This window comes from Epinephelus moara, chromosome 22 (assembly GCF_006386435.1).
Source record: "Epinephelus moara isolate mb chromosome 22, YSFRI_EMoa_1.0, whole genome shotgun sequence".
Lineage (NCBI taxonomy): Eukaryota > Metazoa > Chordata > Actinopteri > Perciformes > Serranidae > Epinephelus > Epinephelus moara.
Window position 1 is genome coordinate 22,135,310 of NC_065527.1, and position 144,179 is coordinate 22,279,488.

The following is a 144,179-nucleotide window of genomic DNA, read 5'->3' on the forward strand; positions in this document are numbered from 1 at the left end:
ACAATGTGATGTATAGTGCACATAATGACATCTCAGAGACAGCTTCCAGTATAAATGGAAAATTAAGAATCTGTGATCCAAATGTAAACATCAATCCACCAGAGAAATCCAAGTTTTATAGTGATAGACATTTCAACACAGGGGCCACCACAGGATCTAAATTATTAGTATTTCCTAAAGCTGGTAAAGGTTTGTTTTCATCAGTTATTTTTGTAATCGTTTCTGCAAAATTGTTGTATATTTTCAATGATGATCAGGTGACAGATGGAAGCTTTTATCCTTTAGAATCTGTCAGTCCCATTCTTGTAAACAGGATATCTCAAGAACGCCATGAGGGAATTTCTTCAAATTTGGCACAAACGTCCACGTGGACTCAACAATGAACTGATTAGATTTTGGTGGTCATATGTCAAAAGTCACAGTGACCTCGCTTGTCTCATTCCATTGAATGTGACAAGCGAGCGAACACCTTGAGGGAATTTCTTAAAATTTGACACAAACATCCACTTGAACTGAAGAATAAACTAAATTTGGTGGTTGCAGGTTGAAGGTCAAGGTCACCGTTTTCCAACCGAGCCCCACCCACCTCAAAGCAGTAACAAAAACCCACACAGAATGACCACACCCCCTTTTGGGTGAAAGCAAGAGCTGTAAAAGTGCTGGTGCCTTTTTTGAAATTGAATGCCACTAGTGAAAAACACATACATACATTACAACTACAGAGAAGCCAATGAAATTCCACTTTAATTTTAGCCTGTGGAACATTCATCAACCCCTATTCCTTCATTTCAATGCCTCTGCACTGCCAACAGCTGTGACTGGAGGCATTATGTTTTCGGGTTGTCTGTCCGCCTATCCATCCCATTCTCACGAACCCGGTATCTTATGAACCCATTGAGAGAATTTCCTCAAATTTGGCACAAACGTTTACCAGGACTCAACAATGAGGTTAAGGTCGCTGTGACCTCACAAAACATGTTTTTTTTTTTGCAATAACTCAATAATTCATATGCTAATTGTGACAAGATTTCAAACAAATGTCTAACAGGATACAATGATGAAATAATGACATTGTATATCCAAAGGGTCAACTTCTGACTATCCTGACATCATAGTGTTTTGCAGCCATTAGTCAACGCCATATCAGGAACAGAAGGGGAGACATTTGGTCAGATACTCAATTGGTGACACTAATCTTGGGTGTCCACCTTGAAACTGTGCTGATTGTATAGATCTGCTATGCTGTCGGGTTGAAGATGTGTGTGAAGCATCCACGTTTTAGAATATGTAGCTTCTTTGCAGCAACATCCATATTTGAAGCGCTGTCAACTGTCACGGCTACACATGAGTCCGGACAGACATGGATGTCTAGTATAAGTGCAACCTGACTGGTTCGTGGAGGCATACAACCGTAAAGTGGTTATTCTACTTTTATATAATGACACTAATTGTTGATTGGCAATGACATGACTTGCCATATGATTTGGGCTCCTAATAGCTAAAGAGCAATACAGTATTCTTATTTTATGCCTTTAAATTGGCAACAACCAGCAGGGCTGTTTCAAAAGGGCACAGAGCCTTGCTGCTGCTTGCTTTGCTGATGTGCTGCTCTCATCTATATTGGCTTATTGTTTATTTTGCACATGTAAACGAATCACTCATACATGTGTTAATACAGCATTCATGTAATCTATATGCACTTTGCTAATGTTTGCACCTTCTGGTCAGATGCATAACTGCAGTTCACTGTACTTGTACTCAAAATGAAAGTTGAATCTAATATAATAAATTCTAATATAAAGTGCCTTTGAGCTTTCACACAGGAAGTGAGTATAGGGAGCTGAAAAATAGATGGAAGCAAATGTCAACATTATATCATATTAAGACTAACTGGTTTCCCTGTTTGCTGTGAAAATATCATTGTTTGGTTTTCATCCACAGGGTTTTCTCCTTTGATGTGCAACATTTAGACAGATTTCTCTAATAAAACCATATAATAAGGTAACTCACTTACCATCCTAACCATTACATCTCTATAACAAGCAGATGGGTTGGCAGTAAGTGCAGGCTTGCCAAGGTCAACCCTGGGGTACTCAGAGATATCGGCGCCTGTGAGGCAGCACTTTCATCCACAGCCAAGACTCACGCTGCTCCCTGGAGCTCTGCCTCTCCTCCCCATGCCACCCCCTCTGTCCCCTCTAGATCTGCAGGCTTAGCCAACTCAACCGTGTAAGCACATCTCCCCCACCGCTGGAACCAGCCTCCATGGGGGCCCTTGCTTGCTTTGCCACACAGCACGCACCAGGCACGCACCGCCAGTTTCACTGGAAGCCAGACAGACGTTCATGGAGAATTCCCCCACAACCACCCCCCTGTGCTCTCAGCCCTTTCCCAACCCAGCGTGCCGGTTTTACCCCAGAGGTTCAGTGCCAGTCATGTCACAGCCGAGCCCTAAACCGTCTGGGGGTCTGAGATCTTGCTACCACATTCCACTGATTCCTGTTGGCTGCAGTTCGGAGGGGAAAGGCCTCGTTCAGCCCAATCAGGATTTTCGGAGCTGGAGTGCTAAATGACCCTCTTAATGTCACCGGGGAGAAAAATGGGCAATCTCTCAATTTGGCATGAGCCGGTCCGTGGCAGCAAGGCAAGAACTTGATAGAGTGTGGAGGTTTTAAGCGGCAGGAAACCTGGTGACCTTTCCCTGTTTTCTGACGCGCTGACTCGATTGCCCTTTTGAAAATGCTAATACCAAATGGTTCCCTACAAAACAGGTCCTCCGAGAAGGCCCTTGGCGTGTCGTATAAAAGGGTGGAAGACAACCACAGGCAGTGTGTGTTCAGAGGGCACTGTGTCAAGTTTTCGGGGTTAAAGCCCTGTGTAATGTGAAACTGGGTGCATTAATTATAGATTGTTTTTTTTTTATGGCAGAGAAAATTCTCGGCAACAAATAACTTAAAACACTCAATTAAGTTCAGACAAAACTGAATTGCTCTTTCAAAATTTGGGCATCTGAAGAGCCAATTTAGAGTTTTATGGAAGTGATCACCATAAGCCTGCAGTTCATGATAAAGTCAGCCACTGAGAAAGTGTTTATTTCTCTCCTTGTAGCACCTGCGCAACCTTGCACATGGCACATAGCTGCTTAGTTTGTTGAGCTCTGCAAAAAAACACATAAAGAGCAACTTAATTATTTGCGATATTATTCATTCAACGGGCCACAGAGGTGTGCAAAAGGCAATAGAAAGCATAATTATCTTAATGGAAGACTGAGATGCATGCCCTTTGTAACACAAGCACCTCTTAACAGCCAAATCAATAGCGCACTACGGCTGTGCCCTCAGCCCAGGAGTGGATCACCTCCATCTCCACTATCGAGCACTGATGATCATAATAAGCTGCTTTGATGCGATTCACATCACCACAAATAATGAGGCATCCTCAATCGAGAGAGTGCTATTACCTTTTCCATCTCTCTCTCTCTCGTTCAGCAAAGTTCAGCATTAATGTAGCTAAACAGGTTTCTCTTCAAACCTCTCCAGGGTTTTAAATCCCACTCAATCATTTACTTTCTCCCTTTCCTCTTTCCTTCTTTTGCAGTTTGACTGGCAGTTTTCATAAAATTAATTAACATTTGGAAAATCATGAGAAGCCCAGTGTGCCAGCATGATAGAGATGAAAATAGAATAATAGAATCTGATGACCGTCTCTTCACAAGTATCGCGTTTGTTGACTATCAGCTCATCAGAGAGCTGAGAAAAAGAAACAATGAGATATTCCTCCAAGATGGCCACGATACATCTGGCTACACTCAACTTAAAAACAGATGTAGCCCGACACCAAGTCCCCGATGAGGCTTGTATAACTCCACATATGCGACCACGTCAGCTGTGTGTCACTGGGCTGTGAGCAAGTAACATTGATTGCTTGGTTCATTACTCCTCCTCACTGGACTACTGACTAACAATACTCCTCTGAGGCATTGCACTTGGCCTTAGTACAAGTGCTTACAGCAGAGCGGACTGTGTGGCTTGCCGAAATAGCTCTGTGAGCATCAGCTGATCCCCCTGTGGCTCATACTGACGTTCACAAAAAAAAAAAAAAAAGAAAAAAAAGAAAGAGCCAGGGTGTTTAGGGAGAAGCCAGAACAAGGGGATTTAAATCGAGGCAGATATTGCTTCGTGACTCCCAGTTGGGAATGGTGTCAATAGGGCAGGCAGGAAGAAAGATGTGATCAAGAGCAGATCAAAAGGTGCAAGACCTCCTAACATGTGGACAATGTGTGCAGTTTTGCTTGACCTGTGCAGATGAATCTGCCTGCAGTGGCATAGTTGAACTGAAGTTGAAGCAGAGATGTTTGGGTTGTTCACCGTCAGCAGATGATGGTGCTGTGTTAGTCTCAAAGTACTACCAAATTACTAGATTTGTGATGACAGAGGCTTTGGGAAACACACAACATTAACATAGTGCTTCTGCCCAACCTTCACAGTGTGGATGTGAAAGTGCTGTGTGGAACAGCTGGCTAATTAAACCCAGCAGGGATTACTTGCTAGCTAATGATTTAAATCAGGCATCACCTAATGGCAGACCACAGTCCAGACCCAGACCAAGTGATGGTTCTACCTGGACCTGTGACCAATATTTGATAAATTAATGAGAATAAATAATAATCCCCATGGAGCACAGCTAATCCACTTCATACAGCATTAGTGTTACTCAACTGACCCAGTCAAATCGATTGCTTATCCTGCATTCATTTCTGTAAACAGATATCTGCATATTTATGCGATCTGGTTTCCATTTGTAGTCCCAGTGGTACTGACCAATCACGTTTGAGCAGTAGGTAAACAGTCCTGTGGAGAGGTGGAACGTATTGGCTGAAATGCAATCTAAGAATCTCTCCTGACGATGATAAAGCTTTTAATTAGCATTCTTTAAAATATATCTGCATTCATATGAAAATATGTAGAGAAGAGCTGAAATGACTGGTGCAGGGAAGAAGAAGTCTTAGCCTGGATATCCACTGGCTACACCAGACATCCCAAAAATACTGGCTCATCTTTGTCGGACGATGGGTTCAGAGATTGACCGTGTGTGTGTGTGTGTGTGTGTGTGTGTGTGTAATTTGCTAGAGAGAACGACAGCATAAAAGAGATGTGAGAGAGATGACAGCATGGAGAGAGACTGACTCTGCTTCTTTCTGGCTACAGTCTGTGTCTGAGAGTGTTATCCCAGCTCTAACCAAAGTGGCACTACACACCTGACCTTGACCATGTTTGGATCGACTTGCAGCTGTGAGTCAGCTTTCTCTGCTATGAGCATTATTAAAACCAAGTACTGTTTGGTTTTGTTAAAATCAAGTGCTGTTCGGTGAGCGCCTACGCATGTGAGTGAGAATGGCACTAACTCCATTCAAGATTCAAGATTCAAACTACTGGCAGGGCAGCGACAGGCCCATTTCTCTCTAGGAGAGGAAGTAGAACACAAATAAAGAGAAAAGAGGCTCCTCAAAGCTTTATTTTCTTCTACAAGAAGCTTTTTTCTTTATTTTGTCAAAAAAATTCTATCTTATCTTCTTTTACATGAAATGTAGGCCTTAAAGCTACAGCTGGGAACTTTTATGAAAATAACTGTGTCATATTTGCTGAAACTGTCAGGGTATTCTAAAAGAAGTGCATGACACAGATAATCTGTGAAAAAAAAATCATGTCATGTCTTCTCTCTGCTTCTAATGGCATTCGCTAGAATAAGCAACAAGCACTCAGAGCAGACAAGTCTCTGAGGCAGCTGTCAATCATGTCAGTCGCTCTGTGAACTGCGGTCAGTCTGTCAGACTAGGCAGCGCTGATCAAATATGAATCAGGATTCTGTTACTGCATTGTCTATTTCTCACCTCAAATGAGATTGTTTGTGACCTGCCCACCGTGTTGGATACCGTCAACTGAAGTACCCAGCACAGCCTGTCAGCCGGACCTACTTTCTCATTGTACAGCTAAACAGTACACTAAATGACGGTGGCCTCGTAGGGACAAAAAGCCTTGCGCAGACACGAGTTTTTCAGGAGTAGGTCTATCTAGCGATGAGGTAAATGTTTATTTAGAAATCTAAACCATGTTACGATATTGTAATGAATCCCTCTCGAGCAGGAGACCAGAGTAGCATTCGGGAAAAAAGGCCAGTTTATTTGAGCACTCCAAAAACTCTGGTAACACTCCAGGAGGTAAAAGACTCCGTCCCAAACTCTGACTCTTCTAGCGTTACACACACACTCCATACACACATACTCGTTTACTAGCGGGGACCCCCCTCCCCTCTCTGCTCCACCAATCTCCAGCCCGCACACTGACTGACAGCGTAGCCTGTAAACAGAGCTCAGCTGTTTATTTAGCCTAGCAATATCTCCGGACTATAGTAGCTGCAATGGACGACTTTGAACGCGATTTTGAAGAGTTTCTTGTAGCGAACACAGATCCAGAGCCATACCTGTTTGAGCCAGAGTACACAGATGAGAGCCGGAGTACACTGAGCGGGCGAGAAGAGANTATAAACATATTAATGGGTAGAAGATTCAGATTCAGATTCAGATTTGACAATAAACCATGCCAAATATTACACACTGGCCCTTTAAACTAAAGATAGGGATTTGTTTTCAATACAAGCTCAATGTGTCTGTATGTTAAAAGTATCCTACTTTGAAAACTGACAGTGCATATTGTTGAAATGATATGGAAATGCACGTTGATTTCATTTCATAAACGAAGGGGAAGGCTATAAGACACAATTTGGACATTATGTGGCTCGGACCTTTGCTGGGAGGAAATTTTAGTAACATGACCTGTTTGAATTTTAATTTAATGCCCGTTGAAATCATCAGACTCTCATTATTTTGTACACTCTGATTTTAAGAAATGGATCATTTCATACATATTGGAAATGCGTGATTCTGTAATAGTGGAATGTCAGTCAGGTAAAAACATAGTACCAAGCTATAAAAAAAAGATGCTGTCCAGGTGGCTGGTTAGCCGTGAGAAGTTCAGATTGTTTGGTCTTTAGCGGTCCCTGGTTGGCTCAGAATGCAAGTTGAATGAAGATTTATGAATGTGAAATAGATTTCCTGGGAAAGAAACCCCCCCCCCCCAAAGCTGAAGTGTATTGTCGGAACGGCTGATTACAGCATAGAATACCTTTAACCTCCTGATAAAACGGGACTACATTCTATCAAAATAATTATAACCTTTATTTTAATAGCCATAGATGACTGTATTTTCAGCATGTAACAGGCTCTATGGGATAGCTTAGACAGATTTCTTGGCAAATCCGCTTGAAAAGTTAAACCCTTCCCAGGTACATACATCACAGTGTTATATGTGAGTGAACTAGTCAGGTGTGACTACAGTGACAGCAGCTTGTCTCCTGTTGCCTCCAGCCCTGATTTGTCTATAGCAATGAATGAATGGCACCGAAAATGTTTGATTTAAGCCTAGCCATTGACTATGTGTCCTCGCTGTCACTCCCTCTGTTATGGAGACACACACACACACACACACACACACATACATCCAAATCAGCCACATGCCAGACAGTACGGCAATTATTCAAACAGCTAATTAGGTCAGTCAGCTCCTTCAGCCCTGCGGGCGGAGGGTTGTGCAAGATGGTCAGGCCTGACATACTGACCTCATGACGGCTTGCCCAGGCATCACTAACTGGGATTGGTCCAAAGCCAGAGGGATGAGTGACCCGAGTGTCAGTTGGACTCATGATTGAAATCCTGAGCATCAAGTACAGGCCTTCTGGGCATCGTGCCATGTGTCGCTGTGATACTGTACTCTACGGATATAAGACGACCAGGAGTAAAGTCCTTTTGAACAGTTGGACAGGGTTTCATTTTTCACCCAGTAGACAAACATTTGAATCGACGATTGATCTGCTTTCAGGAGATAAACACAGACCACTCACAGACGTCTGTGCAGGAATTTACTTACAGCTAGGTTAAACTCTATTTGCAAATAATCCTTAGCTTCTACTTGCTCGGAGTGCCAGATGGAGTTTGGAACATGGCACAATATAACAATGAGAGAGACTAAACAATAACAAAAAAGGGATGGTGTTTTCTTAGTTTTTTAATCTGATACTCTTAGTGTATTCAAGTATAGCCAAGAAAATGGTTTCCAATATTTTCTGTTCGCAACCCACAAAGATTATCCAGTATGTTACAAGAGAAAAGCAAAGATTAGAAGAAATTATATGTAACTATATGTACAGGTAGGAAGACAAGCAGCAAAGGGCTACAGGTTGGGATTGAACCCGTGCAACTGCAAAGGCCCCAGCCCACATAGGGCCCACACTCCACCAAGTGAACCATAGATTGACAAACAATCTTAACTCTGAGGTCGACTTACTGTTTTGTTCTGTAACTTGTTGCTTTTTTAAGCACCTTTAGTTAACATGGACAACATGTCCTTGGTGAGTTTTAAACAATGGAAGGTTTGAACATCAGTCTTTTTTGTTGCTCTTTGAGTTGAGATTGGTTTTTTAACAAATATGACAGTTACACGATTTGTTTTTCTGCTTTCCTGCCCTGTCAAACTTATCTGTGAGCCAGGAAGTTGCCCAGAACCAGTGTTGGGCTCATTACTCGACAAAAATGTTAATTTATTACTCCGTTACATTTTTCACAAGTAATATTAATGCTTCACTTACTAGTCCCTGCTAACAGTAATTCATTACACTACTTCTTGTACCACTTCTCTGTTACACCCTACAACATTGGTAATTACGTCCTTTCTCCTCAAAATTCAGACCTCTCCTGTGCACCTCTGTGTAAAAGTCTTGGTAATCTCCAGTAAGCACAGTTAAGGCTAGATAGCTTGCAAATTATTTTTTTTACCTGAGATTCTTCTTTTGCCTGTGACTGGTATTTTCCTAAGGATCCTTCTGAAAGACAGAGAGTCAGTCATTTCACTCACCACTTATTCAGCCACAAGCTTCATTAGTTCTTTGTAGCCCGCAGCTGTCCACCATTAAAATCCAGTTTAGGTTGTTTAGCCAGTGTAGAGCTAAAGCCAACCTCCTCGGCAGAGCTTATCTTTGGTGGGGTGTATCGTAGGAGGTGTTTCAGGAGGTTTGAAGTCATGCTTTTTGCAGTGGAAAGAGTCTTAGTACCACTACCTGGTACAACAATGTTCCTCTTGACAAAATCGAAGTGATAGGAATATTTCCAGCCGCTGAATGTGAGCGTTTCCATCGTCCAAGCTAGCTTACTACTTTGTGATGTGCATGTGCAATGGTTAGAAAAATGAATCTGGAGATGTAATGCACCGTTGGATTTTAAAATCAGTAGGGAGATGACAGCAAAACTAAGTTATTTGCTTTAAACTGTAATATTATGACACTTTATTATGACATTTTATTAGTAATTTCTTACATTACTCGATACTGAGAAACGGTGGTGTAGTGGTAGTTGCCAGTCGGTGAGTATACTGTAAACTGCTGGGAAAAGTAATAGTATTACTGTAATGCATGACTACCCTACACTGCCCAGGGAGCATCTTCAGTTAACTACAGATGCTAATACAGGGGTTAATTTCTGTGCTTACTGTCATTTTGATCCCAGAGAAAAATGTGATTTATCTAAAATTTAAGTTTATTTATTTATTTATTTGGAGTCACATTTCCCAAATCTCTACCATGGATGTGACGGAGTGCAATTTAGTATGATCATAATCAGAATGGCCACAGATGTGAGAATAAGGTTCTCAAAACACCTCAGATTTACATGCAATGGAAATGAAAAGTAGGGCTGTGCAGTATAAGAGGATGCTGTTATAATAAATTTGTAACACAAGGCTGAGCAACAGTAACTTGTTGCATGCAGTCCATTTGATGAACACAGCACTCTACAACAGTGACATGGTTATGACTAATAGCCTACAACAGGCTTATATACTGTACATGGCACTGCATTCTGCTCTCTGCCTAATCAAACCATTAGTAGATGAATATTGAACCCACTGTGTCATTATCCTCCATAATCAGCTTGTCTTCCTCCTCGCCTGCGTTCCCACTCCCAAATATAAAGCCATAATCCAGCAGCTGTGTTTTTTTTTCCTTTCCAGAAAGCACACACAGGGAAAGGTTGATGTCCACGCCAGGCCTTGCTCCGGTAGTGATTGTGACATTTCTCCTTCTCCCTCAGGGCATTGCTGCACCCCTCCCTCCTCTGTACACCCTCTCATCCAAAATGCTCCAATTCCTCGGGAGTAATATCTTCTGCTCGCGGAGAAAAAGGTCACATGCTCCATTATTTCAAAGTGAACTTTCGACCTAACATTTACAGAGGAGGCAAAAAATAGCAGTCGATGTGAGGACGCCACAGGTTTAGTATGGTTGTATATTTTTGGATGAAGGATAGATGTAAGGATTAACACTGTTTGACAACACAGGGCTATGTCTCCATGTAGAGACAAGGGATAACAAGGCTGAGTGGTCACGCATTGATCTAGGTGTTTCAGCTGCATGTACTGTACAAGCTATTATAGCATAATGTGAGTCGTTTCTATGCTAATAATAACTGTTCTCCTTGAGCATTATGGAGCCTGTACATGCTGAATACAGCCAACCCCTGAGGCTGTGATGGCAATGACTAACACTGCCTTTTGACTCTGATTCACACTGCCAGTCAGTTCTCTCTGCCAGTGCAGTTCCACCTCCATAGCTTCTCATTAGAGCAGTGGGCAAGCACAGTGATGAGATGCAAAGTGATTTTTTTTTTCCCCATTCAGAGTGTGACATTAAGTTAGCAATGAGAGGGAAGCTGTGTTTACTGATGATGCCCTCCTGCCAGCCAATTACTGGTCATTAAAGGATTCCAGGGACACTACCTTTACTTACCCACACGCAGCAACGAGGGCAGATAGAGAGGGCAAGGAGAGAAACAATCCTTTATGAATACATTGAGATGCTTACTTAATTGCTTCCTCAATCGATGCTCGTCCTGTGGTCAGTCCGGGCTGCTGATTTGAGCCTGGTTATTGACTCAGCTGTTGTTTGCTTTGTCGCACAAAAACAATCCTCAGAGCTTCACCAAGAACAGACCCAAGCGAGGGAAAAAAAATCCTTTTAACTGGATAGAAAATAGTGTATAGTGATTTTCTCTGCATTTTTTCCCACTACTTTCCTAGCTCTCAGCATGCTACCAGGTTTGTCAATACTTGTTCATGCTTGCACCTGTATTGTTATTGCATAAGGCTTATGTAGGCATTTTTAATGCTTGGTGCTCTGTAACGACGTGCATCACCTAATTTCCAAGACACAGCCGCAGCAGTAAACAAAACACTTGGCAACAAGATATCCCATTACTCGTATTGATTTGGAGTCAATCATGAAGAAGCAGAGAGATTTTTCTTCAATTTCATCCAATCTATCTATCTATCTATCTATCTATCTATCTATCTATCTATCTATCTATCCATCTATCCATCTATCCATCCATCCATCCATCCATCCATTAGGGGTTGCAAACCACTAGTTTCATTATGATATGACATTATATTGATTCTTTGAACGATGATATCATATTTTCCGATATCACAAAATCCGCTATGATACGATTTTGATGTGAATCAATCCAGGGGCCTGCGGCTGGTGTAAAATTATATCATATGCCCATTTACACAGTCAGTTACAGCAGAATCTGACAGATAAAAGATAAAAAAACAACAACACATAAATAATTCAATTGTAACCAGTAATGTGCAGTTATGTTTACTTTAAATTGAATTCACCAACATATATAAAACAGCACACTAGATAAATTAGCCTTCATGGCTTTCTGCCAGAGAGACCTTTCTGGAAGAAATCTTCTCATTTACCCCAAACCATGATCTTTTACGTAAAATTTCAGGACTATCTGGCCCTCAAGGCAAACTTTTGCAAACTGCCATTAAAAATAGATGAACAACAAGATCATTAACAAAAGTATAGAATTCAGCTCAAGCATAAATGTCAAGGTTCATGGACAAACAGTTGTTTTTTGTTAGTCAACATTATATACTTAAAGCCACAGTGTGTAGGAATTTCTCGCATCTAATGCTGAAATCATATATTGCATTCAAACGGATAGCCTCACTGTTTCCAACGCGTATTGCAACAACGGTAGCCACTGGGTACCAAAAAGCTATGATAACATTGATGAAACCATGTCATCCGATACTTCATGGAGTATTCATTCAGGCTCCTACACAGACACACGCGGTGCGAGTTGACAAACCCCCTCCTCACCATGCTGGCTGTGTTTACAACGTAGGACTGTTGGGGCGGGTGTAAATCGAAACAAACCGATCACGTCTTGTCTTTTGAGAACTGACAAGTGGCTCACCCTTAGACACCTCATCCCTCTCCTTGCATCACTGCGGCGCTAACAGCTGTTAGCAGCCAGTGCCGCTGAAACAGCTAACGGCTAACAGCTGACAGCGGCGCTGGCCTGTGATTGTATTACCTTTCTCCTTCAGCAGCTCTCTCCACCTGGGAAAGGCTACCCCGATGTTGACCCTCATTTTTTGAATGCGCCGGTCACATTGCCTTTTTGATTCCCTTTTGCGCTTTCTTGGCGACGAGGATTCCGTCTCCCCTGATGCTGCACATCCATGGTCCTGCATTATGCTCAAAGAGTGGGACTTTGTTATACTGCAGTAGTGCAGGCTTTCTGCTGGGGTAGTAGCGAAGCGCCTCTTGCTCCTCTCCTTCGGCTTCTCAGTCACGCAGCACTGGCCTGGCTCTCAACGAAAACGCCGAAGGCGGGGCTGTATGTTCCTTGCTGGTGGATGTATTTTCAAGATGGTGAAACTTAATGGAACCCCCCAAATGACTTACCCGCCCAATGCACAAACAAATCCGAAATTCTCCTTTTACTAGAATATGCCAGATTATTAGTGGAGGTAATAATACACCTATGATGACATATTTATGAATGCAGACATAGATTTTTGCCAATAAACAACTGAAAATGTTACACAATGTCCCTTTGAGCACTTTAACATTGCAATAAATTAGCCTAGCTGTTAACAGACTTTCCCTTCACTCATAGTTTAACAATTTACATGTATTATGTTTACTTTTTCTTACTCATCACTGGTTTAACTCACATCTCCTGAAAGAAAAGCCTGCATGCATGTTTTTTGTCAGCCAAACATTAGTGAAACAGAGCAGCTGATGTTGCTGTAGTAAAAAGTTAGCGGAGTGAGATGCCCAGCTAAGCAGGTATGTCGTGTTTGCTGAGTATTTTATTTCATAAAGCCATTGTTTACAAATTGCATGTGCTCTGTTTGCTGACCTGTATTTTCTCCAGAATCCAAAATATTTCCCCACTGCTGATTTATTCCTGAGTAAATTAAGTCCTCATCATCTTTTTCTTGGCTGCTTACCATTATCTACCTGCTGCTGTTTGATGGTGACACAGAATTTCAAAATAAAGGTGTAACCTAAAGATGATGATATGGATCGATGTTTTTACCTTGCATTGATAATATTAGATCATTGATCACTGAATCAATTTACTGATCAAGATCAGTTGATTGTTAAACACCATCCATCTATCTATCTATCTATCTATCTATCTATCTATCTATCTATCTATCTGTCTATCTGTCTATCTATCTATCTATCTATCTATCTATCTATCTATCTATCTATCTATCTATCTATCTATCCAATGCTTTTTATAGCAACAATATCCTTCCTTCATTCATTTATTAATTTTCTGTAACTGCTTATCCTGTTGGAGGAGGCTGGTTCCTATCCCAGCTGACATTGGGCGAGAGACAAGGTACACCCTGGACAGGTCGCCAGACTATCACAGGGCTAACACATAGAGACAGACAACCATTCACACTCACATTCACACCTACGGGCAATTTAGAGTCCCCAATTAACCTAACCCGTATGTCTCTGGACTGTGGGAGGAAAACACAGGGACACAGGGAGAACATGCTCCCCAGGCCCCGGGATTCAAAGCCCCCACCCTGGGTTCAAACCAGGCACTCTATTGCTGTGAGGCGATGGTGCTAACCTCTGCACCATCATGCCACCCTGCTACAGTATCAGTCAGATCAATATATTCTGTATTCATTAATTCATGAACTGATATGAATTAAGTCTGCTCTGTAGCCTATATTGACAGCAGATTACAGGCACTTTCTTGACTGCAGACCAAATCAGATTAAACCGAACTGCACCTGTTTCTAATGCAGCATTACAGTAAAATGGCAGCTCCATATTTTCTAACCTATATATGATTTTTCTGTGAATGACAGATCACCAGTTTAATTCTCTTTTATGATGATCATGTGTTTTTAATTCAAGCCTTCCTTCATTCCCATCTTTTTTTTGCATAACATTAAATCATATTGCATATTGACTTACTGTATAGCAACTAAAGCAAAACAATGCCTTTGTTTCTGATGTGTTATAAAAAGCCCATCCCATTTTTCTTACAAGGTCAATATTCCCATTGCTACTACAACTTTTATAGTAAAAAATCAATTCTGCACCTTTTTGGATTTTTGAGGTGCATTGAAAACACGGATGTTCTGCACTGCTCTGTTTCAACCTCCTGAAGGATCTGTGTGGTGGAAAATATTCCTCTCTGCTCCAACAGTCATGCTTATAATTTTCTCCTCTTTTTGTTTGCCTATCAGACACATGCTGCTCTGTTCTTGTTTTCTCTCTCCTCTCCTCAATATTTCATGCCATTGAAAGTGCATCTATTCTCGGCATTCCCCGTGCCCTACCACCTCCCGACTGTCAGAACATAATTTTTTATCTTTCGACACCCCTCCACCTTTCTTAACCCTCTTGCTGCCTCCCCATTTTCCAAGTAGAGGCCATCGTGTGCATTAGGCTGACTCAGGTGAACTAAATGAGCTTTCCTTTACTTTCTGAGCCACATTTAGGTTCAAATTCACCTTCTTTGGGTAAATAAGTAATTAATTTGTTGCTCTCAGAAAACAGTTTTGTTAAATTTGTTGATCAATTTGCATTAAATATTGCACCACATACTTTGTAACTATGAAGCAGCCATATCAGGCAATAACTAAAGGTTCTTTCACACGGAATTCCTGGTAAATTACTGGGATAATCTTCAGGCACCACCAGTTATTTTCATTATTCACATATGCACTGCATTCAGGATCATTTCTGTCTTGCACCTTTTCACTCATGCCATTGGCAGTGCTGGAATGGATGGGGCAAGGGGCAGTTCAGCAGAGTGCAATGATACAACACTTCGGGATGCTAACTGCCATAAAACTCAACAGAAGAAGAAGATGATGGGGCAGGGGCAGATGTATGCATACCAGGCTCCCAGTCAGTGCACCAGACTTTGAGGCCAATTTTTGTAGTGGCCAAACACTGGTACTGCAATTTACTGATGCCCTGCAGCCCAAAAATACTTTTTTCCATTGACTTACATTGGAAAAGAGATGTCTGTAAATCAGTAAATAAATTCTTTTGAGTACCACAACCCCCAGGAAGTGACTCATTTCACTATCAGGATTTGATCCATTCGGTTTGATAACATTTCGAAAGTTTAGAAGAGAAGCACAATTAAATCATTTTATCCCCATTCCAGTTGGGGGAGCACTAAACAGGAAGTTAGCCATTCAACCAGCCAAAGTTAGACGTTTGGCCGCACTCAGTCGCGCTCAGAGGCTGTAAGTCTCTAGTGCGCATGCTTGACTGGTTGCACAGTGCAGAAGTCGTGCCAAAAATCTCCAGATCATCCGGGTAATTTTATGTGCAGCAGTTCAACCATTTTGACTTTGTGCGCCACTGAGCAACTTTCATAGGAATGAACAAGGCCCTGCCACCAGTGCTGTATCCAGCTCTCCTAACACATTCAGGATTTGTATGCAGAGAAACATGTCTAATTGTTTTCAGAAACATAGGGGGCGTGGAGCTGCTTTTGTCTCATACTAATGTTCTTGTAATGTATTGTACTGCTTGTTTGTTATCAAATCACCTGCAAAAGAATTGGCGCAAATGCTAAACCGTAAACAAGTGGTGATTCAAATACATCATCAGCAGAGGTTTGGGATTGGTTCACTCACCTCATGTGAAAGTGTCTTTTGTCAGATGGACACAACCTTGACATGCTTGTCCTTGCACTCATACTGCTTGCATCCAATCCAAGGTCTTGAGATAAGGCCTTGATAAAAGATTTCCTTGATTATCAGTCCATGCTCATTCACACATGATGTCATGCAGGAAATGTTCTGAACATTTCAGGGACTGCATGTGTGTAGAGGCTTAGTGAGCTTTGAGCCAGTGACTCTGAGACTAAATATGGCCTCATGTTGCATTGTGTCAATAACATGTTGACATTTTTTCCAGTTTTCACAAACTTGTGAAATGTATTTGTTTTGGGCTAGTAATTATTTCAGCTAAAATGTATTCCATCCATACATGGGCATCATAACGACATCAGTATGCGTCAACCAATGTGCTTATTAGATGGCTGAACATCGCCTGAAACCCCCCTTTCTCACACATTCCTGACGTTGCAATTGGAGGGGCTGGGTCGTGCTATTTGTAAATCTCTGTAACTTTGTAGAAGGAAGCTTCCATCTACTGCTAGCTCACCTTACACCTCTGAGCTAGCTAACGTTACATCATGTTACACATTACGTTTACATCTCAAGCTGTTACAAGCATGAGCCTCTCATCCGTAGTTTGGTGGAAGGAAAATAGTTCCTGCATGAAACTCCCACAACAAGGTCTGTGGATTATATTGAGTGATCAGGTGATGTTTTCTGGAGAGAGACATTACTATTGAGTTTTTCAAATATGCTTTTTTAGCACTTTAAGCACCACAAGCCGAGTGCCATCTAGTTCCATTATATTCAAAACAAGGCAGCCATCTCTACGGCCAATATCTCCAACACTCGGCAACTCACATCAAAACAGTATAGACTGATAAGAGCACTACAGGTAAGAGGGAAAATATGTCTTTTTGAGTTTAGTTGAACTGTCCCTTTAAAGGCCCAACCCACCAATGGTTCCAAACCAGCTGAAAACCAGCATAAAACCCTGCTGCACTGTGGTCAATATTCCGCTTTTCCTTCACGCCCTCATGATCATATTTATTTTCTTAAAAAGTATTGTGTCCTTAATCAACACCACTATACTCCTAACATTATTTTGCTATTTCATTTCTATCTCCCTCTCTTAACAGATTGTCCTAAAAGTTTATGTCTTTGCTCTTCCAACCCTCTGTCCTTTACGACCAGTTACCAACACATCTCTCCTTTCCCCCAAGGCTCAGCCCTCATCCTCACATCCATTTCCCGGTGCTCCTTTTTCATCACAGCCCGACGCTGAGGAACATTGTTCTTGATTGCTTGGCAGATGCCATTATCCTGGGCTTATATCTTCACAATCACATTAGCCATTTGCACAGCTGGGCACTTACTGAAGCGAGGCAGGTTAAGCACCACACTTGAGGGGGCAAAAAGATGGAGGCCCACCTGGAGCTTAGGCCAGGACTTTCCTCAGCACCGTGCCATTACCAAAAACACTGTTGGCCTTTCTTCCATTTAGCTAATGCCTCCATGTCGCTCTCTCCATCTTCCCTCCATACACTCCTCAGTTTCTCAGTTTGGTCTTCCTTAACATTCTCTACCTCTCCCTTGATTCCTGCACTGTAATTTCTTCCTTCCTCTACCCTCGATCTATCTGTGCCCCCAGGCGCTCTCTATTTCTTCCTTTCTTTCTCTCACACACTATAACTTTTTTTGTCCCTTACTCTTTTTATCCATTCCTCACTTTTATCACCTGTATGGGCACAGTGGAGTTAAAGGTATACTATGCAGGATTTTTCTAAAAACAATGTGTAAACTTATACAAAAGTTATCCCTCTCAGTCATCACTTATGACCCACTACAAGTGTGTGGCAGTGTATTTATCTGCAGAGACCCTACCCTCTGCCTGTATTTTCTTCATTTCTTCTTATTTTGCTGGGTTTGTTTCTGGTTGGGCAGTTGTGTGTAGCCCCCTGCCAATTGCAGTGCATAGGTAAGGTCAGGATTATACAAAAAAAGGTGAAATGCCAAGCAGACAAAACTTGTTCCAAATCAGGGGTGAATCTGGGGTTGGCTTTAACTTGCACTGGTGAGCAATAAAGGAGAGGATATGGACAAAGAGTGATGCAGAGTTGGTCTGTTTTGGGTGGATAGGTATGTGCTGGTGGTTAGCTAGTTAGCTAGCTAAAGTATTGGCCCACTTCAGTATTAGCCTTCCACAGATGTAGCTACTAAGAACGTCCATTTCGGTTAGTTTTGCTTTCAAAAGCCAGACATACTTAAAAATTAATCAGTGACTAACTGGTTAATTTTAAGAAAGAAAAAAAAAAGCAAAATGATGCAAAACAGAAGAGGGCTTTACTTTTAGTTCCGTGCTTCACTGACTCAGTGACTGTTCATTGCTTTTCATTTAGAGGTGATCAAATTTTGATATTTTGTGATGTAAATGTCTTCCCTTTCATTTTATTTTCTATTGTCTTTTCTGAAAACCAGCTGACTAGCTGTGTTTACATGTGGAAACATGTTGCCCAATGCCCACCCTCTGGTATCCATTGGTTAGCCTTTGGTCACTTTGCACTGCGCACCACCCCAGTTGGGTGTTAACTAGCTAGTGGTGCCGCCCATTTGGCGATTAACGCTGGTAAAGCTGCCTGGTGATGGGACAGAGTTGCTGTGAAAACATGGTGGTGACCCTCCGGACTTCCCCCAGGGAGCACTGTTAACTACAGTATATTAGCACCACTAGCCAAGCTAACGCTGCTAACGGCACTAAGGGCTGATTTATGCTTGGCACTTTGACACTTTTGAAGAGCGATGCTTGACAGAAATGTTGTATTTTTAAGAGAAAAAAGGGTTGTGTGTGACACTTTTCTTTCATGTTGCGCACGTGGAGAATTTTGTTATGTCGCGAACATCATCATATTTTGTTACGTATTAAGATTGGTAGCATAACTATTGTTGCTACAGAGACTGTAGTTTTAAGTTAGCACAGACTTTGACCTGCGTCTCTGTCCACAGAGCATGTTTGTCAGCAGCAGCTCTATGGGCTGGCCAAACTGCCTTCACCAGGCTGACTTTAAATAAAAATATTTACTGAACTAAAATACTTTTGATGTCAGTGCCACAGGAGGAAATCAACTGTATGTATTTATTGATTTGTTGATTTTAAACATTAGATTTCAAAGATAAACACACATATATAGTGGGATATTTGTGTCATTTAAACAGTCGTGCAGATTCCTCTTTACTAAACAGCAACAAAAATAGACTCCGGCTGTAAAAAAACAACGCAGGGATGCTCTGGTTACTATTGAGATGACTTAAACCACTGAAGCATATGGTTTAAAATGTTGTATGACTGTTTAATTTTTGTCCAGTGACGCTCTTCAAAAGTGTCAAGCTTTAAATAAACAGTGATAACATAGTCAACAAAGCTGGTAGTAGCTGAAAGAGTGGCGCTGCTAGCAAGTTCCCACCAGACCTGGTTGGTGTGCAATGCAGTTAACTGAAAAATAACAACATTAACAGACAGACCGACATGCATAACTGGTCAAAAGTATTCTCTGCGGTTAACCGATTAACAGTTAACTGTTGACATCCCTAGTTCCGTAGTAACTTGCAGAGTAAGTACAAGTAGCGTAGAGAGGAAGGGGCCAAATTTGAATGTTACAAACAGTAAGCAACAATTCCTGCATAGGAGACCTTTAAGGGTTTAAAAATGCAGATTCACAGTAAAATGAAAGAAGTAAAGAAGGGAGCATGTAGGAAGTTGGCGAGGCGACTGTGTCAGCACAGTTTGCTGACACAATGCTGAGCTCAGGCGGCAGGCCAGGGATACATTTTTACACTTTCACACAAAGATGTTTATTTGTCTACATCTCCAAGTTCAAGAGGCTTCTGTCTCTGTTGTTATTTTTGTCACAACTACTTTATATTCAAGTTTGACATTTCACTAGATTAACTGATTAATCAAATGAATTGTTGTTTACTGACACCGCCACTGGACATTAAACTCAATCAAGGCAACCTCATTTTAATCCATTAACATTAAAGCTGAGATTAGTCTGAAACGACACGTAGGGAAAGGAGGAACAGGTGGGCGTAGGAAATTAGAGATCGCACAGATAGAAGCCAGGAGGAAGAATAAAGAAATCCCACTGAGGTAGAAACCAGCGCATTTTCTCCTGGAATATTGCTTACGCCAGGAATGAAGTCGGTTAGGAAATCAATATGAAGTCAACAAGGATATATGAAAGTGTTGAGGCTGATTGATGATAACAAATTATATGAATAATCAATATGCCCATAGCTGCTGTTCATGAATTAATCACAAACAGACTCAGAGTCAAGGTAACGAGCCATGCTTGCTGTTACTATAGTGTGTGCCGATGCCTATTACAAAATACAAACGGCTGCTGCAGAGCCTGCAGGAGGCAATAAGCATACATAAACAGCGCATCACATGGTACAGAGTCGAGAGAACAACTGTGTTCAATAACTTATGACACTAGGAAGCCTCATTCAGTCACATGTTCAAAATACACACTCATACACACAAAGCACATCATAAATATGCATTTGTGCCACTGCTGGCTGGGATGAGTCCAGGAAACCAAATATTAAATGTCACTCTCTATATTTTCATCTCACTTTCATTGGCACTGTGTGGTCGGTGCACACACCAGGAAGCGAGAGATCATCAGTTCATGAAGAAATGTAAGAATATGCTTCTTATATGCAGCACTTTCCTCCTGAGTGCGAGGCGACAAAAGGATGACAAATGTTAGAGTGGATGGAGGCGAGTGATCCACTGGAGCCGCACAGATAGGTGGTGGGACAGAGAGAGGGAGAGTTGGGAGGGAAAAAAAGTGATGGTACTTGCTCTTTCATCCGCCCCTTTACTCCAGTCACCACGGCAACATGCCTGGAGGGCACTCAAGAGAGGCGTCATCGCTGACAGAAACAACAGAGAGGAAGGGAGTGAGTGAGAGCAAACGAGAGCAAACTAGACAGACTGTGTGTATGAATGAGAGCAGAGAGGGGAGAAAGTAGGCAGCAGATCTACAACTGGCTTCGGCTACCTATCCTCACTCAAAGAAGTGTGAATATGACCTTCAGGGACTCGGCTGAGAAGTGTAATGAACATTCATTCATCATTGGAGGTCATTCAGATTAATGTTTGGATCGCTCAGCTAAAGTTTCACCAACAGCGTCTACGACCACGTTTATGGGTGTGAATATCACTGATATCCCCTCCAAAAAGGACACTATTATGAGATATGAAATTGGCCGAGTTAATCAAACCGAGGCTAATGCTTAATATTTGGAATTAACTGAGCCATTAATACTGCGGGCTGCCGTTAGGCTAGATAGAGTGGTTAAACCACCACAGGCGAAATTAAACAGGTTAATTAAAGTCTCCAAATTTTCATGCACTCTCCCTCAGTCTGTATTTCACAGGGAAACACACACGGACGCACACACATAATTACTCACATATGTGTGTTATTACTATACTCGTGATGGCCTTCCACTGACTGTATTCATTTTCTAATATTAATCTGAATTTTAGCTCTAGCTTTAACCCTTAACCCCTGCTGAATAGTGAATGTGAAATAACCTCATTTCTTCAAAACCCTTCACTCCATCAACCTAAGGAATAAATGCCTCCAAAAAAAAGCCAGCAAATGAAAGAAATCATATAATTACACACATGCTTTTGTATACATTTCAAATATCTGGCATCCAAATTGAACCCCAGAGCAGTATGAGCACTTACAGAGAGGCAGAGGTGGTGCCAGGGGTGCCTTATGGGCTTATGTCCTGAATGTTTTCAGCAAAGCCCAGAGTCTTTTATGGCATTTTAAAATACCACATTGAGTTTAGTGCTGCGTAAGTGTGCATATTGTTTACCATATACTGTAAAAATAATGGACACAGCCACCATGATGTCACCTTGTGGTTTGTGGATTCCAGTTTTGAAGCCTTGAGTTTGGCATTGTGGTTATCGCATTGCAGACAGCTTGTCGCTCAAAGCAGCCACACCCTTAATTATGCATAACTTTAAGTCTTAATAAAATCTAAATGGGTGAGTTATTAAAAAATAAAATTCACCCGTGCATGTTGTCATGGACAGGGGCATAAGCTATAGAGACCAAAACATTTCTTATACCAGTCCATAAACATGTTTATCTGCTGTGTAGTTGAGCATTTCAGAATTGGTGTCTATGGGGATTGACTCGCTTTTAGAGCCAGCCTCAAGTGGCCATTTGACAAACTGCAGTTTTTGGCACTTCCAAGTTGGCTCTTCTTTCCAGCCCCAGCAGTTGCCTCTTGGTGTCTGCGTGAATGTGCAAACTGATTTAATAAACATATGTGCTTTTAGAAGGCAAGTCTCAGACATGAAATGTCTCAGAAATCTAACGGAGGTAACAGACACCTTGGTCAGTGTCAGATTAGAGATTACAGAGTCCTGTTGCTTTGATTTGGCCAAAGTAAAGAGTAGACTTCAGGATGACCAGTCATAGCTTGCCATCTTTCAAAATCTCAAATTTGGCCATTATCATGTTCATGAATGGATTACTGAATGGACCTACCCAGCACAGGTCCAAGGGCCCAAAGTGTTACCTCCCCCCTGCACTCCAACTGCAAAATGTTAAAGAGACACGCACAGACCAGGAAGAGACTCAAAATAACCACAAAGAAACATACAACTACAGAGACACACACAGCCACAAAGAGATACAAAACAACTGCAAAAAGACACAAAGTCACTCACAACAACTATGAAGTTGGCTAAAACAACCACAAAGAGACACAAAATGACTGCAGAGAAACACAACATGACCACAATAAGACACAAAGTGACTGCAAAGAGACACAAGATGACTGTAAAGAGGCACAAAATGACCACACAGAGACACAAAATGACCACAAAGAGACACAAAATGACCGAAAGAGACACAAAATGACTGCAAAAGACACAAAATGACTACAAAGAAACACAAAATGACTACAAAGAGACACAAAATGACTGCAAAAGACACAAAATGACTACAAAGAAACACAAAATGACCACAGAGACACAAAATGACCAGACATGAAATGACTGCAAAAGACACAAAATGACTGCAAAGAGACATGGAATGACTACAAAGAGACACAAAATGACTGCAAAGAGAAACAAAATGACTGCAAAGAGACATGGAATGACTACAAAGAGACACAAAATGACTGCAAAGAGAAACAAAACAACCACAAAGAGACACAAAATGACTGCAAAGAGACATGAAATGACCACAGAGAGACACAAAATGACTGCAGAGAGCCATTAAATTACTACAAAGGGGCAAAACAACCACAGACAAAATAAAAAAACTATGAAGAGATGCAACACAACAACAAAAAGAGACTAAAGAACTATAAGGCCTACGTGTCTTGCTCCGGTGTAGGAAAGGTGATGAGGCCTTTTGCATGTCTGTGCCCAGGGGCCCATTGTCTCATAGTCTGCCCATGACTGGGTTGTAATTTAGTGTTGGACAGCAGCTCTCCGCCACCATCAAGTTGAGTTTTCTTTTAATTTGTCAAACACTTGTGTATCAAACAGCTTCCTTTTTTTTCCTTCCTGCTTGTTGACAGGATTTTGAACAGTGTGCTTGTAGCCTAATTAACTATGATAATGATTAAACGTGTGATAATGAGTCATTTCACAGCTGGTGAGGAATTTGAGTCTTTTGGTGTGTCCCCAATTTAATTTAAAGTAAACGCGGAACCTAACCTACGCAGTACTTACAGATTGAAATGTCTCTTTACATGTTACATGTGCTGTTTATGAATATTTTTATGATTTATGAAAGTTACTATACTCCTAAATCTCACCTTTACATCACACTCATTTATCCTTACCTAAACATAATCAGTGTTTTAATCTTAAACCTAAAATCTAACCTTGAAATATGATGGATCCTTTATTATGTCCAGTCAAAACATATATTTCTGCTTTAATTGAGAGGATAACATTTTCTCGACACATTGATGTACACACACAGGCACACACACGGTGCACTTTTGGAGGGGGCGGGGCAGCAGCATAGATGGACATGTGAGCGCATCTCGGCCATCAGAGGGCGGGTTTGTAGCGTTGTGTGCGCAGCGTGTGGCTGCTGCTGCTGCTGCTGCTGAGAGGAGCGCAAGGTACACAAACCCTTCAACGGAGATCCAGCGGCTCCAAAGCTGCGCAAAGAACAGTAAACACCGACCTCAGCTGTCAGTGTGTGAATGTGCTCATTGCCTTATCATCACCTGTGCTGGTCCTCTCTTATGAAAGCAGAACTGACAAACAAAACACGGAGTGACCTGAAAGTGCGCAGCCCGGTACGAGAAAGAAGTAGACTTGGCACAAGTGAAGATGTCCAAATGGGTCTCGTCGCAATGGGATTTGAGTTGAAGAACACGTAACCACTCAGAAGTCACCCTGATAGAACCCGCTGTTGAGGTAACTGGAAACTTGACAAGGCGTTTTTTGACCGCTGGGATGTTGTGAGAGACACGTCGCCTGGGACAGAAGGAGAAGGAGCGGGGACGCAGAAGGCAGAGAGAGGGGAACCAGGGCTGGACGAGCACCGGAGGGATTATGGCTCTCGCAACGTTTTCTCTCAGCCTCATCACGCTGGCGCTTACAAACTTGCACCTGTCGAGAGCCAGCGACCGGCATGCGGTGTACTGGAACAGCTCTAACCTACAGTAAGTGGCTCCCTGCAGCCGTAACAGCAAATTAACTTGTGTTCCTCTTTGTTGATGCGCACCTGTGCTGATAAGTTGAGACAGCGGTGAGCTGGTCACCCTCTGCAGCGACGTGTTTCTTTTGTTTACAGCAGCAAGACCTTGATACACCACAGAGAGAGATTAAATACCAACAATGAGCCAGTGATGTCCCCAGTTTTAATCCATTCACCTGATTGTAGGAGGCAACAACTGTCTCATTCAATTTTTTGCTTCTTTTCATGTCTATAATAATTTCTCTTTTTCTGAATTTCATCATTTAATCAGAGCACACTGATGCGTCTCCACAGGGAAAGTGTTTCTACACTGCTCCTTCTCTCCGCCCTGCATGCAGAGTGCTTACTGTATAAATATTTGATTTCTATCTCACATTTAGTCCATCTTCTGCTTCACAATAATGACTCACTGAAGCAGTCATCTATTCATTTGCCCTGCTTTCACTTTGTCCATCACCTCACCTGCCCAAAAAAATGCAGCACAAATACATAATTCACACACACAGCTCAAACTTCCATAAATCTGCTCCAGCATGTATGCGCACTATGAATAAGTATGCAACACAAACACACAATGTGTTCACACACACATACACACACATCTGAGCCTATCCTTGGACTCGGATTCCTCCTACAACAGTCAGGTTGCTTACCTCAGGTAAGCTTCCCCAGGCTCTCCTATCTCTCTCTACCTGTGAGCTATAAAGCCAGCTTGCTGTGGGGCAGAGATCGATGTGGATCCCACTGCCTTTGTCTTCTCATTAGCCAACAGTGAATCCATCTTTCTCACATTCTTTTATCTCCTCTCCTCACACAACCTCCCTCTTTGCCCCCCTCTCCTCCTCCCCCCCTCCTCTATCTGTGTTCCTCCACTGTCCATTTGTATGCACCTCAGACACGGGTCTCTCCTATCGCCTCTCTGTATCTCATACTTGGTTATTTTCTTCCCTCTCTTATTTTTTTTTCTGCTGTGTCTCACCAGCCGGCCTGTCCCCCTCAATTCCCTTTTTTCTGCATCTCATTACCGCCCCCCCATCTGCTCCTGGTCCCTCATTCACCTCCCGGGCTCTCAGCTGAGAGTACACACATACAGTAGATGATTAGAATTAGAAATTGTATGAAAGTCATTTGAATGTATGTGGATGTGGGGGTAATTGAAATATTCGAAGGTTTTCCTCCAGTCAGAAACTGCTATAAAACCTGATGTTAACAGTCAAGGTGCTGCCGCAGCGCTGTCACTTTCCTCATTAATGTTAATGTGTGAATGGCAGAGTCACATTCAGAACTATTTTAGATTTATGACTGTAGCTAATCCCGTTAGTGTGGCATGAATAGAGAAGTAGTATATTAACTGATAGTCGCGTTTAAGCTCTGTTAAAGTGCACAGGTTTTTGAGTGTCATAATCAGTATTAGTCCTATCTATCAATTTTAATTAGTCTTATTCGCTGGGTGCTTAGGCTAGAATTATTTTCACAGCGTGGTTAAGGTTGCTCAGCGTAGCCATTCATTACAGTGTTAGCACATTTTGCAGCTTTAAATTGACATTTATGTGTTAAAGTGACAAATATGTGCTCATATTAATGAATTCAGAAAACTGTGTGTGTGTAAAAAAGGTGTGGAGGGAGGGAAACAGTGGGAGACAAAGTGCAGGTGTGGGTCTACATGCCTGCGTGTGCAAAACCTTTCCTTTCTCCACAGTGAGATACAAATCTCTAAAATAATGCAAAAATTGACCCAGTTTGCAGGTAGCAGACAAATCCTCAGAGGCTATGGCAAGAATACTGATGGCCATCAAGCTTTAAAAGGCCTTAGGCTCGTGGCCACTTCTCCACAACTCTGTCTACATAGAGAACCAACAGAGGGCCTCACTTGTTCAGCCCCTTCCTTCATCCAGCTCTGGTTATAGAGACAAACTCAGGAGGGAGCTGTAAGAAATGAAGGCGGTGACAGAGAGCCAGAAACCAGAGGCCTTTAGGGCCAAACTCTGGTTGGGGCCTTAATGTTTTACCCTTGAGCGCAGCATTCAGCGCAGATGGTTACGGCCCAGCTGCAAGAAATGGGATCACTTGGAAGCCAAGCTGTTTGTGCCAAAGCCATGAAAATGGCTTTTTATGATAACGCGCAGCTAGAAATGTCTTGTTCCAGTGTATTGAAAGTCAAAAGGGGATTGCCACACAGTTATACCCAGTAATACTGTGCTGTTTGATTCTTTGCAGCTTTTCTGAGGTCAACAACATCAGACAGTTTAATAAAGCTTTTTCCTCTGCCTCAGACAATTCAAAGCGAGATGTCTCGATTATCATAACCCAAAGAAATAACTCAGAGTGCTTTGATTACCGCCTAAGTCCGTCACGATCGCACTACCCCCCATTAGAAAGTGTTGCTCTCAGCTTCCGCTCTCAGCAGTGTGCCTGGCCAACTCGTTACAGATGTCCCTGCTAATGGCTGACTGAGGCAGGAAAAAACACACACGCAGGCCATTAAATCATCTCGCATCTGAGGCCATCTGCCAATTAGAGGGGGGAGATGTGGAACATCTTGAGAGCACGCAGGAGCAGCGGTGCACTGCGGTAGCCTCGCCTACCCACAAGCAGCGTCCCATGCTCCTGCCACCTCCTCCCATCAGGTGTGTGGCCTCGCTGGTTAGACAGGCTGCATCTCCATAATTGGGCACCCCATGTCAGCGTGATCAAAACAACAGCACAGCTCTCATTCACTCTCCCACTCCTTCCATAAGTCACACAGTGTGTCTACTGATGCTTACAACTTAGCAGGACACCGGAGTTAAAAGCCTTTGCACGGGCGTGGGAAGGAATAGCAGGGAATTGAGTTTGAAAATGTGCCACACGTCTCTTTGCTAAATCGCCATTCCCTTGCCTGCTCAGCAAGATGAAAGTCTTCTTTCGCTGTTTGTGGCTGATCCGCAGTGAGTTACAGCCCTGCGTGTTTCATGCTACACATTATGGCCCTGATTTGGACCTGAAATGGTGTCTGTCAGGCCCCTAGACCACATGAAGAAAAAACAACCCAATCCCCGGCACACCATATCTGTGCTACAAAATAAATTATCACCTTGACAAATAGCCTCCCGGAGAGTTCGAGGTACAGAGGCCCGGTGATCAATGTTGAGTCGAGGTGCCGTCTTACTCAACAGGCTCATTAACCGGCAGGTCGGTCTGCGTGGGTGTGTGCAGACTGAGCTAGAGTTGGAGGTGGTTCCCTGCGGGGCAGGGGAGAACCCTGACACCCTACAGGGTAAGGTTTGTAGATGTTTAGTTGCAGTAAAGGGAATTGTTCTGAGAAATGAAGAGAGAGTGAGTGATGGAGAAGGTGATGGAGAAGGAGAAATCAGAAAATAGATGGAGGGAGAGAGACGGATGCAAAGTGTGAAGAATATTACTGCAGGGAAGAGGTGGGCGTAATGGAGAGATTGGAAGGAGAACACGCTGGAAAGGTGGAAAGTGGAGCAGTCTTTCAGAGGAAGAAAAGCGAAGGGAAAGATTGATTGAGTTGGCCGAAAGTCAGAAGGTTGAGAGAAAGTGCGGCTTTTACCGGATATGGAAGTTAGGTTATTTGGCCGAATGTGTTGTAGCTGCTGTTTTCTGACAAGATGATACCCACGGGAGTTGATCCGTGCTAATGTGGACACAGGCTGGGTCATTCATGTGGACCGATGCTCAGAGACAATAGCGCCCACCATTCACCTGCCCCTCCACCCTCAACACGGCGCAGACAGAGCATACAGGAGATGAGCTGATTTGATACCTGATTACATGCACGTCCGTCTGCCCGCAGCTCTGTCTCTGGGCTGTCTCGGCAATTTTGCATACAAATGCGTCTTATTCACTGCCATTCAATTTATTCTCTCACACTCATTGTACCACACAAACAGCATTAGATAGCGTGTCGTTTTTTCCCTGGTTGCAGTTGTGTTAAATGAGAATGTGTGAATACCACTGATTGAAAAGTGCAAATTGACCTTTTATACGTTTTTGAATTAAACATGTCTCTCCATCTGTGATGAAGTGTTCCTCCCTCCAACTATTCAAGTTGTTTGTGAACATTTGAATGCTTTATATTCTTTATCAGGCTCAGACATCCAGAAGATTAGTTTGATGAGCAGCGCCTTTAAATGGATAGTTAACTTGACATTATCACCTGGTTTCATTATGCTGTAGATCTGCAGTGGCGTCTCAAAGCTTATTGGTCTGCTAAGCAGTATGATGGCCATTTTTAGCTCATAGGAATCTGCAGTGAGTCACGTAAATGGATGGAGAAACACTGAAAGGATGTTTTATGGTTCGTATGGATCCAAGAGTGGGTGTGCGGATCAATACATTTATATGGTATGGAGAGGTGAATGGGCCCTGGCCGAACAAAAACACTACAAGGTTGCTTTCTGAGCGGCAATCAATCTGGGTGCATCAGGTGATCAATGTCCAAATGCATTTTTAATTGGATTTCATGGTGTCAGTAAATTTCCATGAAGCATTCGAAGCTCAGCTCGGGAAGCTCAGATGAAGTATCGCCTTGGAACAGCATGCTTGAGAATTGATTATTACGGGCTTGTCAGTCATTGCTCCGGGGTTCATGCTCCATGGAGGCCTTAACTATATCTACACTAAACAAGGTCTTGGTGTAGCAGCGGCGGTTGCTTCAGAGAAGACAAAGGTTAAAAAAACATGAGGCTGGGCACAGATAAAACAAAAAGATGTTTTGGAATACGTCTGTGAGACTTAAACTGTAATTTATTCCTCCGCAAGATAAAAATGAAAGGTTTTCATGAGAACATACATTTAGATTCTGCCTGCGTCACAGATTCAAAGGTTAGGTGAGAACGTCGGTATACAGTAGGTGAGAGTCAACTTAATTGAAACATTTTTCACTGTTTATTCTATTTCCCAGAGATCTTGTTCATCTACATGTGTAATATTTTCAGGCAAACAACCTACATGTCTGCCATCAAAAACCAAATGAAGCTTTTTTGATAGAGAAGGGAATTAAACCGAGAGTGGATGCTGTTCGATGTCACAAATGAAGTGCATGCGAGTGTTGCACAGCGTGAGCATGGTTATAACACAACTAAAAAACAGCATGAAACAAATAGTTTTTTGTGGCAAATCAACAATATATCAGTTAAGCCAGTGTTTCTACATTGATTTCATATCAAGGATGTGAGCAGATAATGTACAAAATATAATTATAATATTAAAATTTAAGGTGTACCGGTCGGCGCATTTGCTTCCATCCTTGTTGACAAGTACACTGATTACACCTACATAGCAAATTTGATTAATGGAAGATATAAAAATACTTTACAACCTCTCTCTGATTTATGATACAATGAGTGACCTCTGACTGAACACAGAGTACATGTATTTGGGGATGCATGTGTTTATTTGTGCATCGAACCCTGAAGGGTCAAAAGCGCAGTATCACTCCAAGTCACCAAGCTTTACAGTCTCGCGCAGTCCACTTACATTTGACAGCTTTATTGGCAAAAACAAACAAGTTCTAATTATTCACAATAAACTCAAATTATAATTACACAAGTTAAGTATTCAGTTACAAATGTTGCACGTGTTACAAATAAACTGCTGCTTGCACCCAGGACTAGAGGACTGCATTGGGATTGGGATCCATCACAAATCTTGCAAGAACAGGCGGTGTTATCTTTGCCGCAGGTGGGAGCGGGCGGTCAAAAAAAAAACAAAAAATGTGTGAGTGCCTGGGATTAATTAATATGAAGGACGCAGATGTCACCAGGTGAAGTGGAAAAGAAGATAAAAGCAAGACATTACAATACAAAAGAAAAGCAATGTAAATCGGACATTCTGAGGAATTTCTCAGGAATACTGCAGATAATAATAATAACACTTCATCCCAGAGACACCAGAATAACTGTAATTATGAATGTAATTATGCACTAGAACATAATTTTATGACTTATGACTGACAGTTATGCATAGCTTTTGTAATACCACAGTGAAATAACATGTTTTCCCAGCAGAACAGGAGAAGACTTTATTGATAATCATTCTGTTGTGGGGGCATGTATGATCAGAATGTTTGCAAGTGCGGGTGGGAGCTGACACACACTCTGCAGGGTGGCTGGGAATGGATAACACACTATGTGGGAGCGGAACGGTGTTGGTCGGAAATCCAGTGGGAGTGGGCAGGAGCAGTATAAGGAAAACAGTCCATACAAGGCTCTACACCCATGCTTTGGTGTTCCTCACAGACCAGAACTAGCATTTGTGACATTTGAAAACCATGTTAACTGAGAGACACATGAAAACAACCATGTGGATTTTAGCTCCATCACATACAGATAAACTTTATATTTGAAAAATAGCCTAGGATATGATTTTTTTTTACTTAGTTTAAGGCCAAACTGGTTTTCCAGTTGCTGATTCCTGCCAAGTGGACCAATCCTTTCTCAAGGATGTTTACCAACGTACCAGCCACATGCCGACAAGATGGCGTCATGATCACCTTTACGTAGCAGAAGAAAACAGTGGTGTTACAACTGTAACGCATTACATTCAACGTGACTCTCCCCCAAATGTTACTGCTTTCCTGCTTAAAAGCAAGCTAAGTAAAAATAAAAATAGTGCATCCCGTCACTGAAGATTTGTTGTAAACATTTGCGGTGCGTTGTTAAGAATTCTCTACACTTACAAAGGCATTATATGGGGAAATAATTGCAAAAACAAAAGAAAAGAGCACAAAGGTATTAATGTTCATTCAAAGGGCTGTTGCTCTCTGTAAACACTAATTTGACTCTACAGTGCAGCGAACGTGAGTCAAATTAAAAGATGGGTGGGGATGCAGATAAAACCTCAGGAGGAGCCACTTAATCAACCTGGAATTTAATGGATGTGAACCGAAGGGAAATTGTGAAAACTTTGAGTACTCTGTCACAATAAATTCTCCCATCTTGGTATTTCCACTTCTTTATCCCCTCTGGTCCCTCTAGAGGCCCGAGGTACCCCAAGCTTCATTATTATGAGGAATTGGCAGGTTTGGTGGGCCATTATAGCCTGTTCATGGGCTCTGATGGGAAAGTGCCATGGGACTCATCTAGAGTTAACCCATGTGATGGCGGTTCTACTTCTTGAGGAGGAGTCCAAAGAAAAACATGGTTAGGCCCTTCATACGCCATCAAAAGCGATTAGCATTCCTTGCGCTCCAAGGTTATAAAAACTGCACTTAACTGGCAGTGGGAACCCACAGGAGATAGTCCTGATCCCAGCCAGGTAGAACCAATTTCAGACTCAATGATTTGAATGCAAATGCTTTCTACAAAGAGGGCTTTCCAACTTCCGAATGGTAGCTCCACAGTACATTACACTGGGAGTCTGCACCGCAGTGCCCGTTACCCACTGGGAAATTACATTGCTGCTATGATGGAAATGGCTGCCATGTAGGAAAAAGATCAAAGCTGTTGATAGGTGGATGGTCACTGGCTGGAGTTTGATTATTTGGGAAATGGGCCTTGTTACGCTACATGGCCTGGAAAACGATATGGCAGCCGCAGCAGTTGGTCAAAATAATTTGTTTTGTTATTGAAGCAGAAGGCCTCTTCTGAGGTATGGCAATTGGGGTGGTATTTTGCACCGACCAGCGCCCTCAGAGTTATCAGTGTCCCTTCATAAAAAAGGCAGCAAGTGAGGACACAGGTTTGTGCTCTGTCATATCTTGTTCTCTGTTCATTCCCTTCAGGTCTTGAGCCGTGACAGGTCTTCCCTCTAATGCTCTTGGGTGCTTAACAACAGCGGTGTTACGAGAAGTGGAAACTGTCCTCACAGCTTAGTGGATGATACGGCTCCAGTTTTCCTTTCATGCGAGGGCAATTTGGAATATGGGCAGCGTAATAATTAGGTATTCTGTTATAATTGAGATTTTTCCTTTTGAGGATGTAATTATATGAAGGTCTGAGACCCTTTGGCAGGCGTCTCTGTAATGAGAATATTTGAAGAAAATTGAAATCTCTCTCTAGTGCTCTGTGCATCTAGAATGACTAAAGGTAATTTGACCCCTCAGCAGCAGCAGCCACCACCTCCAGTGGCTTAATGTATCCCTCTTATATTGTTAGAGGGAACAGTTAAATCAGTACATCGTCAAGCGAAACTGTTCTATTACAAATATGATAGCAAAGTCTTTAGAGCTTGAAAATGTGATGTAAGTGAAATGGATGACCTACTGGTGAAAAAAATGAAAGTTATATTCTGCGAAGAAGCTGGAGGGCTGTGCTGCTCAGGTTTTACATTTGTAGATACTTAAACACTGCTGCCTTGTGAGGTATAGCTGCACCCAGATGTGAAATACAGCAAGGGTACCTATTGTTGTAAACTGTAGAGTATAACCTGGGGACACATGTCATTATGCAGTGAATTTTTGTCACACGTTATATCCGACTATTTTTTTAATCACACAAACAAATTGAGAAATTATAAAATCACATGCATGAAAATTAATGAATGATACCTAAAATGACTCTCTCATCATGATTCATTAATTCACTGGTAAGTCACATCTGATTATAAAAAGAAGATATCAGATATTATCTAAATTTGTCCTGCTCTCATTCCCCTTGTCATGCTAAGCTAACCTCACATTAGCTATCATTATATTTTTACAGACTGACAGAACTGCTGTTCAGCTCTGAATGTCCAGAGATCAAAATTAAGGAGATTAAAATATTCATGTCATGTACTTAAATTAGAGGAGACCGGGGTTGATTGGCACACTTTTTACTCTTTGCTGTATTTCGCTGGCATTATTTATACTAGAACATTTTAACTAACAGCATATAGAAGGTTGAAATCTCAGCTATGATAAATATGTTTTAATGCACACAAATGTTTTCTAAAATTAGGTGAATTGTAACTAAAGTTATGTTGTGCTTTTGTGCCAACTAGCTCCATCAGGGAGTTGGCTGGCACAATTTTAAAATTCTATAAAAAAAAATATGAAGCAACCAACCGAAACAGTTTCAACATTTCATTCAAACAAGAACCAGAAAACATGAACATGTAGTAGAATATCTGTCCATTTTTAAAAGCAATTTCTCAGCAGGAATGTCAAAACTTTTGTCATTGACCATTCAAAATAGTCATACAAAATGTATTAAAGATTTTAAAATAGTTTTAATTTCTCAAAATGCATTTGCAGTAACAACTTTTAATTTTACATCTCCACAAAATACCAACCAACCAACGCCCACATTTGACCCAACTTTGTGATCTAATTATTAGGGATGCCCCCCTAAAAGATTCGAATCATCAGTTGGAGACATTTCAGTCGACTGAGATTGCCTCAAGTTTGGTAGTATTTTTTTTTTTTTTCGGCCATTGGTTTGCAGTGTACTTCTGGGGGCGTTTCAGTCGCGTGATTTTGCTGCAGAGTGAGTGCTCTTAAATTTAACGCTGCTCTTTGGTACAGGCAACTGCCCAGGGGAGGGGAGGCTTTCACGTAATTTTCTTCTGCTTAGACATGGTAAATGTACAGCTCACAGCAACTTAATACAATAAAGTCTCTGGCTTTTGTTTGATATCTAGTGTTTGATATCACATTTTTGACCCAATGTTAGCGTAGTTAGCTTGTTTACTACATTATGTGAATGTTACTGTCACACTGAACGTCCCAATGAACCCTGTTAAAACTCTCAAACTCTATGTGGAAAAAAGGAAACATAGTGAAATATTTGTACTAAACTGCCAAATCTGATTAGACTGGTGTAATTCTGAGTCGGGTACAGCCCTAGAAATTATGTAAGCTAGCTACCATCACCCATCACAGACTTTCAGATCTCATATTAAATGTAGCTGTATTCATATAACACATTCCCAACATCTCTATCTGACACTGTGTTATAATTAATTTAGTCCACAGACCACTTTTTTACTCTTGATACTATAAAACTGTAATATGACTCTCACCGAAAAAAGGTAGTGACTTCCAGGTGTTTTAACATAGTAGATGAGTGCAGGGGAAGACAGCCAACATTTTGGTGTTACATTTTTGTCTCTGTGACCTTCAAAGGAGCAGAAAATAGTATATATACACACACTGTTATTCATTGCACCACACTCTCAGAGCACAGGGCGTACTCTCGGCACAGATGGAGCAGCAGAATGCAAGTTGTGGTGAAAATGAAACTTAACCGTTCATCGTGTGGGGTCTAACAGTTTGCATTCACTTGCCTCTGCAGCAGCTGCTCCTCTCATCCATCAGTCTGATCTGATCAGCGCTCATTGGATTGACTGATCAATTATCCACCCCCGACTTAAAACACCACACGCTGCTGCTGAGGAAAACAAGAACCCCTGAAGAGTTCCTTCTGCACTGTTTAAAACCTCTGAATTTAAAAAGGGGGACACAGCATGAGAGAACGGAGTGACTAACCACACATAGACTCTAATTCTGTGGAAAACACTGCATTCCTCCACAGCAATAAAAGGTAACTTTTTGAACATGAAAACAACACATTACTGAACAGCATTTCTCTCCCAACACTTGCATAACATGCATGCTCACTAGGTAACATCGAAGAGGTTAATTGTAGTTCGGCTAACTCACAAAATAAATGTTAATACAGCTTATAAAATCTAAAAAATGAGAAGCCTGCTACCAGCTTTGATTCTGCCCTTGATTTTATGGGGGACAATTAGGCGCAGCAAAGTTGTAGCGACGTGACATTTAATGTTTTAAATTGTCGCAATGGCACGCTCAAACTCTGAATATTTAATACAAAGTCAGTGGATCAGAGTACAGCTCTGTCAGCGGCGGCACACTCCTTTCTTTCCGTCCATATCTTCAACCTCATCATTTAATCAGGTCTCGTGTTGGTCGGCATCAAAAATCTATTTGGAATTCATTTGCTGCCTTGATGTGTAAATTCAGTTATGGTTAATACATGAGCTACAGCACATGCATAATCATGTCTCCCTACTCACACACGTGCGTTATTTTTTCCCTTCCTGGTGTTCTCACCCATTGATTTATATGGACAATACGTGACTCATCTCGCACTACTGGCTTCCTCCATCAATGGGGGGGTGTTCCCTTCCCCTCCTTTCCCCTGCCTCCTCTCTCTGGATCAGTGTTGGTAAGAGGAACAGCCCTACAGTGCGGTCTGTTATTTGCATTTGTTACAGCTGAGGGGGGAGGTGATTTGAGGAGGGGTTGGCGCCCTGCTTGTTATCACTACATTTTGAATGCTTCACTATTAATGACTAGATTATAGAGGGAATGTATAGCAGAGTCAGTGGTCCTGTTCACCGTACTCCCTTGTTAAAACTGTGCAAATTCTCCTCTGGCTATGTACCAATCTGCTGCAACGCTTTGTTTGTTAAGGTATTTATTTGGTTGGTTCAGCTGCTTTTTGGTTGCTCTGGGCTATGTACATCTGTGTCTGGTGTTCCCATGGCCATAATAGCCACATTTCTAACATGACATCTTTGTGTATACAGTATGTGTCAGGAACTGGCTTACATCATGTTTTTTTTTCTGATGGTAGCAACCTGTGTAATGCTGCATGGGACTGTCTAGACCAGTGTATAGTGTGTAAAACTGGGAGACACACAGAGACGAGTCCAGATCCTCACCATGCTGTGTGTGGGTGTATAGAATATCAATGTCCTGCTGAGCTCTCTCACTCTGTGTGTGTGTGTGTGTGTGTGTGTGTGTCTGGCTTCTTAGGTGGCTCTTAAGGTGTTTTTATGTCTGTCTGGGCTATTTGTGTGCGTGCATACATACTCGTTTGATTGATTGTCTGTGAAAGCGGAGTGACAGTAGTGTCTCCATGTCTTGGCCCTCTCTGTCTCCTTTGGTCAGTCCCTCCTTCACGCCTGTGTTTCCTCTCTGTTCGTTGCATTCCCCTCGCAGAGCAGCAGCCCTCTCCGTCTTCCTGCCGTGTCGTTTGAAGTGTTTTTGCTCAGCCTTCTGTTCCCGCTCCGTTCTCACCTTGTGTGGAGTCAATGGGAAGTCCCCAAAGACTGCTTCGCTCAACCGCATTGCCGTGCGTGGGAGGAGAGTGGGCACTACCGCCCGTTTACCTCCCTTTTAATTTACTGCTGTATTGCTATTGAGAGAGTGAGTCACACATTGTATCATTATTTAGAAAACCTTTCGCTCGCTGCAGATGCACTTAGTTCAGTGTAGGTACACATGCGAGAAGCGGTGCTGTTCTTTTTCTCCGCATAAGTGTGTCTTTCAGTATAGCATAAAGTATACGTACAGTAAGAGATAGATGGTTATGATAAATAGATTTGCTTTTGCAGCACTTAAAGGGATTCTGTGCCACTTCCCTGGAGGAAGAGGAAGAGAAAGTGGCAGAAAAAGTTATGACAAAAAAAATAACCAAAAGGAAGAGGAAGAAGGTTGGGAGAGGGAAGCGTGGAAAAAAAAAAAAGGGTAGATGGAGGAGGGAGATATGAGGCAGTGCAGAGATGTAAGGCAGAGAGTGGAGTGGAAGTGGGGATAAGGGAGGAGGATGAGGAGGAGGGGGGGTGTTCGCATGTTAGAGGAGAGGAAGAGTCTGTATGGGGAATATTAATGGTGTGTCAGGAAGTGGAGTATCTTTAAAGACCTCAACCTTTCTTCTGCTGCTCATGCGTATTGTATCGGAACAAGCAGCTTGGAGGCACTGCTGTAAAACCGGGGGGGCAGAATCGGGAACTGCATCAATGGCAGAATTTTACCCATATACATTCATTACCATGAGTTGTGTTTGCTGGAAACAAATTGTAACAGCCACAACAACGGGGAGGGAAGTACAACCGAGAAAGCCTACAAAATCACATTTGGTGGATTTGTTTTTTGCCCCTTTAGTCCAGCGTTTAGGAGCATGTGTTTGGCTCGATGAAACATGCTTATTAGAATTAGTGGCTTGTTTGTTTTTCTGTCACTGTCAAAATCAGTTTGCCTGGAGGTAGAGATCTGGCCTGCAACACCTGCTCCACTTGCTGATTTAGATACAGCAAACATTTCTATCTATCTATCTATCTATCTATCTATCTATCTATCTATCTAGCGGAGGGGAATCCCTCTCCCGGGTCTCCCAGGTCCGCCAGCGCGTCCCCANCTATCTATGTATCTATCTATCTATCTATCTGTCTTTCTATCTGTCTTTCTATCTGTCTTTCTTTCTGTATTATATGCACATACTCAACGCACTCACCGATTTTCAAGTTGCAGCTGTGTCAGGACTCTGAAATCCCTCCCAGCACCTGTCAGCGGCAGGATCTACAGCGAGAAGGAGAAGAGAGGAAGCTGCAGGTGTGTGTGCACATGCGTGAGAGGAAAGGAACTGAGAGGAGGAAGAAGAATAAGAAGAAGAGGAAGAAGTGACGCTCATTTACCACATGATGCAAGGAAGAAACACGCTGTCTCGCGTGGAAGCCTGTGTCACAGGTGACAGTCAATGACAGGGCCAGGAGCGGGGCCTGTCAGAGAGGCAGGAAGCACAGGAAATGAATATGGCATTCCTCATATAGCAAATGACAGAGATGCAAAGGAAGTATAAGGCATACAGTATGGTGGCAGGCTGACACAGCTGAGCACATTGTTAAGAGTTAAATGATGTAGTGAGGAGAATAACATATACAGCCTGAGGTCGTTGTTTACGAAAAGCAAGTGTGACACACGGCGTTTGCAAAAGATGGATTCCTCATGTGGAAATTGGTCTAATACCAGGAGGTTTATTCCCTGCGAGGCCCCGGCTGCCGTTAAAAACATTGTGGGTCGTGATTGAAAAAACGAGAGACTGTAGATAATCAAATTCACATCTCTGGCAGTTATTTTTTTCATTTGATCCGCAGTAATGTAAATTGGAACATCAAGCTCCCCAGTTCTCATTTCTGTCAACACGAATCCTGTCTGCTGAGAGAAAGTTTACTGCTCTAGCATTGTCACAATTTCCGAATATCTCCAACAACTTCTGACTTGGCATTTACAAATCATAAAACAGGCTGTAATCCCTAATTAGCAGGCTTTAATTTCCCTAACGGGAATGAACTTTTGGTCAAATTAGAGATTCCATTAAGTTTTGATTCTAACCTCCAGCGCCTGCTGTATAGGGGGAAAATTAGTGCCAGGGAAACCATATCTCTAGCTAATGTGCAGTGCCAGGAAGATAACAGCAGTTTCAAAAATGCCAGGGACATTAGCATTCCTGCTTCGTGCTGTGTGTGCGAGGTCTCAGTTTTTTAAATCTATAAAAAAAAATAAATTGCTGTTCGTCAGCAAAAAAACCCAGCTTCCCCTCCCCCCTCCGCCTCCTCTTCATTAGACAGTTCATCAGCAATCTATCATCATATGTATTATTTATGAGCACAGCCCAGTTCATTTTAAACACACAGCACAGGTTTCTTTAGTTATTTAGGTTTCAGTTATATTTTCAAACTAGTGTCAGCCCCATTGTGTGTGTGTATATATATATAGAGAGAGAGGGAGAGAGCACTCTAAGCTTCAGAAAATGATGCTTTTCTGCTTAATGAGGACTCATTCCCTCCCAGCGTCGCCACCTCCGCCCGAGCGGAGAGCCAGGGTTTGCTGCTCTGCCAGCCCCCTGCTCGGTGCCTTGTATGCAAATACCTATTTTTCAATCAACCTTGTGGTTCATTCTGAGGCGTTCGATATAGGTCTGGCCTTGTGTGAGGTAATTTACCCAGAATTCTTTTGACCCCCAAGGTCATCTGGCGGAATGACACCTTTAATCACTAACCTCCACTCAGTGTTCACGGCCTCCGAAGAGACGGAGGAGGTCACTGAAAGTAAACTGAGTTTGTATAAAGAGAAGACACTGTTAGCACCAGTGAATGCTGGGTAATATTAAACATTAGGTGCCAGAGTTTGGTGCTTACTAAATAGGTAATTTTGCATGATAATAACATGTGGCCTGACCTCAAGTTGCTGTTGATTAACTCACCAGGTAGCTTTTCTCCAGACGCAGGAAAAACTCACCCAGGTGTCACAGAAACGATCTCAGGTCAGACAACATTTCACCGAAAATAAGTCGGAGCGCACATTATAATATTTGTAACAGGATACAGCCCACATTGGCAGCAGCTTTAATGAGGCAATTAAAAGTGGGCAAAACTTGAGTTAAATAAAGAAGCAAGACAGTTTTTGTGTTCTTATCATTCAAAAAGTCTAGCTTCTACATTTACACATTTGCCCCTTAAAGGGACAGTTCACCCCCAAATCAAAAATACACATTTTTCCTCTTAGCTGTGGCACTGTTTTGGTGTGAATTGGTGAGTGTTGGAGATATCGTTCGTAGAGATGTATTTAATGGAACTAGATGGCACTCGGCTTGTGCTGCTCAAAACGCAAATAAATAAATAAAAAAAGGTCACATAGGGACTATTTTCTTTATATCAGAAGTTTACATGCATCTACTCATAGACAATAGGCTTGTGCTTGTGACAGCATGAGAGCTGTAACGTTATCTAGCTCAGGAGTGCTAGGTGCGCTAGCAGTAGATTTACACTGTCTTCTGCACATTGATAGAAATGACGAGTGTAGTTGGGTAGACAGAAAATAGTTCCTACATGAAACTGCTCACAACAAGGTCTGTGGTTAATCATGAGTAACCAGGTCATGATTTCTGTAAAGAGACATTGCTACTGAGTTTTTCAAATGTATTTTTTTTGGCGCTTTGAACACCACAAGCCGAGTGCCATCTAGTTCCATTATATTTAAGAGAAGGCAGACATCTCTCCGGCTGATATCTCCAACACTCTGCAACTCCCACCAAAACAATATAGATTGATAAGTAGCACTACAGGTAAGAGGAAGAATGTGTGTTTTTGATTTGGGGATGAATTGTCCCTTTAACCATGCTGTGACTCTGGCGACTCTCACAATTGCCGTGTGACTTTCGCAACTCTCTGGCGACCTTTTATTCACACTGTTAAGTCTCTGATGTGAGATGAGGTTGTGAATGACCCACTAAAGTGAAAACTCCTAAAAGTCTTCCCATCAGTCAGTCGAACCAATGACGTTTCTTGACACACAGTGAACACACGAGCTGCTTGTTTTGCATTAGTGTTTTTAAAAAAAACACACACACACACGATTGTTTGAACTACTTTATTTAGCGCTGCAAATGGCATTTTGAAAACCCAATTTTCACCTGGATTTTTATTATTTCTGTAAGTTTTTCATCCCTTTAAAAAATACAAATGATTTATTTCTGTTAAATACAAACAGACAGATAACAAAAAATAATAAATCAAAGTAATTAGATTGGTACAGGTGCAGAAAATATTATAACAATATCCAACTCATTTAAAAGGACATGCCTACCATTATGTGTGTTTGTGTTTGGGTGTGTGTATGAAGTTTCTGAAAATATCTCAATATTACCTTAAAAAAAATCCCATTTTCTTAATGCATTATGTGCATACTTGACCGTTCCTCATCTCAGGGTTTATGTTTCCAGTGCTAAGTGCCATTGCAGAGAGCAGTGTGCCCTTTATGTGGAGGTGGTGGATGGCCGTGTAACTTGTCTCGTCACAGACCAGCAATTAATGTTCACCTTTTTACGAACCATGGGTGTTTTTGTAGTCTTACCTGAGCCATACTTTAAAGGGGAACACCACCTAAGTTAAGAATATGTAATGGTGTATAAATTTCAATCAATATTCATGAACATGAGCTACTCTCTATTAAAGCCAGAAACCAGAGAAGTAAGTCTCAAACTTGTGATGTCAAAGGATATTAAGTCTGGAGCTGCTCCACAGACAATGAATGGGAGCCTGATTTTTTGGCCCCACAGAATGTTTGTTTTCTTTTTCATATCCACACGAGCTTTATCTTATTGTAGTGTTCTCAGAAACAGAAAACGTACCCATATACTCAGAACATTCCCCTGGGTGCACTCAGTGAGTGTGGACATGAATAACACGTTTATGATTGGGTTTCTGGAGCATCGTGTTTGTGTTTGACCACGTTAACACAATATCCCTATTTTAGCAACCAAGATAAGACTTCATCCGATTTATAAGAAACCTGAAAATGTTAGCTGGAGTACTCTGAAAGAAAGTGCGTCTATTAGTGTTGTCAAGATACTGGAATTTCTAACTTTTATACAGCACTTTGAAATGTATTGATAGTCGAACCGTTTTTGATACCATGAGAAAAACTGACATTGAAGGAATAAAATTAATATTTTTTAAAAAGATGAATATAACAAGGCTACAACATAACAATGACAACTTTTATTCAAAATTGTTATGTATCGATAAATGGATATTTTTGACAGTACTAGCATGTATACGCCTTATCTCAGTTACTGAGCATCGCTGACTACTTGGGCTGGCGCAGCTACATCCAAGTGACCAAACAGAAACACAAACAAAGGCGGCAGTAAAATTGTCTCACTTCTGGAGCAATGAAGAAACAGAGTTTTCGCTTACGGTAATGAAAGTGGCTGCGTATCTTCATCTACTGCACCCTGTCCTATGAGTTAGGAGTAACAGTGCAGGCTGGCACCAGTGTGGATAGTGTAGCTCTTTTCAGGAATATTTGGCATTCTCAGACCAGAGGAACTTTAAAATAGTTTTAAGAACCCCCCTTTTTTGTTGTAACCACATCCCAAGAACCGGGAAGGATCGTAGTTCTTAGAAAGCCATTTCACGGGCTTCAGATTCCAGAGTCAGTACCCGCCCAGCACAAGAGGGACCATAAGTGACGGAGGCATACGGTGACTGGTGCAGCTGCGTACAACCGCCATTTTTAAAAACCTGTTAGCCATGTTAACAACAGACAACATAAAACACAAACAACAGCTCTTAACAAATTCAAAAATGGAGGAAAACATGGACAAATGGACTGATGGTGATGTTGAGGCTTTACTGAGCATACATGTGTTGATGGAGACATGTGGTGATTTTGACTCGTCACAGTGAAAGCGAAGTTGCTTTATCATCCGCCAGCCGTCTTACAGTATGTCACTTCAGCGTTTCTATAGGTGGTGTGAATACAAAGAGAAAAAACAGCATGTAGAGGGGCTCCCCAGTGGGCAGTTCCTTTCAGGTAGTTCCCACAACTCTTCAGTCTGAAAACGCCTAATGTTAGCTCATTAATGTACGTTGTATGTGTGGTTGAGACAGAGGGAGAAACGTTGTTCACTGTGGTCGGTGTTCAGAGCAGACGGCTGTTGGGGTTCAGAGCAGAAAAGAAATTAACAGTTAAGTTGTCAAGTGGTTGTAAATATACAGTGTAGTGTTTATTATGTGCTGTTGCTCTCATCTCTCATTGTCACTTTGTTTTTATAGACATCACCGACGCCTGCACAAATACACTGCAGTAATCAGTTACCTGGGTTACTAGTGTTTTTAGTATCCTGAATATGATCATAACTGGGATAAGCCTTATGAACGGGTTATTCCTGTCCATATAAGTGCACTCAGTTTGATCTATAACATTTTTCTCAGTTCATTATCTGTGGAGCGACTTTATACTTTATGACATCACAAATTTAAGCACTCTAGTTTTTGGATTTGGGAGACTGTCATAGGAAAATCATGTATGAGTTTTGATAACAGGCGTAGTTCCCCTTTAACTGCAGTTTATTTACCATAACCACAATCTCCCCTGACCTCAACTATCATTGACTTGCCGAAGCGACAGGGTTGAAATATTGCTTGTGAGCCCCTGAAAGAGAGACACCCCACCCTCTTTCAACACTTACTGTCAAGGTGCCCTTGAGCAAGGCAATAAACTTTTAATTCCTCAAGTAAGGCTGTTTAATGGCCAGTGGTACAGGACAGGTTTTACTGTGTGTGTAACCCTCCTCCCCTGTGACTGTAAAAAACGAGGGTGGTCTTTGTAAACAAGAAAAAAGTGTTTCTCCCAGCAGTGTGTACGATAGGTCTGAAACTATGGGGAGGAATTACACCTGAATACACTCACCCTCTGAGATGCTTCCTTTACACATGCTCACTCACTTCGGCATCCAGTTACAACCACTGAGCGGTGCGGAGATGTAGCGTCAGTCTCTGTGCAGTAAGACACCTCGCCTCACACTTTAACTTGCAAACCCAAATGCCAGATCTTCTGCTTTTCTTCCATAAGCCCTGCGATTTATGCCGAGATACACTGTAAAGCCGCTTGAAGATTCTTTACATCCTCCGTGCACCGCCGGCAGACACACGCACGCACGCACGCACGCACACAGTATGGTTCGACTCGGCGAAAGATCCTTAATCGAGGAATAATTGTAAAATTGTATTGACTATTGAGAAATTATGCAAATGTGCTGGTTCCTCCCTTTTTGCTGAAGATACATGGAGAGTAATCATGACAAACTGATTAAAGTTTTGATTGGGAGAGAGTTTTTGAATGCTGTTTAGTTATCAGTGATGTGGTTTTATAAAACAGCTAATCAACTGAAAAAGTCTTTGTACGACCTGAATAATATAATGTCTAACTAATCAAGGAAGAAGGGGCTGCACACACACACACACACACACACACACACACACCCCACACACACACATACATACACATGCACAGACAGAAAAGCCGGTAACTCTGATTCCTCTCTGTAAAGCCCTGCAGGTGTGGTCCACTCCTCCTGCGCTGGCTATTAGCACAGCCTATCATTGGTATTCATTTCCCGCTCCTAATTCCCCCACAGTATTTTTTTTCCCTCTCACTTGACAGAGGACCGTGGGTTAAACGCCGGGGGGAGCGCTCCATCACGACTAGATCTGATCCAATTAAATACAGATTTAATCAGCCCCGCAGTCGGCGAGTGAATACGCAATGTGATCAGGCCCGTGGTAACTGGAGGCCCAGTGGCGTGGGCGCTGGTTTTCATCCACAGGCCCGAGGATTGGCTTAGCGGGTGATGAGACACCTTGATCCTATCTGACCTGTCAATTGAGCACATCCACATATCTGCAGACATCAGCGTGTTGGAGCTGTTCCTTACTCCTCTGCAGTGTCCACAAACCTTTGCTCCGATGACCCCTTAACCCACTGATTTAGTGTTGTGAGATGCTGAGGAGGCGAGGCGACTGTGGAGGATCGGTGAGATTTACCGTGGATGCAAACACACAATTAATTAATGATTTAGAGACTGGATTATATCTGTGGCAGGCGACCTGGAGGAGGTTAATCTTTCGTTTTCTGGCAGAGGAATGGAGCCTGTCTACCAGTGGCCGCGCAGAAAGCGGGGCGAAAACACCTCCCCCTCCTGCCAGACGAGGAAGATTTTCCCTCCTTCCTCCCAAATGGCTGCAGCTGCTGATTGTTGAAACCTTTTACTCTGCAGAGGAAGCAGTCCTGTGATATGAAGTACAGCTCCCCAGTGCCCCATCAAAGTCCACTGTAACTGCTGTGTCACCTTCAGAGTTCCAAGGGAGGATTGTACATGGGGAGCTGCTGCAGCGCCTACTAATGAGAAGTCATTGGGAAATGGGTTGCTTTTTAACATAGCCCGATGTCCGGGGTCATTTCAGTTGCGACCTAAGACTTAATTACAAATCCTGCTGTTTAGTGTACGGCGGTGTGTGTGTATGTGTGTGTGTGTGCCAGTCTGCGACTAGATATTGTTGGGAAAAATTGTGATTCTGGCCGTCACTCAAATGTGTAGCTCCAAATAAGTAATGCCTGGCTCAGTTAGCCACGGCCCCACACAATGCAAACATAACACACCATGGCATTAAGTGCACTGTTTAGTGTCTGAACCGAATCCAACCTGGCAAGCACATCACTGTGGCTGGCAAATTTAACAAGCTGGGGGGGTTGTTCTTCATCCAGCATGCCAGTCATTTATGTTAATGCAAACAAGTTCCCTCATTCTCTGTCTCCTTAATGTTTACAGTGATGAATTAGGTGCTATCAGATCGTAGCCTCATATCCGGAGTGTCATTGGCATTCAAAGCATTCCTGCAACCTTTATTGAAAACCCACAGAGGACAGATGCCTCGAATTTTCTGCGTTATTCAGGAAAGCTTATCTCGGTCTATTGTATGGAAAAACCTGCAATTAATACAAAAATGATTCCAGGAGATCTCGTAGCGTTTCCCAGTGAAAGGTCTAAAGAGGTATAATTTGTTAATTACACCATGAAATGATTCCAGTTTTTACTGTAAGCATTTCAGCCACTTTCTGCCCCTGGGATGGACATGTGTCCCTCCTCTGCTACCTCAGATCAGTCATCTTTAATTGCCTCTTGTGTTTAGAGGAAGACCCACAACACTTGTCATTTCCAGGTGTAAATGAGATGAGGAGAGAAAGGTTACTCTGAGCCCCACAAGACAGCGCAGTCCTTCAGGGTGGTCTCAGTTCACCCCTGCCGTAGTCTGATATCTCAAACAGAGCTGTGTTTGAAGTGCTTGGTTGGGTGCCTCCGCTTTCTGCACTCGGGCGAGAGTCGTGGTGCTTGTTCAACTCTGGCAGCCCCTCTGTAAGTTCCTTCTTTTGTATTTGCATACCGAACAAACAGGAAATTGTGTTCATTTGTATGCAAATGTGTTTGTCCCCAAGGCTGGGATTTTGAATTAAAAGTTTTACCGTCCCATTAATTCCAAATTACACACAGGCACTGACATGGGCTCCTCCGCCCGGCAGGGGGGTATCCGACTTGCCATCCAAACGCATCTCTGTCAGTTTAGGCTGTTTAGTTTGCCATCTGCGAAACGGAGTCGGAATTTGGATTTAATCTGGTCCACTGATTTGCAGATTGATCGTCTGCACCACGTTGCAATCTCCTCTTAATTATCTCGCGAAAATATGCAGAGATTTCGGCGTGATTGATATTCGAGGATACTACGAGAGACAGACGTGAGGAGGCCTTGGAGTGGTTGACTGACAGGTTGTGGGGAACATGGTGAATGAGTGGGAGTGGTGAAGGCCGTCCACCGTGCCGATGTAGCACACCTCATCAGCCCTGCTCATTAAAATACATGTACAACCTTATGAAAAATGCATGACCCCATCAATGACGTGTGGCATGTATGGCCTGATGCTGACAGTCAAGGTAATATGAAAAATTAGCACTTACATGTGGGCTTCTCAAAAGCATAAAGAGCCTTGTCATAATGTTGCAGATAAAGGAATAACATTGTTTTAATTCAGCTGCTCAGAGTATTGATTATAGTGATTGAATACCTGGTTCGAACAGTAACTATGTTTAAATGCACACTTATATTCCACTATTATTCTGAATATGATGGTATTCTGAATTTAATTCGGGTCATGTAAAGACCATATTTTGTTTGGATGTTCCAAATTTTTCCAAATTAAGTATTTTCTGATTAAGATGTGTGAGGTATGCCGGTGTTATTTGGGTTTTAGGAGCATTCTGTAGACACGTCAACAGCGCCTTTAAAATATGCACCTCACTTGGAGTTTTTACTACAGTTTACGAGACACTGCTTCTCGCCTGTTTACGGTCATAGATGCGTTGTACACAAACCAACTAGCCAACAGTTTCCAAGGCTGTGGGGTAAAGATGTCCAAAAGCCAACAATTCTGGTTGGATGTAAAAACACATCTACTTTTGAACATAAAAAAGACAGATATTTTCAGAATAACAGCAAAAACATGTTTATTAAAAAGAAAACAAACAAAAAGGTCACAGTTTACCTTGTATTTTTGCAATTTGAAACTACTCAAGGGTAGCCGAAGCAGCTAGTGGCACTCAAAATAATGAATGAGAGCGTCTGTGTGCAAGAAAAGATTAATTAATCAGAGAAACCGATGGATCAATAGATGTTCTGATTTAAATCACGCCCTCTCCAGCCTTCCTGTTTTCATCTCTCCCAAGTTTGAGAGGAAGACAAAGGCACCATTGTACCATCCAGCTTTTTAATCAGGTTTTTTATTGCTTTATCTGAGGAAATACTGTAACAAAGTAGTGATAAAGAATTTTTATTGGGCTGTTCTTACAGTATGAGGTGATAGCCCTGCTGTCACTGTTGTTGTGTTCTTTAATTCATGTGTTCTTTAGTTTTACTGCAATTATTCATCATGATTTGTAATATAGTTGTACTTTTCAGCTCGCACTAGTTCATCAGTTATACTTTGAATACACTGAAAATAGGGATATCAGTCATTAACCGGTAACTAAGTTTAAGAAAAAATGCAAAATGACTTGAAATACAAGAGGCCTTTTCTTTTAGTGCGGCAATTCATTGACACCATTTAGAGGTGGTGAAATCTAATGTTTTGTTATGTAAATGTTCTTTTATATTACAATATTTTCTTGTGGCTTAGCTGACAGACTTCTACCTGCATTAACATTCTGAAACATAGCACCCATGGCCCACCCTCCGGTCTCTACTGGCCAGCTGTCCTTGGCCACTCTGCACTGCATACCACCCGGGTCGGTAAGGAGCTAGCTAGCAGTGCCACTCATTCACGATTACCACTGGTAACTGTGGAAACATGGTGGTCACTCTCTGCTCTTATCTCTTTAGCATCTTTTACTATGTTAGCACCACTAGCTGTGCGGACACTGCAGTCCTGACCTAACAGTTATAACATAGCAATGCAGTTCATGGCGCAAAATTGAACCTACTCACCAGAGCGACCTGAGGGAAGACCTGAGGGTGGGCACAATGTTTCCGTAACAACGATTTGGGTCGGGACAGTGTTGCTCATGGTATTTGCCGAATGAGTGGTGCCACTAGCTACCTTCCACCAAAATTTGCATGCCGCGCAATGCAGTAAATTGAGGAGTATTAGATAATTTAACCTATATACCAATATACGCAACTGGTCAAAAAAAATTCTCGGCTGTCTGTTAACACCCCTAATTAAAAAATATTTGGAGGACAAAATTTGAAAAATACAAATCTAACTTGTTTTTTTACAGAGGTGTTACAGCTGGATGAACATCACCATCTATGAATGTGTAAAGATGATTCATTTTTTTTTTCTTTTTGCACACAGAGAAACACACACACACACACACACACACACACACACACACACACACACACACACACACACACACACACACACAGTAGTGTTCACAAATTAATAATGCATGGAGCACATCTTGTACACATGCAGAGTTTTGGCAGACATCTGATGTCTCTGTGTGATGAGCCAAGGGGGACACATCATTTCTGACTCTCCAGTCAGAGAGTGATGGTGGCAGAGTGCTCGGTTGCCAGGTTTGTTAATGAAAGGAGAAATTTGGCTATGTGTCTTTTCGAAGACTTTAAAACGGCTTATGTCTTAGGAGGTGGTACTGTACCTAACCTGGAAGGAGCAGATGCCTGACGGGCTAAAAGGAATGACTCTGATGAGACAGACTTACAATCAGTGATGTCAGTCCTCCTGTTTGCTAGAAAATACTTAGAAATAAACATATTATGGCTCAGACTGCAGGGCTCAGGCAGCATTATTTCATCAGCAATTTTCCTGAATCTATTCCTTGATTTTGTCTTGTTATTATTGCCTTTGTCTCCTCCAGGGTTGCTTAATGTAAACAATATGTGAAGCTTTTATGTTGGTGAAATAAACACATTTAAGTAAACAATATAGAGAAAGCTACCTTTAAAAAACAGATGCAGAAATTGTATATTGAACGAAACACAATAGATATTCAACTTTCATACCGTGTATAACAATCTCCCTGTATTGATCCTGAGTGCTGCTAATACACAGGGTTGTTATTTTGGCAATACTTTATCCCAGTAATGAAACAATATTCAGAACATCTATTCAAAGAAATTGGTTTGCCCATTTCATGCAGTTGTTTATTATTTTCTTACCGGAAAAATCAATGTGAAATTTATCATGAACAGATGGAATCAGGGTCGTTTTGCACCTGAACAAAACCATTTTTCAACACTCGAGGAAGACGCCAGGCAGGTTTCTGTTTTCATTAACGGAGCTGGCAACCACGCTCGCTGCTCAGCTCGGCTCACATCACTCTGATTGCAAAAAGGATGTAAAATCCCTCGTCGCTGTTTGTTGTTATGTCAGACACCCTCCTGGAAGCTGTATGTGTGAGAGATGTCATATGTAGAATTGAAATATAAACCACACTGAGTCACTGCTCTTTCAATACATACAAAACCTTTTTATTGTTTCTATATGTGACTGAAAATGCAGATTGGGTTTGGCTCTTACAAATGTTTTAAAGTAAAAGTTGCAGAATAAAAGCTCTGTGGATGTAATTATGATAAAGATCTGAGTCCAAGTCCTAGCTCCTGTTCATTTCTGTAACATCTGTGGGTTTGGAATAGATATGCATTAGGTTTGGATTCAGGTAATTGGAGCGAATATTGAATGTAGATATGATTGCTAGTCATGTTTCGTGCTGCACCGTCCTCTCTGACTATTTCAGAGGGCCTGCTGCCTTTGTACCACATGTGACAGAATGTACTGCTTTGTAATGAGAGGTGTTGATACGTTTCTGCACCAGTGCCACTGAGACAAATTAGAGTGTTTATTGTACTTAGTGGACAAGGTGAGTCTGAGACTGTGAGAGGGAAAAATAGAGGAAATAGTGTTTCGGGATGAGCTTACAGACCATGTACCAAACACTGGAGCTGCTAATTATGAGGTTATAATGAAAAACAATGATATAGAGGTGTTTTTGATGGAATTCAGAATGAAGAGAGACTATGTCTAACATAGAATAAATGTATTTGGTGTCTCTGATTTAGGCCAGGGCTTTGGACACAATATGATACATATCACAACATAGGGGTTATGATTCAATATATTGTGATACATTGAGATACACTAAGCAAGCTATGTGATATTTTTTATGTAATTTTAGGAAAACTGTCATTGTATATAGAACACAGCATCATTTGCATAAAATCTTGAGTGTAAAAGTTTATGTAACCAGAACAGTTGGCTCTGTGTTTGTATTGTAGACCATGTAACATCCAACATCCTAGCACTACTTTTTCTACAGTCTGAGGAAAGGAATTAACATTTGCCTATATTAGTAATAAAATAAAAATTAAGGTGCTTATAGGATCCTTGCAACACAATATGAACCACTGCCAGGATCTTTGCATGTAAACTATTAGTTGAAAATCAATACAGTCTGGGTTTGAGTTATAGGCTAATCTGAGTTTGGTGGGATCTTTGAAACAACTAATATTAAGAGCAGAAATCAATCAATAAATAAACAAATAAATTAATAAATGAATAATTAAGCAACGGATGTGCGTAGGGTTAGGGTTGCGAGACAGAAAAACATTGAACATGAAAAGCCCCCAAACATTTATCGTACCAGTGATCAGCACATCTAGGGGAAATCGTTGAATGTGGGTTAGCATGATTAATGTGATTGGAGATTAATGGAGATACGCAACACATGATCCTCGTTTTCTCTTTCCATTGCTGTTGTAGCTGACTGAGCACCTGCAGCTTCGGTGTTTTGTGCTCGCCACAGTGTGATAATTCGCACACCAATTATATATGTATAGAGAGAACGCACACCAACCCGCTTCTTGTGCTAACCTCTGTGCTTTTGGCATATGCTACAGATCAATGATTGCGGGTGGAAATCGCACCTGTGAACTTTGGTTCCACATTATGTGCATCAATCTACATGTTGTGTATTCTGCAGGTGGCTGCATGCATTGAACTGTGACCCCTGTACTGCGACGGTTCGGCACAAATACACAAACTATTACAGCCTTAATTATTTGTGATTATGATAATGGTTGTTGGTGATGTCTTAGCAACCCCCACAGATGTATGATTTTACCACAGACTGTATGATGTAAAAGCATCTCCACTTCCTCCCACTGTACAAAAATGAAGCCAAAATATCCCACATACTGCCACTGCCATCTTGCACTGGTGACATCATTTGGAGTGCAGTTGCGGTTTCTGTGGTACAGAGTTCCCATCCATACACCTTTACAACTAGCGTGATTAATCATGAGCACAGGCACACACAGCTGTCAGTCATCATCTTCAGTGCACTTTATACATGGAATAATCTGCGAAAGACCTGAAATGTGCACAGGCTGCCACCCTTATGGCTGTTTAAATACCTTTTTTTCAGATCTGGTTCTAATTGAGTGTAAATGCTTTTAACTATACATCTGCACCATAACATGTTTATTATCCTTTATTTCTGTACGCTGTGATCATATATGGCTGTTATTGTTTGTTGTTTTGTGTGGTTTCATTTCTGTTTTAATTGGTATGGATAATGTTTCTTTGTTTGCCTATTGATTGGTTTTAATGTCTTTGTTCATGCTCGGCATCATTGAAAATGAGAGTCTCCCTCAATTGATTTCCAGAGTCTTACATTAAGGTTTGAATGAATAAATGAATGAATTGTGACATCACTATAGCATCAAAGAACATTAAACATACATCAGCGTGATAAGAACAATCTAAAATGATAGAAACCATCTTTGGGAAAAATGTATTTGATGGGAGCTTTAATCTTTAAGTTTTAACATAGAGGTGGGGTTTATGACCTATCCCGCAGCCAGCCACCAGGGGGCCATCGAGATGTTTTGGCTTCACTTTTGGGGTGCTGTCATGTCATCCATCTTTATTATACAGTCTATGGATTTTACTGCTCTCATGGGAGCTTAGACTGCTCCTTATGGGAGATCAGCTCCCACTGGCTCCCACGTAACTCTGGATACACTGTTTTGAAAATACATACCGTTTCACGAAACATAATACTGTAATACTCAAGTGTTTCAATATTTTTCTTTCACCCTTAGTTTTGGCAGTGTCACACATTTAAGCAAATGCATGCATACAATCAAACGAAGCTTTAATCAATCAAGAAACAGAGCAAGTGACAGCTGATTAATATTCGTCAGAAGACAAACATCAACTGTGCCTCAAAACTCAAAGCAGAAAAGCAGATTTATTGAGAACTATTGAAACTGTTGACTGCCTGTGATCCTCCCTGCTGTTTCAGTTCCCTCACTATTGTTCTGTACTCGAATGAACTGTCACAGAGCACAATGTAGCCAGTAGTGTACATATCCTGAGATGAAGAAGGTTGTCACAATTGCATGAAGTCATCATGAGTCATTCTTTCATTAGTGTTGGAAAGAAAAGTGGTAGCTTGGAACAGAGACTTAGACTGAAGGAAACCTGGAGTCTGTGAGAAGCTGAAGGGAGATTGTTGGTAAAAGAGGACTTGAGGTTAAAGGAGGTGGCAGAAGAACGTGGCACGAAATGTACCAGCGCCATTACCAAAGCCCCAAACCTAGACACCCTATCCACCTGTTATTAGCACTGAATTGGGAGAATTAAATTAGACAGACTTGTCTTTAAGGGCTCCTAGAATCTAGTTGCCAAAGTCTTTCTGCCTTTTTGCCCGAGAGCCAGCGAGGGTCAGCGCGTGAGTGGGCAACGACCGCCAGTCACAGCCACTCAGAGACACCCTGGAGGGGGGCAGAGGAGAGAGCCGACCATAGCTTGGCAGCTCCACTGGAGTCTGATAAGCTTTAATGGCACCGCCACAATGATTCACACCATGTGAGACACACGCACACACACAGGCACGCACACACACAGAAACACACACACACGCACCTCTAGCAGGCTTGTGAGGAATGATTTCTGGACCCTGGATAAATTTGCAGTAGCAGGGAGTCTCTATTTACCAGTAATTGCATTTCTCTGCCCTCTTTCAGCCCTGCCTTCAAAAATGTTCTGTGCCTCAGGAAGTTGAAGGTGGCTGGGGAAAAAGCAACAGAACATGTTGTCGGCCTCACACCGCGCTCTGCCACATGTTGACAGCTTATAGGCCAATCTGTACCATACATGAATGCAAGCTGTGTAGGATACATAACCTGTCAGACAGACATGTTGCATCACCTACATTTCCTGAAAGCCTGTTCAACCGAAACCAAATTCATTTAACCGCAGTGCATATCCACTCACTATACAATGGCTTAATTGATACGTTCACTCTCCATCACACGCACTTTCCAGCAAACGAAGATGTTCAAGCACAACATCTGTATTTGCTGCTGCTGTCTGTTGCCGTAAATTATGATAAACGGTCTGGGTGTTTAGTTAATTTTTCATGGTTTAAGGGACTCAGGCTTGCTTGTTGGCACTGAGGTAAACAGTTAAGGGAGTAGAATAAAACAGTGCAGTAACTCAGAAATTATATTGGACCATTCTGGTGCATAACTTCTATCCAATGCCAGCGTTCAGTGCCGGTGCAGGATGGATGGATAAAAGATAAAACATAAAGGTGGGATGGGTTGATGGGTGTGTAGTACATTTAACTTCTCATACTTTTTATCCGTTGGCAGATCAACAATTGATGTTCACAATATCTCCCTAACCTTGAAAGGGTATCCCAGTGATAAAGCAGTCGAGAGACATGTGAGAGATATATTTAAAAAAAAGTCAAAACCGAAGCTGCAGAGGCAAAAACTCTCAATCCTACACTTTTACTCAACAGTACCTTTCAGTAAACCCAATGTTTTTAGGATCTACAGAATTGTATGCAATTTACAGGGTTTAAAATGCAGTATTTAAACTCCCCTCTCCTGACACATCTTAAAGTATGTTAAAATACTGATTAATTTATGAATATTTTGTTTAACATGGTTTTCCCCACATAAAAAGTAAAGCAGAGCTAGTCTTTCTACCTCATTGAGAAATGCTGTATCTGTCTTCCGCCCTGCACCATCGCTACTTGCAGTAGATTTCACTTTCTGCACCCCTGACATGGTACTGGGGTTAGACTGGTGACTGGTTGACCGGTGAGCAGGCAATGCGCAACAAGATCGCCAGTGTTAGCATGTGATGAAACATCGGAGACATTCAGCTCTTAATGTTTGAGCCTCATTCAGACCCAGACTCGGATGAGGAGTCCGTTGTGCACCGAAATTGGCAACTAGCAGACGTATCAGAATGGCTAGTGTAGTTATCTTTTAATTGTTTATGTTTGTTAGCTTCTTAGCTCATTAGTGACGGTGGCTGACACAGCGTTAGTGGTTGTGAAACATACAGTAATATCTGCCACGATGTTACAGAGTTTTCGCGTTGCTCCAGTTTACATGTATGCTAATGCAAACTCTCCTGCTGTACCGACGAGTCCGCTCAGTGCTGGAGATTCCAGGTTTCTTTGCTGGCATTGTGTCCTGATTTTCATATAAGTAATGTACCTAATTTATCTTGCTCGATGTACGTTTGAATCTCAGATGTTAGGGGACTACACAGACTTCACCCACCTTCAGTAGAGGAGTATGAACACACCTCTCTAGTGTCAGACACTGCACAGATATGAGTCAGTATAGTCAAGGTCAGACATTTTAGGCGACATAAACAGAAGAAAAACACATTTTTGAGAGGAGGAGGACTTTAAGAAGAGTTTGTAATTTATAGGGCATCCACTGTGGTGTCATACTGCCGAATTACTACATGACTACGTGGTTGTAGCTGTGTCTTGTTTTGTAGTGCAGAAATATCATAACTCTTGAATTCCAAAACAACTGGATCCTACATGTCCCAAAATTGAGAGAAAAGATTCGACAAGATTCGAAAAGATTCGACGAATGTTGCTACAAGCTTACAAAACAAACCACAATGAGTAAGCTATTCTCCACATGCAAAAAATGGTGGAATGTTCCTTTAACCATGCTGCAGTTGCGACGCACACACCGCATTAGGTGGCAGACAGGGCTGGCCATTAATCATAAAGGTTGGCGGCTTGATCCCCAGCTCCTCCTGTCTATATGTTGGAGTGTCCTTGAGCAGGACACTAAACCCCAAAATTGCCTCTAATGTGTGTAAGGGAAAAAAACACAAAGTTTCTTTTGATAAAAGCATCTGAATGGAGTGTAAAAAAAATCAATAATTTAATTATTTGACAGTAAATGCAATCTGGCATTTTGCAGAGTCTTATTATTAATGTTCTGCCTGGCAGTGAGGTTAAATAAAACAACAGCAGAGAGAGAAATGCACCAGCTGCGACATACATCTCCTTATTGAGTGTCTCTTGACTGGTGGGATTGCGTATGGAAACTGTAGGCTGTGTGACTGGTTGGATATGAAGATATACGCTCGTGCTGGAGAGGAATAAGTGTTGCAAACGTGAGTGATGGAGTGGGGTAACAGCACAAAGTACCTCCACTTAATCTACACACGGCTAAGTTGGAGACACGCAGGAAAACACCACATGGACGGAGAAAAAAAAATCAATAGTCTGAAACAGTTACTTGAATAAAATACCCAACTCTGCCTGGCTCACTGTAGTTTCTGATGCAAGATCTGCTCCTTGTTAGTAGGAAGTCAACACAATGCAATAATGTACTTAGCAGCTTTGTCTGTAGAGAGTGATTGCTGGGCAGGCTGCTAGCAAGTGGAACAGATTGCAGTATTGCATATGACTCAAAATGTCCATCTGCCCCCATTATGTGTGCAGTGTCTTTTTTCCCCCTCTTTTTTGCTGCTTTCAGCATTATGCTGAAAGTGTGCTCACACATCTCTCTTTGCTTCTGGGAGTTCTGTTTTTTTTTTTTTTTTTTTACCCATGAACATGCAGGGGGGAGGTACTTAAACACACACGCAGACAGACACAGTACAACAGGTAATTATTTGCAAAGAATGGAGCAAGTGCGTGGGGGGCAAATTGCATTGTGGGATGGCTCTGCAGGACTGAAAGATGTCAATTGAAGAGGCTGCCATTTTTATGCGCACCTCATCTATTGTTCTCCGTGGTGAATTGCAGGGGGCAGTGTCACTGTATTTACATGTACCTCTCAGAACGTGGGTGTATTTGTTTGTCTCTGTCAGAGAGGATGATTTGCCCCCTCGCTGGAGAACACTAGCTGTGCACAAACAGCCGGTAAATGGGAACATGAGTTTAGCAATAATTTCGAACCCCCTCTTGAGAGCGACACCGAGGTGTGCGGCAAACCTGTCGCCACCTGTCATAACCCTCAAAACAGCAGGTAGGGCAGAAGAAAACCACCTGCCTGTCAAATACTCTGTTCTCTCTAATTGTTCTTCGCACATTCACAGGATTACTGGTTTAATTCTGCTTTATAATCACTGCTCATTGTTCCCACTTATTGTTTCCTTGCTCAATTTGTTTGTTTGTGTTCACACTTTGGCAACACAAATGTTCTTTTGTCATGCCAACCAAGCGATTTGTGTGCAAGGCAATTGAATTTAATTTAATTTAAGGAGAGAATAGAAGAAGAGCAGGAGAGGGAGAAAGTGATGGGGGAAATGAAGAGGCACCTGCAGATGAAGGAAACAGGTAAAGCAAATTGGGGGATGCAAAATGAAGACTTTTAGTAATTCTTCCAGGCTACGTGGACTCTGTTTTAACCAACATACCTGACAGCAAATGATGGATTATTCATTTAAAAGGACACAATTACCATATTAAGTAGGTCGGTTTTTAATTCATGAGTCAGGCTGCTATATGTGGTGCCTATTCGTCTGGAGATGCAATACTGTAAGAACAAAGCAGCCCTATCACTTTTGGCTGCGTGCTTCTGCGTTAAGAGATGTGTTTGATAATCGCAGGTCGATGCTATACACTTATCTATTGAGATTAAGCTTCTGGATCCAGTAATCCCTGATAGGATCTCCTATTCATTACAGCTACTACAGTCGAGATTATGTTGCAGTATTTTCCTCTTCCACACTGCAAAGAGCAAAATTTAACATCAAATATCTTAAATCAAGCAAATGTATGCTTGTTTTCGTCTCACAAGATATGGGGTGGCTTTTATGTTAGAGCATTTCACTTGTTTTAAGCTTTTTTTTTGTTTTAATTATCTTGGTAAGATATTATGACTTGTTACTGAGACTTAATTACTGGTTCCCAGTAACTTGATGCTTGAACTAGAATTAACAGAATTATAAAGCTGTTTGATCTACACCGACAAGTACAAAACTGCTTTGTTGAAGGCATTATTACTTATTTCAAGCATCTTATCCTTTTTATCTCTTCAAATATTGAGAACAGATAATCACCAAATGGAATGCACTGTTTTGTCAGTCTTACCCCACAGCACAGCAATCATATGTTCCTATAGATAAAGTACAGCACAACATGAGTCATTTGAACTGTTGTGAAGTTATATGTTTTTTAAAACAAATAAGTCTAGTCTCAAAAAACCCCACTGATCTCTTAATCTCTCTCTCAATCTTATTGGCAGACATGGAATATGATAAAATAAGTCTGTTTTAGTGTATAATCACCTGAAAATAAGAAGTGCCATTATTTCGATACCTTAGAATGAGTCGTTTATATCTAAATAAGGGGCATGTTCTCCTCCACAGAGATCGCCATGTTGCACCGCCATGTTTCAATCGAGCCCAGAATGGATAAACCAAACACTGGCTCCAGATAGAGCCATTGGCGTTTTTGTGATAGCCACAGTAGTTAGCAGCCCCTTACTGTCGAGCAGCGTCAGAAAACACAGATTTTTTTTTTATGTGAAACTGCTTTATTCAGTGTTTTTACCGATTTAAACCACCAAGTCCATTTGTTTTGGAGAGGAGGAGACTACTGTGGATAATTTGTCTCCTGGTAAAAACCTCCTGACTATCTGGATCTTGAGTTATCAGAGATAAAAGGTGAGCACACATTAGCAGGTGCTGGGCAAGTGAACTGTGTTGGAGAAGCACTGATTGATAACGACCCCTGCGGATAGTTCAGCTCCTGTTAAAAACCTCCTGAACGTCTGGATCTTAAGTTGTTGGAGAAACAAGGTGAGAGCAAATTAGCAGTTGCTGGACTAGCGGCTCGTCTCAGACATGCCTGACAGTGTCGAAAACCCCCAGTGATTTGTAACATGAAACTGCTTTATATAGTTTTTTTTTACCAGTTTAAATCACTGGATACATTTGTTTTGAGAATAAGAGATCAATAAGGCTGTAAGTCTATACGTTTAGGAATTATATTTTTAAACCAGTACAGCCGCACACACACAAAAAGCAGTAATTCCTAAACATGTACCCTGATTTAAAGATGTTGGCAGCAGCATTTGCTGGATGAAGCATATTTTCCTAAATACTGAGAGGATAATTCTTTAGACAGATGTACTTGTTTCTAGGCTGGCTGCACTTACTCTTTTACTTTTTTCAAAAAATCTTTGCAAATTAATTTTTTTCTGTTCTGTTTTGATAATTTTACCTATTTTAAGTAATATTTCCCCCAATTTAATGTGTTTTTTTCTTGGTTTTGAGAGCTGACTTTTTTGTGCAAACAGGAGATTCTATATAACTAATTTTGTAGAAAAACATTTAATTTCTTGAAATATTACAGCGGGAAAAAATGAATTTGCAACTGCAGGACTAATAAGATATGTAACACCACTAACTTGGTGATAAAAGGATATGACTGCTGCTGTGGTGATAAAGAATATCACTACCCTCAGAGCTATTACTGCTGTGAGAAGCATGTATGATATACTGTATGATAAAAAACAGTCTAGTTTAATTTCCAGCAATCCAGTATTCACAGTACAGTTTTGCCTGCTGTTTGTGCGGTTTAGCAGAGATCGGTACCTGTTTTGTGAAGTGTGACGTTCTACCGACTGGAACGTGTCCAGCTCGCTCTCAGCTGTGGAGTTGGCTGGTTCAAAGCCTTCTGCCCAGCACGTACTCGTGCCCAGGGGCAGCAAGAGAGGGAGACTGATCGAACTGGTTTTACACTAGGGTTGTCAGAGGTCTCCTAACTTCCTCGCAAATCAATACGGGTCTTAAACTGCAGCCAACTGGCTGAAACTGGCTGCAATTTCCTCCCAACCCAGGCTCTGTCCACGTTTCTCATCAGTAATGACTGAGCAGTTTGAATTGAGCCAAACGCCCCTGTGGGCCAAAGAACACTGACTCATGTTGTTCGCACACATTAATAATGCATTATAGCATGTAACACAGGATAATTAACTCTGCTGCTAAATACAAGCTCAGTCCAAAGTGCCATTCCGCCAGGATGCAGTTTGCAGAGAGTGAGAAAGCGTAGGGTGATGACTAAGCCTTCCGTCTTTGTTGTGAATGATTATAGGCTTTACACTTTTTTTTGTTTGCTTTGCATTTTGTTTCATCATTATGTCAACAAGAAGTGCTACAATTAGATGGATATTAATCAGCTGCTCACTTCTGAGCCAGACAGAACTTTTATGAATATGGCAGTGTTGGGTGCTAAATTACTGTATGTGTATAATTGCAACCTCCTCTGTACTGGGCTGGGTGTCATTTTCACTTTTAGCTATAGGTGCCAATATGATGACTGAGTCTTAGTGTAGATAAAAACAAAAGAACGATACTTTTTCTGAACTGCTTTTCTATATTATTTGGTATTTCTTCCAGTTTTCCATTGTTGGTTGGGCAAATAAAGAAATGTGAAGATATTACGTTAGGTTTTCTGCATAATATGCTGAATTTTTTAAATATATTTTGACATTTGACAGACCAGCTAATTCAGTCATTAATCAAATAAGCAATTAATCGATGATGTTCACTAGTTGTAACCTTACGTGACAGATTTTTCTCAGCCATGGAAATAGTAATTTGATAAGGAAGAATCATAACTGGAGATGTACTAACTAGCTTTCCACCTCACTTTACAGTCTTTTTAAAAAATCCCATCTGCTGAGGAAGACTGTGAGATGTGGTTGAAAGCAGCGGAAAAAGTTAGTAATTGGATTTTTGGATTTAATTTGTAGAATATAAAACTTTTCCTTCAATAAACTCTTCCTTTTCATTTACAAATATGATAAAATTCTCAAATGTTTTAATACAAGCAGCCGTACACAACCTTAAATACAAAGTAAAATCATATAAAGTTTCTAATTTCAGTTATTTAAATCAGAAAAAAATTCAGTCCAATTACAGATAAGACTTAGGGTTGGCCACACCGCCACACTAAGAATGATAGCTTTAACAATAACTGTAATGGTAACGGTGTGAATATCCACACCGATGAACAATAATGTCCTGTAAACAGTGCACCAAGCATGCTCTGCATGCTCCAGCTGTGTCGGCAGCTTAGGAAAATATTCATATTGATGACCTCTTATTGCTGTATATTGCATTTTATATTGCTTTAATCAAATTGCCCTGAAAATGATCTGAAAATATTGTCCGGCGCTGTCGTTGGTATAGTTGTAGTGTGGAGCTATTTTTAAAACAATATATTTAGAATTGTTGTTATCATTCTTGGTGTGGACGGCCTTATGTCTGTTTGAAATCAGACTAACATACTGCATACTACATACTCGATCAGTATGTACTGCATACTGCCTGCTAAAGTAATGATTGAGGATGCCATTACCAGCAGACTGTTCACACCGACCCATACTCTATAAACATGTCCTCTCTCCATCACGACTGTATTGACCAGAACACTACCAGTCAGAGCTACTGTTGAATAAAAATTGGTGTATACTATTCATAACTGTGTTTTCAATAGTTAATAATCACCTGGAAATAAGAATCATTGTATTTTCCTTACGTGAAAGTGAGTCGTTTGTTTCTAGATATGGAGCAGGCCCTCGTCCATGGAGTTCCCCATGTTTCTACAGTAGCCCAGAATGCACAAAGCAAACACTGGCTCTAGACAGGGCCATTGGCGTTTCCATGCCAGCCATTATATTTCTCCTACACGCTTTCAGTCCTGCAACCTCACTGCTAGATGCCATTAAATCCCACACACTGGACCTGTAAGGCAAAGTAATATCATTAAATATTTTAGTGTTAAATATGTTTTCTTCAGTACATTACATATGTGAGCATCCATGCTTTTCCACTTCATTGAATCTTAATGTCATTCGTAATTATTTTATCTAATGGTCAATTATTTAAACCATCTGCCTCGCAGTCTGCCATTGGACAGCCTGAAAAGCTGCAGTGCGTTTTGGGCAGTTGAGTATGTCCAGTAAGCTCCAGCTCATGTATAGTTAGGCATTTCTCCTCTACACAAAGTCCACATACTAAGCAGTTCCAACATACTACATACTCAGTTTGAAACCATACTTAGTAGGAGTGTGTTTTACTGTGACTTCGAGCACAGCCTAAGAATGCAACCAGCTGTTTGATTCCGACTTTCAGACTTTACAGTTACAGTTTCTGATACTCGATGCTACAAACACAGTCAATACTTTAAAAGTATGTGATACAAAGCATTACCTCTGCAAACACAGTGTGCCTTTCCGTAGTACACAGACTGACTTAGTTGTTTATATGTTCTTGTACCTCACAGCTCTTTCAGTGTTGTTTCCTCGTACTGATTGTGAAATCCCGTCTCTTCCACTGTCTCCTGCTGCTTTTAAGTTAAGACGATCCACATTGGCTGCACATTACAAGTAGACTGATTCTGATTGTGATTTGCATTCTGCCAGCCCTAATCTAACCAATGTAACAATCTAATTGATCACTTAAGTGTAATTGGAATCATTCGAAGCTTTATGCTCCAATCCATGTTAGCCATGCTTCAGTCCCCTCTAACATTGCTTTTTTTTCACCCTCCTTCCTCTCTCTTGTTCCTCTCTATCCCCAGTGGTTCTGGTCCACTGCTCTCCCTCCATCTCCCTTGCTCTTTATTGACTGTTGAGTGTAAGGCGGTGTTAAACCAGCATCGATGTAATAGTGGGCATTACCCCGTTGAACTGCCCTTAATCTAACTGTAATAAACTCACATTTATTTTGGTGGCAGATGCTTTTTTTTCCCTCACACACACACACATAAATATTTGTGGATAGATATCTACAGTGTGTGAGGGAGAGAGCTGCATAAATGGTCATTGTTATGGGGATAGCACACCCAGTGCAAAGCCTGTCAAAAGCCATTCTGCGGTGCGGTGCACTAGAGCCGTGCTTGAGACTCGCCTTTAATTGGAATGTAATTGGAGAAGCACCATTGATCATGAATCACATTCAGCTCCGTCTCCCTCCTCTCCTGAACTAAGGGCTGCTCCGTTTTCCACTGACTGTCTCTGACTCCTTCCCTCTCTCTTTCTTTGCCTCCTCCTGTATACCTCCTCCTCCTCTTCCTCCCGTAAGGAGAACGTCAGTCATGTGCAGTGGAGCGACGCAGAGGAACAAGGCCCCCTACTGGGTCCAGAGCGTGTGGGTCAATGTGTGTCTGGGGCACAAACCACAAGAAACAGGAAAAAGGCGAGGAGAGGGAGGCGAGAGAGGAGAGAGGAGAGGAGATTAAGAGAAAAAGAAGGCGGGAGCGATGAGATGGAGCGCACGGGTGGAATCATTTGTAATAGCCTGCGCGCTCTATTGCGCCATTTCATCCAGCATTTAGTTAAGCGAGATTTGTTTTGTTTTGCCTTTGTTGTTGGGAATGCTCGGAGAAGTCAATTTGTTGGCTCATTTGTCAAACGCTGGACTGCGTCAGTGGCATCTCAGCGGTGTCATGGAGCGGAGAAAAGCTCTCTCACTCAGCTGGAGTGTAGATGGGAATCAGGCTTGTGGAGATTGCCTGTGTACCATTTTAAATGTGGACTGGAAAACAATGAAAACTAAGGGCACTGGCAGAGCACCTCTGTCCCAAATTGATTCTTAAGTGGAATAGGGCAGCATGAGGGAGGAGGTAGGAGGGAGGTAAAGAGGGGAAAAGTGGTGAGAGATTGCAAGATACTGTAGTTAGGGAGCAAAGCTGAAACATTAATAGTTTTTAAAGTGCAATTCAGGGGAGTCTCTTTGAATTTAAATCCAAACTGTGACCTCACACAAATAACAGAGTCTTAACAAGCTGTAGAAAGTGAAAGTTTTACTGGCCAAACATTTATTTCGCTAACTACAGTGACAACTGTTGATGGCAGAATTACTCAGTGGTAGCTCATTGATGTACAGTCTGTAAGCTGACTGTATATGAAAGGGTGTAGGTTTCATTTTAACACTGGTGGGGACATATATTAAGCAGGGGCTCTGGGGGTCCTCCCCCTTTGGAAATTTTGAGCTCTCAGACTCTACATTGCTTTCAAATATTTATTCTCCTGTATATCAGCTTTCTCATTTAATGTTACCCCTGCTGAGTCCACACACAAAAGGCACAGTTTAGTTTACACTCCTTCTTTCTCTCCTTTGTTTGGTGAAGTGACCTCTTTAAATGTGAATGTGGCACCTTTTCACATCAATGATAAATTAACTCCTTTAAATGAATTCATAAACCGCTGAACGTTTGGCCTGGTAAGACCATCCTGAAGACGTGAGCTCAACATTCTGTTTCTCTGTCTGTATCGAGCTGGACTCGATGCCACACCAAACAATTTCAAGTGGGTGGGAATACTCGCCTTGAACTCCTTCAGCCACTCAGCGTAACAAAACACATCTTCATCACCATAATCCTTGATATATAAATCAAGCTCTTCCTAAATCCGGCAAAAACATATTTTCCTCCAAGAAACTCAGTAAGTGCATAATTGTGTTCTTGTTTAATTGTTGTCATGGACTCTAGTTCTGCAATAACTTCACTTATTGCTAGGTTTACTCTACTAACATTAAAGTTAGTGCTTGTTGCTTCGGGAGTTGCCGTTACCGTTCTGCAAGCTGCGGCCTCCATTTTACGTCATAAACTACAACACAATTCCTGATTGGCCCTGATTGGATTTTAATTTCTTGAAAGTGTTTTGGACAGAACCGAGCCCAGACTGAGACAGAGAGCGAAACAAAATCATCAGGATGGTCTTACCAGGCTACTGGACTTCAGCTCATGTTCAAAACTTTCTGCACATTCAAAACATATCCCACATATCTGTGTTCTCTAAGAAGACGAGGATACATTTAGGCTATATTTTAGAAAGAAATCGTAATATTATGAAAATAAAGTCAGAATGTTTCAAGAAAAAAAATCTACCTGCCCTATAGTCAGCTTTGCTCTGCTCATATGTAGGGTTGGGTACCGAAAGTCGGTGCTTATATGGAACCGGTACCTATACAACTGATACCTACCAGACCGAAACAAAACGCACATTACGGTGCCTCCTTTCGGTGCTTTTTTTCTTAATGCTATGTCTCCCTCTATTGGACATTACATGTAACAGAATCATTCATTCATTCGACCCAAATGTTTTTGTTGCCATTTGCGGAGTCTGGGCTGCCTACAGAGACCGGACTTTAATTGAGTTAATATTATTGTAATGTTAATTTGTTCTCTATTATATTTTAAAACTGTTAATAGAGTTCATATACCTATTTATTTCTAGGTATTTCTAATTTGCCTCAGCAATAAATAAATGAAAACATACAAAATACTCACACACTTCTGAAAGGTGGCCCATCTGTGCCACTTTTCAACCTCCATAAAAAACTCATATTTTGAGGTATAGGTTCAGGCACCGTTTAAGCACCGGTACCATTTTAAAAGTATCGGCTTGGCACCGGTATCGGAAAAAACCCAAACGATACCCAGCCCTACTCATATGGTAGTATCCCCCTCAGACTATCCGACATACACAGAGACCCATTTGAGACTCTCTGGAAGACGCAAAGTTTAAGTGGCTGTGTGCTGCTCTTTATTGGAGGTGGAATACTGAAACTAAAAACACTTTTGACCAGGTATAATAGAAAAAAGTAGAAAAATAAAATGCACTGTTTACTAAATCACTAAGAGATGCTATTTTGACCCATATTTTCATTCCCGTACATGCTGGTGTTCACATTTCTGATAATGATGGAAGAAACACCACTCTGTTTAATTCCAATATTGGAAAAAATAAAGATTTGGCTGCAACTTTCTTGAGATAAACAATTTCACCAATCAGCCCATGTCAGTTTCAGACAGGATGCTAGCAGTGAGCTTGTTAGTCATCAAGTGTAAATGATGGACAGCTGGCGGACAGAGTTGTGGAATCATCCAGTTAAACTGTGTTTTTTTTTTTCCATAAATCTTTTTATAGGCCTTTTTTTTTTTTACTGAAGACATTTGACATGTCACAGCAGAAAAGCACAGGTGTAAATAACAAAATGAGTGATGGCTGAATTCCATTTAGCTGCTTCAGTTTCAGCAGGGTCCTGGTATTGTGCATGCTGGCTCACTCTAATGGCTTATTGGAGCACTTGAATACAACGGAGCCCACGTTAATGTTATTAGTAACACCTGTGCTTCTCCTACTATGACAAGTAAAAAAAGTCTACTGGAAGACAAAATATTTTTAGTACAGTCAGTTCAAGGATAATAAGAAAATTATGCATGCATACTGCACGTTTGGGATACTTTGTACTTGAGTTTACATTTTTTATGCACAGATGAGATATTTTTTTAATAATCTCTGGAATTTAAAGGGGAACACCACCTAAATTAAGAACTCCAATATGTCATTTCCATGGCCTGGGAAAGTTCAGTCACTATTTGTGAACATGAGCTACTCTCTCAAAGCCAGAAAGCAGAGGTAAGTCTCAAACTTGTGATGTCATCAGGTATAAAGTCTGGGAGCCTGATTTTGTGCACCCACAGTTTGTTTTCTTACAATTTGTTTATAATAACTTCGGGTAGAAAACCTCCATGTCTCAAATGGCACTAAGCAAACACTACCTCAGATGGTTAGTTTTAGACCACCTAAAAAATGTCCACCCAAAACAATCTGTATCAGTTTAAGTGTACGATTTAGTTAGTATATTTTCACCATTTTACCTTGCTGTCAGACAGCCCTTTCCATCCAGGGACTGAAGCATTATTGCAAAACCACAAGACCTCACTGACAACTTTTTTGGTCTACCACTGCCTCTATCAGTTAGTGTGTGCGGTAAAATGGAGAGAGTCCTGAAAGCGAAGCAACTGTATACGACGTTGCTGAAGAAGAACACGATGACCCAGAAGAATTCATACCATAAAGAGCAGTGTTTCTCCTATATGCAACTCGCAGCGGCAACTCGCAGCAATACCCCTGCTGAAATTTTTTTTTTTCGTCTTAGCTCTTTAGAAACTACCGTTATATTATTTAGCGCTACGGATGCTTCATTTCCAGGCCTGTAGAACAGGTCTGTACCTTGTCCTTTTATTAAACAAACTAAATAGCCTCATGTTATTTATCTTATTTACATGACGGCATGTCGTTTCTGTCATTTGGCTTAGCAAAAATGCTACGAAGCAACACAGTACCTACACAAAATAAGCACAGCAGAAACATCAGATAGGTGGGACCACACTAACTATATAACTTTATATGTTACACTTATGGCTATAAATGTCACCAGAAATATAATTTGCCAATTGAAATCAGCTGCCAGTTGTTTACCCAGAGTGATTGTTGTTGTTAGCACTATGTCACTGTGATTTGGTCTTTAACCAAATTAGCTTTTTTCCATTGTAGTGTTCTCAGCTCTGAAACAGAAAATGTACCCATGCACTCAGAACATTCGCCCTCCAGACGATTTATACCCCATGACATCACAAATTTGAGTTTCAGCACCCTAGTTTTTGGATTTTGGAGCGAGTTGTTCATGTTTGCTGATATTTTTTGAACTGTTTTAGAACATAGAAATAACATCTATGAATCTTAAAAATTGGTGTACTTCCCCTTTAAAAGGTATTTATAACTTCTTTGCAATATAGTGAGTTCAGTTAGTCTACAGGTGAACTTTACGAAGGTGCTCAATACAAAGTTTTTTTTTTCTGTATCACCGTAGCAACGGTCTAGATCATTTATGTTTTAGAAGAGGTTTTGCGTAATCAAAGCACCTGTTAGTGGTTCAGTAAAAGCACATCATAGCATTACTGTAACCTGACCTCCAGGATTCAGAACTGTGAAGCAGCTCATGCTCTCAGTGTCTGACGCTTACAGTAACTCCAGCAGCGACAGTGCACAGCTGTCAAAACTACCATTAGAGGTTGTCAGTCACTATCTAAACATGATCAGACACAGCGTAGGAGTAGCTTAACATTATTACCATAGCTGGACAACTTTGTGTCCATTGTAGCAGATGTAATACCATCTTTGAGTGTCATGATTGATATTGAAATATTATTTATTGATGTCAAGTATACCGTTGATGTAATATCTTAATAAATATGGGCTAAATTGATCATTTTTATAGAAAACTTGTCAAGTTTATGGTTAATACTTGACCAGTGTATGCAACAAAATAATAACCTCAAATGTCCATTAAATAGTTTTTAACCACATCTGACTTTTACTTAGTAACAAGTGTCTACATTATGTTGCCTGATTCTCCGCATGTAGAGGCAAGTTTACACATACAAGTTACAGTATGTTTTGTGATTATACTTAATACAAATGCATCTTGCTTATTCCACCTAGACAACAACTGCAGTCCAAAATAATCCTAATTATAAGTGCAGTATTCTTACTGTTTGCATTGCAGTTTCAGCTCTAATGAGGAGCCAAGAAGCAAAAGGAACGAGCAGAAGAGAGAAGCGGATTGTGCCAGAAACTAGAGCAGGGTCAAGGATCCTTCTTGGGTATTTATGAGACATAAAGAGTGACATGAAAATGTGATCAAATGGATGAGACAGAGCGAGAGATGAATGTTTGATAGAGCAACGATTACCGAGGAGGGGCTGAGGACTGATGTCGGGTTGCTGTATCAGAGAGAACAAGAGCAAACAACAAACCACCACAGAGCAATCAAACAGACAAACAAGAAAGGATGGTGAGTGAGGAACGACAAATGAAAATGAATGGGGAATGAGGAAATGAAGCGGGGGGTGGGTCGTCAGATGTGAATAGACTAGGGGAGAGGCCAGAGGGAGGTTGAGAGTCAGGGTGATGGAGGGAAGGACGTAGAGGGAGAGGAGAAAGCGAGCAAGCAAAAGGAGGGAGGTTGTTGTTTTAAGATCAGTACGGATGAGTGCGTTTCCCCTCTCTGGGGAGGGGGGACCATCGGCTCTCTATGTCTGTCACTCCACTCGTTTATGCCTCGCTCCGAGGGAGAGGTAAAGGGCGCTTAGTCGTTGGTGTGTGCGCGTGTGTGTGTGTTTGAGGTGCCTCATGTGAGAATGGGGGTTATTTGGAAAAAGGAGTAACACTCCTTTCATCACCGAATGAGTCACCTCTCCTTTTATTAGGTTGTTTTTCTCCCTTCACCACCACCCTTTTCTCTTCACCATCCCTTCTCTCCTGCCTTGTTCCAGAGCCGAAAGTCAAGTCTTCACATAGCTTATGCCCACCATACACCACAAGACTTTAAAAAGACTTTTTACAAACTAAAGTCACCCTCTCACATCTAAAGACAAGGTGAGTTTTTAGTCAAACCCTGTGAGATTTTGCAAAGACTGGGGATATTGCAGGTGGAAAACATCATGCCAAAGTCCCTTCAAGAAATATGACATACTGACAATTTCTCTTGTATCCAGAAGATCACATACCTGTAAAAACACAAGATAAAAGGCACCATATGTGGACAGTATTCTTGTCAATTCTGCATCAATATAATCCTTAAAGATTTACATACAAACTTTTCCAGCCTGGCGCTATTTTAGTGCTGGTTGGTGGATCAGATGCACACCGAATGAAACACCAACTCTGTTCACCCCACAACTCCACAAATTTCTCCTCCTTTCCTCCAGTCCAAGAGAACTGAGACTTCCTAATGTTTTTAGGCCTCCCCACATTCCTCTTCATATTTACTGTCCACCCGATTTGCTGCCTCCTGTTTGGTGCTGGGGAGAGCGCAGCTGTTCTTCACTATTTGCATGAGCAGGACTAAAACTTATGCAGATATTAAACATGTTTGATTTTGTCTGAATGGCAAGATGAGAAAAAAAAAGACTGACTAAAGATGGCTCAGACTGAGTTTTATACAAAATCATTTGAAAAGTGTAAGGCCAGCATTATTTGGCCAAACAACAATCCCAAACCCCAAAATATTTAATTAACAGTTATGTAAAATAGAGAACGCAGCAGATCCTCACATTTGAGAATGTGGGGCCAGTCAAACATCACTTGTTCCAGCGTCTTGTGGTTTTTGCTTGGTAAATAACTTTGATTATCACAAATGTTTGCAATTAATTTTATGTTTGTCAATGATAATCAACATTGGTTTCACCACTAGTTTGACCAAAACCAATGCAACCATTGATGTTGAAACACTGAAGCACTGTATTAGGAAAATAAAGACGTCAGTGTCCTTGCATTTTTCAGAATTGAACTAATCGAGGAGTTTAGAGGACTGAAATTGCCATTTCAGTTGAACCAGTTGTGTGCAGATAAGCAGCTCATTCATTCATTTGTTCATGATTTATTCCAGTTTCATGCAGTTTTAATAGTTGTCGTGATTAAGACCATAACATCCTAATTTAACTCTCCACTGGGTGAAAAGAGTACAAAAAATGTTTTTTGTTCAAGTGAAGGTTAAACTCCTGTTTTTTCAAAGTACAAGTGTGCAAAAGGTGAATTTGTCGCAGTGATGATGGTAATTGCAATTAACCACTTTCCACTCCTGCTGCTCACTTAAAATTATCGACAAATGAAATTAATTTAGAATTGGCAGGACTCCTTATGTTCAGGCAAAAAAATGGAAAGTTCTGGGATACAACACTGCATTTAAAAAAAGAATGAGTTCACAAAAATATTAAGGGGTAGTTTGGGGATAGTTTAAGCCACCCAAAAAATCTTTATCAGTGAAAGTGTATTTAGAATATTTTCACTGAATTATCATGCCGTCAGACAGCCCTTTCCAACGGTAAACTGAGGTCGCTCTCTGCAAAGCCAGCAGACCTCTTTGACAAAAACAATAAATTTGATAAAGTTGGTTAGTTTGTTTTTCAGATTCACCAAAGTCACACAGTAACACAAACTAACTGAACGATCGATGCAGCAGTAGACCAGCAACTCTTGTGTTCTGTGAGGTAAAATTACTGTTTTTGTTTATGGAGTCTGGTGGCTTTAAAGAGAGCATTGATAGATATAACGGCTTCAGTTCCCTGTCAAAAAAGGGCTGTCTGACAGCAAGATAAATGATGAAAATATTCTTGATATAGCATACACTTGAACTGATATTGAGTATGTTTAAGTGGCTATAATATGTTTGCTGCAGCACCCATCCACAGCAGTATGTTGCTGGTGCCCCATGGTGACACCTCTGCCTGCTTTTCCAAATTGGGAACTTGCCAGCCAACACTCACTGTAGGTGAAACACTGACTGTGGATAAGTGCCTCACAAAATCCCACTTCCAAAAATCCAAACTGTCCCTTTAAAGGACCACATGAGTGAATAAAAAATGAAAATAAAATAAATGTCATTGCTGGTTTTACAGTCTGTTTTTTAGTATCATCGGAGGGACAAAACGCCATTATTTTATTTTACAGCACAGACTGGCTGACATCTGATATTTAATTAAAGGCCAGTATCAGTCAAATATATTAGCAAGCTGATTTATCTGTCTAACCCAAGCAATAAGTAATATCCGCCCTGTCGTAAAATTAACACTAAAATACGGCTCTGTTTCAACGCGATAACGTTCATTTGGCTTAAATTACAAACGTGTCAAATGCTCCATTTTTGGTGCAAATAATTGTATCAGTATTGTAACGAACTGGCAGCAGCCTCTAAAGCCCCCCCAGACAAAGTTATCATTGTTTTTGCAGGTAGGCAGGCCTGTCACCCTGAGTGTGTGTTTAGCCCAGTTGCCATGAAGGTTATCAGGCCAGCGCACAAGAGGTGGAGGGGAGGCGGGGCGGGCTCCCCACAGGTTAGGAGGCATAAGTATGCAGCACCAGTTAGGTGCTTATTTTTACGTGTGTGTGTGTGTGTGTGTGTGTGTGTGTGTGTGTGTCTGTGTGTGTTTACAGAGCTGTCTGTCCATGTGTCTGTTTATCCGCGCTGCCTCTTTGTGTGTGTGAGTATGTGTGTGCGCAGACCCTCTCAGCAGGAGCAGCCAAAGTGCGTTCCTCTAATGTCATCCTGTGGCCGTCCTCCAGCTAAAAGCCAGCGGCTTGCTCTCCTCCACACTCCTCCCCCAATGTCACCTTTCCTCCCTCCACTTTTTACTTTCTCCTCCTCTAACACCTCCTCCTCCTCCTCCTCCTCTTCCTCCTCTCTCTCTCTGTTTGTCATTTTTCATCATCTGCCTGTGTTTGCTAATCTCCGTCCTTTCTCTGCTCTCCGTCTCAATTCATCATCTCTACTTGGGTCTTGTGCTGAAGGTTACCGAGTCGCTGATGGAGAGAAGACGCGAAATAGACGATCATAAAGACTGACAGGGAGGGAGGGAGGGGGCTATCCTCTTATCTCTCTCTCTTTTTCCCTCTGTCTCTCTCTCTCTGTTTCCCTTTTTTTCCTTCTCTCGCTCCCCCCCTCTCTGTTCCTCCTCTCCTGATCTCTGCCCTCTCCATCTGCTCCTTCCCTGTCATTTCTGCCCCGACACCGCTCACCTCTTCCTCCCTCTCCTCCTCCCGCTGATCCCTGCAAACTGACAGCCGTCAATTCCAGACAGACGGACACACTTCACGGAAACGGCATGTGAAGTGTTGTCTGTTTGCGCCTAATATGATGTGAAGCCTGTTAGCGTGACCCTTGCGCCGGGTCAACTCTTAAACCCTGTGTTTGCTTTTGCCGCTCTGAGCAGTGTGTGTTTACAGTTTGATCTGTGCATGTTAAATACGGTCAGATCACCTTGCTCTGTCATGCTTCGGCACATATGAATGCAAAGCTGCGCTCACACAGCTCAGTACATTAGGCTGTTAGAGTATTCTATCTTTACGCACATAAGGTCACATTCAGAGCTGCTGTATGCCTCGCTACACAGGCCGGCTGCATTAGGCCCAGGAATCATGGCAAAGCGGCCTGCCTGTCTCTATCTGAAATTCTAATCACCACTCGCAGACATTACTATTCAGTCTGTGCTCCCGCCGGCTGCCTGCACAACGGCTAAGCTTTGCACTAAAGTTTTGGTTAAACCGTGAAGGCCAAAGCCCATTTCATAACACCCACATTTGTATTACATATTGATAAACACAATCTGTGTGTTACTTTCTGCCCCCAATCTGCAGTCCCCTTCCTTCCCTCCTCTTCGTCGCTCTCCCTTCACCTTGGCCTGCACCGGTCCAACTTCAAAACAATGTGTTTTTTTTTCACAGCACATTCAGCGGATCCATTCCCTTTGTCACGAGTTATTTATGCATTACACATCTTTTCTTAATAATCTCTCCTCTCATCTTTCAATTTTCCCTCCTTTGCTGCCCTCCGTCTCTGCATCCCTTTCTTCTGTCTCGCTTAAAGCGTTTCACCTCTCCACTATCTCCACGCCTGGGCACACTTCCCCCCCATTCGACTCAATTCTTATCTTCCCCTCTATATTCCTTCATCTCTTCTTTTCCTATCCCTCCTCTCTATCTTTCTGCCCAGCCACCTCTCGCATCCTCCCTCCCCGTGCCCTCTATCCCCTCCCTCTCCGTCCCCCGGCTCAAATTAAACCCCGAGCCTGGCCCGACCACGTCTCCCACCGAGGCCCAGCCACACGCACCCAAGAAACAGACCTTGAAAAACAAGATAAAGTACATCAAAACTGCAGTGGGTTCACCGCTCCACGGGCAGTGTATATTTTTGGATACCGTTTCACATTTTTACACTCTCCCCGCCCTGCTCCACCCAGTCTGTCTGTGTTTCTCTCCCTCCGTCTGTTTTGCTCCATCTCTCTTTCCCTTCCTCCTCAGACAGACATTGTCGCAGTCTTGACAGTGAGGCGAGTCTGCAGTGATTAACATTGATTAAAGTGGCTAACGAGTCTCCTTTTCATTCTGTTGGTGTGAGGCTGTGTGTGTGTGTGTGTGTGTGAGTGTTTGTGTGGTTGCGGTGTGTGAGAGTGTGCCTTTAATGTGTGTGCCTCTGTGTGTGTGTGTGTTTTTGTGTTCAGAATGTGTCCATAAAGCTGTCACTCATCTGGGCTGGGTGCGTGAGGAAAGAAAAGCCCAGCTGTGAGTGCTTAGCAGTTGAGGTGTCTGTGTGTTTAATGGGGTTGTTCACAGGCAAATTTGTGTGTTCATCAGTGTGTGTGTGCATTTGTGTGACTGTGTATATAGTATACAACGCACATGAAACACACTCACTAATTCAGCTGCCTGTTAAGCGGAGACTCTCATCCTTTGTTTTGCTGCCACATGGACCATTTTACCCACAGATCCGCGCAGCGAGAATCAAACGCCCTGCAGCTTAATTCAGCTTCCAAACAAGTGACCAATCAAATCTGTCGTTTTGCCTCAAGAACACAGTGAGTGTGTCATGGTGTTTCATTATTTGAAAAAGTGATGTATTTTTTTTCATATGGATGGAAGGATGCATGTACGTGTACACTTCTGAGATGATATTTAAATTTATGTCTGTGTTTTGCTCAGGTGGCAGTGATGGATTTGGTGGACAGAATAAAGACAGGTATTCCTGGAGAAGTTGTTAGCCAAGCCTGGGCTGTATGGTTGGAACCAATATTGGGATGTTTAAAGCTTCTCCTGTCCATATTTTCTATTACCAATGAGTAATTTACTCCATATAATGTGAAAGGAGCCATCTGTAATGACAAATGCACAGAGGATCATCACCTGACTCTGCAGTATCGAGCATTTCAGCGTCTTTGTTTTAATTTTACGGCTTACAACTTATGTGTTTCATTGAAGGGCGCTCTGATCAATTGGCCACCAATCACTATTGGCTGATATTTGTACTAAATAGTTTGATCAGTGATTTCTATAAAGGCAGAGGAGCCAACTGGAGAAGTGTTTTTGTGCGTGTCTTTCATCAGATAATGATATAAAAAAATCTTATGTGAACTTAATAAGGCTAACATGTCAAAATCATTGGTTTGAAAACATAATCTGATGACTAAAGACTGACATATCAACCACTGACTAAAACTTTGGGGTTTTTTTTTTAGAGAAGACTAAAATGGCAGACATTTAATGCCATGACATCAGCTAGGTTTTTCCATCTAACTCCCAAGATTACTGTGGAAAACGGCACGGCACATTTAACACATCTGTGCTCACCCCTATTTGCGAACTTTATCGTCTCTAAAAGGTGCCAAATTAATATCAGCACTGGCGTTCCTCCGAACAGAAAAAATGTACTTCTAATGCCTGGTGTTAACTAGTGTTAATCTGTAAGTTAGCTGAGAAAACTAACACCATTTGCTTCTGTGTAATTTATTGTTCTAACTTTGTGTGTTGTGCACATTTAGCTTTTATTCGAACTTTTATTTTACCAACGTAAAGCTATATTTGTTAGGCTCCAAGCTGCTCCCAAAAACCAAGTATAGGCTGCCATGGTTTAAGGTGTGACTTTAAGAGAGAGTGAAATATGTTGCACATGTTGCCTGAATTTAATGCTAGAGAATAAATAGAAGGTTTTAAATAGACTTGATGACTGGTATCAGCGTATACCGCTTCTGAAGATCGCTGATCGGTAGCCACCCCAAAAAATCCTTATCAGACCCTTAGACCCGTTCACTCTCAGCAGTCTCATTATCATTGTGTCCAGCAGCAACTGTTTTCAGCAAAACAGGCTCTAACAAACCCACTGTACATTAACCCTCTCAGCACCAAATGAAAGACCAAGTTAGCAACCTGTTGTTGAACACAGTGGAGCATTTAGTAGCTCAAAGAAAGAGTCAGATATTTTCCTCAGAAGTTGGTGGAGACCAAAACAGAGTGAAACGAACGTGACTTCATGATTGCTAAAGTTTCTCTGTATCTGCTCATTAAGCCAACATGTTCACTACAACAATTTATAATATGACAATACGTTTACAGAATGTTACACTGCCCCCAAGTGGCCAGAAAAACATTTAATGCAGGTTTAGTTGATATTAAACAAATACACAGTACATCACAACATGGTAAAATTATATAAAATCCACAAAACAGTCAAACTAAGGTTCATTTCATTTGACATATTTGTAATGAAACAAAAACTCATCTCATTGTAGAACAATGAGATGATACAATAAAGGACTTGAATTTTTGCCCAGCCCCGTTGTTGGCTGCATAAAAGCATACCAAATTGACTTTAAAAAAAAAAAAAAAAAAAAAAAAAAGTGGTGGACTTTAAAAAAAAAAAAAAAAAAAAAAAAAAGTGGTGCAGTCTGTGGGGGTTTAAACAAAAGCATTTGCATGTGCTATATGACCCAGGTGTGATTGAGCGTGTTGATTTAGTGTTGTATGGTACCTGAGCACAGTAGCTCGAGCTGTAACCCTCCCGGCTGAGGTGGTGCAGGCTGAGTGAGCCTTTGAGGCGCACAGATTCACATCCGACATGGCTGCCTGAGCCATAAGAACAACTCCATGAATTATGAAAGGGCACAAGCCCATCGCTGGGCTGCTCTGCGAGGGGAAGAGATGGAGGGAGAGATAACTAAACATTGTAGATAGATAGAAAGATAGTGTAGAGTGAAGCAAAGTGGAAAAAATGAAGGGGAGAAAGATGCACTGGCACAATAAGGGAGGGAGATAAAGCGTGCATGTGTAGTGGAGTGAGAGGGTGTTTGTTTTGGAGTGAGGAAGGAAGTGTGTGTGCTCGCCTTTGTGTGAATCTTTGCCTGTCTGTGTATGTCAGTGAGATGCATCTAAAATCTAACCAGCTGCGTAACTATGCCGTTGGATTTAGTTTCATCACTGGGTCCACAAAGGCAACATTCTCACACAGACATAACATACACCACACAGGCTTTGTTCCAGCCTCTTCAAACAGTTTTCACTGCGGAGGTGTGACAGCACGCCAGGCGGGGATCTGCTGCCCACCATTTCCGAACCTCGGCGGAAAACAGAGGAGAGACGGAGACGGGGGATTTTTTTTACACCAATTATCTAATGTGTGATCGCGGGGCCTGGCTGCCTGTCATGCGCAGCCTCTGGTTTATTCTGTCTTTTAATCTTTCTAGTAATCTTTTTGCCACTGCTGAGCCGGTGTCACAGCAGTGAACTCCAAGACAAGGCAATTCCATTAGGAGGTGGCATGAGGCGGCATTCATTAATGGCCCCGGCCAGATGCTGCGCTGCATATCGAACAGAGGCAGGGAGGTGTTTGAATTTGATTTGATTCCTCGGGATAATGTATTGTGCCTCATCACAAAGTTGTTCCAGGAAGGGGGTTTTCCATATTCAGAGGAGGCATTGTGGCTATTGAGAGAGCGGGTGGATTTCCTTGAGTATCATTGTGTAGTGTAACGACCCCCCTCCCAACCTTCGCCATCCCTCATTCTGTTCAGGTCTATCTCATCGGAGCCTGCTCAGTATTCACCGCCCTCAAATGTCCACTCAGATCTTTTCTCAATCTATCGCAAGTGTTTAAACAGAAAACAGTACAAACATTTCATCCTCCTGCACCCAGTCCTCCCAGTCACCCTCTCTCCCTTCACTGTCTGCATGCATTACCAAACAGCAGCTGTGGTGTTAGAAATTGTCCCGAAGAAGTAAACACGCGATGAGAGATGCCTCGCCTCTGCAAGGATGTCTCACATCGAGTGCTTTCAGAACGCTCCCTTCTTTATCTCATCGGTTACATAAGTGCCTATATGTACCGGCAACCTTCACAATTCATAGCCTTGGGAGACGCAGAGTGATGGAGGGGAGAGGAAAGATAGAGCAGGAGGCGAAGAAAAGTATGAAAGAAAATGCACAAGACAGAGCGATGGGAAGTAGAGGGGGGGGGGAAACAATAGAAGAAGAGGAACTGCGCAGGTGACGCAGAGGAGATAGAGAGGAGCAAGAGAACGTGGGCTGCGGTCAGTCAATTATTCAGAAGAGAAAGGCCCGTCGTACCTTGGGAGCTGCTTTGAACATGCCTGCCTGGCATCACCTGCTAATGGGCCACAGATTGACATGCTACCTGACTCCCCTCGTCCCCCCTCCAGGAGCTCTTTCTCTCCTCCTGTACGGGCTCTTATCAGTGCTCTCTGGTGGAACGTGTAAATAATTACTCCATGACCACTCTGCTGTGCAGGCTGGAGGGTTGTTTGCACAAAGAAAAGAGGATATATTTTAAAAGGGCGATGGGTTATTTTAAGAAAATGGGTGAATTATTTATGGAGGCCTGCTCGGAAGTGTTTGTGCATTTTCCGTGTGTTCGGGGGATATCGCAAGCTGGAAATGACGTAATGTGAGGGTGTTTGCTTGTTAAACGCTGTGTGTAAGTTGATTGTATTTAGCTTCAGTCACTGGGGAGTGTGTTCATTTTGCTTTGGCGTTTCTTTTATAGTTCTGAAAGTGCATGAGCGTGTGTGTTTGGTGGTCTTTAGGGGGGCTGCGTACCTACATGAAACCCTGCAGTTGCCATGGCTTGGAGATAAAAGAGCAGATTATTCTACTTGGCATCCATTAGGCTGGCGCTGCATGAATATCGTCCGGTCTAAATCTGACCCAGAACTACTTTCCTTCATCTTTCTTTCTTCTTCTCCACCTCTCCCCCTCTCCCTCTCTCCTGTCTTTGTTCTCTTTCCTCTCTTTCGTTCTGGCTGAGAGAGGGATATGTGTGCCAGCCCAGAGTAGAGGCTTAAAGACAGGGGTTTTTTTTTTTTTTTTTTTTCAAAGTGAACACCCTACTGTGGTTGACTTCCTGTGAGAGCAGCCGAACCCCTCACACACTGAACTTCAAAGCTTGCATACCGCACTTTATAAAGATAATAGAAGTGGCTGGGTTGTCTCATGGCGCGCGAGCATCTCTGTGGATTTACGTTATATTTTACTTACATATGTTGTGGTTATTTCGTGTTCCGTTTTAGCCGCACGCTGCTTCAGATGCTTAATTTGTCAGTTTATTATCTTCTCATGAATACTAAGCTGATGTGTGTTTGCGAACCCCCCTTAGTCTTTTTCTTAAGTGTGGCCTCTGCTCTGTCAGTGGCCAGACGGTTAGAGATGAGCGAGATAAGCACTTTGTTTTTGGACATGGCCACGATGGGCTAGCGGGAGCTGCCTGGCACCCTCGCTGAGGGCGTGCACTGTGGAGAATTCATCTTGATGAGAGCTTCTTTTGTGTGTCACAGCCCCTCTGCTATCTCGCCTTCCGTCTCCTTGCCTGTCTGTGTGTCTGTCTGACTCTCTCTGAGGCCAGCATCCTTTACATTTGAGCAACAGTTCACTATAGACAAAACAGACATTAATGTCAGGTCTGAGACAGAAAAAGGGGGGATCCATATGGCTTTGAATGCCACAATGTGCCCACACCTCCGGTCAGAATCAATTCCAAGTGAAAAGATATTGATTGTTAATGTTGTTTGTGCAGCTTCAGTGTCATTTCAGATACGCCAAGAATGTATTAAAGCAGGTTCATTACAAAATGTGTGAGGCAGAGCAGGCCTTGTCCATGATTAAGGCTGCGTCGATTTATTTTACACATTTGAAATATTCACTTTCTCCTACACTATTTTATTGTCAAATTTGCACATGATTCATCGTTTTCTGAATCTTAGACTTTAAACAGTTATCTGTTCCATAATGTAGCAGGCACCATATGGGCGTGAGGTCCATTAACAGATGTTTAGCAAAACAGCAGACAGAAATATATGTACAGAATATATCAAATATGTCGTCTTCTGTTTTATAATTGGTTTTTTGAATGATCAGTGCTTTGTCAATGTGATGAATTATATTCTGAAAACTTCAGAAGTGCAATCAGTAAAGTGCAGCTCTCCGCCAGGTGGCTGCCTGAGCTGATCGCAGCCACTCAGACAATTCTTGTAATACAGCAGACGCACCGCAGCGTGTTTCAGAAGTCTCCCAGAAGCTAATAAAAATACATGCCTTGTCTGTTTTTGATGGAACCATGGAGCGTTGCAGAGAGCAGATCAAATTTCCTACTAACAGACACTGTATGTGAAATATAGATTCAATGTAATTATGAGGATGAATGTATGTATGTTTTTATAGCTAAAACACTGCCACTAATCTGTGATGCATGTGTTCATAAGTGGACTTTTAACAGTATGAACTTTGTCTCTTGGCTAAAGCACAATTAAGTAGGAAATAACAACAATAAACACAATTAAAACAGACAAAACTACTTTTACTCGTGGTAGAAGCACAAATAATAAGGGAAAATGACCAAATCATCAAAGTCTACAAGTCTACAAAATGAGGCAGGCAAAACGCCTTACTGTGTAAGCCACCAGTGTTGTATGATGCCGTGCAGCACATGGAACGGTTGCAGCTGCGCACGGTGGAATCGTCCCTCTCGGCTCCCTTACAGTCAAGTTGGCAAACTTGGGGCCCCCTACTAGCAGGTTAAAATGAGTTAGGAGTCAGCAGTTGATGTAAGTAGAACAGGTTTTCCAATAATTATGAATCACCGCCCCCACGAGAAAACCTTGAACATACAGTCATAACTGTGCACACAAAGTATTAGGCTGATTGGTCCAGCAGTTTGCAAGATCAGCCGCAGACAGATAGATACAAACACACACACACACACACACACACACAACCAAACGCATGAACGCACAGCTTACACCTGGTAAATAATAAGATAAAAAATGTTCTATGAAACAAAAGGTGCTCATGTTGGAAGATCGCTAAAAAAGGGACAAAAAGAAACACCACATTCCTGCATGTTTTGCCAAAAAAAGTATAATCTCTCTATCCTGTTTGATTCAGGGAAAATCCCCTCCTGTTTTCCAATTAAGAAGCAGCACTAGTTCAGATTGTTTTCTTCCTCCTGTATCATTACATGTAAATTCATGTCAGTCAGCCGGTGTTGTCTTTGTTTTGGATTTCACCGTCTGTGTTTATTTTGGGCACCATCTTCTTCATAAACTTTAAATAGTTCTTAATTGCACGCAGTGCCACATTAAACTACCTGAGCATCCATCACATCCAGTCTTGTCTGGAGTATAAATCATCCTTACCTGAACACAGACATTAAAACACATCTTCACATCTTCCACAGGGTTGGTGCGGTTCATTATCCATGTATGAATGCGGGACCTTTGCGGGAGAGCGGGCTGCGTTGGATAAAGGAGAGAGAGGAGAGTGACTTGTGCTTTTCATGATCTGACGACATTATTCTACAAAGCAGGATAAACAGTCAATAGGAGGCAAAAGAGGGATGGATGAGGAACGGTAAATGATAAGTAACCTCGCGGAGAGAGCAGATGTGGGCGACTGAGCCTTTAATAGTGATATACAATTAGAGCCTCAACTTCAGAGAGGTGGACCCATGCTATCACGGCTTGTTGCAGGATATAATCACTCAGCGAGCTCAGAGGGATGGATGGCTTTTCAAGGCTGGACGAGACAGCGCTCTGACGTCACCTCGTAATACCTCTGTGATTAGGAGAAAAGGGGGTCCCATTATCTTTTCTATTTCACCATTTTATTCTCTTTCTTTCCTATTTTTATAATTAAAATTTCAACACGACCAGATTTTTGGACATTACAGAGACCATGGCACATCTCCTTTAGCCACTCCAAATCCCAGTTGCATTAAACTAAACTGTAGTCATTAAAATATGGAGTTTAATTGCTGAATTTGAGTGCTCACTAAAGTGTGAGCCGTATTGCTGCCAGTCTGAGCTGCCACACCAATGCAAAGCCCAAAGCACAGGGGCAAACTACAGCCAGAAAAACATTCCCAAGTGGTCCTTGGAAACATTTCACTGTAATAAAAGGGGAAAAAACACGCCTAGTGGCCTCTATTACATATGCAAAGAGTCTAGTTGGAGGAGAGCCATGGTTTAATATTCAACTGTGTCATCCATATTTCTGTTTGATATTTAAACTTCCTCTGTGGATGTCTAGAAAGTAAAGAGCAGCTTAAGCCACATAGATTAATCAATGGAATTTATGCCGGCTCATATTTCCTCTGAACGAGCTGGCAGCAACCCATAATGCTTTTCAAGTGATTTAATCAGAGGTTGGCGCTGTGGCGTTGATGTTATTATGTTGATCATGATCAGTTTTGTTTCTCTCACTGCAACAATTCAAATAAGGACGCCCGCTGAGCCAACTAGCAAACACAAAGTGCCCTTTGAGTTGGGCCAGTGTCTCTGAGCCCTTTTTGATCCACGTCTCCTTATAATGGAAGAATGTCTGCCCTTGACCCGGTTTAATAAGTTGCACATGTACACAAAGTGAGGTTTCAACTACACTACTTTATTGTTTTGATTATTTTTAAAGACTTTAAGAAGTAAAACGCCGACAGTTGAATTTCCAAACACACATTTTGATTAAAAACAAAGTCAGAAGAACTTTCCCAAATATATACAAAGAAATATTTTTTTTATCATTATATAAATCAGTGTTAAGATCTCATCTTGAATTTGCTAGTTCACTCAGGTGTCATTCTAAATTAAAGGTCCAGCGTGAAGGATTTAGGGCCATCTATTGGTAGAAATGGTATTTAATATTAATGACTTTGTTTTTATTAATTTATAATCACCTAAAAATAGGAATCGTTGTGTTTTCGTTACTTTAGAACGAGCCGTTTATATATCCATATGTACCTAGTCCGCCATGTTATTTTACAATAGCCCAGAAGGGACAAACAAAACACTGACTCTAGATGGGGCCATTTGCGTTTTCGCACCACAGTCCTCTTACACACTTGGCACACGGACAAAGTTTCAGTGCTGCAACTTTGCCGCTAGATGCCACTAAACACCGGACCTTAAAAATACATATGTAACCCTACCTTCTTGTCTGGTGGCGGTCTCCGGACCTTCTGGTTTATGGGTAATAAGCAGGCTACATGTTTTTACCTTTTTTAATTCATACCAAAATATGGCAAGGCAGTGCACATCCAGCATCTCTCTAACTCAACTGTGGTCTCTGTCTCTGCGGTCTCGGACTAACACCTGTCCCCCAGGTGTATCAGGTAGGAACTATAGTTGCTCTCACTTGCAGCTAAGGGGACATAAAATAGCAATTTAAAGGTACACATGAAAATATATAAATAAAATAATAGTGTAAGTGTCATTAATGACAAAGAAATAATCACTGTATGCAATAAAGTTAATTCTGTAAGTCTAAAATAACAATGCAGAATTATTCCTGCTAAAATATTCATCTTTCCACAGCATTCTGTAACAACATAAATCAGTAAGGTGACTTAAGTAAATAAAATAACCCAAAATTATAATGTGCACAGTAACTACGGTTACATATATATAAAAATTAAGAAGAGCTAGAGAGACTTATTCCAGGTGTAAAATTCTCTCGTATGAGGAGAGGTTATAAATTACAAACTCTAGCATGCAGGAGACACAGAGGAGACATGGTTGAGGTCTTGAAGCTTGTCCACAGGATATACGATATTATAGCTGAGCCCTTTCATCCACTTTTGATATAAAAGGTATGATTTAAGAGGGAACTCCTTAAAATTATTCTCTGAAAAGAGAAAAACTTCTTCACATTTTGTGTAGTAAAAGCATGGAGCAAGCTTTCAGAGGATGAAGTGCAGGCTCTTCAGGCAGCTGTGGCTCAGGAGGCAGAGCGGGTCGCCTACTAATCGAAAGATCGGTGGTTTGTTCCCCAGTTCCTCCAGTCCTCAGGTCGAAGTATCCTTGGGCGAGATACTGAACTCAAAAATTGCCCCCCGATGGCTGTGCCATTGATGTTTGTGAGTGTGTGAATGTTTAAACTGAGTAGCAAGCGCCAGGTAGCTTCAGCCACCAGTGCATGCATGTATCTGAAAGTGTGTGTAAATGGGTCATTGTAATATGTAGTGTAAAAGTGCTTTCAGTGGTCGTTAGACTAGAAAGACGCTATGCCAATGCAATCCAATTTCTTAACTGTCATTGAATTCTTTTAAAATTAAATAAATTAGATAAATAAATAGATAAATCAGATAAACTCTGGTCAACAAAGGATATTTTGTATCATTTTAAAGCTGTTTTGTGATCATTTGTGCAGTTGGTGATATTTTAAACAGATGCATTGTGGTGTTGTTTTGTTTTATGGCTTGTTTGTTGTAGTTGGAGCGTCTGGTGTGGAGGATTTATGATCTGTACAGAATGTTTTCAATACATTTACCATAAATAGAAGTGAAACTGTTAGTCAGTTAATAAGAGTAAAGATTTGCTGTTTTTCTCTGCTTTATATGACTGTAAAAAGAATACATTCGGGTTTGGACTGCAGGAGCAAGCAATATGAAGATGTTCCTTTGGATTGTGAGATATTGTTACTGTGATTTGTCTTAAAAAAGAATGACGGCGAAATGACCTTGCTATTATGTTCATCATCTTGTGACTCGTCTAGAGGGTCCCAAACCCACAGATTGGACACCTGTGTGTATTTGTGGTCTGTGTTGTTTTACTGAGGAGTCCTGACTCATCTCTGAGTCATTTCTTCCATCAGCCCGGGCTATAAATCCTGGGGTGCTGCCAAAAAATTCTGTGTTCCTTAATATGTGACACAGCACGCCCCTCTTATGGGTGCATTTGCCTCTGTTAAGTTGGCTAATACTTTACATTTCTGAACGGGTCCCTCGAGCTCCTTCCCACCCATTTTACTAAAGGCACGCCCGGAGCGAGGCTGGGGGAGACGGAGACACCAAGCAACTCAACTGCAGGGTGGAATAGTGAGCAGATAGTCCGTCTTTTATTAACTCAAAGATCCATTTCTCAGCCCCTGTGTCGGCAAGAATCGGCCCCGCAAGCTGTCGGATGCTGTTCTTCAGCTGAGGCTGCACTCTGTGACCTCCCACCAAGCGGGGAAAGCAAGCAAAGAGATTCCGCTTATAGGAGATCAATAAAATATCACTTTAAAGCTGAAATCCATAACTTTCTGCATGTTCAAACTACAGCGGCAATTTAGCATTTTAATGCTGCGCTTATGAAGTTGTTTTACCTGAGTGTTGTTGGCGTGCAGTGCAAATGTCAGGACCAGGCGACATCAGCGCAAATGTATTAATTGCTGTAGTGATTAATTCATTTGAGAGCCTTGGCATTTCAGCATTTCTCAGTAGCAGAGTAGAGAGTGTGTCCCAGCAGTGGAGCACACTGTGGATATTAGTTGATATATTTTTTTTTATCACAGTTTTAAATTTTAAAGGTCCAGTGTATAGGATTTAGGGGGATATACTGGCAGAAATTGAATATAATATAGTCAGTGTGTTTTCTTAAGTGTTTAATCACCTGAGAATAAGAATCATTGTGTTTTCGTTACCTGAGAATGAGTCATTTATATCTACACAGGGAGCGGGTCCTTGGCTACGGAGAACGCATGTTGCACCATCATGTTTCAACAATATCCTAGAACAGACAAACCAAACACTGGCTCTAGGTAGGGCCATTCACGTTTTCATTGCATTTTCACATTTCACGTCGGCCACCTGGTCGACTTGTTGTGGAGAGGAAAAGACCTCTGGGCATAATTCATCTCCTGCTTAAAACTCCCTGACCAATGAGAACTGAAGGAACCGTAAGAAGGTTCAGCTCGTTGCATTCTTCAATCCTCACCACTGGATGCCACCAAATCCTCCCAAATCTTACAAACTGTACCTTTAAGGTAAAAAGGTAATTGCTGTCAAAGTGTCCTTGAGCAAGATTTGTAATTTCTCCAGCAGAACTTAATGCTGTAGGTGATATAGCTGCAAAGAATATCCCCCTGGTGTGTGTGCCTGTAAATGTTGAAAAACGTTTTTGCAAATCTTCCCTGAATTAGATAAAGGCCAGGGAAGAAATGTGGCAGAGCTCCTCGAACGAGAGAAGCAAAGGTGGAAGGCCGGGGAATAAGCCGTGGGGAGGTTTACACAGGAATGGGTAAATATGAAAAGGTAATGTTCCTCAATTTCTCTGAGGCCAGAGTGGACAGAGGTTGTGGAGAAAGCTGGTGGATGACTCCCGGTGGTCTAATAGTAAGAGGAGAGTTGCAGCGTTTGCCTCTTCCCACTGACTGGCTCAGCACTTGTTTCTCCCTCAATCCTCCATTTTGGATCGAAACATTGTAAACCGGGCCGTTAATTGTGGCGTTAACTCAATCAGTGACGACTCACAGGAGATATTGCGCCTGTGTGCATGTGTGTGCGTTCCCATGCATGTCTGATGGTTGTCTGTGTCCTTTGTGTGCATGTGTGCGTGCACAAGTAATGAGTTTTGGTGCTGAGGTATGGAGAAAAACAGCGGAGCCCAGCTTGTCCCTGCCAGGGGACTTGATCGGAGGAGTCTTGTCGGCGGTAAACAGACGATTGGCGAACGGCATTTAAGTCGCGCCATTTCGCGCATCGGTAGTTTATCCTCCTGATGAGGCTGATGTTGATTACCCTAGGGAGTGTGTTTTTAAGGTCATCAATGATGATGCCATGCGGCTGACCTCATCTGTACTGAGGGAAACTTCTACAACTCTGAAACAACAGATAGACAGTGACGCTGGGGAGGAACACAGCAAGTAGAAGATTTTGCATAATTGCTTTAGAAAAAAGTTTTAATGAACTAATTTTTCATGGCAGCCATCTTGGAAAGCCTTAATGACAAACAAGACAGACACAAAAAAAAACACCTTGTTCTGTTAATTAGACAAAGATTACTTACTGTTAGTGTCTGTGCACCAACGCGAGAATTCATGCAAAAGTTGACTCTTTAAATTAAATCATACTGACTCCCTAGTGCTACTTTTAACACAGAAAAGCTCAGTTCATAATTACTTTGTACGCTAATTCCAAAAATATTGGGATGCTGTGTAAACTGTGAATAAAAAGAGAATGCAATGATTTGCAAATCCTCTCTGAAATTCATTCAGTTGAATACAGTATAAAGACAAGATATTTCATGTTCAAACTGCATTGTTGGGAAACCTACATTAATTAATAGTTAATGTGCACCTGAATCTGAACTGCTCTCAAAAAGTAGTTCAGCTACATCCAAACATCAAGAGAAATAATCACAGTCTGAGTTTGAATTATCATGTTCTTACACGGAGTACTGACACCGAGTAAAGTGCAGGTATGTTTGATGTAGGGACTAAGGTAGGTCAGTCTTCACGCAGGCAGCAGGGCGATGTGTTTCAAGGAGAGGACAGAGAGAAGTTGTTGGGTGGAATCGGGTAAATGCTAAACTTTTTCTAAACGAATTTCACAGTATTTGATCACAGACATCTTAGTTGAAGAGGTGATTTTAGACAAACGACAGCTGTCATTGTAATGAACTACATAAACTACACGACCCAAAGTTGTTAACTACTTAGAAAGCTACAGAGCTTTCACTCATTCTGAATTTGATGCCTGCAAAAAGTTGGGATTGGGGCATGTCTGCTGTGTTACATCACCTTTTCTTTTAACAGCATTCACAGAGAGCATTTGGGAACTGAGCTCACAAATTGTTGAAGAACTGAAAGTGAAATTCTTTCTAAAGATTCACAGTCTCCAAGATGTAAAGACTGTCTGCGTGGAAGAATGGGCCAATCCCCATCTGAACACTGTGAGGTCTGAAATGAGCACCCGTTGGGAGTGGCGTGTAAAATCGTCAAGCCATACAACTGAATACTTATTTCCCCCACTGCATGATGAAAAGGATTTACAGTTGTATCCCATTGTATTCTGTTTTTATGTACATGCAACTTTTGTGGAATTGGGGTTCTGGACAAATCTAATATTTTTGCAAGAAAACAGAAAATCTGGCCAAGCAAAGTATGGTTTTGAAAAGTTGTAAGCGTGGGAAGTACTGTTAAAGCACTTTTCTTTACAAGTTATTTGGCTTTCATGTGCCATTTTCATTTTCCAGTGTGCACCTGTGATTCTATTCCATAAAAGTGAGCCTGTAACAGTTGCTGATATGTGCATTTGCAAAGGGAAATACTGGTGTCATTTTACCCTGTACAGTACCTATCAGCATTAATACCTATGAAGAGCTGAAACCCACAAGTGTGTTTTTTTTCCCTCCGCAGTCTGACGCTATTACCGTCTTTTCTACTGCAAGGTTGGACTGTGTTTGTCAAAAGCAACAACTTGTCTCTTCCAGCTGTTTTTAATGGATTTTTGAAAACAGTTGGAGCCTCTGGCAGTAATGTAGGGCGAACCTGCAGCAGAACAAACAGCACTAACTTCAGACTGTGAAGAATACCTTGGTGGGTTTAGACTTTTCATATCCATTCATGTCAGTGGGAAGAAAAAATAAAAAAACAAATACAATTGCACTGGTATTATTTTCCTTGAAAGTCAGCGTGCCTCTGCTTTCACTTTGATGCTATCTGGCAAAATTATTATACCGAAAAATGACAGAGGACGTGGATTTGTTTTAGTTTCAAGCTCAGTGAAGCAGAAATGATAGACATGTGGAGAGTGGGGGGAAATATTTCCTGATAATGCCTCACTTTTGTGACTTACAAATTATTCTTTATGCTGTTTGCTTGTTTTATTTTTTCACTACAGGAATTATAGATTTCCTGTGTCTGTAGGAGATGCTCTGTTTCTGTCCACTGTATGTTTTTAAGCGTCTTTAGCTGCAGCGCTACCTCACCATTGTTATTTATTGATACCGGCAGTATTCTCCAAAGACTCTTTTTAGCACAGATGTGAAAGGTGCAGTGGTGCTATCTTTGTCTCCTTCGCTTGCTCTCCCCCCTCTCCTCCTCCTTCTCCTCCTCCTCTTTCCCTCCCTCCCTCTCTCTCTCTCCCCTGCTATCTGCCTCCCCTGGCAGTCTTCACCAGCTTGTGCAGCCTTTACTAACTAGCTGCGCACTCCCACTCATAGGAAAATGATGATGAGACAGCAAAACCAGCACACAGACAATGCTCAGCGGAAAGAGAGGAGAGTTGGAGAGAGGGAAAGGGTTGCAGGAAAAGAGAGACAACGAGAGAATGAGAGCCATCAGTCTTTTTTTATGCACTTTTACCACATATATGTTCATCCCCGGGGAGCACTATGTCTCTGTCTAGGCCTCTGCCTCCCTTCCTGCACCCTTTCTCTTTGTTGTCATCATTCAGTGCATTTTCCCTCCTCACCCGTCCCCCCTCTCCCCCCCACCGTAAGTTATTAAATCTCTCACCCCCTTCTTCTGTTTCTCCTCTCCTCCCTCCATTCCTCTCTGCCCTGCAACCTTTCTGTCTTGTGCCACTAAGTGGACTGCTTATATAACAGCGTACACCTAGAGGGACTCCTCTCACCCAGCCAGCCTGTTCTTCTCACTCCACCCTTTTAGTCTCCTGGTTTTTTTTCTCTCTCTTCTGCACCACCTTACCTTCTCTTCTTCCTCCAGAGTCATTTTTCCTCCTCCTCTTCCTTTCTTCTCCTGCTTCTTCTATCGCTGAGATGCTGATTTTACGATCGGAACAAATGGTCCTCCTGCTGTGTTGCAAGTGAGGCTAGCAGTAAACAGTAAAGTAACAGGGCCGCATGTTCATCAAGGGCTGAAACCATGGATGGATTACTGAACGGGCCTACAGGGCAGAGGCCCAGGGGCCTGCAAAATTTCCTTTAATTATTGTGACATTTACCAACCAGAAAAAGACTCAAAATGACCACAAAGAGATGCAAAACAACCACAAAAGACAGAAAATGACCAAAACAAAGAGACACAAACCACAAAAAGATGCATAAAGACTACAAAGAGATGCAAAACAACAACTATAACAAAAAAGAGGCAAAAAAAAAGTCTGTATGTGGTGAGGCCTTTTGCATATCTGTGCCCAGGGGCCCATTGTCTCATTATCCACCCATGGCTGAAACGATTAGTAAAACAGCAGAAAATTAATCAACATTTTTTACAACTAATGACCGGTAGTTATTTAAATTATTTATCAGGCCAAAAAAATGTTTTTAAAAAATTCCCAAATGTGCTGCTCAGATGTGAGGATCTCCTTCTTTTGTCAGTCTGATATTAATATAAAATGAATATTGTTAGGTTTTGGATTGTGGATGGGACAAAACGAGTTACTTGAAGGTGTCATTGTTGGCTCTGTGACATTGTAATGGAATTTGGTCATTCAACTAACCAAGCAGCAGCCTCCGGGTCTGAAAAATAAAGCCAACACGAAAGTCCCAAAGTGCTGTTGCACCTACTCCAGTAGCCAGTCAGTTCCCATAGACCCCCATATTAAAGCAGGCGAAATAAACGTGTTTATAGCCTGGTACAAAAATCAGTTTTGGTCTCTGTAGCTAGCTTTCCCCTTTCATGACGACTGTACAGTGGTCAGTTTTTATACAGCCCTTAAATGTTTTTAAGGCTTAAAGTTACGCATAATTATGGGCGGGTCGCTTTGAGTGACAGGCTGTCTGCCAATAGCGTCCTGGTCTTAGTCAGATCCATCCCTCGCCTCCTCACAGCACCAGCCTCTCACCCAAATATGGTGACTTCTGGCTCCAAAAAACCAAGATGGCGACAACCGAATGCCGAACACGAGGCTTCAGAGCAGGAATCCACAGACCAATGGGTAGCATCAGTCAACAGTCTTACGACTTAAACATTCTCAAATTATGGTACATGTACCACTGGTGGCACGCAAGCTCCCTCTAGTGGTAAGTGGAGGAATCTCCAAAATATTGTTAAGAAATAAACTTAAATATAAATAAAGTCATCAAAATATTACATTTCGAATGCATATACTTAAACCATAAGATTCCTGATATGAGATTTAAAATAAAATTTGCCTTTCCACATTAATGTTTCGATACATAGCCATGTTCATGAACGTAGCGCACACACATCCGTGATTAGTTACGAGCTCAACCGTGACGACGAGATAGTAAACGGAGGCTAAATGAATGGTTTAAAAACACAGCAAACGTGGCTCCAAATAGGAACTATTAGGAAGAGGAGTGCGGCTCAGGAGGAGAATATTTTGAGCAGCCCTGTTGAAAGTGAAGTGAGCGGCAATCAACCGAGCGCAACTGTTAATGGCTACTTAAGCAGCGCCAGTGAAGGCTCCACAGCACCAGATGATGTGTGGAAGAGATGAAGTGCCAACTCTAGTGCTACCCCTTTCTACAGCGTGGCTGTGACCGATATCAGTCAACAATAAATAATCTTCTGATGAGAAATAAGCCTACCTCCTGTGAGAACTGTTCAAACCTTTAGGGGTAGGTAGTGGTGGGACTTAAGAGCCTACAATTTTCTCAGATGGTGCGTGGTGGAAAAGTTTGAGAACCACTGGGCTAAAGATCATTAGATTCATTATTAAAAGGAAAGGATTGATAATGAATTGCTAAAGCCCTACTCAAGCCACATGGATGCACCAAATCAGCCATCATGTCCAGCTCAGTAGCCTCTTGTCTGTTTTTCTGTCTCTCCAGCCAGTGAATTGTAAAACATGAACAAACGCATCGCTGGTGAGTTAGCTGCATTTGCTGTACTGTCTCAGCAGCACCCAGCAACATTTTATCCATAAATACTATTGAGTGCTCAAACACACACACACACACACACACACACACACACACACACACTTCCCTCTGCTCTTGCTTCCTTACATTCAGCTCCTCTCGCACGCTGCCATCCTCTCACCTATTTCTCAATGACTGCATCACTCTCCGACTCTTTACACGCCACTCGCATCCCGGATTCTCCTCGTGGCATGTTTTTATATTCAACACACCCTCTTTCTTCCACTTTCATCTTATGTCTATCTGCTTACCATTCTCTCTGTCCCACACCCATTGTACCGCTTTATCTATCTCTGCCCCTCCACTCTCTCCCCCCATCTCAAACTTCCTCCCCTCCTCCTCCTCCACCACCACCAACCCCCTCTCTAAATATAGTCCCTTTGAAGCATAGCTAGTGTTGTCTCTTCCCGCAACACTGCAAGACAAAAGTCTGTCATCTCACATCTGAGCAGCGGGGATAGAAAGCACAGATAAGATTGATGGCCCAAAAAGAACACTGGTTAAGAGAATTGATATTCATCTGCCTCAGCATGTGTGTAAAGGAAGAGAAGAGGGGTGGAGGTGAGGAGGAGGAGAGGATCCAGAAAAAAGGAGCAGCAAGGAAGATGGCGAGACAGAAAGAGCGGGAAAGAGAGAAAGAGAGGGAGAGAGGTGTTGTGACATTTCTGATCCACATTTTGTAATTGAATAATAATCTCTCTGGAGGCCTGACCCAGTAACGTATGCACATGATTGTGTGAGCAGCTTTGTGTGTGTGTAGGCACAATGTATACACAGTGAGGGATGGTTGTGTGTGCTCCTTTGTATAACAGAAAATGTGTAAGAAAGAGGAGACGACCAGGAGAGAGGAAAAAATGAGTGCAGAGGAGAAAGAAAGAGAGGTTTGCTCTTTAAACACAAGACAGCACAATACTTCCACCTAGTGGTGCAAATGAGTTATTACAGCAGTACTTGGTGCATGTTACACATCACTGCAGCCAAGGACAATTCCCATCTCATCAGCTCACCTGCAGGAGCCCTTCTAATGACTTCTACTTTGTCTAATTACAGATTGTATAATTTACATAATAAGTATACTTAGTATTATAAACAGTGAAGATCACAGCATGGTGGCTGAATGCAAAATCATATCACATCATCGTGTCGGTTGTTTGGTGAGGAGACTTGAATCAGCTGAAGGATTTTCTGTAGTCATGCACATCACACACACACACACATGCCCAACCTCAACGTGGCCTTCCTTACCTGCTAACAGCCTGCTCGTCCATCAGCGGCGGCTGCCAGGGGAGCTCGGGCCATCATATGTACTGTGTGCAGGCCGGTTCCCCTGCGGCCAGAGCATACATCGCCACTGACAGGATCTCCTTCCGCCTCAATGACCCGGCCTGTAGCTGGCTCAGGGGGAAAGACAGGAGTGCAGATTATCATTCTCAGCACCATTCTCAGCCCTCGCCACGAGGCATTTAGTGAGGAAATGTGTGTTTTTATATGCAGACGGGGCGAGAAAGGTGTAATAGTTCCTCTCTCTTGAAGAGAAGTGGGTGTTAATGTGCGCTGAGGGAAAAGTCTATAGCTCTCTGGCCTCTTTGTGTTGTTTTTACATTGAGTATTTGCTGCTTTTCTCTGTTTTATCTTGTAAATTAAATGTCTTTGGGTTTTTTGACTGTTTGAAGACATCTTCACGTGCTCTAGTTGGACTCTAATTGAGAGGTTAAAGGAATAGTTCAGCATCTTTGGGGAATTCTCTTTAGGGCTGCACAATTATTCAAAACTTCATTGAAATCGCAATACGGCCAAGTGCAATATCTAAATGGCAGGAGGTGTCATTTTTTGATGAAGGTAAAATGTGTCACAGCATACTCAATATAAATGAGGCATCCTAAAAGCCTAAAAATGACATTGCAATTGCAATATCTGTCTAAATAATCCCAGTATGATTTTTTTTTTTTTTGCATATCAGGCAGCCCTAATTCTCACTGAGAGTTGTGGAAACTCAACAATACTTTTATATCTGTCTGTTCAATGTGAAGCTCCAGTCAGGACAGGATCAGCTTAGTTTAACACAAAGACTGAAAACAAGGTCGTGTCCAAAGTAACATTATCAATATCATTATCGATGCAGACTGATTGTGAATACTTGAAACCACTCATTTTCAGCGGTATTCATACATCCTTAGCAGATGTGCAACGATTAATCGATTAGTTGTCCGCTATTAGATTAATCGTCAACTAACTTAATAATCAATCAGTTGGTTTGAGTTATTATTTAAGGAAAAAAAGTAAAAATTCTCTGATTCCAGCTTCTTAAATGTGAATATTTTATAAACTCATGATAACAAGACATTTTAGGACATAAAAACTGATCCACATTATTTTTACTATCTGACATTTTATAGACCAAACAACAAATCGATTAATTGAGAAAATAATCAACAGATTAATCGCAGTGACAGTAACTGTTTGCTGCCATAACTGGTACCAGCTGCGTTTTCTCGCTTTTCTCTCTTATTAATAATGTTTCGTACAGTCATTATGCTGTTCTCTGCTACGAACCAGGATAAGTCATCATCGTCATGTTGTTGTTATATTTATCTTTTTGTAAAATTTTCTATTTTATGCCTTCATTGTCAATTTTTCCCAGTGGTACTGAAAATAGCATCAAATATTGACACTTTTCAAGGTTTGCGTTAGAAATTCCAGAATAGTGACAACACTCCAAAATTACAAAAATCCACCTAGAAGCACATCTCAGTAACTGATATGTCAGATCTGTTTGTTTGTTTGTTTGGAAAGTGTAAAAATTATATGCGTGACTATTACTTGAGAAGTCATTTCCTGAGGTCCGGTTGCCTGGCAACCTCATGCAGGCGACAAGGCTCCAAATGTCTTTTCAGATCATGAAAACAATTCATTATTTGCAGCCAGTTTGTTTGTTTTAAAAAAAACAAACAAACAAAAAAAAAAAAACACCCATGTATACAGAGTTAAAGGACCCCCGGGTTCTGGGTTTTAGGACTCATCCCTGCAGCACTCTATAAAAACAAACAAACAAAAAAGAAGATTACCCAAGGTGTGTGTGGGTGCACGGGCATGCCTGCGGTTTAAAGTTAAATTCTATAGCAAATGTTGAAAACAAACAATACTATAACTTCACATCTGTTTAAGCAGTTAAGTAATGAAAGGTTGCCATACACTGTCAAACGTGTCCTGAGGCCCTACAGTGTTTAAAGTAGTTAAGTAAAGTAGTAAAAGTCTTGTGGCTAAAATACTAATCCACATTTCTGTCCGTCTTTCCTCCTCTATCTGTCTGTCTTGTTCATCCAGGCTGCGGAGGGAGGGATTCACGGTGCAGGTCAGTGTCAATGACTACCTGGACATCTACTGCCCGCACTACAACACCAGCCAGAGGGGGACGTTAGAGCGCACTGTGGCCGAGCAGTACATCCTCTACATGGTCAGCTACCGCGGCTACCGCACCTGCGACCCCCAGCTGGGCTTCAAGCGCTGGGAGTGCAACAGGCCCCACGCGCCTCACGCTCCCATCAAGTTCTCGGAGAAGTTCCAGCGCTACAGCGCCTTCTCGCTGGGCTACGAGTTCAACGTGGGACAGGAGTACTACTATATCTGTGAGTCAGGCCAGTAAACGGTGGTTTATTGTGATGGATGGAAAAAGCCAAAGAGTGCTGAACATCCAATACTGTAATGTCTCCTCTTCAGTGGCTGTCACCTACATGTATTGATGGCATGTGGGTGTTGCTAATAGATCCTGGAAGTTCAGCTGAGGACGTTGCTCACTTGCAGAACTGCAGTTTGGATTTTTGAAGGTGGTGCGGCCTGCAGAGGGCACAAGGTTGACATGCTATGTGTTTGCTCTCTGTCTTAGCCACGCCCACCCACCACCATGGCCACAGCTGCCTGAGACTGAGGGTCTACGTCTGCTGCTCCACCGGTGAGACCTAAGAATCCTGTCTTACCCCCCCCCATTCATTTCATAACATTTCCTCTCTTTCTGTCACCTTATCTCCACTTTCCCTCTCCCCTCATATCTCTTTGTATCTCCCAAACACACAGAGAGACAGAGACAAAGAGAGAGAGAGAGGGAGAGAAACAGACAGAAAAACTAAGATCTGACAGTCTTGTCTCAGAGAGAGGCTTCTCTGCCGCGCGCTGTCTTGGCGACGTTTTGATGATGGCGTCTTTTCCCTCGAAGCAGCGCTTTGAGAGTGATGGCTTAATGTTATTCTCTGTCTCAGTGCTATTACAGTAATGCTCTATCTCTCTCTGTGAATGACATGCTCTCGTGAAGCCGCACAAAAGATGTTGAAAAAAATGATTCAGCTGCAAGATTTGGCTCTCTCGACCCTTCCACTCTCTCTCTGTCACTCCCCATCCCTTTCTTGACCATCTCTTTCCCCCTCTCCCCTCCCTCCTTCACTCCCACTGTCTATCTCGTCTTCTCTCTCTCTGGTTCTCTGTTGCCTGCTGCCCTGTATAGTGTGTGTGTTATTTTTACCCTGGTAGCCTGCTCTCTCCCCTGCAGGCCTTTGATCAGGGAGCCCAGTGCTGAAAGCCTCCCCCTCTCCTCTAACCTTGTCAGCACTAATACATCCCACACTCAGGCCAGTGTCAGCCCCTGTGTACACATCACCTTAACACCCACCCCCCCCATCCCGGTGTCACGGTTAATCTATTGATGTGTCTACCACGCCTCCATTTGCTTCTGTGTGTATGTGTGTGTGTGTGTGTGTGTGTGTGTGTGTGTGTGTGTGTGTGTGTGTGTGCGCGTCGCTGTGTGTGTTCCAGGTGTAGGAGTTCGAGCATTTGTGTGTGTCTGCACATGGTAGTTTGTCGGCTGTAAATCTTTTTAGTGTGTGTGTGTGTATTTGTGTGTGTGTGCATGAATGGCTATGTGCGCATTGGTGCATTTAGTCAGTTTACAATCCACAACCTTTACTCAGCAAGGTCATTTTAACAGCTTGCTATCAAAAAGCTGTTGATTTCAGCTGCCTGCAGACCGTTTTCATTTTTCTCCACGTCTCCCACCTTGACCACTCTCAAGACTTTCAGATAAGAAAGAGCATATTTATGACATATGCTTTACATCTGCGAAAAAGCTGCAACTTGATTGCTACCAGCTTCTGTGTAAATTCTCTGTAAATGCTCATCATCCTCCTAACTGTTTGCAGAATCACAGGCTCACACAAAAACACATATTTAGTTACAAAAAGAAGAGGCAGAAAATACACAAAGACGTACAAACCCACACATCATTCATTCATGGATAATTTGGCAATGCAGACTAAATGTAATTCTATGTCTAGCCAGAGAATAAATGTAAAAATGGTTTCTGTCCACCGGTTCCAAATGCTTTTAATCTTCAGATGGAAGTCTGAAATCTCAGTCCAGGATTTCTTCAAGCTTTCTCAGTGGCAAGGGCACACCAACTGCTCCATGCTCTGCTATATCTGTATACAATTTAGTGGTGCCTAAAATGCACATTTTACCCAGTCTTGTCATTTTAATGAGGTGTTCTCTCTCCCCCGTCTCTCCTCCCTCACTCCACCGTCATTTCTCTCCTCTGCTTTTTCACTTCTCCCTCTTCTTTCTTTTTCTGTCTTTTTGTGTGTGTGTGTGTGTATGCGGTGTGTTTCTCAGTTTCCCAGGCAGATGATGACTCCAGTCAGACCTCTCCCGACTACACAGTCAGGCCAAACATCAAAATACACAACATTGGTGAGTGACGCTGAGTTGCTGAGAATGAACAGCAGCCAATTGCCAGATGCTGGTCAATATTTGGCTGTGGCTGCAAAGCTGGATTTGTGTACCAATCATTGTGGAAAGGAACCAACCATTTGTTAGTTTTTTTATTCTATGGTTGGCAAGAGAAAATCCACAGGCCACGGCTGGTTGATGAGTAAAGTCTTTATTTTCTGCTCTGAGAATTGGGCAATATGGGTAACACAATAAACAATGAAACTTACGTGATTCAGCAGTACTGACATACACTCACATCCTTATTTACATACTGTGTTTATGGGCATCTGTGTAGGAACGCCAAAAAAGTGTACTTAACCCAACAGTAGACCCATGACATCTATTAGGCAACAGGTAATTCCACTTTATTACAGCTCAGTAGTGTTGTAGCCACGACCACCTAAAGTGAGATCAAGTCAAGACCAAGACCAGAGCGTATCGAGACCGAGACAAGACCAAGACTTTGAGGAGTTGAGACCAAGTTAAGACCAAGACAGGACAAGACCAAGTCAAGAGTCACACACTGCATTACATATTTGCGATAAAATGTTCAACATGCAAACCAGAGGCCGTCCACCAATTGATTCTTAAGATGCACATTCCCATAAAAACACCCACAGAAAACAAATGAAGATTCCTCCTTATTCGTCTTTTAAGTGTACCATTAAAAATGTCTTGATAAAATCATAGTAAAGGCATTTCAGAGAGGAATTTTCTATGTGCAAACAAACACTTAGGAGCTGAAATCGACTTAAGCATCTTTATTCAACAGTCCTGTTTTGCATGGGCAATTTAGTTTTATCACCACAGTTGTGGTCTTGATTGATCTTAAAACAAATTCAGAATTGTCTTTGTCTGAAACCGAGACAAGATCGAGTAAAAATGCAGTCGAGCCTGAGATGTTGAAAAAGTGGTCCTGAGATGAAGACTGATCTTGAGTAATGCAACGCTGGAATTTGGGGCTTATTTTCATAGTTTTGGCCCCCATTATGATCAGTTGTGATAACGTAACAATCACTAAAGTAACATGGAAGTATTAAGAAGGTATTGGTGCCAATGTATTTAACAAGAAAAGCTTAATTGAGATTAAAAATATCCTTTACACAATGTCCTGGCCAAGACAGGCAGCAGCACAGTAAACATCAGTTGCAGACAAAAAACAAATGAAAAATCACAACATACCAAGAAGTCAGGTCAGCATATCCTGGATCAGATAAAAGCAGATATTTAGTCAAAGCATCTACAACCTGATGCACCGTCCTCCGTCTGCAGCAGACTCCAAGCTGCAGGGGCCTAAAAGCCCTTTTTCCCATTTCAAGACAAACTTTGAGGACAGATAGCAAGGCTAGTTCTTCTGAATATGTCACAAAGCAAAGATGCTAACTACCAGCATTTTTCAGCTGTATAAATGCGGATGGACAATGCAGGCCATCTAACCTGAGCATACAGGTAGCAATAGTAAGTGAGGGCCTTGATACTTGTAATGAACCTCAATGCATCATGGTATACAGTATCTAAGGAGAGAAGGCATTGAGAAGATGCATGCATATATAAAACATTTCCCCAGACAATCACAGGCATGAAAGTAGCAGCAACAAGTCTTCTTTTACATCAAAAGAAAAGCAAGACTTTATTTCTGTAATAAAAGCCTAGTCTGAGCTTCAGCATCTTCACAAGTTGCTGAATGTGAGGATTAAAATAGACTCATCAATTAAGAGTCTTAGGTATTTATATGAAGACACAGACTCAATCACATTGCTCTGAAACAAAATGATAGATGGAAGGTTTAGTGGCTCTTTCTTTGAGTTTGTAAACATCATAAGTTTTGATTGTCAGGATTCAAAATCAGCTCATTAATCGTGTGTTGTACAGTATCAATAGCCTCTTGTAACTGACAAAGAGCCTGATACTGTAGAGTAAAAAACAGTGTCATCCGCATAAAATTGAAAATTTGCATTTGGCACATTTTGACTGATACTGTTTAAATAAACTGTGAATAAGAGTGGTCCTAAATCCGAACCCTGGGGCTCATTATCATGCAGTTAATTTGTCAGTGTCATTATGAAATTCATTAATTTTACATTACATTACGTTAGTTACATTAATTTAGCCATGACAGGACACTAACTCAGTTTTTAGTGCCACAGCCATCCTGGCCTCATGTTGCCTGATTATTTTAATGAGCTGCGCACAGTGAGGTATATAGTTTACAAAAAAAAAAGAAGAGCATGTGTATTGGATTGATTCTACACTTAAGTTATCAGAATGGGTAATATAAACCAGAATTACAAACAATAAAAAAAAATACTTTATCTCCTACACACACAGGTACACACACACACACACACACACACACACACGCAGGTGAAGCCTCCACAAGGTCAGTAGAGGTCTTGTAAGGAATGAAAGGTCCATGTTTACCTAAGGAGAAAACATGTCAGCCAGCAAGTCAATTGTGCAGCTGAGTGGTTACATAAACCCTCTATTTTTCTTTCTCACAAAAGCCTCTTGCCGAGAATCATTTAGTATGCTTGTTTCTGGGAGCTGTGGGCAGTGTGTGACGAGGGCTAAGAGAGTGTGACCTGCCTGAGATGGAAACTGAGACCGGCAGAGAGGGAGCGAAGAGAGCTCTTGAGCCATCAGCAACGAGTACCTTCAGAGAGAAAGAGAGGGAGAGGGCAGAGAAGAGAGAGAGAGAGAAGAGGGAGACAGACAGGGAGGCCGGGGGATGATGGAGAGAGGGAGAGGGAGAGATACAGCGAGACAGAGAGATAAAAGACAGGAAGGGGGCAGTGAAAGAGAAATACAGCAGGAGAAAGGCTGACAGAAAAAGAGGGACAGATGAGGCAGAGAGAGAGAGAGAAAGCAGCAGAGAAAGAGATAAAAACCAGAGTGGGGGCAGTGAAAGTCGGGGGGTGCAGCGAGAGAAGGGGCAGAGGAAGAAAGAAAAGCTCAGTGGTGGGCGAATTGCTCAGCAGTAACTCCGGCTCCAGCTTACGTAGAATTTAATATAAAAAAACACACACTGGCAGGGAATCATAAAAAATCATAGCCTCTAGCATTGTGATGCATTTTGCTGAATACATTTGGAGGAATAACAAAATCAGGACACACAGACTTATGCACGCACACACACATAAAAACAACTCGTACCCCTGATGGCCCTGCTGACCGCTGGACACCCACTCTCTGACTCACCCTCAGGACCAGACCAGCCCACAGACTGACAAACAAATCTCTCCCTCTGTCTCCGCATATGTTTGGACTTGCTGTCATCCTCGTTACTTTATTATGAGCTTTGCTTCTACGTCACATTTTCCTTATTCAACGGGGTGTTTTGAGGATAATTCCAGTCTATTACATCTTGGGTCTCGTTTCTGCAGTTTCTGACAACATTTCTTTGGGTAATCATAAGGCTGTTAGGTTAAAAGTTTCTTTGCCCATGACATCATACATCAGTGCGCTGCCCAGATGGAGGGCAGACAACTGGAGGCAAAGACTACCAGCACTGCACAAATGCCTATGATTTGCGCTGTTTACAGCTGTTTCAATCCATCAGTGTTAATTTAGCAGCTATTTTAGTTTTAGTCTTTAGGCCAAAATACTTACTAGATTTAGTCATTTTCATCCTTCATAGTTTAGTTTAGTTTTAGTCGACAACAACTCAAAACAATGCAATCAAAGAAAAGTCAATACAAATTTCATTTAAACATTTTCTGCAACTATAAATAATTTCCTCACGCTTACAACTTTGCATTTCTCCAGCAGAGTTTCAAGAATGATTTATGAGCGCATACTTACTGATCATCATTTTAAAAGCTAAAAATCTGAAACTTTGAGACCATAAATAACTATTAAAGACAGCTAGACAGCTAGGATTTGTACCTTGGTTAATTGTAAACTTTGACTCCGATCTTCATGTCAAGAAGCAGAAATATAACGTTATTTCTGCCTGAGTTCTTTCTTAACCTGCAACTTGTTAGTCTGGAGGTTTAAACTTGTATCCTGTCACAGAATCTTTGATTAAAACTTTACTTGTAGCTCTGTCAGAGAAAACTGCGCTGTTCATTTCCATTCAGACTTTTTATTTACCGCACAGCTACACTTATAGATAATCAAACCCCCTACCTGCCTGTCATACATCATTTACCCTCCGAGTGGAGTCCTGTGGGGATCAGATGTGAAGTCCAGCAGTTGGCGGCTGCTTGCTCTGCTGCGGTTCCGCAGCAAACAAGCAGAGCTAGCTGCTAACAGCCACCACTGCAACTAACAGACTCCACAAATTCATTTCACAACTCCACAATTCACAGTCTCAGACACACACGGTAGACGCTGCTCCGTTGTGAGTGTGTGCAGAGAAACATCCCGATGACCCATCAGCACTCCGATCTAGTATAGCTCCTATGGCCTCAGAAAAGACACAGCAAGCATGGTTGTTCACCGCTTCCTAGTTAAAAACGCTTTTCTACTACGCTTCATAAAATCAGCTATCATTTAGTTCTTTCATCTTCTCATTTTGAACGTCCTACAATCCACCACTAATATTTTCATTTTTTTTCATCACCAAAAATGAAACATACATTATGTCATAGTTTGCATGATCAAACTCTGTTTTTAGCTCGTCAACACCTCGTCTTCATCATTGAAAAAAAAGACCAACATTTTTTATCATAATTTTCACTGACGAAATAAACACTGCAATCCATCAAGATGGGAAAAAACACAAACTAAGCAGAGTCAACTAATGTCAAACGTTAACGTTACAGTGTTGTGTTAAACATTCCTTGAGCTGGATGCAATTATAGTGTCTTGTGAGAACCTCTCCGTGTTTTTAGCCACGATCCAGATGTTAAAGAGCGTTTCACCAGACCTGTGGGGACGGTTGACCTAGTAGGTAGAAAATAGTCGCTAAACTTAGCTAAGGTTACCTCATAACTTTAGCCTGACAGCGGTGCATCCATGTACACAGTTGAAATATAAAGCACTTTTGCTAATTGGCCAAAAACAAGACAGCAGTTGTTTCAGTCATGGACCCAACCGCACACATAATAGTTATAGTCCACTAGACTCTTGCACACTTTCATAACGTTAGGAGTGCTGGAGGACGAGGTAATTTGTGTCCACACTAGGCAAATTTGTCAAGTTGTGGGTAAAAGCATTTTTCTTTTGTTTTGTATGGATCACATCCAACATGATTTTACATTTTCTGATGATACCTACTGCCTGAGGGTTCATCCTGCCCTCTTATGTAGTCACATTCCTCTATTTCCATTTCAGGCAGTATACAGATTTATCACTTCCTGCCCTCCATCTGAATTGCAAATTGTGATTGCAAACAAGCTATTGCTGAGATCTGGAAACATTGTGACATTGCTTAAGTCAGACAGAGAAAGAAAGATGAGCAATAAGATGAGCATACAGGCTTTAAACAAATCCCCAGGTCAGCCAAAGCTACTTGGAAGAGAAAATGGAGGCCAACAATAAAAATATTACTCAAGCTGTCGGCTGTAATCATCACAGTTTATCATTTGTGAAATGAGACGCCGCCACCATTTGCAATCTGTGTGCAGGCAGTGCCTGTGATTCATTTTTGTGAAATGGGACGCTGTTGGCTTGTTTACAACCTGCCTCATCATCTGACTCACTTGTCTTTGTTGCCCCATTAGAAGGTGTTTCCATTAGCTCTGCAATTACTTTGGTGAGTCCACTATGTAACATAAACTACAAAAACAAGACCCAAGTTGAAATAAACCAGAATTGGCTTTTAAGTCTGAATTGACTTGATTTACCTTTTTATGATTTTCATTTTCTAAACCCTTTGAAACACACATCTGTTCTACTAAGGGATTCGTTGTAGTATAGAAGTAGAGCAAAAATGGCTGGTTGCCACAAATGTAGTGCTTGAATTAATCATAATCTTATAGTTTCCTGCAGCAGAGCTTAGTACTCTCTGTTCATTCTTCCATCTGTGACATACTTGCCTTTACATGCTGTCCTCCTATATTGAGTGTCTGCAAAGCTAGAGGGCTAAAGGCTGCAACATAAATTGGGTGGTGGACCAGAAAATGCAATTGTAAACAGATCATTTTAAGATGCATCAATAGGCACCGCCTGCCTTGATTTATCTGTTCTGACTGGCTTGTTATGTGCAGATTTTCTCAATATCAGTCAGAGAAATATAGTTGTGATGCACCAAGCAAACAAAAGACTTCATCCCATATGTGCAGCCTGTACACTCAGTGACTAGAAGAATTGAAATAATGGTTCAGAAACATGCTGGACCCAGGGGCGGAGCAGGGGGGGGGCCTTCTGGGGCTACAGCCCTGAATGTTTTCTCAAAAGCCCAGAATCTCTGTTATTCCTAATAAATCTAATATAAATTAGTAAACTTTCTTGTGTTGGCTTAATATTAAATTCAGAGTACTGAAGACCACATGTACTTGGCATTGTTGGGGATCCTTGATTTGCAGTCAGAGCAGCCCAGATTATCATGGCGTGGATTCAAATGTAGCAGATTTGTCAGCTAAACATTCGTTCTGTGAACTCTACTCAGCATAGTACAACAAAAATAGGTTGCAAGATTAGTAATGCTGTTTACACCAAATTCCTGCCCTATCTGTGTTATGTAACTTAAATATAGTAACAGACCATTTTTTGCCTCTTTTTAGGTGTCATGAGGGAAAATTAGTCATCCTCAACATTTGTTGTGTTGTGGTTTCAGAATGATGAAGACAGCTGGAGAACAATTAGATACAAAGTAGGAAGCAGGCTTGCCGTGGCAGTTGATGTTATCTGTGTTACATGGTGTTGAAGCATACACCGATTACACTTCCTGCCCACTGCCCCCAATCTCATTTTCCTTTCCTTTTGTTTTGTTTTTTTAAATCAAGTCCGATGGACGCAACAATTAACTGAAAGTGTCTGTTCTGCACATCAGCAAAGTCACAGCAGAGCGTAGCAGAAGTCAGATTCCGCGTATCACATCACAAGAGTAAAGAGAGTTGACCGACTAGACGATGGTGAAGGGTGTCTGTTTGGCAAAATTTTAGATGTGAACCCAATGCTAGTAGTTAACATTAACGAGGGAAAGGAGCTGGTTACATCAGTAAGAAATAGGAGGTGTGCAGCTTATCACCTGCAACTTCATCTAACAGCTTACTCCATCTGCTCTTTCTTGTTCAGTTACTTCCTGCAAAATTTCAAACTGATTGGCTGTCAACAAATGCCAAAAATGGCTGTTGTCTTGTTTTGTAGACACATTTTTGATGAACAATAGCTCTACTGCTAATCTCACTGGAGAACACAGTGCCTTTCCTGTGACAACTTCATCATTAAAGTCAAGTTTTAAGACATGTTTTCCAGGTTAAATGCCTTTAATGTAAAGCTGTAGCAGCAGAAATTGGTTGGATTACTTTAGCAGTAGTTTAAATCAGAGCTGTACAGATAGGAGTGCCACTGATGATTATCTTTTCTTGTAAAATATCTGGTGTAGTCAGTGATACCGGCATTGTCGCAAGTTTATTAACCAGTGGAAAAATTTCCTCAGAGTAGCATCCCTCACAGGATCTAGGCTTTACAGATTGTCTTTTTTTTCCAACTATCATGTTTTATCCAAGTAATGTGCAGATGTTTAGGCATTCTACTCTCTGAAATGTTGCTGTGATGTGAATAGGAAAAAAAAAATCTCCCTTGAGAAGCAAGCCCCCAGACCCCCCTAAGGTTGCACTGAGCAATGAACATTTACAGTGTCTGGCTCCGGTTGGACCACCTTTGGTGCTGATAGCAGCTGCCATGCTTTGTAGCGTCCTAGCCTGATAATCAGACTGAAAATCAACAACACCATGGTTTGCCATTAAATAAGTATGTTTTTAGTAATATGACGTGTACCTATGACGCATTACCTACATCACTAGCACAGCATGCTACACATATTATCATACTAGGCTACATTGTTATTAAAAGAAGTCAACATTGACTTCAGAATACAAGCTCTGGTCTCTTGAGTGAAAGTATTGTGTTTGCTTGACCCATCCACCACTACTCCCTTCTTTGGTACGTGTACGATAATACATTAAATAAAGTATGGGTTGTTATAAGCTGCCCGCACAGTCGACCTATGTTGGCGTTTTTGTCCCTGAGTGTGGGCGTTTTCACAATAATTGAGGACATTTGCAGACTATAGAGTTGTTTTCTGTTTGTGTGCTTACAAGACCCTACAGCTGCATCAGTCTTATACACGCTTATGCCACTTTTCTGTTGCTCTTTTTCAAGGAGGTGGCTCCAGGGGGGGTCAGTTGCTATGGAGGAAGATGGCATTTAGAGTGTAAGCCAGTTGAATGCCCTCCACACTATAACACCTCCCCCACTGACCTATACAGCTGTAACCATACATGATGGGTCCATCACCTCATGTTGTTTACGCATCACTGCCAGTCTACCATCGATGTGGCGTAGTTGGCACGAGGATTTATCAGACCAGACAACCTTCTTCCACTCATCGACAGTCTAGAGCTGATGTTTCTTATCTCACTGTAAATGCCTTGGGCGGTTTACCGTGAACAGGAGAGCTACCCCGCTCGCTCGTCTGTTGTTATACCCCATACAGACGAGACTGCACCAGATTGTGCGCTTGGAAATTGATTGCTGTATCCCACAATTGTACTGTGATGTTAGGTGTCATACTGTGGACCTTTGATAACTTGTTATGGCCGCAGGCGCCCGACGTCCCCCACATTCATCTTCCAAGGACGGCCTCCCTAAATAGCAAGGGTTTTGAAGAGGTGCATATTGTGCAGCTTTGTGATTGTCAAAGCTCCTGGCACCCACAAATAAAGTCTGTAACATCACACGAAATGAATCAGTTCACATCCAAAGCAACCGTGGAAATGGAGTTGTGGCTGCTGCATGTACTTGTTTATGTAAAAGTAAGGGAGAGTTCACTTTTTCTGCAGAGACAGGGTGTTTCTTCTTCTGGTCACTGAGTATACATTTTTACTTCTGGAGCCTCTCTTTTGAAACCTTTTGGAGAAACAAACCGGATGGTGTGAAGGCCCTGCTGTGACCTGTGGGCCCTACCTGAGGCAGTGCTGCTTTATATTCTCCCTCCTGCCTTGAGTTCGTTCAGTGCACTGCGGTGTGAATGTCACTGTTGTGTGTCATCGCCGCAGACAGAGACCTTGTGTTCCTTAAGAACAACCCTGACGCGAGTGGCGCACATAACCAGGACAAACCAGAGCGGTTGGATGATTTACTCTCAGACAGACAGCAACAACAAAATTCCTCACATTCATCGAACATCAGCTGTCATGTGATTGTTGTTTCTGTCTGTTATCTCTTATCACGACCCTTGTTTTGTTTTACTTGTGGCCAATTACTGTCTCCCCCATATACAGCAAACTCCAGACAGGGCCTTAACGTCACAGTGAAACAGCATTTTTAAGACATCTTGCCTCTTTAATTTGATGTATTTCCTGTTGAAATTCAATTTGATTTGATAGGAGGCGATATGCTGGCTGGAACTTTTACGCACCGGGATATTATGATGACAACATAATAAAGCATAAGTAATGGAATTTTGATAGACAAACACCAGATTTTTGTCAGTTTCTGGGCACAATTTGTCAAATAGATATATTCTTTCTTGTATCAAAACAAGTATTTTTCAACTTTTCAGCATCACTCTAAAGGGGACCTGTTATGCTTCTCCCTATTTTCTGTCATATATACAATGTTACAGCAAAGGATGTTTATATTAAACATGATCAAAGTTTCAAATAATGAGGTAAACAAATGGAAAAGTAATGACCTGTGAGCAAAAAACTCAGTTATGTCAACTTATGACAGATTTCTTTATCTGTTCATCTGCTCCAGGCACGCTTCTGCAAGTATTTACATGACATAGCATACACTGCTACATATAACTACATGCTAACATCAGGTAAACATGTCATCTTGGTGGTAGATGTGTGAATTTCGGTTCGATTTTGGATCATATTTCATATGTTTTTATACGGTAGAAAGTGCCGCTATACTCTATTACAGTCATTCCCCAGCTGCAAGTACACTGCTGCCTGTAGCTACATGCTAACATCAGCAAAACATGTAATCTTGGTTGCTGACGTTGTTCATTTCTCCCCGCTGTTGGATTATATTCCTGCTGGAAGATGTCCAGTTGTGGAGATTTTGGTTTAGAGGCTTTAATTGGTGTTTTTACACGGTGTGAAGTGCCGCTATACTGTGTTACAGTCATTCCCCAGCTGCAAGTACACTGCTACATGTAGCTACATGCTAGGTAAAATGGACGCTTCGTTAATGATGTTTTTAATTTCTCCCCAATTTCAGATCATACCATACCAGACAGAGCATGTTCATTTGTGAAGATTTTGGTAGAGTAGCTTTTATTTGTGATTTTTCATAGTGGAAAGTGTTGCTATACTCTGTTACAGTCATTCCCCAGCTGCAAGGATGTAGCAAGAGTGCATATACACAAAACGTAGACTGGCCTTTGTCATAAAGAGACAGGCGCTAAAACAGAGCATTACAGAGGGTGAATTCAGGTGTTCCAGTACAGACCGTATGAGGAAAATAACATGTTTTGGAACATGAAAACATGTAAACATGTTCTAGTAGAAACACAAAAAACAAGTATGAACCTGAACATGAACATAATAGGTCCCCTTTAAGCTGTCAAACACAAATAATTTCCTAATGATACAATATAACTTCAGTGTGACGCATCTCAAAGCTTTAAACTCTTCCATTAGTTCACCTACATCTCTCTTTTATGTCTGATGGGCTAATGTGACTGACGTCAGGAAGAAATTGCAGCTTTCTTCTGCAATTTCATTACTTGTTAGAAAAAAACAAGGTTTTTCTGCCATCTCAAAGCAGCCAGCCCAGGTTGTTCTTGTAGTTGTGTAAGCAACAGAGCTCTGTTTGGTTCCTTCTGCTTTATTTTGCCATGTAATAACCCTCTAGATATAATGGGAAACATTATGTCGAGACAGAGCGTAATGACTCAGTGTAATCCACTTTTTACCGAATAATACAAAATGTGTTCTCCCAGCTCTTTCTCCGTCTTCTCCCTCCAGCTAATGTTCTGTTGTGTCTAATCAATGGCAAGGCCATAGTAATTTGGTTTGATTGAAATCCCTCTAGGATAAAAACATCATTAGTGTGAAAAGAGGAATACATGGAGAAAAAAAAACAGATCAGAAACAAAAGTGTTTTTAATTTTCCATCCCACGGGGGAGAATGGCCATATGTAGCAGTGCTGATGATAATTGGTGGTTTGTTGATAATTGCATCATGTCTTTTCTCTGCATATGTTAAAGCACAATTTGCATGCATCACACATTGCCTTTAGATTGATGAATTAATAATGTAGTAATGGTTCATTTCCTTCTGTCTGGCACAGACACACACACACTGTCTCTCTCGCTCTTTAACACTCTTCTCTTTTTCTCATTTTTTCTTATTTTCTCTCTCTGTGACTTTCTCTCCAGATGAGTTTAACCCCGAAGTTCCCAAACTGGAGAAAAGCGTCAGTGGCAGCAGCCCTTCACATGACCGCCTTCTTCTCACCGTGGCGATGCTGCTTGTGTCTGCCGTCCTTTTGTCCTAGCGACTTGTCACCATGAGTGACACTTCATGCATAGCTGGGACCGCCTTGTCCAAAGGGCTTTGTATCCACCGAGTTGTTGATGTGAAAGTTGGCAGAAACACAGAAGAAGAATCAAGCAGAGGTGCAACAGAACCACAATCAAAAGGACACAGGAAGAACATCCTTGAACTTAACTAGACTTTAAAAAAGGAGAGGCCTTTTTGCTGTCATATTTACACCAGTGTATTTTGACACTCCATGTGTTGTTGGACGTCATTATCATATGAATACCACGGCATTTCATGCAGGTGTGTTTGCCACAACATGGAGACCACAACCAATATTTAGAGTCAGACTTCTGTGCTGCTGTCATGCTGAAAGTGGACTTGTAATGAGGTAGAGTACACACTCTTATTGTAGCATGGATATTAAAATCACCTGAGGAATTAAAGCTGCACTGTCTTTAGCTGAAGAAAGCAAGGTTTTTGGTGACTGTAAGCTTTGAAGAGGATGGCAAACTCTACAGTGGATTTTTAGACCTTGGACCATGGACCATGTATGCTGATGGATAAATCTCAACGTAAATGTAGTCAAAAAAAAAAAGCAAGCTGGACTCTGGACCTGTACTGATCTAACCTGTTCTATAGGGGATATTTATATAATCAGTCAGTGATGAGAACTGCTGCCATTATCCTGGACATTGAAGAATGTTTTCTCACTGGTGAGAGGGAGCTGCTGGTAATAAGAGCCCAAGGTGTTTCTTTCTTAAGAAAAGGGAAAGACTTTGTGAGGATATCCACGGGCCTTTCAAGAATCCATTTTCACCAGACATCAAAAATACCCCTGGCTTTGTGATAGGTACAGATGCAAAGCCTGCGTTTCTTAGAAGATAGCGAGTGCTCTCTTAGAACTAGTCCTTTGTCTGTATTTCCTGCCTTCACACTGTAACAACCCTAGAAAAATACAGACCCTGGACTAGTAATTTGACGGCACTTAGACGTGGTAGATGTGTGTTTTGTTCCGATGCATTTACCCTCAGCACTTCGCGTAGATTTTCCGGATGTCAAACCTTTCTCCTCGCAGCAATCAGCAGAGTCATTCAGAATACCACTAATTTACAATTCTTAAAAAACTCTCTCTCCGCAGCAAGTTCCCTTTTAATCCCAGACAACCCCATCTATTCCTTTTCCACTTCAGAGGTTCCCAGCCAATCAGTGCTGATGGCCATTACAGCAGTCACAGTCACCATGGAAACGACCCCATACAGTCGCCAGAGTGCGGCAGGTGCCTGAGGAGAAATTGTGCTTTGAGTCTCAAAGTAACGCTGCCGCCATTTTGTAAAAAAAAGAATAAAAGAAAAGAAAAAAACAACAACAACACGTGTGAATGTGCAAATAAAGAGAAGTTCACTTTTTTATATTGTAATACAGGACAACGTAGGCTGGCATTAATCAGATTACAATGTTGTGCTTTTTTAATTTATTTACTTTTAAGATGTATTTATTTTAACATTAAAGTATATTATTTATCTACCTAATTTATTAATGTGCATTTGTAGGCCTTTGCTCAATAAGCTATTGTGCCATTTTGTTATTCTTTTTTTTAAACAGTGGAATTTTTACTGCAGCATTTTGCCTGTGTAGATAAATAGGCAGATGTAATTCAGCCTGACAAAAGCAGAGGGTTGTTGGTTATGACTAATCAGTGGGGATGTACACTCAGTAACCCTACTCTCATGTAACAGATACTACTAACCAGATTATGTTGCAGCAGCGCATGTCATAAACCAACTGTGAATGCACAGACAGAGCCGATGTTTATAGAAGGGCAGCATTCCTCAAGTGTTGCACTTGCGAAACGAAGGAGTCTGCATTGTAATGTATATTTATAATACATGCCGGTTATGGAATGTGCGTGCGTGTGCACAAGCGTGTACGAGTGTGTGAGCGTGTGGCTTTATCTGCCTGCTTTCCTGCGTGTGTGCGTGTGTGTGTGTGTGTGTGTGGGAGTGAGCAAGAGAAAAAACATATGTGTGCACATTTGTGTGCGTATGTATGTAGAATGTGTTTGTCCGCGCTTTTCGAGTATGTTGCATTTAGAAATTTCGTACCCGTTAAGGAGTCGTTTGTAGGATCTGAATATGCAAGTGTGTATGAGAGAATGTGCTCTTCTGTAATGTTAGTTTGCGTTACGGGGTTTGGGGAGTGGGCAAAAAGCATTTACTGGTGTTGAAGACAACCACGAGAAATGTGTTTACCTTTGACAAGAATGATTAAAAAAAAACCTGTAAATTGATCCAAGAATGATTAAAACAATGCTGATTAAAATCTTTTTGCAAATTTACTTTTGTATATTTATTTATAAGTGCACAACATACTAATTGTAGGGGAGACTGCGATGGTTGTAACATTTCTGACATTTCTGTCTGTATCTTGGAGCTTTTTTATGCCAGCGCATTTAAAATTTGATACAAGCCTATCCCAGCTGAGATTGGGCGAGAGGCGTGGTACACCCTGGACAGGTCGCCAGACTATCACAGGGCTGACACATAGAGACAGACAACCATTCACACTCACTCAAACCAGGAACCCTCTTGCTGTGAGGCGACAGTGCTAACAACTATACCGCCGTGCCACCGTGTAGCATGAAATAAGGATTATGACAAAACTTAAGACATTGAAGGCTTTTTATTCAACACTGAAATGACCTGAGTATATAAACTCAGCAGTGTTCTTGTGGAAACATGCCCACCCTCTGGTCTACCCCTGGGTGGCCCCCAATTTTGAGTTGCAAAACCCCTTTAGCCCTGTTAGTGACATTAGCAGTGTTAGCACAGCGAGTGGTGCTACTGTAGCTGAGAGTCCTAAAGGAGTTTTGTGCGTCAAAATAAAGCTACCTGGGGGGAGAACAGAGGATGGCCACCATGTTTCTGCAACATGACCGTGCCATCACCGGAAATCTTTGACTAAGCGGCGTCACTAGTTAGCTCCGAAACGACCCAGGTGGTGCAGAGTGTAGAGCAATCAAGGCTAACATTAGCTAACATTGAAGACTGGAGGACTGGCTGCTGGCAGTAAGTACAGCATGTTAACGCAGCTAGCTGGCTGGTTGTCAGCAAAGCCAACAGAAAATAAAGTAAAAGACATTTTCATCACAAAACATGCAAATTTTACCCTCTCTATATTGATAGTGCTTTGAAATGTGGTGCCAAAGATCACTGAGTCAATGATTTTTTTATTTCTTAAATATTAGTTACCAATTAACGGGTGTCAGGCTATTGAAAGCAAAATTAATTGAAACTGACATCCCTAGTTACAACTACTCTGTGTTAGAACCATATCCGGTCTCCCCTACGGTGTCTTTGCACATAAACACATGCAGCCTTCTCCTTCGTCTCCGTCTGCCCTTTCCTTATCTTAACAGTGACTCCTTCACCTTCACTCACTCTACACTCACTTCTGTTTGTTTTTCTTGAGCACTACTTGAAAGCAATGCTCTCCCTCTTTCTCTCACACTCCACTTTTAGATATGTTGGTTGTGAGCAGACGTGTAACCAGACAGCACTTTTGCTGCTGCACACACTCTCGGTGTAAAACTATCACCCTCTCTCACATGGCCCATCCTTACAGCTTTGGTTTTGCAAACACCTCTTCTGCCATAAAACATAATGACAGCGTGGGGGGAAAGTCACTGCTCCACATCTCCCACTTCATCCATCTCTCTCTCTTTAAAAAAAAAAAGAAAGAAAAAAACACCTGCAAGCCATTCATGTCTCCACAAATCTGTCTCCTCCCGTCTCTCCACGTCGCTCTCCCTTCCCTTTGCCCCTGTCAGCTTCTTTCTAATCTTTCTACGCAGAACAGAAAGAAGCTGACAATAGGGTGGGACACGTGTCTCAGATGCACTAATGTCCATGTCAGAAAGGACAGAGGGCGCAGATAAGATTTTGTGTTTGATGTTACACATCAGGCCTGATAACACATTAGAGAGAAAGAGAAAGAAGTAGAGCAGATTCTGCTGTCGGCTGTCAACTTCTCACATCCAGACCTGGGTCATGGAGTATAAAATGTGTGTATGTGTGTAGACAGCCTGTGCCAAGAAACTTTCAAAGTTAATTTAATACACTTTGTGTGATCGACGATTTACTTGACAAAATGTGAGTCATACTTAACCAAGCAGGTTACAATGAAGTGATCACGTCCATTAATATCTGTTCCACAGCTGTTTGACGCTTGATTCTGTCTGACATTTGTGCATTTAGCTGACAGACTGATAATTGTTGAATATTACAGTAGGTCTTGGCTTACAGTTCCTTGCCTGCTCATAGGTTTGGACTTGCACATAAGCGTTTCAGTGTTTTGACACAGGGGGGAACAGGGGAAGGGTTTTAGCTTCTGCTCCAGGCCCTGAGTTGACAACTTAAACCATCATTTTGCAGAAAATCAGCCTGCTTCGTTTTTTGCAGTGAGGCTGTCTCTGGCTAGTTATGTAATGGAATTAACACTGTCATATTTACACCTTAAATTCCTGTCTGGGAAAGCATATGTTTTGCTTGTGCCTAAATTAAACATTAATTGATCCGCTTACTATTCAAATGAGAGGATCAGGAGTGTTGCGAGTGGATTAAAAATGTCCACCTTTCCCAGAGCCGCTGAGTTTCACACATCCATGTTGAAATACTGTATATATCTTACAAGTGCTCTGTCCAGACTCTAACTAAGGCAGACATTCCATTAGTAAAAGGATATGACCTCTTCTCCGTTCGGAGGCATATTATCGTTTTCTGAATCATTTACTGTGAGATAAGCCATCTGTAGCACGGGCAGGCCTGCACCGTCAAGAAGAATTCCCCTGACAAGCTGCACCGTCTGGCCCAAACAATGAAGCAGATGCCTCCTCCTCAGAGAACTTGTTATTGCTCAGGACATCAATGAGACAATCACTGAGACTGGTGCTGCCTTCAAGTGCTCGTTGGAAACTCCTGTTTCAAGGTTGAGACTCATAAAAAATGAGTTGTGTCTCGTTCAGATGCCTCCAGGCAGAAAATGATAGAACTGACATAATCGAGGTGTGTATTATTTTTTGGAATCACGCGGGACAAAAAAGACATTTGGCAGATGTTTTTTGTCTGAAACAACAAGTTTTCTCCCCTCACACAGCACACGCATATCAGAGGTTGCTAAATTACCAAAAAAGGCAGGAATCATTTATGACCGCCAGGAAATGTATAACATATGTAGGCATAATGATTACTTATGTGCCAAAACTTTTTCATGCACTACAACATAGAGACAGAGTGAACATGAAAACACATATCAGTGCCAGCTACACAAAATGCTTCTCACTTAATGGTCTACTTTCTTTCCTTCTCAGCTTTGTATTTGTGTTATTTACTGAAGTTGAAATATCTCGAGAAGCTGCCAAACTTACTTCTGTGATCTATAAGCCATTCAGTGCCTGTATACCTGCACACATAGTAGTAGTTTTCACTGTTTTATATTGAAAGGCTCCCTTGTTTTTGGGAAGCCTTTTCCAGTTTTTCATGGATTCCTTGTAGTTTTTATTTTAGATTTTGTTTTATTCTTATTTCAGCATTTCATACATGCAGAATAGTTTTGACATCATTTCCATTTCACTTTCCATCATTGTCTTTACAAAGTATCCAGCTGCCTTGCCATCTATCCAGTCTTTTACAACTGAATGTACAGTGCGACGTACATAAAATCTGAGGAGGGAGATATAGAATGCAAAGATCTCAAAGGAAGATTAAACACGGACAAGCAAAAACAAAAGAAAGAAAATAATTTAAAAAAAGAGGAGGAAGGGGGAGTATGAGTGTTCAGATTCCCTTACTGCATTAACAATTTCATTACAGGGTTCATTCAACCTCTATAAATTTGTGTCTTTGCAGCCTTATCACATATGTGATCTGTTCCCTGGTAATTATTTTTGACAGTACTTAGAGTTGGCATATGCACAGTATATGTGCAACCACGCATGTATTGTATTTATGAACAGTCAGTGGCTTCAGAAAGCCCTTCACTTTTTGCCCACTTTATTGTGTTATACAATGAACTTTAAATGGATAAACCGGCCATTTTTGCTCGTCAGTCTAAACCACAGTAACAAAGTGAACACTCCTTTAGAAATTGTAACAGATTTATTAAAAAATCTAAACTCTAGTCAGTTATTTTCACAAGTATTCAGATCCTTTGCTGTGAAACTCCACATTGTGGTCAGGTGCATCCTGTTTGCTTGACGATGTGGAGTCCACCTGTTGCAAACTGAATTGATTGGACACAGCTAAGAAAGGCACACACCTGTGTATATAAGGTCCCACAATACACACTGCATGTGAGGTCCAAAACAAAGCCAGGAAGTCACTGCATGTGGAACAAGTCTGGTTTCAGTTTTATGTGCTCTCTTGTCTCAGATGTGCTCACAGGTTTCAGCTACACTTAACACAAAAATATAATATCATGATAAACATCTCGACCAGGTGTGTTGTCGCGTAGACAGCAGATATTATGAGAATATCCTACACAGTGTAACCACCTAGTCCACGTCCCACCTATAGGTGTCGCCAAAGATTTCTTTCTTTCTGTGTCTCTGCTGGGGAAACTGTCAGTGAGGTGCAGACAGGACATCTGAAAAACATTATGCAACAGATTTACAGTGAGAATGTTTGCTTATAGGATAAAAAAAATTAACTCAAATAAACAAGATGAGTTGGTGTGTGTTTTGTGTGGCCGGTGTAGCCTTAAATAGATTTTATCTTTATTCATGTAAGCAGGTCTGAATACATGTTCAGTCGCTTAAAAATGATAATATCTTCCCAAACTTACACAGGGAGTTAGTGAGCCATCATTGCAGCCCGTGTTTGATTAATATTTAATGGTGCTGCTGAGGTTACTCAGGGACATCTGGTGTTAACATGATGAATCGGTGAAGAAAGTTTTTAAATCAGGTTTTAAGACGGCCTTATTTCTATGACCTCGGAGAATATTGTGTCTTATGTAACAGTTGAAAAGATGAGCTGAACTACTGTACTAACTGTTTTTCCTAAACTCTCCAGGATTATATTAGTGAGTCATTGCAGATTAAGACAAGAATAGATTTCCATGTAAAACAGAAATAGTTGACATTATAATACAGCATAGACTGTTTCTGTTTTACATGGAAATCTACATTTATTCTTGTGTTGATTGGTGCATACTGACGACAGGGTGTTTTTGCTCTTTTGATACTGGGTGCAGACAGAATGTTCTTTTAACAGTTCACATGTAATTCTGCCAATGCGATAAAGCACGATGTGCAGGGCTGTACCTACTAGATTTTTATTAGTGTAGCAATAAGAGAGGAAACAGGGGAAACTGGTAACTAAAATCCAAAATCCACCCAGCAGCACCTCGAAAGCTCACAATTAACACGTTTTGTCTCGTCTGTTGAATTGGTTTACACATGAAAGTGATAAATTGCAGTTGTACAGAGAGCTGACTTCAGAGAGTCTCTGCACACGGACAAAAAATACTCTGGCACATAATTCCCCATGAACTGCAACATGAGTTTACACTGTCTTTTCTTTTTGTTTCACATGAATTAAGGAAACAATTCACCCCCAAATCAAAAATACACATTTTCCTCTTACCCACAGTCCTGTTCTAGATTGTTTTGGTGTGAGTTGCCGAGTGTTGAAGATATCAGCTGTAGAGATGTCTCCCTTTTCTCCAATATAATGGAACTAGATGGCACTCGGTTGTGGTGCTCGAAGCACCAAGGAATACATTTGGAAAACTCAACAGCAATGTCTCTTTCCAGAAATCATGACCTGGTTACTCAAGGTAATCCACAGACCTTGTTGTGAGCAGTTTCATGTTGGAACTATTTTCTGCTAAACTACACCGATCAACTGTATCACCGTGCAGAAAGAAGTGTGCATCTACTCATGGACGAGAGGCTCGTGCTAATGACGGCACGAGATATTAACTACTACCGTCCTCCTGGGCTGAGCTGTAACGTTGGGTAACTCAGTGGTGTTAGGTGAGCTAGCAGTAGATGCACGCTTCCTTCTGCGCAGTGATACAGTTGGGGGTTGTAGTTGGGTAGAAAGAAAATAGTTCCTACATGAAACTGCTCACAACAAGGTCTGGTAACCGGGTCATGATTTCTGGAAAGAGACATTGCTGTTGAGTTTTCAAATGTATTTTTTCTGGAAAGAGACATTGCTGTTGAGTTTTCAAATGTATTTTTTGGCGCTTTCAGCACCACAAGCTGAGTGACATCTAGTTCCATTATATACAAGAGAAGGCAGACATCTCTACAATCTCCAACACTCGTTAACTCAAAACAATCTAGACTGATCAAAGGCACCACAGGTAAGATGAAGAATATGTATTTTTGACTTGGGGGCAAACTGTCCCTTTAAAAAAACAAGATGTAAAATGGTAAAAGTGAGCTCCAAAGATGCTCACTGGCAGATTATTTTACCTCTGGAGGGCTACTTCTCTTCCCCTGTTTCCAGTGTTTATACTAAGCTAACAATCAATCTTCTCGTGTAAGAAAGCAAATAAACATTTCTTAAAACCTTTAACCGACTGAACTGTAACTGTCATAGCACTGAGTGAACCCAGATGATCTCAATTTTTGCAGCATGTACCTGTTCAGCTGGTCACAGGTGGTGTCTCAGATGTGACTCCCCTTGTCTGAAAGTATCCTAATGGGACCTCTTCAAATCTTGCCAGGATTTTGGATTTGACTTGACACTCCTCAGGCTTCAGGTCACTATGAGTCAACTCCCCTCCTCTGCAGATGGAAACAAAGCCGGGTGGGGGTTTGAGCTGAGGTGAGGTGAGGAGACAATTTGGGATCCAAAATGACATCATGTAGTCCTATGGGAAATGTGATGCCAGCTCCTGCAACAAGGATGCTTAGCAGGATAGAGGAGGATGACGTGATAATCCACTAGTGACATCAGCAAGCTTCTAAGGCAGGTAAGAAGTGTGATATGTCATTGTATTAAATTTCACAGGTACCAATTTGATACATGCAGCACTCCGGGTGAGAAGGATCTGTGGGGTTGGCATTCAAACTCATTTCTATTCTTTTTTGAGCTGATAATTGGCCCCCAGAGGAACAAGCGTTAAACTCTAAATGTGAAAAGCAAGAACTACTTTATTATCACTTATTATTTTCTCGAAAGCAACTGTACCACCAGCCTTACATAGGCTTAAACAGCTCTCTGCTTGTAAATGTCTGTGCATATGTCTGCTTCCAGTCTGTTTATACTTTCCCAAATTACCTAAAGTTGTATGAAATTGAATTCAATTGAAAAACATAGCTCCTTTGAAATAGGCTTTCATAGTGCCTTCATCGAACAGTCATAATGGACCCAAATTAAAAGGAAACTTCTAATTTTACAATGACAGCACACTAATTTAGGATTTTATGAGGCAGACTTTCTTGGACATGTTGTTAAGAGAGGCAGGAAAATGTGAATGTGCATCTTAATTAGAACAGCGTTAAGCTTCCTAGAGGGCTTTGCTTTTGCGCACATTAATTTGGGCTCTTGCCAATCCTCTGCAGATCAGTTGACTAATGTGTTGACAAGTGGAGGAAAGTTATCACAGAATATCAAACAGACCACATTCCCCGTCTGCAGCAGCCTCTAGAACTAACTGCAGCGGCGTGTGTGTGTGTGTGTGTGTGTGTGTGTGTGTGTGTGTAAAACTGTTTTGAATATTAAAGAGGGCAGGATTTGACTGTAACCCTGGGCTAGAAGAAGTAGAGGTAGATATTAGGATGCAAAAGGACGGAGATTTGATTCCCTTAGTTGAGGTCTTCGATATGTTTTTACATTTATAAACATATCAGTGAAGTCAGACGCCTTCTGTTTTCTAATGTAAACCGTTATCTGTTGTTCCATTTAAGGAGCTAAAGCTTCTTATGAATTATAGAAAACACATTTGAACTGTGCTGAAAGCTGCACTGTTCTTTTGTAGAAATTCTGCTAGCAAAAACATCCTCGCCATCTCCCATGTGTAAATATATAAATGGATGTGAGATTTAAGATGTTTTAACTGCAGCTTCTTCTTGCCGTGCATTAACACAGGCCTCTCTGCAGATTGAGGAGAAAGTCAAAGAAATCAATGAATTTGTAATCAAATGGGGCGGGAAAAAAAATGGGACTGTGCTACAGCCTCACTGATTCCCACGATGGGATAGTTTGTCTTTTTAACCGCAGTCTTTTTGCATCCCTCCAGCTTTCACTTGTTCAAAAATCTGCCTCTCATCTCGTCTTCCTCCCTGTGTTCTTTTGCATTCTCGCAATTTCTCTAATTTTCGCTACATCTCACCCTGTGCACCGCCCATGGCCTCGCATCATTTGTGTCTAATCTCTCTATCATCAGGTTGCATTTCCACTCACCCCTCTTAACCCTTGTCTTTATTTTAGACAGTCGTACCTTCCCTCCAGTCTCCACATTGTTCCCTAATCACCCCCACCCTCCTCCTCCTCATCCTCCTCCTCCTCCTCCTCCTCCTCCTCCTCCTCCTCCTCCTCCTCCTCTCTCCCTCCAGATTTAACTGTAATCCCTCATTTCTGGTTGCTACATCTGCACAGCACTCAACAGCTGGGGACAAACACACATAGACCGTGTGTGTGTGTGTGTGTGTGTGTGTGTGTGTGTGTGTGTGTGCACGCGCAGATATGTACATGTGCCCATACTTTGGGCATCTGGTCAAAACTTAAGCCCAGGAATAGCTAATGCTTGTCTCCAAAAAAAGATGTTGTGACAGAGTATTTGTGTCAGGCTGAACGATTCAGGATGTCGCAGACTGACACAAATAAGAATCAAAGAAAAAAGATAATACCGCTTAGAATGTACAAAAAGCTGCAAAGGGAGTTCATCTAGTCTGGTTGTAAACAAATCTTAAAAAGGATATCCGGTCTTGAGATGACATGTTTAATCACCAGGAACTTGGATTTCTCACTTTTGATTCGTGACTCGCAGCTGCTGCCGTTATCACTTCTGAGCTTCTTCACTCACAGAAAATGATAGACCTTGTTTGTAGTTTAAGTTCAAGCTGCTGAATGGTTTTAATGCTCCTATATTATTAAATGTACACTATTTTTCAATGCCATCTCCCTCAACTCATTTGGACTGAAAGGGTCTCAAGTCTACAGCCATGCTAGCAGCTCTGTGAGGTGATACGTAAAGTCCTCACACACCATGTCGGACCATCAGTGAGCATCTGTGGCCCCAGTTGTCATGGTGTTTCCCTCACTGTTGATACTAGCCGACATGGCTGAGCATATTGATCATCGGTAAAAGAAATTACTTTGATTGGCTGTTCAGTGCATGAGAAGAAAAACAAGTGAGGCAATGACTTAAGTGAAGAGGGCTCATACAGACGGCTCTTCTCATATCTCATCATCATCTCATCAGAGCATTCAAATACATGGAATGGTTATCTGGAATGAAGCAACTGAAGACCAAGTGGTGAGCCATAGTGATGTGGAAATGGAAGTCACTACTTTTCTTTTGTGTATGTATCATGATGCTTGTTTGTATATCATGAATATATTATTAGATCTAGATACAAGACCCCAAGATGGCATGTTTTCAGTCCAATGAGAGTTGTTTGCCTGGTGTATACGCAAAAAAAATAAAAATAAATAAATTCTAGCTTCTGGGTTTACTTCTTGAGTATGCAGCTCACTGAATATGTGCAGTAGTAATTCTATAGCCTGCCCCACCCACGAGTTCCCGCTTGGCGCATAGACTTTACATCGCCAAGAAAAGTGATTTAAATTGCCTTTCTTGGCTCCAGGAAATTTTTACAAAAATCAGTGGATCAAAAATTCATAATAAACGTTTATTTCATAATGGTGGTCTATAGACAAAATGCTTTTTGGGCTGATCCGCAGTCCTAGGTTTTCTAATTTCCCTTTACAGACTACTGCCATGGGCTCCTATGGAGAGTTATTTTCTCTCATGCTTGTGCAGAACCTTTGTAGTAGTTGGGCATCAGCTGCAGTCTTTGCAATGTGTTCAAGTGCTACTTTTTGACGCAGACACAGGTGACATGAGGTGATGCAACAGTCAGCTTTCATCACTGTCCGTTCTTTGATGTTGGTTTGGTGTGTCTAGGCCATTAGGCACAGCAGCTCTTGGAGCTAAATGCTAAACTTAGCATGTTAACATGCTGATGTTCAGCAGGTATAAAGCTTTCCAAGTACATTATCTTAGTATAGCTTGTAAGCAAGCTATCATTTCCTAATTAGCATTTGTGCTGCGTTCACATTATGAGCGACAATGCAACAGTGTGACGAGCTTCATTACTGCAGAGTCACTGTAGAAGTGTTGCTCTAGTGCTGGTACAAGTAGATACGTTGGCTTGTTTGTGCGTGCTGCTTGGTACAAAGCACCTCGACTGAACATCATCTTATGTGTATTTGGTTAAAAAATATATCTATGTATTTCCTTAATGTCTAAGCCCTATTTTACCATCACATTTTGCTGGTATCCATATATATATATATATATATATATATATATACATACATATCCCTATGTGCACCGCAATGCACAGAACGCTAGGATAGCGTCAGCCAACTAATTTTACATAGTACTACAGCTAGAAACGAACCATTGGATTGGTTGGTGCATCGTTGCGCAATAGGAGCGCTAAAAATGTTAAGGCCAACTCAACTCTGATTTGTAGCATGTCAGACTCATCTGTAGCGGCAAGTGTCGGGTGTCCGTTTGTAGCTTTACGTCACCGGCTTCAACTGAAAATATTTCTTAGCCTGTTGTTGTGTTGCTCATAGTTTGAACACAGCATAAACATAAACGTATAGCTTGTTGGTCATAAACTAAAGTATTAACATTTGACCAGATGATAGAGATGAAATATCAGAGGATCAACATGCAGTAAGTTAGTTGGCCTACTCCTCTGGGCACTATGAATGTATGAACAAAATGTCTTGTCAATCCATCCCATAGTTTTGATTTTTCAGTGTAGACTAACATGGTAGACCAACCAACAAAGAGCCATCCATAGAGTTGTGCTGCTAGCATGGCTAAAAATCAGAGGATTACCACAGTCATTAGAGTTCATTCTCTGGGCACCGATGATAGTTGTTCCAAGTTTCATGGCAATTCACCCAGTGCTTGTCAGGACATTTCACTACATTACACAAAAGTGCCAACTGTGGCACTGGAGGAAAAGTCAGTGGACCACGAAAAAAGCCAGGAGGGTTCATGGGGACCATTAATGTCTGCAAAAAATGTCATGTTTATCCAATGCAATAGTTGTTGAGATAATTTCTGGGCCAAAGTTATGAACCAATTATCATCATGTCTACAGCCATGCTGCTGCACCAATTTTGAACATTCGTCTGCTGAACTCCTCAGTCTGATGAATCACTGATATGACGGGGCATTTTATTAAAAGGTAAAGTGTGTTGCACTCCATAACTATATTTTGTACCTTGTGTGAGCATGTGTCAAATCCACTTACTTCAACTGACTGCTTCAGATGTCACAAGGTATCTTGACTCACTTCCCTCGGGGACTGTGTTTTCCCAAAATGTCATATTGACAAACTAATTTTGCAAATGCCTTTCAGTTTCAGTTTTTTCTGGGTTTTTTTTTTTTTAGCAGCCTTTGATGCAAACTATGACCGACACGCTGTTTGACTTAAAAATATACATTCAAAAAATAACAGAAATATGGAAACCAATCTCGTGAAAACATTCCTGATTTCACAAACAATCTGTGTTTATAAGTTGTCAGTGTTTTCATCGTGCTTCATTGACAGCTATGCATTGGCTTCAACAGAAAACTGTTTCTTATTCTGAAGCATAAATAATCTTTTAAACTGGAGCCAAATATCTGTTCACAGCACATAAGACTCGTGTGAGTGCCACATTGCACTGCAAAGTGTTAATGGCCATAATGATAGATGAGATGTTAACACAGACGGGTGAAGCATTCAAATGAAGTGGAAAAACAGAGTGACATCTTGTTGCTACAACTTGAAAGTGTTGGAAATGCACACATTGAGTCTGTTTTATTAATGCATTTTTTTAAAAGCACAGTTAACTGTTTTTTGTTTGTTTTCATTTGACTGGCAACATCTGTAGATGGTGTTTGCAGATTGCATGTCCTACGTAACCTGCACATTTTTTTCCCAGCTGGCAGCTCGTATTTACGGGAAACCCAGCATTACATGAACGCAGCATGACTGTTGGTTGGGAGCCAGCAGAGGTTCAGCCTTTAACAAGCCGCACCTGTGCCTAATCAAACCCCTGCCTTTCTATCTGTGAGTGTCAGCAAACACTGACTGAAGCTGGGACTGAAAAGAAGAACGACTGCGACTTTTAACACTTCGTGTAAAACTGTGGCACATGTGGCATGTTTCGTATGTAACAAACGTTCCAAACTCAGACTGTACCAGGAGGCTTCATGTAAAACAATTAACTAATAAAATCAAAGCAAACATTTAACAATCACTCCCTGTGTACCAACTCCTTAACTGACATCCCACTGATTTACACCTCTGAGAGATGGATCAAATCCAACATCTTCAGTCAGCAGGAAAATAGAAAGGGTTGGGATTGTGTTGAGCGGCGCATCAATAGGTCCAGTCAGGGTTTATGTGGGTTTATGAGGGTCATCCAGTTGAAAGTGTGCAACACTTTGGTCATTTTAGGCACATTAACGGCTCTACACAGTTTATCAGTAAAACCAGCAGGATGGCTCTGATGAGTAAAACCTGACTCTGACTATCCCAGCCCGGTTTGCCTCTCTGCAGGACGCCATGTTTTACTGTCATATCCGTGTTAATAACTACTAAAATGGGTGGTAATCCCAATGCTTCCCATGGTGCATTGATGGAGATTTTGTTTTCTGATCGGCCTTGCTTTTATTTCTCCATTTGCTTATCCCCTCATGTTACTGGCCTCCCAAAAATATGTGGTATAATATGCATTTGTTGATGTGGAGGCAGCAATTTAAAGTGATGGAATAATAGAGAATTCACATGTGGAATAATGCAACATATCCCCATACAACGGTGTGTATATTATCTTACAACTAAGTGCCCCACATACTCAATGTAAGTTACGTAGGTTAGGTTTCGATAAAAAAGCATGGTACAGCATTGTCACACTACATATTTAATGTAAAGTAACATGACAAGGTGACGACATACCTTAACATAACTCAAATTTCAATTGGTTTCACACAGGACTGAATACCGGACTCCAGGGGGAACATCCTGTTCCTGGTTGTTTGACACATCCACCACCCCAACCTGCCTCCTTATGCGGACTTTGGCTCTTTATATTACTTCCTTTTTATACTTTCATCAGCACATTGGTCCCATAACTGCAGCCTTCCTGATTATGTAGGTTAAATATGAATTCCAGCGCATTCGTTTTGGTAGGTATACATCCAAAGAGAGGATAAGAACAGTCTGAATAATGTGACTAAGAACTTTATCTTTTCATTTGTAAAAGTAATTTCTCTTTTTTCCACTAAAGATTCAATCTTTATGAACACCTCAAAGCTGTCAAATTAATTCTGATACCTTCTTATCTTAGATTATGACGGAGATGATTAACAGCCTGTATCGTACAATATAAATAAGGCAACACTTCCCATTAATGCCTTTGTTTCCTGTCACAAAGGATGTTGCTACTTGTGCATTTGTGCTTTCTTTCCCTTTCACTTCCTCGAAAACAATAAAGATTTTGGGATTAAATTTTTTCCCACCACTTTCACTTTTTCCACCAGCAAACACTGTAAGAAACTCTAAAAGCATTAATAACTTTCACGCCGAAAGAAGCATGATCTATAAAGTCATTTCAAAGATTAATTGATGTTAAAATGCCAGTTTGCACTTCTGCTATCTCTAATGGCTCCAACTTCTTTTTTAGTCCTATAATATCTTATTTCACTTTCATGAGGGATGATAATGATTTTTAAGTATTTCTTATCCATTACATTTCTGTGTGATTTAAATAAAAGAGACTGTTAACAGAGAGCCCAGGACTTCCTAGTTCATTTCCCCTGAAATGACCCAGAACAGACCTCACTCCCACTGTGGCATCGAGGTCCCAGAATGGGTGCAAGAGTCAGTTCTGACAGATGCTGATGACTTCCAGGCATTGCCTCAGTTTATCCCTACACCACTAATGCTGCTATCCTCAACTACACCCTATTAACAAGAGTTTGAGAGCAGTTTTTTTTTAAAGGAAACCTTGATGTAGAGAAAGAGTGATTAAAAGACCTTAGCTGGCTTTTTATCCTTATGAAAAGGTCTATATGAGGAAGTCTGATGTTGTGACATCTGCCCAGACATGCATGGGGCTAAGCCCTCTTAGGCCATCGGGTGTTATGAAATACTATTTATTTTAATAAGTGGGATCAAATAGAGGTAAAACTTACACATCAGCGGCATTTGTGTTTAAATCTACAAATGGATTTTGAAAGCGCAAATGAAGTAGATGCAGGATGAGTAAAAAGGAATGACGTATGAGACGTGTCTGTGTCAGTGGGGACGCGTTTGAGTGAGCTGAGTGCAAATGTGTATGCGCATGTGTGTGTGTGCATGTGGATACATGCTCAAGGCAGTACTTATTCAACAGAATGAAAACAAGTCAGAACATGGTTACATGGTTCACCTGTCCTGGCAGAGCTGTTACACAATCCCTGCTCAGTTTAAGACACATCACAGTGAAGCAAAACAAAAACAACATTGTCTCTCTGCTGATATCTTCCACAAGTTATTATTAGACTTATTCATATTATATAATTTGTAATTAGGGTCACCAATGGCAGTGGTAAATTAAAATTTTAGTGTTGGCTTTACATAACAAATGCTCCTCCTTGCGTTGCAGCTACCCTGTCATAGATTGTAGGGGAATTTGTCATACGTTCATCATCACCACAGACAGATCAAGTGAGGTCGTGTTTGTTGTTTTAATGCGAAGACTTGCGAATGTTAATACTTTAGTTTATGCGAAGACTTACTGTATATTTGAACGACTCACTGACGTGGTATTCACAATTTGGTAAGTGGAAATTTTCTGATAGCTCTAAGGTGTGACATTCACTAGTGTCAGGGCCAATGGAGGTTTTAAATTCTATCCTCTTTGTTGTTATCTACTTGTTTGTTGTTCCTAAATTTGAATATAAAAAGCAAAGAACAGCCAAAAAAGCTCCCTACAGCCACAGTGTTCTCCTAAAGGCCAGGGAAAATGTGAACTTAACTTCCCATATCAAAAATAAAACCTCACAAGTTCATTTTGAAGCCACTAAGACTGCAGATTTGGATACAGAACAACATTCCCAACTGGTAGGAGTTCAATGTCTTGTGAAAAGTTGCTGTTATTGTTGCTTTAAAGGAAAACATCACCCCTGCGATGACCATTGGTATATCAGTCACTCACCCTGTGTTATGTTGAATTTGGGACGAAAGCTTTGCTTTTCTCACAGTCTACAGTGAACAATCAATTCAAAAGTGGTGCATATTCTTGAGGAATTGAAGTCATAGGTGACTGCACTTAACCTCAGCAAAATCATATCAAACCATTCATTTACAAACTCTCACACAGCTCATGCAGTATACCCAAGTCTCATTTATACAGCTGTATGCTCAGTTCTTCCCAAACACATGCATTTTCACTAAAACAAAGCCCCAATAATTTTAGCTCTCTTTTTGTCAGTAGCAACACATTCTCACTCCGACCTCGTCACATATTGACGTTTTGGTCATGGACTTCTCACGTCCACATATGATGTACAAGGTACCTTGAGTGCGTTGGTTGTTGACGTTCTGGGACACCGTGTCAAGTTCTGCAGGTTACGTGCATTGTCTTTCAAAATACACTTATGTTTTCACAGGAAATTTACTATTTACATACAGTCTCTTTCAAAATAAATGCACTACGAATTTACGTTTTTCTTTTTTCTTCAACAACAAACATGTGGTTGGGTTCAGGCAACAAAAGCACATTGGTAGGTTTAGGCAAGAAAAGCACGTGGTTAGGTTTAGGAGAAAAGAATGGGGTTTGGCTTTAGAATCTTATGGGACACAAACACCGCTCTCTCAGGTGAAAGTTGGTGTTTGTTGGACCCATCCACCACCCCTAGTGTAGTTAATATATATGTTTTGGCTGTTTGAAGCATGTTTTTTCATTTGCAACATGTTTCTATTGTTGTACTTGTTTTGGATTTTACACGTGTTGTTGAATTGGCATCGTTTCTAAAGCTGCAACACATCTCTCCTAATCTAAATATTTTGAGTTATTGTACAGCATTTGCCCTGGATGGCCAACCTAGCATAGAGTCCAATCTGGAAGAAGCTTTGATATTAGCTGTGTCCCATGAACTGTCGCGTCACCAAGCTGCCAGCACCTTTTTCATGAGCACACAAGAATTAATATCACTGTGCCACTTTCAGATAATACTTGGCACTCACCCCACCCTCTCCACAGGCCTTTACCCAGCTGCTCCAGACAACAGGCTCGGCTGCAGTGAGATCACCAATCCATTTATGACAGATCGCCAGCAAGGAAGGTCTATCAAAGCTTCATAGTACCCACTACCCCACTGGCCAACATGAACACTCCAATTAATCCTTCACTAATACGATTTTTCACTGGAACAGTGAAATTTGCCAATAGCGATGAAATGATTTAGAGCACCCGACTGGGCTGAGCCCCTCATATCTCCTGAGATGAACATAGCTTACTGTGCATGCACTAATGCCTCTTTGAAGCCCATTGGTGGAAATACAAATGAGGGCACATCACACCAGATCGTATCCATATGTATCAGTCGACCAAGAGGTCCAGGAGAGGCTGCAAACAGACCATCCAGCTGTTGTGCCAGTTGTGTGGTAAACACAGCAAGGATTAGCCCCTGCTCTTAAGCTCGGAGATAATGATTCGAAATGGCCCGCGGTCAAAGGTCATCTGCATGTGTTCTGTTTTGTGGGTGGCATAATATGCTCCTGTATCCTGTCTGCATTTAGAAATAGAAAGACCTCTGGTCTGGGTTGGCGCCTGAGTATCCGCCATCACACCACAACTGCTAGGTTTACACGCACAGAACTACAAAAATGAAAAACTAATTCGTTAGATCACATAGACACACAAACTCACATATATACAATATACAACATGCACCTTTTCCCTCTTTGATGAGTGAAAAATGCCGAGAGTGACCTTACAGGCACTCGAGATGTCTGGATAAAGTGTATAATTTGCACCAGGTCAAAAGAGGTCGTTTCCGGCATAATGGACATTAATGGGTGCTCTAATGTATGAGTACAGCTCAGCTCATTAATGTCATCTGATGAATATGACCTTAACTCCCCACAAAATATTAAATACTATTACACAATATCAACAAAGCGGAAAGAATAATCTCCTGCAGCAGCAGCAGCAGCAGCAGCAGCAGCTGTAGTTATGTGATATATTCATAGTACTAGTCCTCTGGTTTGTAGCCCAGAGAAATCCATACAGGGCCATAATGTACCTTTACATTTCAAGGCTGTGAAGGCTACAGCACTTGTTGATGGTGGAAAGCACAATAAGGCATGTCGTGTTTCCATAACACACCTTCTTTCATGATATCATTTGTGCACAAAATGAATGCTATTAACTGACCATGTCTTCAAGGTTTCCAGTTTTCTTTATTCATACCCAAGGGTAAATATGCTCACGTCTTGATTGTATAACCACAGTATATGAGGTTAGTGATTCAAACACAGCAGTTAGATTAGTGCTGCACAACACTGACAAAATCCATTCCAATCTATCTCTGCTTTAGCTCAGCAACCACCTTTGATTGTTGTTATGAGTTTGACATCTAGTCATTTTCCTCACCGGTGAAGTGCTTCAATGCAGAAAGCTACTGATTCAGTGTACTTGGCTCAGCTTGGGGATTGAGTGATTTGTTTGTTTATGTCCCGGACACCTCTAGAATGCTAAATAGGATCAATTATCTCTTATCGACACCAAAACTATCCCAGCTTAAGGTCCACTTACTTCACTTGTTTGTCCCTGGTTAACATGGAGATGGATCTGTTGACATGCTAAGTCAGTAGGTATGATGCCATTAATATAGTCTACATAGTAGTTTGACAAAAAACCATCCATCATCCAGATCTATCTCCATGGCCACTGAATGATTACTGGTGAAAATGATTATTGGTGCAACCTCCAGTGAGACAGTAAAAGTCGCAGTAACCTACTTTTCATAATTTGCCTTCAATTTAGCAAATGCTGCTTTGTTTTTTTAACTAACGATACATTAGCATTTCTAAAATGTCTTTGCGGAGCTCTGATACCTGTTGCACTCTCTGAGACTGTTATTAACAACCAGACTGAGCTAAATTTGTGGCTTCAAAAACAATTCGTTGAAAGTGCAGCCAGAACAAAGAGGGATTGTTCTTGTAACCAAAGGTACAGATGACATGAGAAATAATAAAACCAAAACTGTTTCACAAGACATAGCACAGAAGTATTACATCAGTAACTGCAGAAGAGAATGACACTTACAGTGACAGGTCTGTTGTCACCCAAAGTCTGTACATGATATCCCTGTCTTTCCCTGTCTAACTGACTGCATTCTTAACCTATATTAGAAAATTGCCTGACATAAAATCTAAAATAAACTCAGTGGCATACCTTGAATTATGTTGGTCATTTAGGTTAAGAACATGTCACTGTTTTACCGTAGCCCACTTTTATCATCATATCTCATAGCCTTTGAAAATGAATGCCGAAAGTTATTCATTTTGCTGATATTGCTGAAATTTGCTGCTAAATTTGGCATTATGGTTCACTCATTAGAACTCTGATTTATTAAATCAGAAGTTAAAAATGTGTAAACTGTCATTAGGGCAGACAAGCGAAACAGTATTTGGGAAACATCAGGTTTATTCACTTTACACCGAACAAAAATAAATACAGGATTATGTTAAATATAAATGTGTTTCTGTCTGTTTATAAGTTGTGAGAAACCATAGATCATTGTTTAGAAGGTGTAGATGTTTACCATTATGTACCTCAGGCTAAATTTAACAATATGTTACTGGAGCAAGGCAAGTTACTCACTAACATGCTTGATTAAAAAAGAAAACAACCAATGCTTTGAGATGACTGTGGCTGAGATGGCAGAGGTATGATAACATTATACCATCTGAGGTGAAACATGTTCTACGTTTTATTTCCTAATCAGTCTCGAAGAGAGAATTAGTGCACTGTGAGTAGTCTCGCTCACCAGACCTTTCTCAAGAAAAGAAAGGTCTGGCTGAGCTGACTCTCACTTTAAGCTTGGAGAAAAAAACAACCCAGCTTTTTTTATTTCTTTCAACCAATCACAATCGTTCTGGGCGGTGCCACAGCAACAGTGCGCTTGCAGAAATATTGCTGGGGGGAAACAGGTTTTGGTGTAATACGCCCACAAAAATATTGCCTACAGGATGCAAACCATGCAGAAAAATGGCTACATCCCCGCAAGACCAAACACCGCAAAAGTTAGTAAAGGACGGGTTGAAAACTGTTACACAACCGGAGGTGGTAGGGCGGGACTTCAGCGGGTGGCTCGTTCCGCCCAATGAGAGGCTGATCTATGCAGCGAACTTCCGCCCACTCAGACTACACTGTTAGTAAACTGTTACCATTGAAAAACCCTTGTTCAGGTTTAGCGCTGCGAGTCAAGCCCATTGTCCTAATTTACGCAAGGTACAGTGGAGGCTAGGAACAAAGAGGATACTTTTTATGTTTACAGTTTATGACCTTAACCTGCAAAACGAATGCCCTTTCAGTCAGACTCAGCTGTACTTGTGTTTGTAGGCTAACTTTTACGTGTGCAGCATCAGCATGTTAGCATCTGACTACCATGTTAGCATACTAACATTAGCATTTAGCTCAAAGCACTGTTATGCATAAGGAAACAAAGCCGCTAACAATGCTGTTGACTCTTAGAGGCTGTTTAGACCTGGTATTCACATGCGTCTCGGGTAATCCAATTGCAATGTTCACACCTGGCATTAATTCGTCTCCACATGCATCTCGAGTGACCACTTGTGGTCAGATCCAACGTCCCTGCTCTACATGCAAATAAACACGTGAATTATGCTGCTGTGTAAGCTTGTGCTAACCAGGCAGACATTGAAATGACAGTTTGCCAGGAGTAGAGTGGCTCCAATGATGGTCCTTTAGATCTGTGTGTGTGCAACACATAGATTTATAATTATACTGAGATGCCAGATGCCAAGATGGTGCCTCGTGGTTGCAATGGAACTGCTCATCTGATGCATACACCAAAAAACTGTGGGGAAAATGCTTTATTGGGCCACAGGGGATTTTTTTGCTGCAATCCCACACGTGGCCACTGGAAAAAACTGGTTGCGAGGCTGAGCAGAGTTACTGGGGGCCTGGTGTAACTGCACCAACAAAAGTTTTCTTTTCCAGTGCGATAAGTCAGGCCGTCAGCTGAGTAGGTGGGCCAGTGTGGCCCAGGACACATTGGCCTTCACACTGCTGAAAGAATGACCACCAGACCAGACCACCTCTGAACGTGGTGTGTGAGTGATCAGATTGTAATATCTCAGTGGTCATTTACACTTGTATTTAGAATGATCCCCAGGTGCATGTTAATACAAGGTACACACAGGCTTCTAGTCTTTGTTTATCTATTTGTTTCTGTGTTTTTGCTCCATTTATATGCTGTGTTTACAGACATTATGCAGATTAGCAACTACATTAGCAGACTTTAATGTGATTCCTAGACAAGAGAAGAGTTATTAAATCATCAAATTCAGGTCATGTTTCCCAAAGGTGTACGGCAGGGAGTACACCTCCTCAGCAGCGATGACAAATGGAGGAACAGATGAGCTCTTTGTCAACTCTGTCATGTCCAGTCACTTTCTACTGAAAAACCTGTTCAGCAGACAGGACTTGTCTTGCACTCCGCTCACACAAACAGCTTTCCCTGCACCAACATGTTTCTTTTTAAAGAGTCTCCTACTCCCCTGAGGAGACAGTGAGTGAGCATACATATTCATGACGGGAGCATGTATTGTCATGTTACAGCTAAAGACAGGAAAGCATGCACCGTACCCACTTCTACACGCTAACAAACACAAGTGCATGATGCACAGGAGGCCATGCAGAAAGATAGATTCGGACAATAATGGATGCATGGTGCCAGGAGGAGAATGCAGCCTGTTTAAGAATGATAGCTGAAAGCCAAGCCATTTTAGGGGGGCAGATCCATAATGCAGAAATCCCAAGAGGCAGCACCTGCCTGCTTATACAGGCAAGAACACACACTTTTTTTTTTTCCCAAGCACACACACAGCATGCAGGGCCAGTGGAGGCTGTTGCTGCGTTAGTGTGAGGTGCAGAGTGGGGCCCCTCTTGGGCAGAGGGTCTTTGTTCCTCTTTCATGGGCTCTGCTTCCCTCTGATGATGGGCCCATTGTCCGTGCTTCCAGTGGACCTGCACCATTCAGGCCTGCTGATAAAGCCCCTTTTCACACCACCGAAGCAGAGGAACAAGGAGGGAAAGAGGGAGAAAGGGGAGAGAAAGGCAGTGATGGAAGTGTGGAAAGGCAAAGGAGATGGGAAGGAGAAATGCAGCGAGAAGCAGAGAGGGTTAAAGGCAGGAGAGAAAGGGTTGTGATGGAAGAGAGAGTTGTAGAGAGACTGGTGAGAATTTAGAAGCTGGATTTAAAAAACCATCAGAGTTAGAAAAAGAAAAAGTACAAAAGAATGACTGGATTGGAGTGGAGTATCTTAAGGTGGATGAAAACTGGCCCCTCATCTGCTGATATGAGATTAGCCATCAGGCGAACAGAAGCTCTTGTCTCTCTAGTTGTTTCCAGCCTGTTAGATCACACACTGTGCAGTCAAAACCAGCACATATCCAGCGTGCATCGCATGACCCTGAATGTTTTTTCCATCACTGAATTTTTTCTGAACTTTGAGGAGAGCTTTGTACCACCCTTAATGAGAGCTAACATCAGTGCTTGACTCGCAATACTCTTGGCTGCCGTTCAGCAAAACACCGATTACGTAATTATGCAGATTTATTTATTTATTGTGTGTAACCATGCGACCGAACCAAACATGGGCTTTTTTTCGCTCGGAAAAGCGGGCAAGGAGAAGGAAGAGGAGGAGGAAGAGGAGGCAAAAAAGTGACCGCCGTCGCTGTCATGCAGAGCCGGAGGGGATGCTGCTGAGAATGTCACACAGCGTTCGGTCATACCAGCAGGGCTTGGCCTTGAGGCAGCCTCTCCCCTTTCTCCTCCGCAGGATTAGAGGGGTGAGTGGTGAGCACTCATCATGGTCATGCGTTTTTCACCAGCTTGCTACACAAGGGAAAACGCACATGCAGAAAGCAGACAGGAGTGGTAAACAGTAGCCAAGTACCACAGGAGGACATGGATTGGGGCCACAGGCCGTAGAAGGACAAGGAAAGAGTGAGGCAGCTGGTCACTTCAGATGTTTAATGATCCAGTCGCCTTTCACTCAGACTAAAAAGCAAGAGACCAGAAATAACAGACTTGAGCTGAGAGAGATATTAAAGCAGATTTGCCCGTAAGATTTAATGAGATCTTCCACTCATCGAGATCTTTCTACCAAGAAGTCCATTAATCTGCCATGAAAGTCTAAAAATAGTTGCCCTAATGATGAGAATGTGTCAAACAGATTCTGTGTACTATTTTTGGTTAAATCCTAGTGACTTGACGCATTGCAGCGGAGGTGGTCATCATAACATAATCTGTACTGAGCCTGTCCAGTGTGCTCTGTGTCAAAGTGCTTGAACCGAAGCGTCACACTGATGCTCATGTTTGGTCATAAAAACACACTCTCTATGTAAAAATGGTAAATGGGAGAAGTGGAAGAGTCCCCTGAGAGTGTTTTTTTATGTGATTCGACACACAAAATGAAGATGCCCTCCTAGATTCAGAGCATAAATAAATCAAAGCTGGTGACTCAGCTTGACAAGTCGAGCACTCTCATTTGGACTTTTTAAAGCTTAAATGTTCACCACATCTGTGAGAGAAAACTAACAAATTGCTTTGCCTATCCTCATCAGAGAGAGTTCAAAGCAGCCTGGTGCGTCATGGCATTTAAGGTCGAAATAAAAAGTGAACTTTCTGAAACGTTAAAAATATTCAGTGATGATTACAAAGCGCAGCCAAAAGCCTCAGAGGGCGCATTAGTGTGCCAAAGCAATGAGCCATTTCAGAGGTGCAGTGTCCGTAGAGTTTGAATTTATTTTCATTCTGTCTTTTTAATCCAGTGACTGCGCCCGTTACACGTCTGATATCTCACAGGCTCGTGTGTGTGTGTGTGTGTGTGTGCGGGGGTCATTCAAAGGGCCAGAATAGATTTAACAGGTATCAGAAATAGAGCTGAGCAATTATGTAAGCAAAGAGACCCACTAAATGAGCATTTGCATAAATCCTCACACAAATAGACCTCATCCGAAAAAAAAAAAAATGCTGTCGCTCAGACTCAGATAAAAATAGCTGTTTTGTGAATGGAAGGGGGGGGGGGGTGCAGATCCATAGGTTACGATGGTAATTACAGGCGAGCTAGAGGGGGAGACAGGAAGAGCTGAAACTGAGCAGCGAGTAAAGCCGCAGGGAGGATATGTTTTTAGAGGAGACGTGGATGTGTTCAGGACTTCCATCCGCACAGCAACAGGCACTGGGACAAAACAACAAGAAGAGAAAACAAGAAATGTGGCGGGAGGAGAGGAAAAAGATGAGGAGATAGAGTGTGAGAGGAAAAAGACGGAGAGAAGCATTGAAGAACGTGTGTCTTATGACTTCAATATGTCATCCCGACAGTTGTGGTACTTGGATTTAAATTAAATCACATTCAACAAATAAGACTCATTCAAAGTATATTTACATTCAGTTAGCAAAAAAGCAGAATCAAGAATGTAAAGGGACAGAAAGATTAATGTGATTTGAGCGAGGGAGGTATAGAGAGAGAGATGGGGGAAGTTAAGGAAGGCGTAGGGAGAAGGACGGAGCAGGAGGGGTAGGTTAAGTACAAATTTGGAACCGCACAAGCCAACCACACGCTGAAAGACTGTAATTTGGATTTTCCCAGAATAGCCAGTAAACGAGGGAGAGAGGAGGGACGGAATAACATAAACTCTTTAGCAGCACGCAACACGCACAACAACAACACACTCCCCAGGACAGCCTTCAATCTCACACACGCACAGACACACACACATTCATGAACTCTATGTAGAGGCACACATTTAGGCAATGCATACGCCACTGCACTTAAATGTATACATACGCCTACATGGGTGAGGAATACAGGGTTACATGTACATGCGCAGAAACAACAGTGTTATGTGTGGATGGCGAAACTTTCCCTGTTGGAAACATTCAAGGAATATTTCAACATTATGAGAAATAGGCTTATTTGCTGTCTTGCTGAGAGTCAGATGACAGGATGGACACCACACTCATGTATGTACACTCAACATGAAGCCACAGCCAGATGCTAGTTAGCTTAGCTTAGCATAAACACAGGAAACTGTTCAAAGTTAACAAAATCCATCTACTGGCACCTCTAAAGCTGTTTCTTGTCATCTTGCGAATACAAACCAACATGTTCTCACTCCATACTCGCCAAATATCACCATTTGGTCAGCGGACTTTAACGTTTTACATCTTGTATTTATGTTGATTACCTTGTGCAACAAAAGCACGTGGTTAGGTTAAAAACATAATGGTTTGGCTCAAAATTCATACAGGAAGTAAACACTAGTTGGACCTATCCATCGCCCCTCCAGCCCATCCTATAGAGACTTTCAGGCTCCTTGAACTACCTTGTTATGTGTGTGACTGGTGCTGTCTGGTGGTGTTAAACACTGACACTGCCCAGCGACATATCATACGTGAAAGGATGCCTTTCTCCTTGATATCTGACTGGTATTTGACAACTTCGGAATAAGAACGGGTTGTACAAACCTAAAGTGTTGAATTAGTCCTTTAATCTTTTGTGTTACTCCAGTGTGACTTTGAGTATAGATGTACTGTTCCATTAACCTTCTGTTCAACAAAATTGTCCGAGGAGAAGGAAGTGATGACATATTTTCAATGCAGATGATTAATCATTGAGCAAAACTGTAAACAGTGTATGAAATCAATTGTGCAGTTTGTAGAAAACATGCTGAGTCGACCAGACAAAAACTGGCAAGGGCCAATGAGGGATGAGTAATGCCAACAGAGCAGGACTGACTTGCTAAGTCAGTTTTTTTTCCTTTAAATCAGTTTTGAAGACTTATCTTTATCAACAGGCTTTTCTATAATTTTTCCTTTAACTATTGCTTTACACTGTACCTTATGCTTAATGTTGCACGTAAATCTTTTGTAAAGCACTTTGTAACACTGGTTTTAATAAGTACTTTAGAAGTGCTGGTAGGCCTATATTGTTACCTTTGGACAGAGCCAAGCTATCTGTTTCCCCCTGCTTCAAATCTTTGTGCTAAGCTAAGCTAACGGGGGGGCGTCGGTGGCTTAGTGGTAGAGCAGGCGCCCCATATACAAGGCTGCTGCTGCAGTGGCCTGGGTTCGACTCCAGCCTGTGGCCCTTTGCTGCATGTCACTCCCCCTCTCTCTCCCCCCCTCACGCCCTCATCAAATAAAGGCCAAAAAGCCCCAAAAAATATCTTAACAAAAAAAAAAAAAGCTAAGCTAACGGGCTGCTGGGGTGGCTGTGGCTTTGTAATTAGTGTGAGTTGAATCAGTGTCCTCATCTAACTCTTGCCATAAAAGTGAATGTATTTCCCAAAATGTGAAACTATTCCTTTAATGTTTAGTTGTTTTGTCTTTCGTTTTGACGTCCCATTAGGAACTGGATCAACTAAACGATATGCTCGACTCTCAGGTCTGCACAATGTATTGTTGAGATTTGTGAGGTTTACATGTCGACCCACAGAGACGTTTACGTGTATCCTCAGAGAACCATAATTCCAGCCTTAGACGTTCCCTTGGTGGTTCCTGTAAAGCTAACAACACAGTTGATTTATTCTTCAATTTTTCATTTTTTTCCTCTTTGTTTTCCCTCGCTGTGGTCATTGTTGTTCTTTACTGACACAAATGTCTCTGTAACAGATCATGCATCTTCTACAAGTAATTAATACTTCTGCTGTGTCCAAAAACAGCTGAAACCAATAACCTCATCAGCAGCAGTAGTGTCACGGCTGATTTATGGCTTTGCGTTTAACACTTCTACACAGGCCTGCAAAGCGCCGCACACAGTGAGCTAAGATATCCATCTCTGTGGAGGTTATGTCCTCGTCAAGACCTTTTCAGCTCCATGTTGGTTGTGCAGACAATGCACAGACGTGCAAGGCTTCCAGCAGCTGTCTATCAAACTTGGCGATAGTTTTAAATATACATGCATTCAGCGTAACTGGACACAGATGTTGTGAAAAACTCTGCAGGATCTGACATGCTGTCTGAAACACCAACAGAATGGATTGCAGAGAAATATAAACAAAGTGTCACTCAACACACAGCTCTGAAATAAGATGATAAATCTGCTCTAATATGTCAAGACTTTCCATATCTGTTTTACATGCAGCTTTACTTCATTATCACGTCGGGAGAGGATGTTATAATAGCACAATTCTGACTGGAAGATAGCTGGTTTTAATTCTGGTCCTGCTGGGAAAACTTTATGGGGAAGAATAAAAACTGATAAAAACAGCTTACTTTAATTTCAGTAACTGCTGCTACAGTGCCCTTGAGCAACATATTAACAGTGGCTTGTTGTGGGTGAATGAGGCAGCTGTGTATTTGAGGCAAGGCAGCAAAACAGTAGCAAGCTTTGTTTCCAATGATAAAAGGGTAAAACAAGTATGCTTTTTTTGACCCTGCAGTGGAAATACATCAAGACGTACAGACTTTCCTTAATTCCACAATGACCCCTCAAGAAGGTATAAGCACATATGAAACAGTACAGTAATGGGCAAATACAGTAAAAAAGAAGACTATAGTAAATAAATTAATTAACAAAATAACAATGTGATTTTTAAAAAGTAGCCATTATTATTTGAAAAATCTTGTATAGTTTTGTGTTTAACAGAGATTGTGTTTAATTCAAATTAAGGGTCCTATACTGCAGTTTAACTGATCAGTTTGTCTCATCATAAAACCAAACCACACTAATGATAACCATGAGTTTGAGCTCCTGTCAAACATTAAAGGAACAGTTTGCCCACAAATCAAAATTACATTTTTTGCTCTCACCTGTAGTGCTATTTATCAGTCTAGATTGTTTTGGTGTGAGTTGCCAGGTGTTGGAGATATCGGCTGTAGAGATGTCTGCCTTCTCTCTAATATAATGGAACAAGATGGCACTTGGCTTGTGGTGCTCAAAGCGCCAAAAAAAAAATACATGTGAAAAACTCAACAGCTATGTCTCTTTCCAGAAATTATTACCCACCTACCGTGCAAAAGGAAGTGTGCATCTACTCATGAATGAGCGGCTTGCGACAGCGCAAGATGTAAACATTAACGGTGTCCCTCTCAATTGTGTTGTAACATTAGCTAGCTCAGTGGTGCTAGGTGAGCTAGCAGTAGATGCACGCTTCCTTCTGCGCAATGATGCAGTTGGTTGGTGTAGTTTGGTAGAAAGAAAATAGTTCCTACATGAAACTGCTCACAACAAGGTCTGTGGATTATCTTGAGTAACAGTCATGATTTCTGGAAAGAGACAATCCTGCTGAAATATATTTTTTTGGTGCTTTGACCACCAAAAGCCAAGTGCCATCTAGTTCCATTATATTTGAGAGAGGGCAGACATCTCCTCAGCTGATATGTCCACACTCTGCAACTCACACCAAAACAACCTAGACTGATATATAGCACTACAGATAAGAGGAAAAATATGAATGATTCATTTTGGGATGAACTGTCCCTTTAAAGGTCTAGTGTGTAGGATTTAGTGGCAGATTGCAACCAGTTGAAACCTGTCCTGTGTGCCAAGTGTGTAGGAGAGCTATGGTGGCCAACATGGAAATGTGAATGGCTATATCTAGAGCCAGTGTTTGATTTGTCTGTTCGGGGCTCATGTAGAAAAAGAGGAACCACTCTGTATATGATGAACAGCTCATTCTAAGACAATGAATACAATGATTCATAGTTTCAAGTTATTATAAACCAAATGAAAATATAGGTATCAATAATATATTTCTCTTAATATAGCCCCCTAAATCCTACACACTGGACCTTTGAATGCATTTCCTTGGAACACAGTCATATGAATATCTCTTTTTTTAAATTGGCAGATTGCGACTACAAACCTAAATTTAGACAAATGAGTTCTCTTCACGTTTTCCAAAATAAAATAAGTCTTATGCATTGTCTAACTATATTCATACTAACTGTTACCATAAACCTCATCATGCCAGTAGTGGAGATCGATATCCTTGAGTTTAGGTTAATCTAAAATTTAATATATTCCTGATTGATATCTCCACGTTCGTGCCATAAATGTGATAACCCACTTTCATTAAGATGAAGCTTGCTTATCTATTTCCAGTGTATTAGCTTTTCAAAGCGGCAGAAATATTTACACTGTCACAGCTGTGCTTTCCCTCTCTCCCTCTCTCCCTCTCTCCCTCTCCCCCCCTCTCTCTCTCTCTCTGGAGTGCAACCTTTTTATTTATTTTCACCTTGTCTGACTTGCTGTGCATTAACATCTAATCACTAGTTTGGACGGAGAATAAAAACAGTGAATAAAGCTCACGACGACTGCGGCGATGCCGTCAGCCCTCCACATCACGTTCTGCAACAGCAGGTCAAGCAGAAGAAGTGGGTCAGCTGTTGATTGAAACTGGGTCAGGTTGGCCTATTGCTGTTGGCCCTGGGGCCAGCCAATGTGGGTATTAAGTGTATGCTGCCCTCATTAACAAACAACAATGTTCACTCCAGGATTATCACCCTGTGATCCTACTTGATGACTTAACCCAAGTGTCATTTTCACTGTAAACTAGAGACTCGCTCGAGGTTGGAATGAGATTAAGGTTCATTTACATTTTTAGATTTTAGGCCTTGAAGTGCAGCACTAGAATGAGCTTCACTTCCTAAAAAAGCAGAATTACATACAGCCAATAGTATTTCCTCACAGTGTTCTGGTATGATTTGCCTGGGTTGTGCTGTATGGACAGCAGTTATTTAGCATTTGAGTGAAAAATACTCTCTAATGTACATCCCAAGAGTTTCAGTAAATTTACATCTTGCCTGACATATCTGGGTTGTCCTGACACACTAAATATCTCATCTGGTCCAGAATAGGTGAAAGAAACAGTCCGAAATGTTTAAACTCTCTTCTTGGCCCAGAGTTAGATGAGAAGATTTATCCAGCTCTCATATCTGTACATAAATACGAAGCTACAGACAGTAGTCGGTTAGCTTACCTTAGCACAAAGACTGGAAATAGTGAGGGGCAGCTAGCAAGTCTCTGTCCACAGGTAGCAACAATGATTTGGTACAGGTTAAACAAGCACATTGTTAGTGAGCTTTAGACCCTGTTTACACTTGGTTTTAAAATTCATCTGTGGCAACTGTATCACAAGTAGACAGCGCTAAAGTAAGTAAACTAGCACCAGGACACATGGTGATACGACCATTTCAACCTCTTGCTGAGGTGGGGACACACTTGACCATATAGTTCTTGTACATTCAAACCAACAGCGACCAGAGCTTCCAAAATGGCAGAAGTCATTAATTTTCAATGAGAGTCTGGCTGTCAGCCACGCGTCTTGGGCGACCAAAGTGACCGGAGCGGGTCCGGAGGGGAGTTAAAACTAGTTTTACTTTATGGTAATGAGCACTGATGCGGTTCGGCGACAACCAGTCGGAATGCTGACATGCTTCGATGAAGTGGGTCCCAGAGAACAAGCTGTAACTTTAGTTCCTACAGCACACTTGTTCCGACAATAGATATCGAGAAGTTGATTATTTGCGTTCGCGCCCACTCAGTCCTTTATAATGTGTCGCTGTTCGGTTACAGAGACCAAAATAAAAAGAATGAGGCTTGGGACCGCGTCGCGGAGGTAGTTGGTTGGTCTGGTGAATTTTCAAGTGTGTAATGTTAGTAATAGAGGAAGAATTGCAGGTATTAGTGTTTAATATGACCTTTTTAGGTGTTCTGTTTCTGTTTTCTGTTTTCATTGACCAAACATAATTTTCTGTAGGCCAACTATGAGCTTTTTGACTGGATAACAGCAAGCAGCAACTACGCTGCTTTCAAGCCAGTAGTCCGCTTTGTGGCTCCTTTAAATTGACAAGCACGAGTGACCAAAGCTGCCACAAATATTTTTGACAGTCGTGCCTCTTGGGCGTCCGCGAGAGACTTTGCCTCTTTGGAAGCTTCTGGTTTGAACGTACAGTAATGTAGCCTGATGCATCATGCGTACTGAGTACATATTGAACAACTGAGAATATGCCTATGGCCATTGTTAACCCTTTTGTTTGTTTGTGTTCTTTTCCTTATTTACTTTAAATACAAGGTACCTGGTTTAATTGCATCTAACGTCTCCTGAGTTTCATTGAGTTTTGTTCATCAGTCCAGCTTTCCCTCTTCTTTGAACCCAGAGTCCTTCTGATTACACCAGTCCCAAACTAAAAAAATTGTAAGCACTTGCTACAAAACACTAATGTGTCATCAAACATTCTCACCAAGGACATTTCACGAAAATGCGTCATCAGTGCAGGATGTGTTTTCTTTGGTGACAGCATGCCAACCCTTAATAACTTAAGCTGGTCAAAGTGTTGCGTGACCGTCCATCGTTTTGCTCTCTTGAAGGAGATGTGTTGCATACTGCTGACACCAGTGAAAGGGCCATCTGTCAATCAGTGGAAACATTTTAAGAGCATCACAACCTCCTTGAAATGATTTATTTCACTATCAGGATTTGATCCATTTGGTCCAAATATTTTGAAAGTCTAGAAGAGCTGCACGTTTTTACCCCCATTTACCCTCATTTTACCCCCATCTAAACTGGAAGTATGTGGCTTAGTCGGTGTAAGTCTCTAGTGCGTCAGTTTCACACAGTGCAGGAGCAGTGCTGATCATCATGGTAATGTTATACGTGGCAGTTGAACTTTTTTGGCTTCATGTGCTGCTGTGCAACTTTCATAGGGATGAACAAGACCCCACCTCCAACGCTGTATCCAGTTCTCTTTATACATCCATGGCGGGGACCTTCTAATGTAGGCGGTGGTTAGCTGAAGACACATGATAGACACAGGTGTGAACAACGATGTGTCTCAGTTGTCGACTTCTATTCGGACACAGGTCTTAGATGTGCTAGTAGATGGATTTGATACGACTGGAAAGGGCCAGGCTATGTAACGCCCCTGTTTCCAGTCTTTATGCTGAGCTAAACTGTACAGACGGAGTCGTACAGAGTCGTATCAATCTTCTCATCTAACTCTCACAAAAAGAGCATTTAAACTTGTTTCCCTAGCTTTCTTTAACCTCATCTTGAAAGCAATATGATTATCTGCACAATGTCTGCCTTGAGCTCTGATCAACGAAGATGCAGTTCAGTATTTTCTCTGCAGTTCAGGTTGTTGTTCACATGTCCTTCTTCATTAATCAGTGACATCAACCACTGAGGAAAGCCATCCTTCTTGTGGGATATAGTATTCACTTGCTTAAACACATTTGTGATTTTATTGGCTCGGGAGTGTGTGTTATTACCGCAGTGTTCTTCTTCTCTATGGTTTCTGAAAAAGCAGCCTGGAGTGCTAGTCACTGCTGAGATGAGTCAGCCCATCAGAGGAAACCAGTATCACCACCAGCCATGTGTCATTATGTATTCCCTGAACTTCCTTTCATAGCTCTGTGGCTGTCCTTCATGGCCTTTCCAGATTTTGAAAGACATTCAACACATCTGTGATGTTCATCCTTCATTAGGTAAAGCAAATAACCTAAAGGTAGAGCACCAGAGCTAAACCACAAAGATATAGCTTCACTTGTTCGGTTTGATTTGATGCGAGATTCAATTTCTTACCAGCAGTAAACAAGCTGGAGGGCACACTTGACATCAGGGAGGAAAAAAAACCTTGGTTGTCATGACAAGTCATGGAGATGGGTTTGATGGCGTTGTTTTGCACAACGCGTGGGGCATCATCAGCCAAAATGTTGGCAAGAAAAAAACAATATGTGGTTTTGTCTTTCTTCAGTTTGGTTCAGCAATTCCACATTGATTGCTCTTTTGCCATTATGCCAAAATCAGTGAGGGGGTGCCGCAGCAAAGCTCGATCATATTGTCTTTCTGTTAGTCATTTAAGCAACATTGTTCATCTAATAGGGGTGACATCCACTCTAATTGTTGCTGAGGACACTCTGTTTCCATGCGGGATATCATTCTCTTCATGCAGATTTGACCACATCATTTTGCTGTCTGTGAACACAGTGACATTTTGTACCCAAGCTAATACAAGTACCCCCATACACAGCCAATTATTTCAGTTCCCAAGGTCATTTTATTCTTCAATCCAGAAAATAAAGACATTTTTGGCAAGCCTTGAACCACGCTGGGATGTGAATAAATCATTCTAATGGTGTGCACTGACAGTAAGGATCTTTTAGTGGCTTTCATGCAGCTTTGAGCCAAATGTCCAGGCTAATTACATTTGATCCAGGGATCTCCTCATCACACGTTTCTCTCCTCTTTAAAAAAACACACAGTGAATAGAGCTTAATGAAAGACTGTTATCATGAAGCTGAATGTGCTCAGGTGTGTTTGTTCACCTTGCAAAGGTGCTGCAGGCCATCAACACGCCCATCAAGTGTGCACGCATGCAACATTTAATCACACGAGACGCACACATGTTCATACACATGCCTGTACTCACCACGCACTTTGTCTACAAAACACAGAGGCACATGATTTATTATCAAAGCCCATGATTATATCAATTAATATACTTTTCAGTTTCAAATATCACTTTTGCCGCAAACTGTTTAGCGAGTTGAATTTCTGCACCGCACCTAAAAAGATGATTATTCTTGGCAAAGGAAGTAAACTTCCCTCATTTTACCACAAAACACAAATCAATATATCAAACTCTACTCAGAGTAAGGATGAGCGTGATTAGTCAACTAGTCATTTAACCAATCCTAAGTCCCGCCTCCTACTTAGTTACTGTTGCTAAGTTGAACAAGTTTGACAAATAAAATGGGCGATGCCTGTTCTGTTTAGACGGGTGCCACAGTGTTTATTAGATAAAGCTCCAAAAGGCCGACAGCAAGGACTACATTATGTGATGGCAGAATATATTCACCATGTTAACTGTTACGTAAAAGGCACAATGATGCAAATTGAGGCTTTGGGTCTTGGCGAAAAAGGGAGAAGGAGACAGAGGATGACAAGACTATCAGTCATTCCTGCATTGCCTTGTATGTGTCCCCTTTTCTCCTGTTGAAGATCAGTGAAGTACTCTGTGTATAGGAGTGACTGGTGTTTTTAAACAAACACACACATGCATAGCACTGGTGGGCAAAAGCATAATTCTCTTCACACAAAATATAGCGCTAGCAAAGCAGCCAGTGGTCCTGGTGAGCTTTTATGCTGCACAGATCGATACAAATGAACTGATCAACAAAAAGGTGGTTGACCCTCACTCTAGGGAAATGACACGTAGTGGCTTGAGAGCCAAACACAGGCAGCGACAGCAATGATGCTACTTGAACCTGGTCTGTAATGTTACAACAAGAAAATACATGTCTCTTACCTGAGGTGGAATGTGTATCACAAATATGACTGTCTGATCAT

At 41.6% G+C, this 144,179-nt stretch overlaps 1 protein-coding gene across 1 annotated transcript; it reads left to right on the forward strand.

Moving 5' to 3' along the window:
• The first annotated feature begins 24,200 nt into the window (after positions 1-24,200).
• Positions 24,201-110,631, forward strand: efna3a (ephrin-A3a). The gene is made up of 5 exons (XM_050034178.1): positions 24,201-24,815; positions 94,288-94,589; positions 94,847-94,912; positions 96,619-96,696; positions 108,222-110,631. Exons 1-5 carry the CDS (start codon positions 24,706-24,708, stop codon positions 108,338-108,340), a joined length of 675 nt encoding a protein of 224 aa, XP_049890135.1. The 5' UTR covers positions 24,201-24,705; the 3' UTR covers positions 108,341-110,631.
• The last annotated feature ends 33,548 nt before the right edge of the window (positions 110,632-144,179 follow it).

Coding starts and splice junctions, on each gene's coding strand:
- efna3a (XM_050034178.1), top strand. CDS start 24,706: ATGGCTCTCGCAACGTTTTCTCTCAGCCTCATCACGCTGGCGCTTACA. Junction 24,816..94,287: donor TGGAACAGCTCTAACCTACA/GTAAGTGGCTCC, acceptor TTGTTCATCCAG/GCTGCGGAGGGAGGGATTCA. Junction 94,590..94,846: donor ACAGGAGTACTACTATATCT/GTGAGTCAGGCC, acceptor TCTCTGTCTTAG/CCACGCCCACCCACCACCAT.